Genomic DNA, 144179 nt, shown 5'->3' on the forward strand with positions numbered 1-144179 from the left:
TGCTGGCTGGGATTTCTGGAAACTGCAGTCCAAGAACACCTGGATTACCCAAGGTTAGGAACCACTGTGCTAGAGGATTCCTGTCCAAGACCATTGGCTTGTGGGATCCATCAGTGCTATGCCTTTCCATGCTATTCAACAATTACATGAAACCACTAGAAGTGGTTATTTGGAGATGATGGGTTGGATGCCACCAGGACGCAGATGGTTTTCAACTCTTATTTCCATCTAAATCTGAGACCAAAGGGAAGTTTTAACTAGATTTAAATAGAGCAGCTTCTAGTGATTTAAAAGGGAGATCAAGAAGCAGAGATTCAATGCATACTGGATAAGGTTACAGACTCTCTAAAGATGCAGGTTCATAGTCTGAAAGTGGTTCTGGATTCAGCCCTGAGCCTGGATTCTCAGGCTTTGGTGGAGTCCAGGAGCGCTTTGGCAAATTAAAACTAGTGCACCAGCTATGCCTACTCCTGGGGTTCTCAGGTCTGGGGCATGGCGCCATATGCCTTAGTTCCACTCATTTGGATTACCGGCATGTGGGGCTGCAGTTAAAAACCACCTGCAACCTCAGGTGGTCCGAACTGTTGTGGCCATATTGTTACAACTATATGGGATACCCATACAATTCCATGCACAATTCACAAGGCTAATTACGACCTATAAATCCCTAGATGAGCAAGTTATCTGAAAGTTCATATTCTCTTCTATAAGCCTGCTTGGATTTTGGGGCAGGGTGTACAATAGAAGAATCTGCCAAGAGAGAAGTACCCATTCCCCACTCAGCTACCTGATGGAAGATTCAGAACAAAAAAGCAAGCAAGGTAACAGATACATGGGACTTTACGTAGAGGATACAATGCCAGCTGGAGGTTCTCCCCTGCCTTACTTCCCAGGAAGCACTAGATCTGCACGTGTAGAGGTCTTCTCAGCTTTGAACCCTGAACTGATGCCCATTAACCTTAGCCACAGCATGTGTCTAGGGAAAAAAAGCACAGCAAAAAGCAAAGTGCACTGCTTACATATTGCCCCATAGTGCTTCAAACACTATGAGAAATAGAGACACATACAGTATTCTCTTCCCTTGGGAATCACCAACTGCTGAGCCAGCCCAAAATGAACTTGCCATTTATAAACGAATCAACTTTCCTTTCCAGTCTAAAAAAACCCGGGGGCGGGGCGGCACATACACTTACTGCAGATATCTAACTAGAGAGAAAATCCTGAACATTTAACAGCCAGGCCTAGTGAATATTTCTTGTTTTCTGCTGGCATGGGTGGAAATGTTTCAAGCAGTCCAGGAGATTCAGAAAGACTAGGTGTCTCTGAATCAAGTTCTCTTTGGCCCATGTGATCTGAAGCATCACTCTTACCGGTATTTGGAGCATAAAATTATTTCATTTCTGCCTAACTGTCACATCCGAGTAACCTTGTGCAAGTAAAATAGAACTTGAGTAACATGAAGCGAAGAGTTTGTTTCCTCCTCCCTTAACTCAATATGACAATGCACATGAATGCATATTAATGCCATAGTTCCTAGCAGAGATCACGCATTTAAGGCAGTTGGCCATTCCTTTAAACCAGCAATTTTCAACAAGGGTGTCTGCAGAATTTCTCTTGGAGCAGGGGATCTGCATAGTGATATGTTAACATAATTTGCCCAAAAACTCTGATGTGTTCATCTGTGTGTGCATTAAGACAATGAATACAGGTTGTAGCTGGGTGGACCTCCCAACAACCATGGTTCTCAACTTCTTGTATGACACATTTCCCAGATCCTGTCAAAGAACTGTAATGGAAACCAAAAGCCCACTCCAAAAAGAAAAACATTCATTTCATAGCAGTCTTTGGGTATGGCAAGAACCTTAATTTGGCCCCAGCACTCTTGGGGTCACTCACACATGCACCCTACACCTCAAGCTATTTCAGGAAGAAAAACTGGATCAGGAAGTATGGAGCATGAGAGTAATGTTCTCAATACACCAGGTGGCTCCCCACACTCCAAATTTGTAATTGTTTTACCTTCTCACTACTTTAGAACTGTGAAGAATCCCCACCCTATGTACTGATTTTGGAAGCACAGCAGAACTGGGCATGGTTAGTAAGGGGATGAGAGGCCATCAGGGAATACAAAGGATGATCAATGTAGCACAAGGAAAGAATCCTTCCCAACACCCAAGACTGCCACGGCTGCTAGTCTAACAATACTGTAGCTTCCTTTGCTCCTAAATTGGGCTAGAGGTCTTTACCAGACATATCATTTCATGAACAGTCCCATAATCATTCCGATGTGGTTTAAACACGGCCCTTCCAAAAAAATGAAGTTGCAGATCTCTTTAGATTACACTCAACAGGCAGGAAAAAAGAGTCTCCTGGAAATGGTTCATACATCTCTTTCCACATCTATTGACTTCCTTATTTACTTACTCACAGATTGAAGTATGAACTAATTCAGCTCAGTCTGGGGAAATTAAATAGGAAAAGGCAATCTGCAATGGTTTGTATGAAAAAGCCAAAGACACAGGTGACCTGGCCCTTAAGTACATAAAGCAGTTTGTTATAGACATCAGCACTTTTAATGATGCCTAGACAACTACAGGTGCTGGCATGGATGTTCTCATTGATGTCTATGATATTTACGGCATGGAAAAACTGGGGTCGATTAAGACAAACCAGACACACAAGTGTGTAAAATTCCCTTGCTACAAGAAATGAAAACACACTTCTCCAGCCATTTCCTATGTGGCTTTTGTTCAGGTTGAGATACAAATTCTATGTATATTAAGCAATCACTTAAGAATATTATCTTATGTAAGTGTAAGATTGAGGATAGTGTTGGAGTTCAAAATACATCTCAAGCATTCCTGAAAAGTCTCCAGAAAATAAAGAGGGGCAAATAAAGTTATGACTGTTATTCTGCTAAATACAAACAGGCATATATATCCTCATGATTAATGGAGGTTCTTTCTTTTATCAGGAAGAACGTGAAGATAATGTTTAACATATACTTTCTGGACGTTGTCTATATATGGCTGCAAGCGTAATCCTCAAGATAAACTGAAAATGCATATGGTGCATTAACAGAGGAAAAGCCAGTTCCTAATTTGGAGCATAAAATGTAAGACTACAGGAATGATACTCTGTGCATAACTCAGCTAGGTATCTAACTGTGCATAACTGATAACTCTGCAGTTATGGCAGCAGTCCCTTTCATGCTGCAGTTTGCTACATACACACATATTAAAAACAATATAAAAACTGGAAGGGAAAAGCAAAAATGAGCATCTCCCTTCTAGGCAGCCAGTTACTAAGAAAGAGCCTGTCTAAAGAGATTTTTACCTGCTTACGGTAAAAAGAGGGGGCCAGCCTGGCCTCCCATGCAAGGCAGTTCCATTGCTTGGGAGCAGCAATAGAGAAACCCATCTCTTGTGTCTTCATTAAATGTACCTGTGAGGGTGCTGATGTGGAGAGGATCCCATCACCACCACTGATTTTTAAAACCAAGGTAGGTCTCAAATCATTTGAGGGCTTTATAAGTATACCCTGGCATTTGGCTAAAAATGGCACCCAAAGCAAGCAAGCTATCCAAGAAAAAGGAAGCAGTAGTCCTCTCTGGAAGACTTTGTTGTGACCCAGACTATTTATTTGTCAATCCTCTGACATCAGGGATAAGCAGTGAAATGGACTAATTTGTAGATGATGCCATGTTATACACGGAACTACCGGACAGCTCAGTGGTTTAGGCCTCTGGTTGTAGAGCGAGAGCTTGGGCATTCAATTCTCCACCATGCTTCCTTGACAGGAGCAGGACCTGACGATCCAGTTCTGTAATTCCAAGATGATGAGGATGATGGATATTCAAGACAGGGGACAAAAAAAAACTTGCAAAGAAGCTCAACAGGAGCACCATAAAATGGATGAATAGGGAACCAAGTACCAAATGAGGCTCAAGGTTAAATAACTATAAAGTGGTATGAGCACAGCATGGGTATCCTAACTTCATTTATACAGGGATGGGATCTGAAGTGTTAGTGGCTGGCCAGGAAAGGGACCCTGGAGCTCAGGGAATATGTTGGCTAGTGTAGTGCATTGCTGAACACAGGTAATTTGAATAGTGGCTAATTTTTTTAGGAAAGAGATTTAAAAGAAAACAGATTTAAATATTAAAATATTTAATTTAAAAATTTTGCTGAAGGCACATTTGGAGCACTGTGTCTAGGGTATGCTACAGCTCTTGAAAAGGTTACTGTAGGGATGAATGAAACACAAAGAAGGACATCAAAATGGTGCCGAGGCTAGAGGACCTTGCCTTCCAATAAGGCTAGGGTGTACAGAGTTTTCCACAAAAGAGAAGACGGTACATTTGGCAAACATTTACAAAACTAAACCTGGAATGGAAGAGTGGAGACATTCTTCTCTTCTCATAAACTGGCCTCGGCTTTACTCATACTTAGAGCAGAGGTACTGAACATGACAGGACTAAAGTTAACTACTAATTTAAGTCCCTTGGTTTTTAATGGGTTTACTCTAAGAATGAATAAATCTAGGTCCATCTATAATGGAGAACTCAGAAAAGAAAATGGACTTGTTTAGCACAGACTAAAAAAAATCTTCATTCTTGCAGGGTTTGGCTATGGCTGCAGACTTCAATAGATTTAAAAGGGTATTAGATCAATTTTCTAGATATTTGTTCCAATAAACAATCATTTGTGGGCTGGGGAGGACAAAGGAAAAGAAGAATGGTGCCTTGACACCCTCCCCTGGCATTCTGCAAAGAGCTGGCTGGCCAGGGTTTGGGGCAGGGTGTCAGCTAGAGAGTAATTAGAAGGCTGGGCCCTTCTTATGTGGCAGTCAACAAACAGAGAAGCCCTATGTCCTCTCCTTTCCTCTGCCAGGGTCATTCCACCTGTTTTAAGACTAAAACACTCATAATCACTTATCATTTTGCAACGCCAGCTACAGCTGATGGGATATGAAATATCTGGGAGAAAAGCAAAGGCAAAAGGCTCTGTATTAGGAGCTTACCAGGCCACACTAGCTTATTTATAATGATGGAAATATTTGGGAAGTAAAGTAACAATGAAACTGAGAATATGAACACAGTATGGCCGGCACTGCACACTAGACTTGTTAACATACGCTATCTGGTTTAGTGCTGCAGTACTAAAATGGACACCTGCTCAATATTCAAAACGATCCCAGGCACTTACTTCTGCAGAGGAGTAAAAATTTATTTTATACATTATTCTGATTTAGAGATGCCATAATTTACATGGACAAACCACGTACTAAAGTCTGGAAGACCAAGTCACCATCCATTTGTTTTGGGATGGCAAAAATAACTGCTCTCCTAGTTGCCCCGTTACTGTTTCCTGGCTGAATGACAAAATAAGCAGTGGCAGATCCCCCCCACCAGGAAAGAACAGAACACAGCAATAGATAGCAAAAAGATGTGAAATATGGTTGGGGGGGGGACCATGACACTTCTCTACATTTATGAAAGCATAAAATACACCTGGGGAGGCATACCTGGGAGCGGCAAAGCTCCTTGATTTGCAGGACGCTGTTGCAAAAAAGGACTCCCTAGATCTGAATATTTCAGGCTCAAAATATGGTAGGTTATAACCTGTCATTAAGAATTCCCATCAAGTCCAGGTAGTATCAAGAATTTAGAATGTAATGCTATAGCTTCCCAAACCTTGAAAAAAAAAATCTCAAGAACAGGCGCATCACAATCAGTAGGTAAGAGTATCTCCCTCTCTTTTTAAAATCTCCCTTTGAAGTAGGAAGGCACCAATCCAAGCGAGGCCTGCAATATTTGCTTGTCATTCTAAAACCAGCAAAGCTGTTGCTTGGACAGTGTAAGCTACTGACAGGGTCCACAACAGCGAGACTACAGGCAACCATTCTGATTTGTTCAGTTTATTCCACCCTGCGTCATTTAATGGTGTGAGAAACAGTTAACATAAACAGATACTAGTCCCTTGATTAAAATGTTTCAAGGCAGATATTTAGGTACTTGCTTTTTTTTTAAGTTCACTGATAATATTTGTAGATGCTCTTCTCTCAGGTCCACTGTTCGTGCCTTTCCAACTTTGTACCAAATACAACTTTTTTCATTAAAAATCAGGATATTTCCCATTCAAAAAGAGCACCGCCATCCAATAAAGGCAAATGTGAGATGAACACGCCCATCTGCCCCGTTGTCAAAGACTTGAGCTTATGACCATTTGTGCCAAGAAGAAATCAGGCCACTCAAAAGATGTCCAGCTCATCAATCACCTCCATCGGTTTTGAGGTTCCTGTAGGGGCTAACATGCCTGTGTACCAAAGGACCTCTTCCCGCTCTGGGCATTAGACTTTAAAGACGCCAGCAAGCCTCTGATGTTTTCTATGGCTTGGATCTTATTTGTTTTAACCTGCTTGTGACCATTTTTTTTTACTGCTGGGGTATGAAGAAGAGCTGCCAGCCCCCAGGGCTGAGACCTGTTTGATGAAGGATCATTCAGTTCCTGATGCAGAAGCCAGGCACTGTCCTGGGCCAACGTGACAAATCTTTCAAGTTGTGCTGCACTGACATTCTTGCTGACGTTCAGGTTACTTTCAAAGGGATTCTGTATGTGGAGTGCAGCTGCTTCAGGTTTGTTCTGTTCTCTGCCCTGCAAGATCATAAAAGGTTTGGAGCAAAAAGTCATTTCTTGTGTGCCTTGTACATTATGAGCATGCCACGATGTGGGCATAAATGAGCACAAATCAACGAAAACCCAAATACAGAATGGGTAGTATAGCCTGTTCCATAAGCTAACATTCAATAGCAAGCTAATATTGCACACTATGCCTACCACAAGGGCTTTACATGGAAGTCAGGATTGTTTGGGAGCAGGGAGAGGTAAAACTAAACTAAAAAGTCCATGAGCAGAAAAAAAGAGGCAAGAGCACAAAAACAGACATTTGCACCCTATGAGAGCTGAGAGGGATGTACATTTTATAATAGGGATTGGCAAAATATGGCTTCCAAATGTTGCTAGACTACAACTCTATCAGATCCACTGGGGGACTATGACAGAAGCTGAAGTGCATTAACATCTAAAGGGCCATAAACGCTGCACTCTTGATTCATATAGCCATTTCCTCCCCTCTTCCGCTGCATTCTCTACTGTGAACTGGCAACATAGAGAACATGAGGATTTGCCTTAGACGCTTTCATCTTAGGAGACAGCCAACAACATCATTTCATCAATACGAGGGAACAAGCAAAGTTTTAAAAAGGTACTGTTCCACGCCTAATCACAAATGGCACAATCCATAAGCAAGTGGATAAAAGGATGAAATACTTTTACCTTTCGGATATTCAGTGAATACTTATTGAAATCAAACTTCCCGTAGAATTGGAAGAATTCAAGTAGAAGCACATCTAGAGGGAAAAAGGCAGTAAATTTAAAAAGAACTAAACCAAAGTTGCCATTTGACGTGTAAAAATATTTATAACAGGGCTTCTTACCCAGTGTTTCGGTGTTTTGTGTGGGCTCAATTTTATTCAAATTACTAACAAATGTACAGTCATAACCTTCAATTATTTGCTTATCTTCTGCATCTGGAAAAAAAACCCACCATCATTAAAATCATAACATAAAGATACTGGGTAAGGCATAATTTTACATAAGCATAATTCAGCCAATACAGAAAGAAGTTATCATTCATGGGAAATATTATAGTACCAACAGTTATGCATCAAAAAAGTTCAGGCTTAGTAAAACTTCCATTAAATGCCTGAAGGACTAAATATAAATGGCCTAAACCCAGCCTTTCAGACATACTGGACTTGAACCTCCATCATCCCCAACTAGCTAATTGAATAGATAGGCTGCTTGAGGGCAATGAGGATCTTAATCCATCTCACAGGGAGGATAAACAGGCTTGGAGAAGCCTGCTTTAGATCTTTCTCTTGGACTTTCCTCTTGAAACCCTGAGTCAGAAAATACTGAAGAATTCCAGCACAATTTTCCAAGTTGAAATGTAAATTAACAATAAGGACTTGCACACTACTTTTACTGTTTTATTCTAATAAACAATTATATGATCCATTCTTGAAGTTCAGAATACAGAACCCTTTCACTAGGAAATTCTCATGCACTACAACACATTGGGCAGCTTCAGCAGGTCCCAAAGCCATCACCCCCATCTGCTACAGGTTTCAATCCTTGCAGAGGTGGCCAGGCACAGCTAGCACTTTAGAACAGGATATCTCCAGACTGCTTTGTGCTGCTATCCATGACTGGCATGCAGAGCATTCGAGAATCATCCAGAGTTTTCATGCTCAGCGACTGAAGTCCTCTTCAAGTTGCCATAATACCTGCAGAAGTGTGCTGGGCCTTATGCCCAGGCAGCTTGCACTGCACAGTTGATTTGTGGTCTGTGTTGCATTTGTGCAATTGATTGTGTAGTTGATGTTGCAGTTGCACAATCGGTCGTGTGATCTGCATGAAGATTGTTGTGCAACATGCCTATGGGAGTACTTTGTGGATATGATTTCTGTCCCACAACAATTTTTCCTACTGCTTCTGCAGCATCGTATTATGCACATATTACTATGCAACAGGGTATCAGCCATTACATTCATGCAAGTTCCATGGAAATTGTACCACACGTGCATACCAGAAAATATCTTGTCTTTAGAAAGTGCACTTTAAATGCTCGAAGTATAGATCAGAAGCCACACTACTGCTTACAAAAGCCTGAATATGGTAGGTGCAAGAGTGTTGAGGTGGAAATCCTATCTGACACATGACCAATTGTGCAAATGAATAGCGTACTTTCTCATCATTGAGAATGCCCTACACATTTACATTAATGTGAGGATGAACAGGATTCTGTCCAAAGAATAATCTCTACATACCCATAAATCACCCTGTGCAAAATGGATGTCTCTCTTACCAGCCAGACCTTTCAGCTGATCCAAGGTTGGAATGATGCAAGGCTTTCTTTTTTGCAGGAAAAACAGGACCATAAGAGTTAGAGCGAAATTGGTAACCCAGTGGCCAGGAATGATATTTGTAATTCCATGGACCCGTGCCCAGCACCGTACACTGAACACAAGCACTCTTACGCGTGGGTCAAGACTTCCATACAGGTATAGGAGTTCGGAACTTTTAAAGGCAATTCTGTAGGAACAGAAGAGGGCTCAAAACATATAGGGAAGGCATTACAAAACCCTGACAACTGAGACCATGATAATGCAATGCAGTAAAATGGCTTCAACAGTATTTTAGCTTTTGCATGTTAAACCGAGTTGCATAGAGACCACACCTGAACATGTTAAACTGCAATTTCCAAATGGCAGAAAACACAGGGGGAAATAAAGAAATTCAAGGAGAGTTACAAATCAACCCTCTCTGACCTCTGAACTGCCAATGGTATCTTTAAAAGCAACTGGAATAGCTGGATTTTGCACATCACATGATTCATGTGTTTCTGTTTTTCATTATTTCCGCCCCACCCTAGTGCAGCATCTTTAATGTGGCAGAGATCTGATATCCCTTAGGAATGGCTCATAATAAGCTCATGTGAAAAGAGCCAGGGTCAGACTGGCATGGTAGAAAAACAAGGGTTTCTTGTTGAGAGTCTTGCTAGAAGCCAAAGAAAGACTAGGCACAGAAATTAACTCTCATGCCTACAGCTGCCTCCTTCAGGTCAAAGTTGCGAGGAATAGAGCAGCCAAGGTTAGTTTTTTGCAGAGTGGATGAGGCTGGTAATAGTGAATCAATTTCAGGATTCCATTTTGAGGAATTAATTCAAAGGTCTCAAATAACGTTTTTATACTATTGTTATTTTTCCTATATATATATACAGTAACTGAGAAATGAAAAGTTAAAACCAACTACATTATATGCAAAGAGAAAATAAGATTGCTAATCCTGAAAAGCTAACTCCACCTACTGGCCACTCTGGTAAAAATTTTCCTTGCTAACCCAACCCTAGAGCTCAGTTGGACACTCTCATCTAATCTAAGTAACAAACAGGAAATAATTAATTCAGCACAGGGTGGATTGAGTAAAAGCAGATTGATTTAAATTGTGATTTAAATTCAAAAAGTTAGATTTTTTTAGACAATTAAAATTTTAAAAAATTTAAATCAATTTTTAAAAAAATCATTGAATTATATCCACCTTGATTCAATATCTGCCAAACTATACATAACACCAAAGGACAATGTTGTATAATTCGTAAGACTGAGCACAAATACAGCTGGATACAAACTATGGTTCAATGTCTGCAATTTATTGTTCCTACTATTCAATTATACCTTTGTATCATGCATTTCAAAATGAGGTTTGCCTTAATTCACATGCAAACTGGACTCAGGCAATTGAGAGATGAAGCCTCAGATAAGCTTCAGTTACAAAAACACGCGAAGTACTCCTTTTTTTCTGAAAAGTGAATATGGACAGACCATTCCTGCAGGATCCCATGGTTAAAAACAACCACAGGGAGAACGCTGCTAGATGGAAAACTGGGTGGCAAGTTGGATAACCCACTACAGCCAATGAAGAGAAGTTGGAAAAATTAGGTTTTTGGACCACAACTCCCAGAAACCATTAGAGGTAAGCCTCTAATAAAGTCTAATAGGCAGCAAAACTACAGCTCCCACTGAAATCTATGTCTCCCAGCATTGTGGCAGCTTCGTTTTTTCTGCAGGAAGTAGGCCTGAGACAGCCAGAAAGATTGGCTCCTGTTCCAGTTGTGTAAAATGTAGGTGTCCCTAAGCAGGAATTTCTAGAATTCTGTCTTGGAGAATTTTGGGAGTTGGGGCCCCCAACACACACAAAAAGCCCACAGAAACCCTGGCATGCTCCTAATCGCCATACATGTAAGACTTTTCTTTATCCATGTAGGTCACTGCAGCATGGGTAAAATTTGGACAAGTTACTTTTTGGACTAAAAGCTGAAGAATCCCCTGGCCAACATAACCATTGGTCATTCTGGGCACTTATGTCAAAAAGTAACTTTTAGAAGCTCTACAAATTATCCCATATGCAGAAATGACCCATGTGAATAAATATTATGTCTGTGCTATTACAGAGCAGGTATTTTACTATACTATAGGAAGTATTTTATGTGTTGCTGACATTGCCTGCTGCCTTGCTACAAATAATCCAGGAACCCATGGGTAGATCCTGACCTACTTTTTGCCAATTTCTGCTCTTGAGGACCAACGCACACTGTTGCCTTGTATCTTAATTTTCTGTTGCGTCCCCAAAACAAGATGGTGCAGTGTAGCATTGTAGTGAGGAACATGATTTAAAAAAATAAATTTGTAAAAGCTTACCTGTTGTTTGCTGTCAGGTCACACTGAAATCCTGAAGGCTGATGGGAAAATTTCACCAATGGGCAGCGGGCATGGAGAATCTTTTGCACACCGATACATCCAGGGCCACAGTTATCTATGAATTCAGCAACTGCTGAAAGTATCCTCTGTGTTGCTACTCTCTGATTGGGCACTCGCCTGATGAGATACTCAAGCTTAAAGGGACCTGTTTTCTAACACAAAATATGTAAAAGTTACAAATTAATGCATTAGTTCATAACTCTTGTATCTCCCCATATTAGCCTTCCTGGTGTTTAAGATCAGCAGAGGAGACCCTCCTCTTGGTCCCATTGCTAGCACAAGCACAGCTGATGGGGACACAGGAGAGGCCTTCTCTGTGGCAGCTCCCCAGGCTACGGAACGCTCTCCCTCGGGAGATCAGGATGGGCCCTTCCCTTTTATCCTTCCGCTGACCGCTGAAGGCCCATCTTTTCAGGCAGGATTTAAAAATTGTGACTAAGTCCATGAGTGCCTTTTAAAATTTGAGTTTTCAACGTTTACTTGCTTTTCAACTGTATTTTAACTGGCGTACAGTTTAATTGGTCGTTATTGTTTAACTTCTTATATTGTTAATTTTCCTCTTTCTAATATTATGAGCCGCCTTGGGCCCCCTTATAAATAAAAAACACAAATATGATAATAAATATAGTGTTCCCCCCCCAAAGAAAGATGTTCTTCTCATTCTAGGGGACTGGAATGCTAAAGTAGGGAGCCAAGAGATGAAAGGAACAACAGGGAAGTTTGGCCTTGGAGTTCAGAACGAAGCAGGACAAAGGCTAATAGAGTTTTGTCAAGAGAATAAGCTGGTCATCACAAACACCCTTTTCCAACAACACAAGAGGCGACTCTATACATGGAAATCACCAGATGGGCAATATCGAAATCAGATTGATTATATTCTCTGCAGCCAAAGATGGAGAAGCTCTATACAGTCAGCAAAAACAAGACCTGGAGCTGACTGCGGTTCTGATCATCAGCTTCTCATAGCAAAATTCAAGCTTAGACTGAAGAGATTAGGAAAAAAACACTGGGCCACTCAGGTATAATCTAAACCAAATCCCTTATGAATACACAGTGGAAGTAAAGAACAGATTTAAGGAACTAGATTTGGTGGACAGAGTGCCTGAAGAACTTTGGATAGAGGCTCGTAACATTGTCCAGGAGGCAGCAACGAAAACCATCCCAAAGAAAAGGAAATGCAAGAAAGCAAAGTGGCTGTCCAACGAGGCCTTAGAAATAGCAGAGAGGAGAAGGGAAGCAAAATGCAAGGGAGATAGGGAAAGTTACAGAAACTTGAATTCAGACTTCCAAAGAATAGCAAGGAGAGACAAGAGGGCCTTCTTAAATGAACAATGCAAAGAAATAGAGGAAGATAACAGAAAAGGAAAGACCAGAGATCTGTTCAGGAAAATTGGACATATTAGAGGAACATTTTGCGCAAAGATGAACATGATAAAAGACAAAAATGGGAGGGACCTAACAGAAGCAGAAGACGTCAAGAAGAGGTGGCAAGAATACACAGAGGAATTATATCAGAAAGATGTGGATATCCCGGACAACCCAGACAATGTAGTTGCTGACCTTGAGCCAGACATCCTGGAGAGCGAAGTCAAGTGGGCCTTAGAAAGCCTGGCTAACAACAAGGCCAGTGGAGGTGATGGCATTCCAGTTGAACTATTTAAAATCTTGAAAGATGATGCTGTTAAGGTGCTACATTCAATATGCCAGCAAGTTTGGAAAACTCAACAGTGGCCAGAGGATTGGAAAAGATCAGTCTACATCCCAATCCCAAAGAAAGGCAGTGCCAAAGAATGCTCCAACTACCGTACAATTGCACTCATTTCGCACGCTAGCAAGGTTATGCTCAAAATCCTACAAGGTAGGCTTCAGCAGTATGTGGACCGAGAACTCCCAGAAGTACAAGCTGGATTCCGAAGAGGCAGAGGAACTCGAGACCAAATTGCTAACTTGCGCTGGATTATGGAGAAAGCCAGAGAGTTCCAGAAAAATATCTACTTCTGCTTCATTGACTATGCGAAAGCCTTTGACTGTGTGGACCACAGCAAACTATGGCAAGTTCTTAAAGAAATGGGAGTGCCTGACCACTTTATCTGTCTCCTGAGAAACCTATATGTGGGACAGGAAGCAACAGTCAGAACTGGTCATGGAACAACTGAGTGGTTCAAAATTGGGAAAGGAGTACGGCAAGGCTGTATATTGTCCCCCAGCTTATTTAACTTATATGCAGAATACATCATGCGGAAGGCTGGACTGGAAGAAACCCAAGCCGGAATTAAGATTGCCGGAAGAAATATCAACAACCTCCTATATGCAGATGATACCACTCTGATGGCAGAAAGTGAGGAGGAATTAAAGAACCTTGTAATGAGAGTGAAAGAGGAGAGTGCAAAAAACGGTCTGAAACTCAACATCAAAAAAACTAAGATCATGGCCACTGGTCCCATCACCTCCTGGGAAATAGAAGGGGAAGATATGGAGGCAGTGTCAAATTTTATCTTCCTGGGCTCCATGATCACTGCAGATGGAGACAGCAGCCCTGAAATTAAAAGGCGCCTTCTTCTTGGGAGGAAAGCGATGACAAATCTGGACAGCATCTTGAAAAGCAGAGACATCACCTTGCCAACAAAAGTCCGAATAGTCAAAGCTATGGTTTTTCCTGTCGTGATGTATGGAAGTGAGAGCTGGACCATAAAGAAAGCAGACCGCCGAAGAATTGATGCCTTTGAATTGTGGTGCTGGAGGAGGCTCTTGAGAATCCCCTGGACTGCAAGGAGAACAAACCTATCAGTTCTAAAGGAAATCAACCCTGAGTGCTCACTGGAAGGACAGATCCTGAAGCTGAGGCTCCAGTACTTTGGCCATCTCATGAGAAGAAAAGACTCCCTGGAAAAGACCCTGATGTTGGGAAAGTGTGATGGCAAGAGGAGAAGGGGACGACCAAGGATGAGATGGCTGGACAGTGTCTGCGAAGCAACCAACATGAACCTGACACAACTCCGGGAGGCAGTAGAAGACAGGAGGGCCTGGCGTGCTCTGGTCCATGGGGTCACGAAGAGTCGGACACGACTAAACGACTAAACACCCCCCCCCCAAAAAAACAACAACTGACATGGGGGCTTTGAGGGAGAAGCCACTCCCACCTGGAGAAATGTCCTTCAGGCAGTTTTCACTTCTTACACTGATATCCTGCTTTTTTGGCCAGTGTGCTCAAGATGGCACATGTGCTCCTCCTATTCCCCCCCCCTTCGTAACAACCGTGTGATACTGACCAGGTAGACAAAGAAAGCAATTGCCTCAAGGGCACTCATAGACACTACAGCAAGACAATATCTTGTGACAACCATCATTTTACTATTTTGAACTTTTTAATTGTATTAGTTACGCATGCAGCCTTCTTCATGTATTGCTGTTTTCTACAACTCTTTTGCTGAGCTACTTGACTACAGTCATAGCTTTTAAAGGCATCTGTTTGTTTATTACATTTGAACCCTGCCTTTCTACTATAAAATAGTGCTCAAGGTGGTTTACGATCTTCCTAAAATAATAATCCATATTTAACCATACTAAACCCAAATTTAGTATCACAGTCCTACTACATCCTCAGAGATGGTGGGCACAGGTTTCACCTAGTTCCCAACCAACAGCTAAATGGAGGTGGGTTTTTCTTTCCAAACTGGAAAACGACAACACTGTTCGTGATTAGCATTTGCATTCATGAGAACAGGAGGACTGTGCATGTAGTTAATTTTTAAATTTTGAATTAAAATATAGGTGCTCAGAAACACACAGGCCAAGATCTCTGCACAACTCTAGAAGTATACTAAACTCCTGGGGACAGATTCTTGTCAAACACGGTTTTTTATAAGCACATAATCTCAGAGGGGCCTACAGAAACAGTGAATACCCACTTAATTCTAAATGCGGGCAGACAATTTGTGTGGGGTAGGGTCTTTTTTTTCTGCAGTTGAACAATTGTTCAGTCTATCTTTTATTCATGAAGGACTACAACACCCATCAATCCATAATGGAAAAGACAGAGCTCATAAAGCATGTATATGGGTGTGTGTGTATGTGCACATATTATAATGCATATGCATTACAGATGACAGATTCATAAAAGCATAATTTCATTTTCTTACATTTATACATTATTTTTCATTAAATGAAGTGCCTTGGTATTTAAAATGCCAACAATCCCATCTAACTTAATTATTAGTATAAATATCACCTTATGGTTATTGAAGATTATTTCATCCTCCTTTCGCAAATTTACTAAGACTAAATTAATAAATTAAAATTTAAAAGCACACTAAATTTATTGTAGAATAAATTGAATATAGAATAAACTCAAGGTAGAATAAATTTAAATCAGCCTTGAAAACCATGTTTTAAATATGGACACTGTAGAAAAGGAAAAAGCAGCTGGTCAAATGATACAAGTTTGCAAAAAATATATAACAAAGAAAAGAAAGACTGATTACAAAGCAAGAGAAATTTGGCATGAACCTTGTAACTGAGGATAATTAAAGGTTTCTTTTTCTAGTCAACATGAGAAACACTTTCAATAAACAATGTTCTCATAGAACCAAACAGTCCCTTTAGTGGTTTGTCACCAGATTTTTTGTCAGCCAGCCATGATTGGTCTTTCAAGATGAAATGGAAACAGGACGTGGTTGGCTCCACAATGTGTCATGCTGCACACAGTGGCCACATATTTAGAAGTGTGCATGTATAGCACAGGTTAAGTACAACATCTACCCAGGGATAAACATACTGCACCAGCAGCCATAACATTACAGATTTTGTCTACACAAATTACACAACCTTATCACAAAAGGTCATGTGTATAAATTGTGATTTTGTAGGACATGCCCTCACCCTCTTAACAACAGCAGCAAGAAATGCAGGGGAGCCCAACAGAGACCGCTTCCTTGATTCACAAAATTTTTGCTGAGAGCGCTGGGTGATGCAATCATGTTTTACTCACGTAAACAGAGGCTGTGTGCTAGAAACCATTTCACCACAAGCGGGAAACTCCAAACTTTCACCATACCACTTTTTCCGCCCCCATCAAGCAATCTAGGTCAGTTTAAGTCTAGGTCTTAATGCAGCTCTCCTAGCCAACGGTACTGATGGAAGTGCATGTTTATATCACAGCATTTCTGGAGTGGCCATACTTTAAAGGTTTGCTTGCACCACTTTATGGTGACACACCTATGTATACATCTTACATTTATATCCTACTTTGGTGAGCATGGGCTCTTCTCCTCCCGACTTCATCCTCCCAAGAAAACTGCAAGGTAACTTATGCTCAGAAGGCATGCCAGGCTCAAGGCCACAGGGAGAGTTTCATAGTTCAGTGGGTAGCAGAACTTGCTGCTCCTTCTCAGCACCCCCCCTGGTACTACCAAAAGTCCTGTCCACTGCCTCTCTCCTTGCTGCAGCCTTTCTCATCCCCATGCCCCAAGATCAACTCCTGAGGACTCTCTAAAGAAGAATCCAACACAGGTCCAAAGGCAGCACAAAAAGGTACCGTATTTCGCACCATAAGACACACTTTCCCCCCACAAAACAGGGGGGTGGAAAGTCTGTGTGTCTTATGGAGCGAAGAAAACAGATTATATTTTCCTGTTTTCTTCTCCTAAAAATTGGTGCGTCTTATGGAAAGGTGCGTCTTATGGAGCAAAAAATACGCTAAATGAGAAGAAGATAACCATGAACGAGGCTTTTTAAATTCTAGCCCTTTATTTCAGAACGTCACTTTCCTGCTGTAACTGCATCTGGTTCAGAATTATGAAGGACTTCCCTTCCCACATAAAGATGAGGAGTAAGAGGCAGATCAACAGAATTACTGGAAAGCTGTCATGAGATGCAGCAACTACAAAGCAACACTGCCACCACAATGCTCTGTTGACCATTAACTGAGAATCATGTTTTTAGCCATTCATTAGCAATTATATGAGCCTCCAAATGCTGCTGAACTACAGCACCCATCATCCTTCATCCACAATGGCATTGGGCAGGATAGATGTAAAGTGCAGGTCAGTAACATCCAGAGGGGGCGTATGGTCCGCCCCCATTACTCTTCTACAGTTTAGGTTAAAAGAGAACCCTTATCAAAAAGCCTTTACCTTTCTGTTCATGTTCTTGACTTCATCCAGGTCCAGGAGCATGTCCAAGTCACACCCAAGCTTGCCAAAGGTATTCACCGACGAACCAAAGGGCTTCACAGTGCAGTTTGGAAAATAAGCCTCTGTAATATCTTGAACTAAAGAACAAACTAAAAATCGAAGTCTGGTGTTCTCTTCTGTCAGCTGATACATCTCCGTGAGCATCAACAACTGGTCACTCACCTAGAGAACGAAAGGAGGGAGAAGGAGAGGGGAAAAGCCATCTCAGAAGATGCAGTTTTTAAACAATTCATATTTGAGATATTTAGATCTTTTGTAAGTACTATTAACACAACTGTATGTCTAAAAGACAGAGCTTCACAATGGGTGAAATCCTGTTGGCATAAATTTATACTGCATACACCAGGTGATGTCATCATCTGGCAACAGATATCTTTAATTTAATTCAACTGATGAAAACACCCTGCCCCCACTTTAGGTTCCAAGGCCTCCTGGGGATCCCCTTTGCCCTTGAGAAGCCTCTGGGAGCCTCAGAATAAAGAGGGGAGTCCTTTAACAGAAAATCAATACCAGCACCCCTGCCCGTGGTCAGGATTGTCACTAGTGATCCTCTCCCAACATGCTATAATGTTGGAAGATTTTTGTTGTTTAGTCGTTAAGTCGTGTCCGACTCTTCGTGACCTCATGGACCAGAGCATGCCAGCCCTTTTGACTTCCACTGCCTTCTGGAGTTTGGTCAAATTCATGTTGGTAGCTTCAATGACACTGTCCAACCATCTCATTTTCTGTCTTCTCCTTCTCCTCTTGCCTTCACACTTTCCCAACCTCAGGGTCTTAGATGCCTTCTTAAAATCTCCAGGGTTGCTTTAATAGTTTTCTTGAGTTATGATGATTCCTTTAAAAATAGTACATTATAATCATTGTGTGCCATCAAGTCAGTTCTGCCTTATAGCAATCCTTTTCAAAGTTTTTGAGGTAGAGTATACAGGACTCGGAAGTGGTTTACCATTCCCTTTTTTGGGAGCATCCCTGGGACTGTGCAGCTTGCCCAAGACTACACAGGGTGGCTCTTCTTCCAAAAGGCACAGTGGGGAATTGAACTCCCAGCCTATGGCTGCACAGCCTAACTCATTTTAAAAATCTTTTTAAAAAATCAAATCAAATCATAAACACATTTAAAAACATTATTTAAATATTCAAACAGCCCCATGGTTCTTACATATTAAGTGTTCACTGCCATCGAAACAAACTGTCTCGTAAAAATACCCAATTTCAAAGTCTGTCTTTAGGAGGTGGTTGCTCTAACAGGGTCATGTAAGAAAATCTTCCAAACAGTCATGATTAACCTATTGAATTGGAGATTATTCACCTTCAAATCTCTGCACAAGTGTTTGTTTCTGTTATGGAATGGAAATCATTCATTTTCTGAAATAATTGCAAAACAAGTTGTACACAAGTGTTCCATAACAAATATCTATCTCAAAAATGTACGGTATGGGCCTTCTAAAAACTAAATCTATTTCACCTAGTTGTGGAAAAAAATGAATTAAAATTACAGCAAGCAAAAAAAAGACAAAAAAGGCAATAATGGTTTAAAGAAAATGGATAGGTTTTTTTAAAATGTGTAGGCTAATATCCAACATAACAAAACAGAGGTCACTTGCTTTCACTTGATCAACGAACAAGCCATATACCAACAGTGGAATTTAGGAATCAGCTCCTAAAGTCCAACTGTATGCCAGCACCCTCAGCCATAACTCCTGGGTCCCTATAGTAGGCAAGGGGGAGGTACCTACAGGCAAGCTGGCTGATGAGAGCCATCTGCTAGGAGGACAAGGTGATGCGGAGAAAAGAGGAAGACCAAGAGGGCTCAGGGGCTTCCTTAAACAACACAGATGCAGAGATACAGCCCTCAGAAGAGAAGCTGTGGGAAGAGGCTGCCGAGGCTTGGCCCCCCGATTCTGCAACTTGGCTGAGATCGCAGCTGCCTGAGCAGAGGAGCCCTAGGCTGAAGTTCCCAAGCCCCACCTGTTGAGTACAGGAAGGAGCTACAGATGGACTCCAGCAGCAGGATATCAAGAGCCTACCATACCTCCATCATGACAATCCAGCTGCACTGCGAATGATGAAAGTGCCAAACTGAGACAGAAGAGGCTCCAAGAGGAGCGGGCATCAGCTTTCAGCCAGGACTTCTCCTCCCCTGTCACTCTGCGAGACCTGGACTTTCAGGGTTCCCTCTGAAGGAACCCTCCAGAAAGGTCATTCCCTGGCCTTTACTGCAGGAAACTAAACCCTCCAGGAAGCTGCCACAGGGAGTTAAAAACAGTATTCCCATTTGTTCCTCAGTCTCAATAAAGACATTTCTTGGTTATTTTCCCAACCTGGAGCCCATGGAATTATTGCTAGGAGACCCAGCCACTACTCAGGATGGGACCAGCAGCACTCACATTTAGATTATGCTACAACCTTTTTGTTCTAACCTATCCTAAAACCTTCTTCAGCTATTTGTTTGTGCATTCTTCAGCCTCTCTGAGGTTAGAAGGAAATGAGAGGTGAAATTGTGTGTCATCTGCATACAGAAGACACTGTAACCCAAATCTCCAGATGACTTGATCTTGATGTTAAACAAGATAGGGAACAGAGAAGAACTCTTATCATCCTGTAAAATGAAACAAGTGTCTTTTAACACCACTGACAATCTCCAGCCAGAAAGGAGTGAACAAAACCATGCCTCCTACGTCCATGCAAGAAAAATGCAACAGGACCATGGTAGATGGTATGAGAACTCTCTTTGCACTGACATGGATAGCACAGCTGAAGCTGGCAAGGTGAACGGTGTACTAAATACACCAAGAACATAAATTAATGCAGCAGTTTTCAAACCAGGTTCTAAGAAAAAAAAGTCCCTCAGATATCTAACTGGTTCTTGGTGAGAAGGTATCTAAAATTCCATAATGTTCCTTGAAAGCTGTCCACTGCTACTATCCTTCTCTTGCAGTGGGTCAGACATGTTGTCGTAGACTGTAAGACTGTGAAGTCCCAGTAGGTCTAGAGCCTGCCTTAGAGCCTAGAAATCTCTGCAAAGTACTAATGTCAATGAGAGGGAATTCCCACACAGAAGGTAATCTGAAAACTACTGATGGAATTCCCATTTTTGAAAATGTTAAGACTCATTCTCTCTGAAATCAGAGTGAAGGTGTTTGTGTTGTATATCAGTGGTTCTTAACCTTTGTTACTCGGATGCTTATGAACTACAACTCCCAGAAACCCCAGTCAGGACAGCTGGTGGTGAAGGCTTCTGGGAGTTGCAGTCCACAACTCCTGAATAACCCAAGGTTAAGAACCAGTATTGTATATAACGCATAGCGGCTGCCTGACTCTAAGAAGAGCAAAAATGGAAACTTGAATCTTTTCATGTTATACAGTCATAAGGAAGTGCCAACACCATGTGGGGATGGGAAAACAGAAGTCTCTTTGCTGTAGGATGGAAGTACTTGCCACCTAGTGACCCCAAGAATCTGGTGAGCCCAAGTTTTAATCTGGCTACCTAGATAAGTCAAAACCTGTAGGCTCCTACATTACTCTACAGTCATTCCCCAAAAAATATTTATAAAAGTATTTAACTTATTATTTATTCAAGTTTTTCTATACTATTTAATTTCCAATAGTTTGAAAGCAGATAACATTGTTTCAATTTGAAAACCTAAAAAAATGCAATAAAACCAAGTAAAATGAGAGAGGGGGGAAAAACATTAAAATCACTAGGTATAACAGACGAGGTTAGCGACAGCTCAGACTAGGCAAACAGGTCTTCAACTTTCAAAGGAAAAAATTGACACTGGAACCCACTGATTTCAGTGGAGGTATGGTTCCATCTGGTGGAGAACACTATGGATTATTTAATCATTTACTGCATTAAGCCCATTTCGACTTTTAGCCCCTTTTTCAATGAGAGTTGCCGATCCATCCATCGTATTTGATACAATTTTTCCATTTCATATTCAACAGAAAAATAAAGCTACTCAAATCTTATAAAAGGAATAGGGAAGAAATACCATACATGAACATACACTGTTAGCTTTACAAAGTTTTGTCACCAGATCTCCAACCGGCATGGCAGTTTGTGCACAACGGGGAACTGACAGCACTTCAGCATCATCATTTGGTGGATTTTTGTATGTCAAGGTAAAAATTCTAGATTTAAATGGAACAAAACCTTCATTCTCAAGCTGTGGGGTACGAATGCCATCCTGCATTGAAGCTATACTGTCTGCCTTTGAAAATTCTATGACTGCATACAAACCCTGAAAGAAGAACAAAACAAGAAACAGTTACATGATGTACTAGAGATTGCATCTGAAAACATATGTGAAGCACTGAATTAAAAGAAACTCCAGCATGAATCAGAAACTGCTAGAAAAGGTTAAGAATGAACAGAACCACATTTACGGAAGTCTTTGCCTTAAAAGAGGTCAGCACAGAATCCTTGGGATTCTCAGAGTAGTCAGGTTGTGTAGGTAAGCTCAGAAATAATGCATCACTCAAGACACCCAGGCAGTTACATGACTGAGTGGGGACTTTCCCCAAGCATAAATGGTTCATATAATCCATTACATTGGCTTTTTTGAGATTGCCTGGATTGTGGCAAAACTTAGTGAAAAATAGTGTTAAAATATCCCAAATAAATAATATCCAAGGTAAGTATTTGAAATGATGCATGCAGAAAGGCCTCTCTAGCAGGAACATCTGACTCCTGTGTCAAAGAGAAGCTTTCCACAATAGCACTTTCATTCGAGATTAAGAAAGTAAAATTTTCTTCAAAATACTGTATACAGGGTGGAGTGGAGTAGGGTGGGGTGGGGAGAACCACTGTCATTAACACCTGGACAGTCATTACAATGACTATTTTACTCTGCAGCATGAAGACAGCACCCATTTTAGAATTTTAAAAATCGATTGCTTGTTTGTACTACTCCTTGCTTTAGCCAAAGAACTTTACTTATGTTTGTGCTACAATATGATGCAGCAGAAAAGACTGCAAACTTATCTTCTCTTGATGCAACAGCAATTGTAGCCTATAAATAGTATTTTTGAACTGAAGGAATTTTCAACTGGAAGAACAAGTCAAATCATATACAAATTGTGTTTTATGTTGTGTGGATACTCTGAGCTTTAGGCAGGCTTCTGGGATTTAGGGATTGTTATGAGGGTGTGTGTGTGTTTGGTCTGGTCTCTGAGTGTTCTCTGAATTTTGTTATATGTGTACAGTGGGGTCTTGACTTAAGAACGCCTTGAGTTAAGAACATTTTGACTTAAGAACCACTCTCATAGGAAAATATTGACTTGACTTACATACTTAGATTTGAGTTAAGAACTAAAAAAAACCACGTGGGAGGCAGGGAAAGTGCAAAATTTGAACTTTCAGTTAACTGTTGGCCAGTGAAAAGGGTGCCTGTCTGCTTCCTCACTCCTCCCAGCGTTTAGAGAGTGGATTGGGAGACAGTCTTCAGACTGCCTGGACTGTATTTTCCCTGCCTTCCCTGAACCTTTCTTGACCTAAGAAAAAAAGAAACAAAATATCCCCCTCTAGTGGTCGAAGGCGGAATAGCAGCTTCCCATTCGTTTCTATGGACGGAAAAGAGCAGATACGGATCAAATGGTTTTCAATGCATTCCTATGGGAAATGCAGATTTGACCTGAGAACTTTTTGACTTGAGAACCGCCTTCCAATACGGATTAAGTTCTCAAGTCAAGCCCCCACTGTATACGGTGTATATACATTCAATGACAATAAATTGATTCTAATTCAAATATACTTTGGAAAGATCTACGGCCAATCAACAGAGAAAATCCATTACACAGATTTAATTTTATAATGAGAAAGTGGAGAGATTATATGCTCTGTCATGATTTATCATTAACCTTTTAAGCACTTTCACACATAATTTTGGATGCTATACTATAAATAAAACTATGCCAAGATACTACAGCTGTGAAGTTAAGATAACTTTGCAAATTATCATTAGCACCATCATAATTATAGAAAACTTTTTGATTAACTAAGTCACCTGTGGCAACCCTGACTAAAATCCATTAGTAAGTTTCAACACAGCAGGTCCACTGAATCAATGAAGCCAGTAGAGTTACAACTTACTACTGTACTGGATTACAACCTAATGGGATGAGAAACTTACAATCAAACTGATCTGGGATCATTTCACCACCTTGCAGGAAAAATATTCTCTTCATAACAGGATACAGTATACAAAAGTCTGCTTAAGCCTAGGCATGCAATATCCTTTCTAACTGAGTCATATACACTTTAGGCTTAGGTTTTAGTTGTTAATCCTTCAAAAACTTACATGAGTCTCATAAAAGAAGTGATCTTTTACATTTCCATGAGATGACAAGTATTTGAGAAGTTTTTTCTCACTGATTTTGAATGGGCAATTAATTAACACAGTCCTTTTTGCTTGTTCTTGTCTTTCTGCTAGGATCTCACTGTATGTTTTCTTTCTGATGCCAATCACAGTGTCTAGAAGTAAGGAATATAAAGAAGTTAATATTAACATTTTAATTGCATGAGCAGATTGTTATACCAACAGATCATGAAAAGCAAATGCATGCACACATGCACATATTTTGAAATGCTCATCCCAACGGAATAAATAGAAACTTCACACATCAACACATATAATTTCCACTAATTCCATGGATTTACTCTAGTCATGACCAAAATTGGATTTTGGACCAAATCATCACTTTCCCAGATACAAAAACACTTGTCTCACTCTTATATATGCTATTTCTGCATTGCTTCAGCAACTCAAAGGACTTCCATTTTTTCAGACATGCTCAAAAAATATCATAACTTTATTATACAGCACTGTCAAACAACATTAGAGATAATCCCTAACAAACATGTACTGCTTTGTGCAGCTACATGCATTTAACTGTTCTGAATACTCTATTTCAAAAATAGCTATTTTAAAAATATAGCTATTCAACCACCATACAGAGAGAAAAAGAAGGAAAGGAGCAGGGGAAATATACTACATTCCTTCTTTTTCTGCATTGGGGACTGGGTTTTTAAGTTATATAAGAACCTATTTGACTACAAAGCCTTCCCACTGCACATGTTAAGCCCCAAAAACAAGGGTGAGTGCATTAATAACAGGGATGTCCAAGCAGCAAGCGTGCAATAGTTATATCTCAGATCTCATCAATGTACAACAGTAATCCTCATGTAACTACTTGGAAAATCCTTATGCACATTATCTCAAAAGGCAACAGAATATACATACAAAAATCTCCAGTTATCCAATCTATTTGAAATAATGGCCTCATAAGTGACCAGCATAACCCCAAATCAGCCACAGGGCATGGTTAGATTACTGAATTAAGACAGGACTATGTTGAGCATGGGGATGTGGTGGCGCTGTGGGTTAAACCGCAGAAGCCTATGTGCTGCAAGGCCAGCAGACCAGCCATCGTAAGATCAAATCCACGCAATGGAGTGTGCTCTCATCACTTGTCCCGTCATCGTTTAGTCGTGCCTGACTCTTTGTGACCCCATGGACCAGAGCACGCCAGGCCCTCCTATCTTCCACTGCCTCCCAGAGTTGTGTCAAATTCATTCTGGTAGCTTCGATGACATTGTCCAACCATCTCATCCTCTGCGTCCCCTTCTCCTCTTGCCTATCGCTTGTCCCAGCTACTGCTAACCTAGCAGTTCGAATGCATGTAAAAATGCAAGTAGATAAATAGGTACCACCACGGTGGGAAGGTAACGGCGTTCCGTGTCTAGTCATGCTGGCCATGTGACCACGGAAACTATCTATGGACAAACGCTGGCTCTATGGCTTGGAGACTGGGATGAGTACCACACTCTAAGGTTGGACATGACTGGACTAAATGTCAAGGGGAACCTTTACCTATGTTGAGCATAGTGAATATTCTTAACAAAAAAAAGTCCAAAAATCTCATTCAAACGCGGTCTCAGCAAATAGAACTCCCTATCACCACCAGTTCTCTCAGCTCCCATTCCTAGTTTCTGTTCACCCTTGGTCTTGGTCTCAGGAGAGCTGGGTTCAAATCCCCACTGGGTTCTGAAACCCAGTGGGTGACTTTGGACTACAGTATTCATAAAGCTCTCAATCGTATTTACCTCACAGGATTGTTGTGAGGATAAAGCAGCGAGAAAGAGAAGCATGCACGCTGTCTTGCTCTCACTGGAGGAAACGCAGAAAAACTGGATTAAATAAAGATAAGCCCTGGCCCAATGTTTTCAGGCTCCACTGATCAGTTTCCTCGCCTGTTCTGCTCTGTGACGTTCATTCCCAACACGTCGCTAGAAAAGCGGGCGAAGGGAGGAAACAAAGGCGAAGCCGCTTGCCGTTTTTAACGACTTCCAAATCCTCCCTTTTCCCGTCACTCACGCAGCGCCTACAATGAACAGCCCGGTCCCCTCTCCCGCTTCCAAGTTGCTACTTGGAAAATGTCTCCTTTACCCGCCGCCGGGACCTCGCTGAACGGGGCCTGCTGCTCTCCCACCACAGGAGCGACAGCGGCGACCTCTGTGGAGCCGAACCGGACCTCGGCGACCCGCAGCCTCTCCTCAGCCCGCCGGGGGAAGCGCAACGCCCGGCATAGGAGCAGCACAGGCCACCTCCCCATGGGGGCCGCCATGACGGAAAGGAGGAAAAGAGCCCTTGCGTCGCACGGCGCATGCGTACGGAGCGGTGCGAGGATCAAAATGCCTCGGCTCGTCCGTGTGAAGGGCGAACGCTCTTCTTGGGAGGGAAGGCCCTCTTAGCTTCGTGGAGGGCGTGGATAGCATGTGTTTCGTGTTCACACGAAGAGGTTGGGGGCGGGGAGCTACTGATTTGGCTGAGAAAATTGGCTTCCTTAGCCAGTAAGAGCTGCCCTGATCAGCTCTTGAAGACTCAAGCCTGTGGGTTCCTTTTAGGGAGTCAATACATCTCATATTTGGTCTTCCTGGAAATATCCCTTACATTCTCTGGGTGATATTGGGCCAGTCATGCTCAGCTAGGCCAACCTTACAGGGTGGTTATGAGGACAAAGTGGGGAGGAGGCAAGTACACAAATAAGGGGGAACACAAAAGGCATGGCTTGCCTTTTTATAACCTGCCGGCAGGGATTGTGCTATCATGCCACGTGTGATAAATGTGATATGTGGAATGTGCACTGCAAATAATCACTCTTCAGAGTACAAAATTAAAGAACAGTTAGTAGTACTCTCAGAAGAAAGCAAAATACAAAGAGTAGAAAATATGTTGAGGATGAATGAGGGGAGACCTCATTCAAATCCCCATTCTATCACGAAGCTGAACACAGTGATCTTCGGTTAACCATTATCTATCTTTCAGGGTTATTTTGAGGACAAAAATGGAATAACGTTACATATCTTGCCCAAGCAGAGCTTCCAGAAGTGTTTTTTTTTTTTTTAATAAGATCTCTCTGACTCCCTCCATTGACATGGCCCCTGATCATACTGGCAGCAGGATTCTGAAAAACAGTGCTCTTAAATTTAACTTTTCTGTCTGCATAAGACTTCTGGTTTAGCACCTAGTAGATCACCACCAATAGGACGTGGTGGCGCTGCAGGTTAAACCGCAGAAGCCTCTGTGCTGTAAGATCTGTGGATCTGCAGCTGTAAGTTCGAATCCACGCGACGGAGTGAGCGCCTGTCGCTTGTCCCAGCTCCCGCCAACCTAGCGGTTCGAAAGCATGCAAATGTGAGTAGATAAATAGGGACCACCTCGGTGGGAAGGTAATAGCGTTCCGTGTCTAAGTCGCACTGGCCATGTGACCACGGAAGATTGTCTTCGGACAAACGCTGTCTCTATGGCTTGGAAACGGGGATGAGCGCTGCCCCCTAGAGTCGAACACGACTGGACAAAAATTGTCAAGGGGAACCTTTACCTTTTACCTAGATCACCACTTAAAAGGCCATGTCTGGGTAGCTAGCCTAGAAAATATTTGTGCCAGACATCCATGCTATGGGTGTGCTGCTAGTAAGATCTATCAGTGCCACCATGTTTTTTGTCTTTTTTCACAAGTTTTGTTTTCACCTAGAAATCTGTAAGGAATGTTTTCATTGTACTTTCTAGCACCGGCAGAGGAATGGACCAGATGACTCTTGGCGTCACTTCCTGCTCTATAATTCTGTAACTTTAAGGCATCTTCACACACAGGTATGAAAACCTGACCATTTACAGCTCCTGATTCCCAGTGGAGTCACCTGTTTTTCTCTTTGCCTGAACTGAATTTTCTCACAACCCTCACAGGTGAGGTCATGTATAACTGTGTGATCAGTGAAGGTTGTTGAATAGCCTAAGAGCTAAATGTATATTCCACCCAACATATAAACCTAACTCTTTGTAGGTTAGGACAAGTAACTGGGGTGGGAAGAAAGGTACAGTACAAGTCATTTTGCTGGGGGCAGTCTGAGATTTGTGGCCCTACAGAATTCCCCTCCCCAGCTCTGCCCCTAAGTTATGACAGCAACCCTGCATCCAAATGCATCAGGCACAAACCATCTTAAAAGCCACAAGCACTGGCCCGCACATCTGAGAAGCCTATGACTCATATCTGGGTTTTGTCATTCAAATTGCATAATGGGTTATGCTTAAAACCAAAAGAGTTGTGACATAGTGAGAGGACACTGACACTAAATCATCACTTGAATGCTCTGAATTCTTAGGCAGCTTAAACCCACGGTGGCTGATTTGGAGCACTGTGGGCATTGTCAGACATCAGCCCTGGCTAATATAGCTAATGGTGTGTAAAGCTGGAAATTCTAATCCAGTGATACCTGGAGGGCCACAGGTAGCCCACCATTAGAAGAACTTTTTGAGGGTACCAATATGAGGTTGAAAAGTTCTACCTTTCTAGTAGCTCAGGATTGATCCTCTAGTGGCTGATGAAACAGCTCTGTGGCTTTTAAAAGGACTAAGTGTGCAATCTATCTGTCTGTCTGTCTGTCTGTGTCTATCCATCCATCTATCTACGTATCTATCCCCCACTTTTCTCCTTAGAAAAAGGACCCAAGCTGGCTTACAGTATTTAAAGACAATATTTAAGAACAAAACAATGAATATTATGACGGTAGCGGTGATGTCATCTGCCCGTCACTGCTGTAGCTAGAGTTTATCTGCCTATAGCAGGATGGGAGGTGGGACTTCAGAGGGTGGAGCCATGGTATTTAAGGGGGGAGTGAATGAGATAGGGTCTAAGATAGGATCTGAGATAGGGACTTGGTTAGGGTCTGGTTAGGGACTTAGGGAGTTAGGGCTTGTACCTGTCGTGAAGTACTGTGCTATATATAGAGAGAGAAGGTCTGAAAGAGAGAGAGTGTGTGTGATACTTTATATGGATTGCCTTATTATTTCGTTGATACAGTGATTTACCATTTCTTCTGTTATTATAAATAAACACAAGTTTTTATTTTTAAAAATCATTTATTTGCCTGAAGAGTCTCAGATGAAGGAATGGTTGGTGGCAGCGTGAATAAAGTGTGTGTATGTAAGAGTGACGTGACACCTCCTTTGTGACGTGAGAGGAGGCTGTCACAAATATACACAGGTTGCATACATCATTAAAAGGCAATATTTAAAGCTAAAAACACTAAGCATGGATTTCAGGCTACCAGGATTTACTATGGTTCTTTTTTTTGGGGGGGGGGTTGGTTTGGTTTGGTTTGGTAGATACTACAGATTTGCCAGCTGGAGCCCAATGCATCTAGAATTAAAGAAAGCAGATTCTGTAAATTTGTTTTGAGCCCAGTGTAGGAAGTCTTCTTTGGAAAGAAAAGAATGTAATGGCATGTTAAAAACAACCATAACTGAGTTGAATGGTGCTTTTGGATTCAGGGTACTGTATCATCCTACCATTGCTCAGTTAGTGAAGGGTTCAGGACATCATTGTATTAATTCTCCATAAATTTTCCAAGCTGCAGTGTAGCATAACTGAATCAACCCCCTAGTTCTTACAAAACAAAACGGCAGTGTTGTGTGTGCAGACAAAACAAGGAACATGAGATTCTCAGACTGTATCATAGGCCTTACTGGATCCTCCTTTTTCCTGACCATTGCACAGCAGGCTTAGGAGGGACCAGATATGCAAAATGGGTTTTGTTTTTGTTTTGACACTATAACTGTCAGAATACCCCAGCCATCATAAGAACTTGTATATTTGGGAATGTAAAGAGTTGTTTTGTTCTTAATTCTTTGCTTAATTCCCATTAAGCAATCAAGAGTGGAAAACGTTTCATGATCTTTTGCAAACCGTCTAGAAATTTATTAACAGATCCCAGTCCATCTTCTGCCCAACCCCAAAGCTTGAGGTGCTGTTTGTACTGTCATTGCATAAAGCTCCCAGCCAGGACTCTAACTTTTTTTTTCTAAGTTGTGCCCACTTTTAGGCACCACCAATTTTCAGATGTTCCCACCACACTCACTTGCTATCTCAGGTCAATTGCTGGTCCCAGTATAGTTCTAGGAATCACCCACCCATCAGAGATAATAGCTCTTCTAACCTATGTCATGACCAAATCTATGGCTACTGCTATATGGTCAAATATTGTGGGATTATCTCTTCTTCTAAAACAGGGGAATTCAAAGTATTTTTTTACTCACCACATGTTGTAAAGACTGATTCAAATTGGTCTAGCCCTTTTTGCTCCCTAAGTGTTTTTTTTCCCCCTATGCCACTGAGGGGCTTCTACTTTTTCATGCCAGAACTCAGATGGGTTTCCCCCCACATGGTTAGTTGTGAGATATTCCTGTAAAGATGGGGGACATGTCTAGGTAATGTTTATGTGATGAAGGCAATGGAGAGAGGGTGATATTTAGGACTGAGGGAACACCCCATTGCATTCTTTCCTCACCCCTTATCAACCTTCAATTTTTTAAAAAAAAATTCTTACATGCAAGTAGCACTAGATCACCCTACCACCCTATTGCAGCCACTGTGTGAGCACCGACAGTGATTTCAAACGTAATACAGGTTACGAATCAAATTGCAGTAAAACAAATTGCTGTGATTCAGCTTTCCAGTGTAGCTGCATCCTATGATATGACAGAAACCAGTGGTCACGTTATGGGTTAGCGATTCTTGGCTCACTTCTCTCCTTGATGCAACCCTGCAAATTTGCGATGAGTTTCAGAATTGCAGTGCTGGGATAATTTGTAGTATAAGTCTCTGAAAAGGTAAAATAAAACCAGTGAGGAAAGAGCCCAGTATACTGTGCTTGCAGCAAAACCTCAGTTATCTGGCACTATTATCTGGGAGACTTTCTGACTGCAGGCTGTGCTGTGGCTCCAAGCGCCTCTTTGCAAAGCCAAAGTCAGCCCCACGCCTGCCTCTTTGATAACTGAAGCGTCAAGCCATTGGCATTTAGGTAAGGCATCAAGTGAGAGCATGTGTCACTGTGTTGTCACAGTAGGAACTAAACCCAGATCTTGTTCACAGTTTTAACTGGGTACTTGTTTTTTGTTTTCAAAATCTTCTGCCAGGATATCTATATTTGTGATGACTTTAATTTGGATCCAAACCTTCTGCCTGTCAAAGATGCCACAGATTCATTCACCACTGCAAAAAAGACAAAGAGGGTGGGGGAAAGAAAATTTCCGAGTTCTGAGACAGAATTCACTCTTACAGTGTCTACTTCATTGTTCACTAGAACCTCAAGATTTGTAACCAGGAGCAAAACAGTTGCTTGGGTGGCAGGATATACACTAAAAACTAAGAAATAAAGTGCTTTCATTGTCTTAGAGATCGTGTTCAATCGAGAAATGCGTGAACATCATCAGTACACAGTACAAGCGCTATTTGGTCTTTCAAAGACAGAAATTCCTGATTTAATTGAGGAAATGGGGATGGTACACAAAATCTTCCTTTCTATGTATATTCAGGGCCAGAGCTTTAAAGATTTTCTTTTCTAGACTGCAGTTATGGTGCTCGTCCAAACCCTGTTCAGGACACCCATGCAAATGCTGATGGATAGAATGCTATTATAATGTGTGTAGAATTCAGAGTGGGGTGACATGATGCTGCCCCCATGCTCCACTCTTGTGAGCAAATTTAAATACACAAAGCTTTTTAAAACCCTGGTCACACATCCATTCTCTCACACACAAATTCACTTTCCCAAGTGTCCTTTTTCAGCAACCTGGCTGTATGTGTGGACAGATGAGGTTGCTGTTTTTTAGATACTGTAGGTGAGGTACAGAAATACTTGCCCGTTTACTGCAGATCACCCAGAGAGCCCCCACTCTATCTGCTGCCTCCCTAGAGATTACAGGATCTCTAATGTTAACACCATGATTCTGCAAGCCCAAGCTGATGTAGAATGACATTCAAGCAAAGACAAGGTGTAACACAACTCCCCCTCCATGGATGCTACTACGTATACTGAATTTTACCACACCTATATAAAATAACCAACAAAATGCTATGAGACTTCTGCACAGTATAATGTAAACATCAGCTCTGAATGCACATGGCCTATGTACAGTACGTGTTCTGTAATACCAACATGAGTTTTTAAAACAACATTGCTGTCTATCTGAGAGGTGGGCAATCTTTTTTTCTTTCTTTCAAGGGATACATTCTTATCAGTGAACAGAGGAGTATACTGTACTCCCTTTCCTTTCTCTGTTTCTGCCACCTTCTTCACTTACTATATCCCACTGTCTCCTTCTCTACCTGGCAGGATGAATTACTGGACTAGAAACGATCATTTGAGGAGAGTTGTTGAAATGAGTACAAGGGCCACATGCATCTTGAGGGTTGCAAGTTGCCCACCCTTGGTTTATTTGGAGGTTCTGCACAAGCTCTTTAACATGAATGGCCGTATTGTAATTTGCCTATTTATTCTATTTATGATCTACCATGACTCATTTTACTGAGGTTCGCACAGCCATCCTATCTGTTTCAGCACCCGAAAAAGATTTCCAGCAGAGACTTAACAAAACGTGTAACCTAACCTTCTCCCCAAACTACATGTCCTCTAGATAAGATGGACTATAAGCATAAATTGGACTACAAGTGGAAGATTATAGCAGCAACATGCTGTACCAATACCATGGACCACCAGAATGGCAAATAAGTGGGTTCTAGATCAAATCAAGCTTGAAGTCTGTCTAGATGAACAAACTGAGACTATAATTCTTTGGACATATTATGGACAACAAAATTATCTGGAAAAAAGACAATAATACCACAAAAAGTGGAAGGCTGCATAGAGAGAGGAAGACCAAGCGTGAGACGGATGACTCAGTAAAGTCTGGCTGTTTCAGGAGCTGTGCAGGACCAAATTACTAAACCTCTTGAAGGTCACTAATTCATAGAGTTGCCATAGGTTGGAAACTGCTTGTTGGCACATAACACAAAAGTCCAAAACGTCTTGAGGGCATGAGACAGAGAAGCTTCTTTAGTTAGAATATTCTCCATTCTTTAGAATGGAAGTAATAATACATCCATCAATAGGATTGGTTTTTTTAAAGAAGGTGTCAGCAGGTATTACAGTTTTATCAACTCCTTGTCCTGGTCTCAGGTGGAATCAAGAGACACGAAGCTGCAAGCCCAGGGAAACTCCACAGTTGATTCCTTCCAACACGTGCCTTTGTTGTGATAAATTTTTCCATTGACCTTTCTTCTCAGGAGTAACTGCATACTTTTCCTATGGAATCTCAGGGCACTCCCTCATAAATCCACCAAAGACTGGCGGCTTGAGAAACAGACACCTCTTCTTCCTGTGGGATTGGCCAGTGAGGGCAAGGGTGCAATTAAAAGTAATGACGAGCTGGAGAATGCTAATAACTCCAGTAGGTTTTTAAAATAATGACACCTCAAACTCTAGTTGCCACATGAGCTGTGAAGGAAGAAGTGTTCCGTGTAGCAAGCCTGGTCGGCTCCACTGCCTGGATAACCTGAATGGTCCTTTCTTGGCTTGCTTCCTCCCTCCTGCATTCTTCCCAAGAATCACCGCTCCATAGCTGATATATTATTTTGGCTCACTTTAGTTTTCATAGTCCCTTCATACGTCTCTCTTGCAGGACAAACAAGCTGAGAGCGTGCAACTCTTTGAGAGATGAGTCATGTGAACGCCATCCTCGGGAAGGTAAGTCAGGGATCAGGTTGGTGAGTGAGATAACATGAGATGCTGTTTGGAGGAGAGATGAGCCCTGTTTATGTGACTCGTGGGAACTGAAGGAGAGCACATTTATTTTACATTATTTTTTAAACTTCTTAATTAACTATATTTTGTACTGCATAAATAACTAAACTTTATACTGTCCCTATTTCAGGATCATGTACAATAAAAGTAACACACGGTGTAAATTTAGCTTTAGTTTTATTAGTTTTATTCTTATACCATACAATAAAACTAATATCCAACAACCATAATAAAAGACAGCGATAAAAATTTCAAGGATAGTTTCAGTGATGGAGTGCCTGCCTAGCCTTGGGAGAAAGATTCCTCTGAAGTTGGTGCTGAAAAGATTATAAATTAGTTGTCAGTGTAGTTCCTGAGGGAGGGCACTGAAAGAGATAAATCTTTTAACTTACTTTTTTTTCTGACTGGAAAAATCTCATTCTGCCTTCATCTCCCATCCCTATCCTAGCTCTTTCAACACTAACCTGGACAGGCTGCTTCCGTAGAACTTCTTGTGGAAAATGATCTGTGTGGATGGTTAATGACATGTTGGATGAAAACCAGAAAAGCGTAGGTTCAAAGCTCTGCCTTGTGTCCAAGGATGATGGGAGTTCTAGTCCAAAATATCTGGAGGGTACAAGTTTGGGAAAAGCTGCTGAGCACACTTTCTCAGGAGTGTGGGGGTCTTTCCTCTTTCTCACAGTAAGTTCAGTTCTTTTACTTCTGAGTAAGTTGTCTTCTGAGCAGATAGGCATGCAACTCATGAGTCCCCGACAGCCCAACCTTGTGCATGCATGTGTGTACGTACACAGAAGGAATAAATACACTGAATTCAAAGGGACTTAATTCTGGGGAAGTACCTGCAGAAGTTCAGTTTCTTTGTAGGTAAATTGCTCTATTTTCCTCTGCTCATAAGATCATTGTGAAAATAAAGGGAGGGGTCCAGAGTAAGTAAAGGGACTGCTTGGTTTGGCTGCCCCTGGTGCACTTAATCCCTCCCACTGCTGGCATATGGCCCTGGAAACCCTTCTCACGTTGAAGTTTGGCCCCCAAGACAAAAAAAGCTGCCCCTCCCTTACAGGGAAATTTGGAAGGGGGAAAAAGCACGGGGCGGGTTGGCAGGAAACTGATGCAACCCCCTTGATATGGATTCAGACTAAGATTACCTGAAAAAAAGGGGGGGATGTTGCTGATTTTTGTTCCCAAGTGGCCAGTGTAATCACACTTTTAAAGTGTGAAGGACATAATGGCTGGAATCCTGTTGCACAGTTATGCAAACAGTGTAAGCTTGAGACATGAAGTGTTGTGGGTTAGGAAATTTCCATAGGCATAATCTGTTATCACCTGAGCCATGCGATTTAGTATGCAATAGATAATACATACCTATAGAGATTTCTTAATTTACGGCAACTTGCTTAGAACATTTGCGCAACAGTGCAACAGGATTTCAGCCAATGTGATGTTTGGCGCATTACATGGATTCCCATCAGGACAAGCCCTGGAATAGAAACCATTCCATGGTGAAGCTACGGGTCTTGATGATATTCCACCTTATTCCAATTGAGATAGCTAGACAATTACTGTATTTTCGAACAATTCAGAATTCCCCAGCCAGCATAGCCACTAGAGGACTGCAGTCTAAAGAGCAACTTTTCCAATGTCAAAAGGATATTTTTAACAAGGCATCAACTTGAGCTAAGTGTGTCCTCTAAGAGATTGAAAACACATCTGCATCTTCGTAACAGGTCCATCATGTACCATATAATGATCAGATCAGGATTAGGTAATTTAATAGCCCAGGTTTAGATTATTTAATAGATCAGACTGGATGTCTTTTTGTTCTTGTACAACAATCTATGTTTATTTAAATACTGTACAGTCATGTCATCATCTTCTGTTTGCTGCACAAGGGTGGAGGGTGGGGTTTCACTTAACTGGGGCTTATTTTTGGGGTAGGGCTTAGGTTACAAGCATCCTGAAAAATCATTCTAGGACTTATTTTCAGGTTAGGTCTTATTTTCAGGGAGACAGGGTAGTCCAAGAAGCGAACTTTTCCAAGCTGAGACCCCACTTCAGGTACTGTAACTAGGCTAAAGAATTTGTAACTGTACAAAACCTTTCCATTGTACGGTGCAAGTTTCTTATATTTTTTTTAACAACTTGTTCCTTACAAGCTCCTGTATTTTCGACAGCCTTTGTTATTCGTTTGTTAGATTCACCCTGCTTTTCTCCCTTTCCCCAGCCGGACTCGAAGCCGCGAATAACTAAAGGCGTTAAGAACATACAGCAGATAAATTAAAACAAGCTACTTTAAGGGTGACGGAAAAAGAAACCGGCATTGAAGCGGCGGGAAAGCCCCCCACAGAGCCGCTGCCAAGGCAAGCCGGTCAGAAAGAACCCAGGCGGGAAGCGAAATCAACTTCGCCGCCACGGCAACGGGATGGGTTCGAAATCCACGAACCGACGGAGGGTCCCAAAGGCCTCAGAGGTCGAAAGGGGGGGAGGGGGAAGGAAGGCGGCTGCCCAGGCCGCGGCAAGCCTCCTGCTTTCCCGCCCCTGAAGCCGCGCGGCTGAAGGGAATGGAAGGGAAACTTCCTGCCGCGCCGCCGGCCTCTATCCCCCCCCCCCTTTCGAGTTGCAAGCCAAAATCCGGAATCGAAAGCGGTCGTCCGGCCAGTCGTCAGGCGGGCAAGGGAGGAGGAGGAAGAGGAGGAGGACCCATCCGGGCTGGGGCGGGCGTCAGTCGCCGGGAGGCTGCGCCAAGGGTTGCAGGTGAGGTGGCTCGGCTCCAGGCGGAGGGCCCTCCCTGCTCGCCCGGGCTTTCCAGCTTTGCGCTGGGACTCGAGAGCTGTCTCCGGCTGCACTCCACAGGCGGCGGGGAGAGCCAGCCAGCCAGCCACCGTCTCTCTCTCTGTCTCTCACACCTGGAGCCCTCGCTCCCCACGCGGGGGGCACAGGTGAGGCGGACCCCACGGGCCAGCGGGGGAGTCTCGGCCGCCCGCGATCTAGAGCGAGAAAGGAAGCAAGCAAGCCATCGGATCATCCCCTTAAAAGAGGAGGAGAGGCTTGGGGAGAGCGACATCGGTCTGTATGTCCACTGTCAGCCTGTATACTGTACTTATTTCTCCCAGTCTAGTTTCATAGGGGACCATGTGAATAACCTTTTAAAAAACACTGCTTCCCCTCCCGGGGCCTCCAGGATATAAGCTCCGGTTCCTTCACTGTCGACATCTTCCTTTGGGAAGTGTTATACAGTATTTTGGTTTTCTCGGGAGCAAGGGGATGGGAAGGGGAGTCTCATTTTGCACAGAATGGATCCAGTCAAGACTATCGTCTCTGTATGGAGATCACGCTTGTTTCTCTAAACTTTGAAAGGAGTTGAAAGTATGCATGGAGGAGAAAAAGCTAAAGAGATCTAAATGCTTCGATGCTTGTGAAAAATAGGCTGATCTCCCACAATCACCTGAGGTCTCCCGGATGCAAGTCCAAACTTTTCATACAGTAGATCACACTGGCTACACTAGTCTTGGTGCAGACGTTTCAAAGTTACTCAATTTTACTTGGAACACTACAACTTCAATATGCTCTCTAGTAATGATTTTTGAGCAGAGCATTTTCAGCCAGGGACAAGAGATGCACAATTTCTTAATCTTGACATAATTAACAATGCAGCCCTCTACAAAAGTCAGTCCCATTGAGTTCATTGTACCTTATTCCCAGACAACTGGGTTTAAGTTACAGTCTTAGGTTTACCAGATGGGCATGTGGTCTGTGAAACTCAATGGAACTCTCTTCCATTGATATGTTTAGGACGTCACCCTTCAGGCTATGCTTTCTTCATTCAGCCGGTAATGGGAATCTTAACATGCTAAAGTCTAGAGCACAGATTTACAATGTAAATACCTCTGCTTTTCTACCTTGCTGGTGACCAGATGTTCCCATTAGATGAGCAATAGGCAACTTCAGAGAGGGGAAGCTGATTTTCTATCCCTCCAACCCATCAGGATGCACGAGAAGAAGAAAATCTCAATTTTTTTGTAGTTGGAGGTGGGTGTTTTTTGGAAGAATGTGTAATTAGGCTGCAAAAATGAACTCGGGGGTCTCGGTGTGGCACATGGGCTGTATTGTGCCCCACTCCAGCTTTAGGTAGAACAGCATAAGCTGAAAGGCAACGGAGGATATGTCCAGAAAGGGAATGTTGGAGAGGTCTAATTTGCACTTTAAAGTTTCTTTAGTGTGATCTGTTTTATCCCCCACTTCTGCAGTCCTTTTGTTTGCACTGATCAACTTTTAATTTTAATTTTAACTTGTCAAGTTGAGAACTGCCTCTGTTGAAATGGGAAATAACCCAGAAAAGCTCACCAGAAGTTATACATATGCTGTAAAACTTTTTCCTGTTTTCCATGATTTCTTTTTTGCTAGATAAGCAAGAAGAAATGCTGGGAATGTTTGTGTTATTTTTATCACAGTGGCTGATTAGGTTGATTAAGCATGATAAAGAAGGATTTGTTATTGAAAGGCACAGAATTGTCAGCATTATCTGTAAATCCTTGACCTGCAATATTCATTTACCAAATGTTCTAAAAATAATGCTTATGTGGAACTATAAGGCATTGCTGCCAGTAAATCATTGCTTAACAAAAAGATGGGGAAGTTCTGGCCTTTTCAGTCTTCTTGAGCTGCTATTCCCATTGTCAGTATATCCACAACTGGATATACTGCAGGATAGATTTGATTTAAATCAAACTGATCATTTAAAAAAATTTAAATCAATTCAATTTTTTAAAAATCATTAATTTTTATTCACTCTGCTGGGTGGGTGATGTGAGTTGCTGTCCAGCAAATTTGGGGTAGGTCACAATTTCTCCACTACCTCTACTTTAAAGTGATGCTCTTGCACCTCTTGCCATAGGAAAACAGTGAGTAGGATGCAAACCAGATGAGTTAACTTTACATCCTGTTGATTTCATTGGGAATTAAGTGCAACCATTTTAAAGATTCAGAATGAGAGTGTGAGGAGGTGGCAGATTTTATACTCATTAATAAACAGGGAGGTGGCTGGATAGCTCAGGCAGTTAGGAATCTAGCTGTGGAGCCAGAGGTTGGGAGTTCAGTTCCCCACTGTGCCTCCTGCAAATAGAGCCAGCCCATGTGGCCTTGAGTAAGCTGCACAGACCCAGGATGCCTCCAGAAGAAGGGAATTGCAAACCACTTCTAAGTACTTTCTACCTAAAAAGATCACCATGTCAGAATTCACCTGATGGTGCATGATTATTATTATTATTAATGAACAGAGGGGATCAAAACAATAAACATCAGTAGAGAGACAGCCCAGAGCAGCTTCCTGGGAAGAAAATAATAGACATTTATTTATTTGTTTATTTATTCTATTTATATCCCGCCTATCTAGCCGATTAGACCACTCTAGGCGGCTTACAACAAGGGGTACAACAATGAATAAAAAACAGTTTTACATAAAAAGAACTTTCAACAATAAGGTTTAACACTAGGGAAAGAAAAGAAAAGGGGAATCAGGGATTAACTAAGATTGGTTGTGAGCATGCAAAGTCCTTACAGGTATATGCAGTTTATGGTGCTTTGTATTCTTGGTGATGCTGTATGGCAGTGGTCCCTGACCTTTTCTGAACTGTGGACCAGTTGGGAGGGCGGAGTCCGTGTGCGGGGGGGACACCCCCTGCACTCACGGGTGGGTGGGGCATGTTTGCAGATGGGCGGGGTGCACTTGCAGAGGGTGTGGCATGCTTGTGGAGGGGCAGGGCACCCATGTGGGTGGTGGGCCATGCTTGTGGGTGTGGTGCAGGGGGTGGAGTGTGTGCAGGGGGGGAGATCTGTCTTCGCTGTCCAGTCCTGCTATGACCACGGACTTTCACCGGGCCGCGGACCGGGGATTGGGGACCCCTGCTGTATGGCATGAAATTATGGAGTTTAACATAGATAACTGGAAAACAGAAGCATTTGTAATCTGGATTGGTCATAGGCTGCTACAAATTTCTTGGGTCCAGAGTTTGACAACCATGCTAAAGTGAATGAATAAAGCACTAGGAATCATAAAAAAATACAGAAAGTTGAACTACTTTGGACATGGAATGAGAAACAAAATTGCAGGTTGTTACAGCAAATTAATTTACAGTAAATTAAATGGGAAAAGAAGTGCAAAAGATCCTAATGGCTGAGGCACCTTGGCAATTGAGGTGTATGCAACACAACATTGTTTAGAGCTGTTCCACCCAAATTTCAGTAGTTTGTGTGTGTGTGTGTGTGTGTGTGTGTGTGTGTGTGAGAGAGAGAGAGAGAGAGAGAGAGAGAGAGAGAGAGAGAGAGAGAGTGAGTGAGTGAGTGAGTGTCAGTCAGTTTTCTGTCCCCAGAATCCTCAAGCTGCATACAATCCAAGGATGGGATCCTGCTCAAGGTCACAAATATTGTCAAAATGTGAAAAGTGAAACCAGAAGTGACAGGAAGCCCCCATCGAGTTTGAGAAAACAGATTTTGTTTGTTTTGTTTTGCTTATGTTAAACGTTGTACAGGAAATCATTTTGAGGAGCCTGATGGGGCTGTAGACTGTTGGAAAGAAAAGTTATTGGAGGACTGAGTACAGCCCAAGGGCTAAATTTTGTCCATTCTTCCTTAGAGGAAAGATTTGATGTAACCGGGAAGCATGATTTGCATATTTAGGGGAAGAATTCTGCAGTTTTGAAGAATCACCCTTTTTTTTACCAGTAGAACTCCTAGATTTCTCAAGCAAATCATAGCTAGTGGCCATGTTGGCCAGGGCGTTCTGGGAGCTGTAGTCCAGAAATGTAAGTCTTCTAAATGTTTATTATATTGTTTACACAGGATAGTGGTTTTGACAGAGGCTTACAAATAAAAATGCAATTGAAATGTGTTTGATACTTCAGTTGTGGCTGAATCTGTAAAAATAGTATTCAGAAGTTGCAGTTCCTCCTTTTTTTTACTTGCTATTTTTCGGTCAGGTTGTTGCACGAGCAATATTACCAAGAATGAAGAGGGTAATTTAAACAGTGGCTCTCCTGAGCCAACCAGAAAACAAAACATGTCCTCCTCAATTTCTTGGGGTCTCCCTAAGGAAATTTTACAGGGGAATTCTGGGTTGTGTGGGAAAGCATGCTAGTTGACAGCATGTCTGTTCCTCTTTTTTTTTGTGGGTAGAGGAATTATAAATCAAAATCAAAGAAAGTGTTTTTGAGGCTCAAATGAGATGATGCGGTTAGCATAGAATTTGATGTGGTGCTCCTTCAAGTGATGCATAATATCTGTTTTGTCATAGAACATGCTTTTCTTCACCTATGTACCTTGCATGCAGTTACCGTGGTACTTTGACTTGAGAATGTCCCTACATAAGAACGATTCGAGTTAAGAACAACTGCGTTCGCAAAAAGTTGCTTCGACTTGAGAACGGAGCCTCGACTTAAGAACCAAAAAAGAGGGAAAAAACCCTTTCCTGCCCTCTTTTTTTGAGCTAAGTTCACCGTAGGTCAAAAGACGAAGAAAAAATCCCCCCTAGTGGTAGATACGGATTAACCGGCTTTGCATTAGTTCCTGTGGGAACCAATGCTTCGATTTAAGAACAGCGCCTTGATTTAAGAACAAAAAACAGCAGATACGGATTAAATGGTTTTCAATTCATTCCTATGGGAAATGGTGCCTCAACTTAAGAACGTTTCAACTTAAGAACGCAGTCCCAATACGGATTAAGTTCTTAAAATGAGGTACCACTGTATTTTTTTGTTTTGTGATTGGTCACTGAAAGGTGAACATAAGCTTACTTTTCAAGTCTAATTGCTGAGACTTGCAACTTTGAGGAAATCCCATGCATGTTAATTCCTCTTAATATGCATGGGTTAGTTGCAGGGAATACACATTTCCCATAATTTCTAGTTTTATCCTAAGATGTATGCGTGAACTGGTATAAGATGTATATGTATCTTTGCTCTTTGAGAGGAGCTCAGTGCAAGAGTGTCCGCCATGACATGGAGAAAGTCCCTGGTTTGGTTTCTGTCATCTTCACTTAAACCCCAGATGGGCAACTTGTGTCCCTACAGATGTTGGATTGCAGTTCCTATCAGCCTTAGTCAACATAGTCAGAGGTGATGAAATATAGGAGTTGCACGTCAACATAATCTGAGGGCCTACATATTGTCCAGCAATGGCTTAAGTGGCTAAGATCTCAGATGTCTCTAGATAAAGTAATGGAAGTTAGAGCCACCAGTATCTACTGATAAGGATGGATAGGATGGATAGATACCACCTCCATTATCAGAGGCAGAATACTGGGGGACACAAGATGGAGGGTGCTGTTGGGTTCATGTCTTGCTGATGGGCTACCCAGAAATAGCTACCTAGCCACACTTGGAAAACAGTGATGAACTACATAAGCCTATGGTCTGATCCAGGATTGTACTTCTCAAAGTACTAGGATAACTGGATAAAAGGGCTGCTCTTTCCAAAATGGAGCTTCTAAAGTTAATTTACCTGGATGGAAAGAAGCAATGGCATCTTCTGAAAATCTTTGCCTTGCCATTTTGGGTGGAGTAGCTAAAAATACACTACCAACCTCATGTCTGTTTGGATGCTCCAATCCTGAATCATCTGCAGTGTTGTTGATTTGATGATAGGAGTGTGTTGGATGAATCAGGTTAGTGGAGAAGTGTTGTGGAAAAACATTTGCTTCCAAATGAGGTCACGTTTCTACTCAGTGGGAACACATACCGCCCATGGGTGTCTCTGTCCCAGATAAAGGAATGTTTGCTTACGCCTCTCTTAATGGCCCCACTGGTCAGCCACTTGAGAGTTCACTGGATTTCTGCCTTCATTGACCATGTGCCTTTCCCTTCTCAATGTGTGTTAAGCAACCTGGGAGATAAGTAAGATAGAAACATTTAAAATAAATAATAGAAGTTGGCCTACACCTTCTTGGCTGCTATATATTCTGCAGCAGCCTTTGCCTACCTGGTATCCTCCAGATGTTTTGGACTGCAATTCCCATCAGCCCCAACAAATATCGTTCATGGTGAGAAATGATGGAAATCCCAAAACATCTGGAAGTCTGCAGATGTTGGGGGAAACTATCATACAATGTAGCTTGTAGGTCATCCAGGCTAACAGTGAGATGTTTCATGAGGAAATGGAGGGTAGTGGGGGATGTTTTTGTTGGTCCTAGATCATCCATCCTTATGTCCATCTAGATTTGGACCTAAGAGACCAAGGCAAAGTTTAGGGCAAATTGTGAGTGCAGCTTTTGATGCTGTATGATATTTTTGCTGATCATGAGGCACTTCTATAAAGACATGAATCTTAGCTTCCAGTTGCTGAGCTTTGTTGAGCTAGAGCTTTATCTTGTTTTAAAACAGATATATTTTTGAAAATATTCTAGAGGAAAAAACACACGAAAAAGCCATACACAGAGTAAATATGTACACATATTCCTCTATCTTCCCAAAGCATGCTTCCACAATCCTGTATAACAGTGGTTCTTAATCTTTGTTACTCGGATGTTTTTGAACTGCAACTCCCAGAAACCCCAGCCAGCACGGTGGTGAAGGCTTCTGGGAGTTGCAGTCCAAAACTCCTGAGTAACCCAAGGTTAAGAACCAGTGCTGTATAAGACTGCAAGCTATTCTGTTCATTTGCCTCCTTATTATCATCAGTGATCTATATCAGATGCAGTGAGTCCCTAAATTCTTAAAACTGCTTACCCTCTCCATTGGCAATTTCCTGATAATCCCTCTTCTGTTGTCTCAATTTGACACAGAACTGCATTTTTCTTCCTTGATCTGCATACTAAGGGAAAAATTGACCTCAATACATTGGGTTAATTAACAGCTGATTATAAAAGTAGTAAGCTAATCTCAGTGATGTTTAGCTCATTTTTAAAAATTATTGTTGCTGTGTGCTATCAGGTCACTATTGAGTTATGTGACCCCATGAATTAGTGACCTCCAGACTATCATGTTGTTAATCAGTGTGCCCAGGTCTTGAAAACTCTGTGTGTGTGTGTGTGTGTGTGTGTGTGTGTGTGTGTGTGTGTGTGTGTGTGTGTGTGTGTGTGTGTGTGTGTGTGTGTGTGTGTGTGTGTGTGTGTGTGTGTCACAGTTTTTAGTGGCTTCCAAGAAAATAACTTTCTATATATACCACACATAAATGGGCCCCAAATTTGGGGATCCTGGACTACAATTCCCAATAGTGAAGGCTTCTGGAAGTTGTAGTTCAGGAATGTCTGGAGCCCTGATATTGGGAATTGTTCCTCTACACAGGTTATAAATCTGTATGGATCTGATAAAAAGGTTGTGTAGGATATTTAGGAACTCTTGACTCACCCCTATATCCCTGTGGAATAAAATACTGAATAAATAATAACAAGGTCACCTTCAGTGATCTTTGTACCAGAGAATACTGGGTGGTTTTGAGATACAGAAGTAGTCAAGAGGTGATTAGAATCAATGATGAAAGGGCATAATTCAACAACATAGGATCCCCCGTTGGTCTAACCAAGCATGGTGATTAAAGGTAATCAGTGAATCTGCATCACTGTATCCCTGATCAGTTGGAGAATCTCTGATATGTAGATAGAAGTACATAAGAGATTCATTCATCCACTTTTCTTATCTAATATTAAGTTCTTCTTTCTACTGTCATTTTAATCCCTTCCTAAATAATAACCGTATGTGTTGGAAGACAGATGTCAATATGAGTGTGGTAATCCCCAAACACAGATCTCCAAGCATTGTATTAGCTCATGATGTTGGTGTATCTTGAACTTCTCCTATGAACTTGTTCCCCATGAAACTCTACTGGGAACTTAATCAGCTGCTGTGGAAATATCACTTGGGTGAGTCCCTAATAAGGTCCCTTTGCAGAATTTTTAAATAGAAGCACTAGGCTCTGGAGTAGAGGGAGGTGCTTGTCTTTTGAACACCACTGATAGTAGCAGAGTCTGATAGGACTATATGGTAGTCAACCACTCAAAGTATACTTGTGCTGCACATTATAGAAAGAATAGGAAGCTTAGGTAGAGCTAAGGCCCTTGACCACTTTCTGAGTGGTCCACATAGTTGGCTGCCTAGAGTAGTCCACCACGACTAGATAGGCGGGATATAAATTAAATAAATAATAATAATAAATAAGAATGTTGTATGGGCAAAGGAATTACAGCACATTATATAGGGTTTTATTTTTGTTAAGGTGGCTGTGCAGCTCTTATTCAAAATGTGGCCCTTTAGTGTAGACTGTTGTCCATGACTCTGTGCACAAGCCTTGTAATGAGTAGAATGGAGATAATGATCTTGACCAGAAACGATAGCCTGGCACGCACGTTACGCTGCCTGACAGCTTCAGGAGATCAGGTGTCGCCTGCCCAACCTTCGGAGGGAGTGACACGTTTTCCTCCTTTCCATCTGTGTCACTGTCCAGTTTATCTTTCTTGTCATCTGTGGAGATACATGTGAGTGTGTTAAGCAAGCCAGTTGAGTCGAGGGACACTTGTCTTCAGCCCGAAGACAGGTAGGCGTTATCTTTCTGTTATGGTTGAAAAAGAATGGGTGGATAGGATGCATTTCAGAGCCTTCTCAAAGCAGAGTCCATTTTCAATCACATCTGTAAGTTAGAGCGTGGAAATCTCACTTTGTTCTGGATGTTTCATCTTTCCAGGAGGAATTCCCCTTTTCAGTGGAATTTTCTATTTCTTCCTCTGAACTCAGTGCCAAATGAATTTAGGATTACGGAGAAGGAGGCTGTTTTGTTGTTGTTTTTCATAAAACTTAACAAAAACAAACTAGAAAGCAGCTTTATCTCTGTGAACTGGGTAATAAGTGCCAGCTTGACTCTGTCTGTGCTTTTACAAATACAACTTCAGATAATAGGTTTGGCCTTTTTGGAGCCAGTGATTGCTCAAGGCCAGCTGCCTTTTCTACTGATGTGAGCACTGCCTGTGGAGAGATGTATGTGTTGGGGGATTTCCAGTCACCTGATTGTCTAAAATAATGCAATCCTTGTTTTTCCAGGTTTTTAAGGAGTGTGTTGTGAATAGGAAAGTTCCTTCAGATTCTGATTGTGGCCTGCAAAGTGCTTTTAGTTGACATGTCAGTTTTGGATTCCTGTAAGTTCCCTTTTCCTCCCTCACCCCCTTATTCAAACTATGTTATGAATCTGATAAAGAAAGAAAGAAAAAAGAAAACACCCAGAGAGAGCTAGCCCAAGGGATAGAGAATGGTGATCACTGTACAGTTGTAGAAAATGTTGAGTAATATAATGTAACGTGGAATTTTGCAATTTTTTTCCTTTTAAGTGGTACTATGCAATGCTGTAAACAATGTTTACCAAGTTAAAATTGCATGATGTTTGCAAAATTCTCTTCACTGTGTTGGTTCTTTGATTGCCATAGTGGAGAAGGTAGAGGGATGTTTGTGACTTTGAACATGCCTTTGAACAGTCCAGAGTGAGCTGTTGCCTTATGCTGTAGCTTCTGTTCTTTCAGTGTACAGGAAAGGCTGCAATGGCTCCCTGATGCCTTCTCCTCAGAGGATTCTTGACTGCTTCTTCAGTGGTTCAAGACTTCTGGTTCCAAACTTCCCTGGATTGCTTCTGTATTTGAAAGCATTTTGAAACAAAAATAGAAATGGAGACAGAAAAGAGATCGCAAGAAAAGAATTTGGGAGAGTTTCTTACAGCCTCTCAAAATTCCCCTTGCCTGCTTGGCCAGTGTCCAGATGTTCTTGAAGCTGTGGTCCAAAAAAAATACAAGGGGGCACTTCCTGATTTTGAGTTGAGATACCAGGAAGGAGTCTGCCCAAGAGTGAAAGCGATGGTGTGGGGTTTCCCCAGCCCCTACAGCTTCCCTGGCAATTTTTAAACATCTGCTCTGGGACCTTGAATGGCTCACTGTCACATCCAGTCCCCAGTCTCTTCTTCACTATCAGCTTGCCAGTGGCTTCACTCATTCATGCTTTTTTAGTAGGTGTGGGTATAATTGCTTTATGGAGCCAGTGGCCTGATCCTAGAGATGGCTGTTTGTAAGTCCTTCTGATCTCAGTGGATCTGCTGCTACATAAATGTATGTAGGATCACAACCATAAGCCCATGTAAATGAGTGAATGGTTGTACCTTGCCTGTGTGTAAACTGCAGCACTCTGCTCTCTGCAGCTTTCTTCATTGGATGGATAAGTGTGTATAGATCAGAATGTGTATATATATTTTTTGGTTGCACATGAAAAATATTTTCTATGTTGAAATCTGTTAGCTTTATCCTTTAGCCAACTGTGAGACACTGTTCTGTTTTTATCTCGCCTCTTACAGGTGGAATAATACTAAGAAGAGAGACAGTGATGGAGTATATGAGCATGGACAGTGACAATAAAGATATTGATTTATTACTAACAGACCTGAATATGTCTGAAGTGATTGACATCATGGAGAACCTTTACCCTAGCAGAGACCTGGCAGGTTATAAAGACAGTGTCCTTACTCTGTGCCCGGAGATGAACAAAAACGAGGAACACACAGAGTCCTTGCTGTTCAGCAGAAGGGAAGTTTCTCTGCTGTCGTCTGTCAAGTATGGTACCGTGGAAGACTTACTTGCTTTTGCGAACCAAGTGTCCAACATGGCAAAGCAGATTTGCAGACACAGAAGACAAGAATCAGGCATCATATTAAATATGGTATGTTGCTTTCTGGAAAAGCCAGCTCTTGTCCTTTTGGATGCTTTTCTGGGGATTGATTACTGTTGGATATCAAGGGATTTGCTAACAAATTGGTTGACGGATTTGAGTCTCAATGGTGTAGATGCACCTGGGCCACAATGATTCAGAAGTTGGATAAGGTGTTTTGTCCAGGCCAGGCCACTGTATGGTGAAGAGCGAGAAACTATCTGTCCTTCCCATCTCTCTCATCTATCGGCAATAACCCTGGATGCCCATATGGAGCTGTAATATTCAAATATGGTCTACCTGTTTAAAATTCATTATGTGTAAGCAGTGCAGTTATCACAGGAGTGCAGGAAGTTGGCTTACTCCATCAGTCTGTTGTGCTGACAAGTGGCAGTGTCCAGGGTTTCAGTCTGGAATTTTTCTCAGCTCTACCTGAAGATGCCAGAAGTGGATACTTGGGGACCTTTAGCATGTAGATCACATGCCTTTCCATTGTTTGTCCCTCCCAATTTGTTTGTTGATCACTGGATTTTACAGAGGAAATTCATCACGAGATTTCACCTGTGTAAGCTGCAATCAGCTAAGACGTAACATGAAACTGTGGTTTGCATTTACAATGGTTTGAAAGCCAAACCCCAAGATGGAGCTTCCAAACATCCATGAAACTGTTGTTTAGAGCTGCCTGTCACTACCAACCTCTTTCTGTTCAAAATATCTTGCCCTAGACACATTCGCGGGTGAATATTTGTCATTTCACAAATTAAGCCAAGTCGCATTTAGCACAAACCATGGGTAGCAAAGCCATTTAAAACTATATTTTCTAATTCTAAGTAGCCATTGGCTGAGTCCAGTAGTAAGTCACAGCTAGAGTAGACCCATTGAATCAATAGTACTTATATAGATGTTGACTCACCAAATCTACACTGATTCAATGAACCTACTCTGGTTGTGACTTACTGCTGGATTTCAGCCACTGTGTCATCACCCCAAACATAATTCCTTCAGGTTACTTTGAGCTGAGCCATGCTATGTGAACCTCTGCTTTTGGTAATGCTGGAAGTAGTGGGGCAAGACCTCACAGCCTTCAGGAGATTTGTTTGTTTTACTTATTTGGGTCATGGGCACTGGAGTATGTTGTGGTCCTGATCACTTTTAATTCCCTTTTCCTGTTCCCTGGGGCTGTCACCCCACCTGGCATTATCATAGCTAAGAGCCAATTCATCAATTGCCTATTTAACTATACACAAATATTTTAAGTGTCCACCTCTGTACAGATAATGATTATTGGGAGGCCAGTATTGGCTGGACACTGAACTATATTATGGGATGGTGTATAGATCCCATTGACCTATATTTCTTCTGTAGGCCCATAGGGAGCTGCCTTCGATGAATCAAATCATGGGTCCATATTGATGAATATTATCTACCCCAGCTGATGGTATCTCAGCCTTTCCTAGAGATGCTGGGATTTGACCTGGGACCTTCTGCTTATGCAGCATATACCCTACCCCTAAGCTATAACTGATAGGATGATGTGCCATCACTGCCTAAAAATCCCCCCTTCCTTTTCTAACAGTAATCAGTAAATCAAAGTGATATTGGGGATATAGGATATGTTCTAAAGCAGAGAAGGGCAACCTTGGTGGATCTAGGGGCCACCTTCTGGAGCCCTCTCAGAGTTGCACAGGCTTTAAAAAACTCATGGAAACCTAACAAAAAGTGGCTAAAACCTATTTCCAATAAACTGGGGAGGAGGGACTTTTCGTATTTAATGGCTTAGAGGGCCCCTGCAAGCTGCAAGGTGAACTGTTCAACAATTTACCTTTTTGCCAAAAAATAAGAAATGCTGGATAGCTCAGTGGTTTAGGAATCTGGCTACAGAACCGATTTTGTGCCTCCTTAACAGGGACTCATCTCAATGATCCATAGGGTCCCGTCCAGCTCTGCAGTTCTGAGATAATGATGATGATTCAGGGAGAGGTTGAGGGGTGCACATGTAGCCCTAGGGTTGCACTTGGTATCCCTTTGTTTTAAAGCCATGCATGGCTTTCATTAACACATTTCATAGAGAGGTGGGGAGAAGTGACATGGATTGGTGGCATATATCCCTGGAAACCTGGAATTTGAAAATTAACAAAACAAACCAAAAACTTAGTTGAGTACATTCTTGCACTTAGATCAATCGGTTAGTTCAGTCTGCAAATGTAACTTGTGTATGAGTGAATAGCAGCTTCAAAGGTAAAAATCATCATTTATTTTAAGATAATCCATAAATGGGTAAAAATAGGCTTCAGAAAAATACTCCTTGTGTGAGAGAGAAGTAGGAATGGCCCTTCTAAGGTGGCACCTGCTACCTGCAGTTTTCATCAGCCTAGAATTAGTAGGTATTGTGTATTATATTCAGGAAAGGGCTTTTGAGTCAGTGATTGTTTCTGATGTTGGAAATGGGAGACTGACCATTAAAAGAAACATGCTGCCCATGAAAAAAACAAACATCTGCTCCAAGGAGTACTGGATCCTCAAGAATTCTATAGTTCGATGACCCTCAGAATATCCTACTATGTGGAGTTGTTGCAGGAGGAAGGGGAAATTCATTAAACTCCCTTCCCCTGGAGGTCTATGCTAGATCTAAAAGTATTCCACAACTGGATTGATTTCTTCTGTTCATGGTAGAGTACAATCAGGTACTGTATAAAGGTATAACCCACCAAGAGCAATTAAAAAAGAAAAACAGAAAGATGTCCCCTAATTAATAGGGGACATGTTTTTAATGGATGCTCATTGGACTCTTGTAATATCCTAATTGCTGGCTGGATAGCTCAGGGCTTTAGGCATCTGCCAGTGGGGAGAAGAACCAGCCGCAGAATCCCAGGGTACCCCCAAAAGAAGAGCCTGGGAAACCACCTCTGAGTATTCTCTTCCTGGAAAACCCAGAAGAGGATCACTACAAGTTAACATTAATATGCTAATTGGGCTACCCATTGGAGCTCTCCTTTTAAACTCAAAGAGCTCCATCCAGTTTTGCCTTCTGCTGTGTGCAAACTGCAGTGTCCAAATACAATACAAAGCCTTCCTGGGACAGATGATGTAAGTAGACGTTACAGGATCCTTTTTACCTGCACGATCCATTTCAGAAGAATGGCTCTCCTTCCCCTGCCCTGCCTCCTCTGCGTAGCCTCTGATGGCAGGAAATGTGGAAATACTTTGTTCGTCCTCTCGAGCCAAACCCACAGCTTTGTGAAGCAATTGGTCGGCGGGTTCCAGGAATGAGCAAACAAACCATCAGGTGGACTTGTTATGCAAAGCCTCAGGTCGAGTTCTTCTGGCCGGATAATCAAGTGCAACTTAATGCTTTATGGGAGGCCAACCGCTGCTTGGAATTATAAATATTTCTAGGGCAAATTGAATATTTCACATGCTGTTCCCATTTGCTTGCTCTACATATACAGTAGAGTGCATACATTTTAAAGCGTCTTTGTTTTTGGAAGGTGAAAACTCAATCAAAAATCGGGTTCTTTTATACAAAGCACAGAATTTGGAAAAGTTACTTTTTAAAAACGTTAGTTCTCAGACATCCCTTCTTGCGAGCATGACCACAGTGCCTAAGAGATCCGTGAAGTTGTGGCCCCAAAAGTTACTTTCTCAAACTTTGGGAAACACCTGCAGCTCCATGTCCAAGCAGATGTTTGACACTCAGAAGGATGCAGGTTCGATTCTAGGTTACCACTGTTAAAACATGCCATGAATACTGGAGAACGGTGTCATGATGGAGGAGCAGGAAAGCCTTTCATCATCTTCATAGGCATCCTTCAGTCTCGAGAGACTATGGTAACATGCTCTGTATTGAGGTGTCCTCTCCAGAGCATGAAGCCTGGGTAAAGTAGTATGGAGGATAGGCTGTTACCCAAGCAGCAAATCCCCCCTCTCCACTTTGCTGAAATGGTCCAATGGAAAGGCAAGAGCAGGAAAGCCTTTAAGACCCACTGTAAGATAGTGTTGGGATAGGCAATTAGGCACCCCGCCTGTTTTGGTTACAACTTTTATAAACCAGGGATCATGGAGGCTCTAGTTAAAAACACAGAGAGATCACTGGGTTGCCTCATGTTCTGAGATCCATACATCTCAGAACATGGGAAACATATTTTTGGACTACATCTCCCAGAATCCCATAGCTATACTGGCTGGATAACTCTGGGAGCTGGCAGTCCAATAAAGTAAGTTGTCCAGGCTCATGTTAGGCCCAGTAAACAGATCTGCCCGTATCTCAGCTTGAACTACTGATTAAAAATATTCCTGTTTTAATTTTTCCCCTTCTTTTGGTAATAGATCACTCCCAAAAATGGGCGCTATAAGATTGACTCAGATGTGCTCCTGTTTCCATGGAAGCTAACTTATAGAAATATTGGGACTGACTTCATACCTCGGGGAGCTTTTGGGAAAGTCTACTTGGCCCAAGACACAGAAACAAAAAAGCGAATGGCCTGCAAACTGGTATGTCTCTTTCTGTGTGTTTGCTATATGTTGGGCTCACAGTGGATCATTGGATGTGCTTTCTGCCTTTCCCTAATGGAGGGAGACAGTCTTTAGACACTTTGGGGATGGAGAAAAACCTAAATGTAATTTCTCCAAATCACTTAGGAGATTTGAGTTCAAATCACTACTCAGTCATGGAAGTTAACTGCAGGGAAGCAATAGTCAATTACTCCTTGAGCATCTCATAGATCTTGAAACCTACATTAGAGTCACTTAGGAAACAACCTGGTGATACATAACAAAGGCTCAACGCATTTTGGCTGTGGCCTTGAAGAGCTAAGCATAAAATAAAAATATATATTCATTTAAAAACAGCTGGCTTGGGACAATTACAGCTCTTGTCTATACAGTTAACAATATAAAATATTAATGAATACGCACATGGTATCTAACTGTCCTTGACTTATCTGCCAGCTGAGAATAAGTAGGTACCATCCCTTCTGCATTTGCACTTTGGATCAATATTGGAGCTGTTATAGACCAAACGAGAAACAAAAGTTCTCAGAACTTGGATTTTATGTTGTATCCATTCATTAATCTGTACTAGGAGTTTATTGATCTTCTGTGCATATCATCAATATTTTATATTAACTGTGTAGATTAGAAAAAAGAGCTGTAACTGTCCTAAACCAGCTGTTTCTAAATTAATACATATTTTTTATTTTATGCTTAGCTCCTGAAGAAGGCCACAGTTGAAATACATCAAGCCTGAGCTTTTTAGATACGAAGAAAGTCTGCATTGCCAGTATTTTTACCCTGTTTCCCCGAAAACAAGACCTAACCTGAAAATAAGACCTAGTATGATTTTTCAGGATGCTCATAATATAAGCCCTACCCCCAAAATAATCCCCAATTAAGTGAAACCCCGCCCTCCACTCTTGTGCAGCTACCAGATGACATGACTGTATTTGAATAAATGTAGATTGTTGTGCATAAAAAAAATCCCCTGAAAATAAGCCATAATGCATCTTTTTGGAGCAAAAATTAATATACGACCCTGTCTTATTTTCAGGGAAACACGGTATACATCTTGAGACTCAATCTCAGCCACCAGTGGATGTTCCAGTTTCCTCTGCTTTGTTTGATAACAAACAATTTGTCCACAATGTACATGGTGGATTTTAGTATGTGTTTGGAGCTCCATGTGAGCATGGATAGTTGTTTTGGGGAGAAGAACATTGTGTATATCAAGGGAGCCATTATGTCATTCTGAATTGTACTTAAGATCATGGGGGTGGGGTGCAGTAGAAGGCATGTGGTGCAGCCACATTGTTTAAGCTAATTTGATTTGAGGTTGCTTGGTCCCTGGATGAAAATGAAGATCCGATGCATTCATGCTAGCTTGAGATCCTTGGAGCCTCTGCTTGCATGAAGCCTGTCCACATATTGTAAATTCAGGATGTTTATATGGAAAACATTTGTTACTCTTATGCTGTACTGGTGAGAATTACAAGCCTAATTTTAACAGCTTTGGTGCTGGTTCTTATTGAGTCTAATTAGCATAGACATGTTTTATTATAGCCACGGTAAAAACACAAATGTATGCAGAAGAATTTAAAAGTGAATGTATCGGTTCACAGCTATAAGCCAGTATGGCCACAATCCTGCGATTCTGATGCATGTAGCGGGTTTCAAACTCAGTTCAGGCCACACCAAACTATGGTTTGTGCTAATAATCGTGCTTATCATTTGGATTGCAAGCTATGGTTAAGCCTTTGTGCATGCTGTGGGAAACTGAGGTGTATTTATGACCTTTTTTTGTATAGTAAAAGAGAACTGGAGGCTTTTGTATGGCTTGGGCTTTGCATTGAGCTCAGTGTATGGGGGTAACTTCAAGCAGAGGATTAAATACCTCTGAAGAAGTTATTGTCAGTGTTTTCACTATGAGCGACTCACTTGCTAATGTTTGTGGGAGGAATCTCAATCTTGTTTTGAAATCTTGAAAGCCAGGTTATATATGGTGTGAAAGTAGGAAGAGCTGTTATGTAAAAACACTGTTTTGTTTTAATATTGTTATATGTTTAATTGTTTTTTAGTGTTATAATTTATTGAGGTTTTCATCAATTTATTTTTAATATAACTTGGGAGCCACCTTGGGTTCCTTAGCAGGCAGAAAGACAACATGCAAATGTAAATAAATAAATAAATAAATAAATAAATAAATAAATAAATAAATAAATAAATAAATAAATATAATTTTCTAGACGATAACCTTGGTCCAATGGCTAGTTCCCAATTACAGTAGAACCATTAAATCAGTGTGATTTACATAAATGTTGCCTGTACCTGCCAGCAGTTGATTCAGTGGGTCGATTCCAGTCAGGCCTAGCAATTAAATTAAGGCCGGCAGTCCCCACATTCTGCCGGGCTGTGGTGACTGGGGTATTCTGGCTGTTATAGTAGAAATACGTTATTTTTCTGAGTGCTGCTCAAGCCATCGGCTTACCTAGTACTGAAACAAGCCCTATATTTCCCTTCAAGCTACAGAGAAGAAGGTTAGATACTTGTGTGGTAGACAGTGAAGGTCTTCAGTCTATCTCATCTGACCACCACCCAAGTTGGCTTTTGCTTCCAGAACTCAGTGCTAGTTTAGCCATTTTTTACCCACCTACCCCTTCACTTCAGTAATGCCTCCACCACTGAGCAAGTACCCCTTTTCTTCCATACCTCCCTTATAGCCTTCTTTGAAGTTCTTTTCTAGTCAGTGCCACCAGCTTGTCATCTTAAGAGCTGCTATGCAGCAATGGTGTATCACTTCACACATGCCTCTTCTTTTTGCATCCTAGGTCCCGGTGGAGCAATTTAAGCCATCGGATGTTGAGATCCAGGCCTGCTTCCGCCATGAAAATATTGCAGAACTTTATGGAGCCATCTTGTGGGATGAGACAATCCACCTCTTCATGGAGGCAGGAGAAGGGGGCTCTGTGCTAGAGAAGGTGGAAAGCTGTGGGCCCATGAGATCATTTGAGATTATCTGGGTGACCAAGCATATCCTCAAAGGGCTGGAATTTCTTCACTCAAAGAGGGTGATACATCAGGATATAAAACGTAGGTTGGAATGTTCTTTTAAAGGCTTGTTCCTATCCTTATATCGGTGATACCATACAGTATTGTTAGTATAATATTTAGAGCATTCGTACCCAAGTTGATATCCTCCAGCTAGAATGGAGTTTTAGTTCACTATATCTGGAGGGCACCAAAATGAGAAGGGCAGTTCAGAGCTTGACCTCCTGTACTATGTTAGTAGCAGATTACTGAGGCTGTGATTCAGGAAAACATGTGCCAAACGAAAGCTATTAATCTTTAAGATTGTGCCACCAGTGTCTTGGTGGATCTTACTCAGGTATAAGTTCCATAAAACTCTGTTGGATTTATTTATTCAAAATAGTTTTACCCTGCCCTTCTCCTTAAAAAAGGATCCAACATGGCTTACATCGTTGAAAGACAATATTTAAAACTGAAAGCAATTAGTGCACAAGAGTAGTTTACATCGTTAAAAGTCAATATTTAAAGCTAAGAACAACGAGTATAAAAAGATAGCTTACATAATTAAAAAAACAATATTGAAGTTAAATCAATAAGTATGCAAATATTACAAAGGAGCAAACAAATACCACTCTGAGAGATGTTAAACACAAGTAGTACTAAAGACTCAGTTAGAACAGTAATGCACAACAAGCCATCTAAAAGTCACTCATGTAGCCAAGCACTGAGAGAAAGTTTGCCTGAAGCAATTTGCTGAGGTACGTAAATAGAACAGGGTTAGGAAACTGCAGCTTTTCTGGTTTATATACTATAGCTTCCATCAACACCAACCAAAATGGTCAGTGGGCTGGGGTGATGGAAGCTGTAGTCCAACAACATCTCAGGTTCACTCCCTAAGGTTACAATATTGCTGACGCTAACCAATTGCTATGTTATACTGCCATATTTAGATAGACAAGAGCCTTCTTTTGAAGATAAAGGCCCAAATCTAGTTAAATAGCTATGCTGGTGGAAGGGATAATGGTGTAACTCACAGTAAGAAGTTGCTGCTAATTAACAAGTCTCTGTTTGAATTCCTGGTCATGTGCTAAGCTACCTAACTGGTGCACAATGAGAGATTCAAGCAGGAACTTGCTAAATATGTGCTGCTGACATTATGCTGATGCCCCTCTATCAGTGTGACTATGCAGCAGAATATTGACAACCAGGGTCTCATTTCTTTAGACACCTGGGGTAACTTCCCTGCCACCCTGTGCTAACTTCCATATGCCCTCAGACGGTTTCTGCATTAAAGTAAATGTTGATACTTTTCCTTGAAGAATTTAAAGCCTTCGTTTTGTCCCCTTTGTTTCTAGCAAGCAATATTGTTTTCATGTCAACCAAAGCAGTTCTGGTGGATTTTGGTCTCAGTGTTCAAATGACGGAAGATGTTTACTATCCCAAAGAGCTCAGAGGGACAGAGGTGAGCAAGTTGGTGAATGAGAAAGGAACCTGGCTCCTTTTTCTCTTGCAGATATTGCGATATGGATAAATGGTAGGAGGCAAGTTAATGGAAAGCCTACCGTGATCTTCCACCCATTTCCGTGGAAATTGTGTTTAAGAACTTTCTCCGAGAATTGTATCGCATTTAGTTTGTCGTAAGAGGTGAAACTGAGATTGTCTAGCTCAAATATACTGTAGTCGGATTTGAAAGCAATGGAGTCAAATTGTGGTAGTGGTAGTAAGATACCTGTTTAGTGACATGCCATCTCTTCCACTGTAGACTCATATGAAGGCTGCTATTGCGGCCAAGAATGTTCTTTGTAAGGGGCAACCAAGTTCTAAAGAACGGAGGGCTGTACACATGCCTGGTGGGCTAAATGATTTCCTCTCTCTTTGGACATATCCACTCTGCGTGACAGTTCACTAAATCTGAGGCCCTGTCAGACATCACCCTATCAAAGCATGCTGCTATGAGGGACATCCACTGTGGTTGCCAGCCATTTTCTTCCCTTACTCTGGGCTCCAGCTGTCTCACGCAGCCTTTGCAAAAACAAAACAAAACAAACAAAAAATGACACCTCTCTCTCCCATGCACCTGTTGTGGTTCCGATGTTCAAGGTGGGAGAAGGGCAAGTTTTACATGGAAACTTATTTCCCTCTGGGTTCCCTTTGCAGATTTACATGAGCCCAGAAGTGATCCTCTGCCGGGGCCACACAACCAAAGCTGACATCTATAGCCTGGGGGCAACCATCATCCACATGCAGACCGGCATCCCACCATGGGTGAATCGATATCCTCGTGCAGCATACCCCTCCTACCTCTACATAGTAAGCATAACCTTTGGGCAGGTGTCCAGTGGATCTCCCTGTTGCAATTTCTGACAGCAGATTATTTACCTTATTTTTTTTCATTCATTACACTTAAGTCCCACCTTGACTTCTGAAGTATGTAGCCCTCTTCCTTCCCACATTAACTTCACAAGAATCCCTTATGAAGTGGGTCAGTCTGAGAGGTTTAGTCTTTTATTAAGAACAAGGTGTTTTTCATTGAGACCTACAAAGCAAGCTGGAATCCTGCTATGCTTTACTCTCAGGCTTTTTCCACTCCCTTTTTTCAAGCTGGTAAACCTCCATAGAATTGTGGGGGCATCAATGCTCAAGAGTGGTTCTTGTTGTGAGGAATGGGATGTTTACAGCTGCCAGAATCTATTAGCCAGCATCACTGGGTTATAGATTTTGGGATTCTGGAAGCCGTAACCCAAAATAGTAATATTGCCAAGCTTTGGGGAGGATGAACAGGATCTTTGTGGGAAGGAGGTAGAAACTGCAAGCTGTGAGGTTCTCAGGCAGAAAGTAAACTTTGCAAAAGGAAGTTGGATGTCATGTGCTCAAACGCCTACTTGGGCTGACCCAAGACCTTATATTCTGCAAACTGGAGCTAGAGTCGAGGTCAGTTTTAGTACATTTTTTATCAACACAAGAAAAATCCCAAAACATAATTCCTTAGGGAAAAAGAAGTATCCCAGAGAATTCTGTCTATACAGGAGCATGAGTAGAGGACTTCATACAAAACAAAGCAGAATCATTTCTTTAATTCTCAAAAGTGGATCAAATTGCTGCTCCATGATATGCCTGAGATGTAATACAGTTTCAGTGGAGGCTGTCCCACATTGATGGTCTTCAGATAATAGATTTGCCTAAATGTCTACTGTTTGTTGCTGGCTTATGTCAGCTGGTGATCCCTTTTGCTGCCCCCCTGACTCCCCACCCCACCCAGATTGTTATGTGTTTGTTTTCCCAAACTGCATAACTAGGATTGCAGACCTTTGGATGAACTTGAAAGCTGATTTTCAGGCTTGTGATTTTAGTGCAAAACTAACTCAGCCTCCAGTTGTCTTGTGAGTCATCAGAGCAACTAAAAAGTGGCAGCCTTCCAAACCATGAGTCAGGGCAAGGAAATTCCTAGGGCGGTAACTTTAATCAGCACAAAAACAGTATCTGTCCCCTCCAAACCCTTTCTCTTTGTATTACAATGGTTTCTTTTGATCCTTTCGATAGATCCACAAGCAAGCACCACCCCTGGAAGACATCTCCGAGGACTGCAGCACTAGTATGAGAATGTTCCTGGAAGCTGCTCTGGAAAGGAATCCAAACCAGAGACCCTCTGCGACAGAATTGCTCAAACATGTGGCTTTGCACCCACCACGGGAGGAACAGCCTCGATGTCAGAGTCTGGACTCAGCTCTCTTCGAACGAAAACAGAAGGAGCTTGAACTGCCTGAGAACATTACTGGTACAACACTTACTCTCTTATCTCTCACCCAGAGATGGGAAACCATTGCCTTGCCAGATGTTCTGGACTTCAGCTCCAAGAAGTCCTAGCCAACATAGCCAATGGTGAGGGGGTTATGGGAGTTGTAGTCTAATAGCATCTAGAGGGCTGATAGTCCTTGAGCCCCACTCAAGGTTTTTCTAAACAGGTTACAGTGAAGTTGAGGTTTAAGCACTTTCTACTGAAGCAGAGATTTAGCAGGCGGAAGGCAGTCCAGGATCACAATGAAATATCTGGAAGAAATCCAGTTAGCTTCTGTAATTCTTGTGAAATCAGTTCCATGACAAATCTACATAATCCTGCAGGAAACTCTTCATTGGAGCTTCCAGAGTTATGAAATAATTTGTCTCTATGATCCTGGATATTCCGTTTCCCCCCCACTTTGTGGAAAGAGAACCATCAAAATTGGAATTAAAACAATGCTGTGTTATATATTCAATTTTAAATTGTATTTCTGGTCATGGTTCTAATATAAAGATCAAGCACTTAGAACACCGCATATTTTAAATACCAGTCTGCTACATCCATCCATTCCCCCCCCCCCAAATGCTTAAAACATTATCCCTGATCATCTTGTTTGGTCCTTTCTGCATATTTTCTGGTTCTGCGATGGTGATGGAGAACTTTTGGTCCTCCAGATGTTTTGCCATAGATTCCACAATATCTGGGAAGCCAAAGATTCCCTATCTCTATTCCTCACTATATCCTTTTTTGACATCTATGTGTTCAGAACCCTGTACAGCAGTCGTTCCTAACCTTGGGTTCCCAGATGTTCTTGGACTACAACTCCCGGAAATCCTGGTCAGCACAGCTAGTGATGAAAACTTCTGGGAGTTTTGGTCCAAGAACATCTGGGGACCCAAGTTTGGGGAACACTGCTATACAGCATTAGTTAAGTACACTTCTTTGATTGCTTATTACAATTCATATTACTTAAGTAAATCTGGTTGTTTAGTTGCAAACGTCACTGCTTCATGGTATTAAGTTTAAAAAAACAATTAGTAATTTAGACTATAATAAAACACAAATCAGGCATAATCAGCTGCTCTGAAATGGGCCTTGTAGTGTATTGTAATATATTATAATATTGTGATCCTCTTCTTTTCCTTTTTTATTTTTAATCTTCCTTATCAGATTCTTCAAGCTTTGCGATTACTGAGGAATCAGAACTGCTCAAGAGGCAACGATCTTTGTATATTGACCTTGGAACATTAGCTGGCTATTTCAACATGGTCTGAGGACTACAACAGGACTTCATTGTTAGTAGATGTGGGAATTCCCTGTGCTGATCAGGAGGAAAGAATTTCTCTTGGATGACTTTTTTTTTAATTGGAAGGAGGAGTGTGCAATGCTTTTTATCACTTGAAGGAATTTGTAAAATGAACCTTTTTTCAGAACTTTAATGAAACAACAACAGTAGTTTACTTGTCCAAAGGCAGGCTAATGGTGTGTGGTGTATGATGCTTGTCTTGTGCGAACACATTGTTTGAATAACATTCAGTGTGTGCTAAGTGAATACATGTTTTTTCTTTCTTATTTACTTACTTTCTTTCTTTCTGCTGCTATTTTCGGGGGGGGGGGGGGCTACAGGCTTGGGAAATCCTAAATGCATATAGGAGTCCTAAGGATTTCGTTTGCCCACATTCTGCTTGACCTCAAAAAGAACACTATGACAAGGTCTTGAAAAACAAGGTTAAAAACAAGGCAAAAAATGAATTATGGAATTTCTGTGCCACAAAAGGTTTTCCTTTATAATATTCATTTTCTGGTTGAGTCCAGGGGCATTTGATCAGTTCTGTGCAAAAAGCTGTAAATTGGTGCAAACTACACCCCCCCCCCAAAACTATTACAACTTTAGGTGTACATGTTAAGCTGCTATTTAGGAAGGCTCTATACTGACATGCTTGCATTTGGGTGGAGTCTGTCATAATGTATGTTGTTTCTCAGAATGTTTTCTTGCATGTAAAGAATTGCGAGATGGCATGGAATAAGCTTTGGCATGCTAACATGAGTAATTTGTGGATCACAAGTAGTAGCCACTGTGAGCATGTGATCCACTTGGAATGCAAAATTAGTGTTAAAATGCTGCATAATCTTTGGGGATTAATAACAGTTCTGAAGGTAGGGTTAATTTATGGCTATGAGACCATGTGTTTCCTAAAATAAACATGTCTTTGAATGTCATAAATGATATATTATTTTGTGTTCCTATGGAAAAAAGAAAACTTCCTTTGCTCTTGAAGATGTTGAATACATTTAAAACATGATGTTTTGGATGTCAGTAAAACTGTTTCAAGAATGTATTTTGGTACATCCCATGGGATGATTATGTAAACTTTTATGAAATAGGTCTATATTTTGTTAAGTGGTTGAATTTTTTTGTAAAGTGGCATACTATGTATGTTATAAATAATACTATGGATAAAAATAATATATATGTTTTAAAGTTTATACTTAAGGATCTTTATATGCAAAATATAGTTGTATTAATTTCTTGCAGTCCAGTCCTTTTTCTGATAGGACTGGACCGATCTGAAGGAATAAATCCATATTTTTCTTCCAAAAAATTATTCTGTTACTGTGTTTGTGTATGTCTGTGTGCATGCATGTGCAGTCATGCAAAAATATTATTGTGTCTGAGTGGAAGTGATCTAAAACTTTTTAAAAGCAATTTTTCAACTCTTCAAGTAGCTTGGAGAGCCAAGGACTATGATGTTTGTATTAATCCAGTTCCATTGCACATAAGATGAAGGATGCAATCATGTATGATTGAACCATACAAATAAAAGGTAAAATGAATGAGACAGAAAGAATATTGAGAAGTTCAAGTCTACCAGTGTCACACACAGTCATGCCTTAGGCAAAAAATTCAGCACCACTCATACGGAGATCCTGTATCCACCCCAACAATCTTTCTGCAAATAAAAAAAACTCAGCATTCATTAATACAAATCATAGTGTTTCTTCTGTCATCTCTGTAGCTGTTCCACCATCCTCTTTGGAGTCAAACGACCATGATATTGGTAGCACATCATTATAAACCAGTGTTCGGGGAACAGGGGCAAATTACTCCAAATGGGATAAAAGTGAAAACCCTGGGGGTAATGAGCAGAGCACTACCCCCCTCCTTCCCACCCCTGCAGCCAAACCTCAAATTGTAAGCCACCTCTCCCTGATACTTCCTGGTTGCAGCAGGCACTTGTAAATCCTCCTTTCATTCAGAGATCAGAGATACGCCTGCTTAATTGGCTACAGCTGTGGAATAGCCCCCGAGCAATCAATCAATCCAGGGCTTTGAATGACTGCTTCCTCCGGAAATGAATGCAAGCAAGCAGGAGGTGGGAAAGGATCAAGTTAATAAGGGGAAGGAAGGTGCTAGAGACTGATGGCTTCATCAAGCTTATTTAATGAATGGAGAAAATGGATGGATAGAGGGTGGGTGGGTGGACGTGTGTGTGTGTGTGTGTGTGTGAGAGAGAGAGAGAGAGAGAGAGAGACTGACTCAAAACTATGAAAAAAGGAACAGGCAAGGCTTGAATTAAGGCAGGAAAAAAGGTGGCTTCATCAAATACAGTATCATTTCCTTCCTTTCAAATCAAGGGGGTAATGTTGGCTTATATAAATTTTGGGGGGGGAGTAAAAGGTAAAAAAGTTCCCTGACCCCTGTTATAAACCAATAACATGCTTTCCTTACACAGTCCTAATTCCTTCAAAGTTCCATGCCTCATCAATTTGCTAGTGAAGCCTGCACGTACACCCCAATGACACAAAACAAAAGTCAGCTATCTATTTTGTTCCTGATATTTTAAAAGCAATTTCAAGTGTGCTAAATCAGATGTAAAACCAGGAGTGCTCCGACATGTAGTTGAGCCCTCTCAGTTGTTTGTACTACATGGAATAAACATCCTCAGTGCAGCAATAGCTTATCTGCTCTGCACTGTAAAACTGAGGAAGGTTTCCCACTGTCTGGCAAGGATACCCCTCGGCACCGTGTGGCAGCAGCCTCAGGCTATAGAGTTTGGGTATTATGAGAAAGAAGCAAACAGACATATGATTACATTTTTACATGAGCTTAGAACCGTTCCTTAAAAAAACATGTTACTTGCCAGTCATCTCTTGTAATATGTAACAGCAACAATATTATTTTTTTTAATAGCCCTAAATAGTCCAGCTTCCAAATCTCATCTCCCTAAATAGCAAGAGTATCATAGCAGGTTTTACAGTTTATGCAAAAACCCTTAAATGTGTGTGTTTTATGTTGAAAGATTTAAAAATATCAACATTGGCCTTTGACACTTTAAAAAACAAGTGATAAGAAACATGGCTACTTTAAGATGTTATATCAAGGCCCTGGTTTCTACTTCCAGAAAGAAGGAATAGCCCGTTGTGAGATCTCCCTTCCTAAAGGACCAACATGACTTGTTTGCTTTAGAGTACCTTGACTTTGGGAGAGCAGATTGCCTTTCACTGCTTTGCCTCAGGCAGCAAAATGTCCTGGGCCACCCCTGCTATCTCAATAGAGGAGAGCTGGGAAACATGGTGTTTGGGGAACTATAGCTGCTAGTGGTAGGATTTGGGTGCGTGTGTGTCATCATCCAAAAAAGCCATGTTTCCATCAATGAAACAGCTGCTGACTTCTCTGTTCTCCTGGAGGACTGTGCACTTTCGATTGGGAGGGGGGTGTCCACAATTGACTAGATTGAGTGGTCACAATTGACTAGATAGGCGGGGTATAAATGAAATAAATAAATAAATAAATAAATCGCTCCCACTTCAGTGATCTTTAACCGTCTGCTGCTTCCTATTGTGGAAAGTTGGCACTATTAATGCTGCCCTCAGTGACCTGTTTTGCTAAGTTACCACAGAACCCTGGACATGTGGGTTTGCTCATTGGAAAAGTCTGTTCTCCCTTAAAGCAGCACCAGCTTTTCCATGGTAGTTCACTAAGGGCAGTGGTGAGCTCATAATATCACATTCCTTCTGAGATCTAGATAATTTCCACAGACACTAAACCCAATCACTTTATGACCACTTCCCATCTCGAGGTTCTGGCTTACTGTTGTTATTCATTGGATATACAAATATAAAAGGAATGAATGTTGGTCCAGGGGTGGAGGAGGAATAATTAACCTGGAATTCTGAAATTCCCATACACATAAACTGGAATAAGTGAAATACATTCCTTAGGACTGAAGAATGAAACTAACTTTAGCAAGATATACAGGTGTCAGGATCACAGACTTGCAGAGCTGAAAGGGACCCAACGGTCATCAAGTCCAGCCCTCTGCCAAAGCAGACATCCACAGTTAGAACATCCCCTACACAACTCTTGTGTACAATCATTAGGAACAAAGAAACTCCAGAAGTTGGGTGATAGCTCCCTTATACCTGGCCTGTTAGGCTGATGGGAATTGGAGTCCACAAACATCTGGAGAGCAACAGCTGTTCCTTTTCCTCTTGGCCTATGTGAACAAATCCCTTTTTGCCAAAAATCTGCTAATGGGATTATGAGAGAGGTTACTGAATACAGTAGTGCAGTCGTTCTTAACCTTTGTTACTTGGATGCTTTTGAACTGCAACTCCCAGAAACCCCAGTCAGGACAGCTGGTGGTGAAGGCTTCTGGGAGTTGCAGTCCAAAACTCCTGAGTAACCCAAGGTTAAGAACCAGTGCAGTAGTGCAATGGTTCCTAACCTTGGGTAACCCAGGTATTCTTGGACTGCAACTCCCAGAAGTCTTCACAATTAACTGTGCTAGCTGGAGTTTCTGGGTGTTGCAGTCCAAGAACACCTGGGTTACCCAAAGTTGAGAACCACTGGAGTAGTGGGAGGGGGAAGTATTTCTGGGAACGAGGTAGTTTTGAAAGAGGGACGAAGGGCTAAACAGTTGTCACAGGCATTGGTAACATTGGCCTTAGGAAAGAGGAGATGTCAGAAGCTGAAACATTTGAGGCACCATTCAAAGGACTTCAAAAAGTGACTTTTTTTGGCTTCCAAACCTCTACTAGCCAGTTGCAATGAGGAGGGGGAAAAACAAATATCTTACAAAATATGATTACGGATAGCCTTCTCAGTCATGATCTCAAATACAACTTTTCATTTCAAGTAAACCTTTCAGAATTGATTCAGAGGCTGAAAGGCATAACCTTTAGATGTTAACTGACATTATCTATTGAACACAGAATCCACAGAGATTTATTTACTTGAAGCACTTCACTTCAAAAAGTTAGGCCTTTTGCACTACACCAGTGTGACTGGGCAATTGAACGTTAAGCCTATGATTTAGATTTTCTCATGCAGCTTTTATCTCCCACAGGCTTGCTAAATCAGTAGAAACCTCATTTCTGGCAATGAACCCACAGACTTTAGAAAAACAGATACAGGCAGCCTGATCCAAGATTCCTGCAAAAGGTCGAACCAGATGACCTCTGAGTTCCCATCCCACTCTAAAAATTCTGCCTGCACTCAGATACCACCAAGATTGTTATCTGCTGAGTTTACTTCCAGATTAGTGTTGAATATTAAGGTTTTTCTGATTGTTAGCTGGTTGTTCCCGCTGCCACCCTGCCCACAAACTAACACATTTTCCAACAGCTGCAGAAGTTGCAGTTCGTCATGAGACAGAGGAAAGATCAGAAGGGAAAAGTGAGATGTACAAAGAGGAAGCAACTCCTCTATTCCGCTTTTGTTTGCAATAGGAACAGAAACAAAAGACAAACCCAGTTTCGGGACAAACCGTGAAAAGTTGTCGAGATAAAGCCCACCTTGCATTTTTGATAAAGTCTCTTGCTTCTTATGTGTTCAGTCTTCCTGCCTCTCCCTCACATTTTCTCGAAAGAACAACCAAAAGCAAAGAGAAAAAGCAAAATCTCAATGAAAACATTATTAGCAAAGATGTGCACTGTACTCAGACAAATGTGTAAAAATGAACCAAATCGGGGGGCATTTGTGTGGTTTCCGGGTGACAAAGAGCCCAGACACATTGACAGGGTAGAATGGCCTACCCCCCCATCCCTCATTGTAAATCCAGAATTCAGTCATTGTGATTAGAAGTGGAACAGGAGAATGAAAAATTTAGAAAGATGCTGAGTTGGCAGCAAAGAAGGAAAGTATGCTTTCTTACTTCAAAAATTAGCCTTCCTTACTTTCCTGTTGCAAAATCATTGAGCAATGAAAATCTCTAAAACGTCTGCAACACCATCAGTTTCAGATCTGGGGAAGAGGAAGGGAAGGGGAAAGAGAAAAGATGGCAAGTGTGAGCAAGCAAAACTCTCGGCATTGCCTTTTTGAGAAGGCATCAAAGATGACTGTGCCTGTTACACTTTTAATGTCCCTTAGGCCCTTCTTCATGGCTGCCTAAGGAAGCCAGTGGGGGCTTTGTTCTGGTGATGGGGGTGGGGAGGCAGGGAGATAAAAATAAGACAGAGTGCCCAGTTCTTCAGAGAGCCCCTGACACCTATCTATCCTGCCAGCAACACTGATTTTATGACCTGGCCTTGCTTTTTGCATCTTCCCACTGACAGGAAAGGGGTTTTTCTGGAGCAGCAGAAACACACAAATATTGGCACAAAGCCAGACACATATCAGATCAGCAATGACTCCAGAAGGGCCCCAGGGTAGCTCAGATACCAATCTATGTCTTTATTCAAGGCACAGAGAGCATTGGGTGGCAATGCGTTTGTATCAGTTTCTGTTCTGTATATCACATGGTAACTGTTTAAGTATGTAGTAAGCCACCCATGAATAATGTATTTCACTCCACCATTCCATTCTTGCAAGTATCAAGGTGAGCAATTGCTCACATGAGCAGTCACATCAGTTTAAATGGTAGCATCTCAAACTACTCATTGACATTCTAATTTTAGTTAAGAGGCCATGACAGAAATGTATGAAACAATGAAGCAGGTAGAGAGAGTGAACAGACCTGTTCTCTTTCAAAATACCAAGGATCTCTGTGATCTTTCTAAGGCATTTGCAATGGACTACTATAGGATTCAGAGGGGATCCCAGAACTTAATGCAGAATGGATTTAGGACCTCTGCATCTTCTAGATAGTTATGCAGAAGAAAGCATTGCAGCAGGTACAGGAAAGCAGGCCAACTTTGAGAGCTTTGGAGCAACTCCCTGGAGCTCAAAGGGCAAGACTCAAAACTCTAATTCTTCCTGTCCCCTCCACAGACTTCTATTTTAATTTTAATTTCTTAAAATGACCCCAATCACACTTTTTAGGCAATTAGCCATTTCAAGCCATTGTTGTCACCCTACTTCTTGCAGATCCGTAGCCCTTTTTTAAAAGTGGAAATATCCAAATGACCATTTCCTACCAATTAATAAGAAAGAATAGCGGGATGCTTACATTGCCCTTTTAAGAAGCGATCAAAGAGGACTATGCCCACTGCCCCTTTAAAACATCTCCCTCACTCTCTTCCCTGTGGCTGCCTTAGGAAGTGCCTCTGCTTACTTGTGAGACAGAACTTTCTCCCTGGCAGGTGGACAAAAAGAGAGAAAGAGCCACCAATTCTGAAAAGTTCTTCTTTTCTGCCTACACTTAGATCCCCTCAACTTTTGGGCTTGGGTCAGTAGCACTATCATTACAATTAGCATTTTTCCATTCACAGGAATGGGTTTCTCCCCAGAGATCTATAAACACACAAATACTGACACAAGCATGGACAATCATGTGATCAGAATTTCTCCAAAAGAGTGCAGAGCCAAGCTAGCACCAATTTGCGTGCCCTTATTTAGGTCAGAATGGGATGAGAAGGGTCCAGTATATATCCCTAGAAATGACGCATGAAAAATTAACTAAGTTGCTGGTTACTTTTTCTTTTATTAATGGCAGACAATACGGTTATTTTTTAGCATTAAAAAGAGCAACACTGCACATTTTTAAGTGTTGAGTAACATACATACATTGCCTTCAAAACTTATATAGAGTTCACAGTTGATATTAAATTTAAATTAAATTAAACCATATCCAATTGAAAATGCATTGCTAACAAGCAAGGGATTTGTTACTTTTAATAAGTGAGTAATGAATAACAGCAGTATCACTGGCTGAAATCCAGTGGCAAGTCACTTACTAGAGTAGGCCCATTGACTCAACAGAGATTTGGTAAGTCTATGTCTCTGTAAGTTCCATTGATTCAGTGGGCCTACTCTAGTTGTGACCTATGATTGGATTTCAGCCACTAATGTGTTAGCTGTTAAAGTAATGCTTCCATGCTCTGCCTTAGCTTTGTGCAGGTGTTCTTTTTAATCAACACCCACACAGAATGAGGGAAAGTATGTTATTGCTCTGCCTCCCCCCCCCCTTGTGTCCTCCACTAGATGGAGAAATCACGAGAAAAGAGATCCTTCCGCTCATATATGCTGCCCATGGGTGTTCAAAAACCTTAAAAAGTAGGGTTTTACATTGCAGATGGCTGGGGATGGTGGTGGATGTAGTCCAATGCATCCAGTAGGTAGATGGTTAGGGGAACTTTTGACACAACAGGGGAAATATATGTTGGGGAAGAATGCTGAGGGGACTTCCCTGAGTGGAGTTTTAGTCACACAAAATGCCTATGTCTGATCTGAAGTGTTCCTCCCTTCTTATTCAGATCTAAATCTTATAACCCGCCACCACATTTTAAAATCTATTGATCCCCTCTATAAGGTTTTTGGGGTATTGTGGAGAAGAAGCCACGGAACTCTCCTTCTACTGGCCTAATTAGGGACCTGAGTTCAAATGTCCACTGGGTCATGAAGCTCTCTGGGTGACTTTGGGCCAATCACATTCTCTCAGTCTGACCTACCTCACAAGCCTGTTGGGAGGATAAAGTGCAGGTGGAGTAAAAGTGCAGGTGGAGTACTTTAGTACTATAGGAAAGGGATGATTTAACAGAAGAAGGAGTACATGCCTAAATATGAATTCAGTTTACTGTTTTCAGATCTGTCCTTACCAGAAATCAGAAAAGTTGCTTTCTGGTCTACTAGTCCCTGAAGGGGGGCATCCCAAGAAGAGGAAAGGGGTCTCTGACAGCTATAGTCCAAAAAGTAATATTTCTACGCATTGCTCTGTGTTTCCTGGCCATGTTCAGGTGTCAATCACATTCCATGTGCAAACGAAGCCGGTGAAACTTTCCACACCCAGAACTTTTGTTTCTGTGGCAGCAAAAGCAGTTTTCTATTTAATTTTTGCATAGCAGGAAACTTTTAAAACACAGAGCATCTGAAATACAGTAGTAGAAAACCTGTCTAGGCATGGACATGCTGGGATAGATAGATAGATAGATAGATAGATAGATAGATAGATAGATAGATAGATAGATAGATAGATAGATAGATAGATAGATAGATAGATAGATAGATAGATAGATAGATAGATAGATAGATAGATAGACAGACAGACAGACAGACAGACAGACAGACAGACAGACAGACAGACAGACAGACAGATCTAAAAATATGTTGAGAAACACTGCCTAGACAAGTTTCATGGGTTTATCCTTAAGTGAGAGAAAACTCCAGCTCACCAAACCTGTTCCTTATCTAAGCCATCATGAGATTGTTTGAAGTGAAGCTGGTGTTGCAAAGGCCAGCACATGACAGTCATCTGACTGACTGTGACCCACTGGTGATGGGCGCACACAGCAAGGGTTGAGGCCCAAGATGGGCTTAATTACATACCTGAATCACAAGGTTGGTTGCCTAGGAACAGGTCCATGGAAGATGTTGAAATGCTGGCAGGCGAGCCCCACATTTTTGTATAGGGGCCAATCAAGGTGTGTTCAAGTTGACATTAATAGAAACTGAGAAATCACACAATTTCTTATTGTGTAACCTGCCCTGAAAATATCTATGTTCAAGGAGGGCATAGATTTAAATAAACAAACATACCATGAACCAAATGCTGTCTTCAGAAAGTAATCTGAATTAGAGACGTTACTGCCTGGACTGAAAAACTGAGTCTATTGGCAGTTTGACTTATCAAATGGTTTTCTTCTTTAAAAAAATGAATTCCTGCCTCTGTTAATTTGGAAATCAAGTCTATATTCACTATATTTAATTACATAAGCTGATTTGAGTCATTTTAAAGGAGAAAGATGGGCTAAGAATATTTTAAATAATAAATAATTATAAACATCCCAGGACCCATTTTACATAGGGGAGGGCATTTGAAGTTACTTGTCTTTTCCTAGTACTGTAGATGCCTTCAGCTATACAGGACTAGGCCTCTTCTTTGTTGGTGACCACTTTGTACTCATGGACACAGGGACTGGCCAGATGTGCCAAGTGGGATGCTGAGGAAAGTCTATGCAGCTGTCCCATTCACGTGTTCATCTTATTGATATTACCGGCACACAGAATCTGTGCATAAAGTCAAATGGACATTTAGCCCACTGTTTGGGGTGCTATGGAGACAGGTTGGCCCACTCCTTTTTTGGGCAATCACACAACATATTTACTGGAGCAAACGAGCCTGTCTCCAGAGCATTTCTACGTGTACTTTTCTGGGCCACTGCCAGGGACTTCTACTTTGTTTTGGTGCAGGTAGGATTGCTCTGTTTTGATTAATTTCCAGTGCATCTGATAGATGGAAACAACCCAAAGCAGGCTTTTGACTGTCAAATTGCCTGACTTGTTCATTTGTCATATCATGAAGTGGCTTAGGAAGAAAGCTATTTCAGGATAGTGGCAAATTAAACACTTCCTCTTCTCTATACTAGAGCAAATGAAGTGAAATATTATTTAGATTCTATTAGGACAGTACAGATGCACTGCATTACTTACATATCTATATGAAATAGATATATTCAACTATGCACAGATTCTCAACCAGACCTTTAAGATAAGCAAAATAAAAGAAAAATGTCCTTCACTTCACTCTCCTGTCTCCTCCTGCTTTTAGGAAGAAATTTTCTATTTTTTTAAAACTTTCAAAAATTGATGAAATGCATCAGTGCTGCCCTAATAGCGTGCAATTTCTTTAAAATGTCCTCTGCTCCTCCACAGAGCTTAGAAAATGTTTAACTTGCCAACTGATGTGACTGTCTTCTTAAGTCATTTCATAATATGGGAAATTGAAGTGGAAATATCCAGAGCAAATTGGGTTGCTTGAAGTATGTGTGCCATTTGGATATGAGGATTGCATCAATCCATGTACTGGACCTTTCTTTGATCTCTAGCAACCCTACTGAAACCAACCCAGCCTGTCTAATTGAGCCTGTGTAGACAAGCCCTGACCTTTGTTCTGGACAATAGTAGAAACCCTTAAGATGGAAGAGAGTTATCTCTGCCTTATACAATAATGCATCTACACCAGGAACAGAAGGAATTTTATTTTGACCTATCAAATGTCACTTTTATTTTAGGAATGGAATTTGTTAGGATTGCATGAAAGCAATGGATGGAGCTAAAGCTAGATATAGGAGGAGTCAGAGACCAAAGTGGGTGGGGTCACCTTTTCTTTCTTATATCCTCTCCTTTTTCTCTTTTTCCTTCCTAGAGAGAAAGGTCAGTTCATTCTTACAAGAGCTTGCAGAAACACTGGCATTTTTAAAATGAAGCTAAGGGCTACAGGTCACCCACCACTAATGCAGAAGCTTTCTATTCAGCCTGTACCCTGTGCATTCAGCCTCTTAATTTCCCAGTATAAGTGCACCTCCCATATAATCTGCTAATTATCCTATTACTACTTAATGAACGCATACCATATCTCTTCTTTTAATAGCTGATCTTATTTTTAAACATTTTTAAAATGGTGAACACTGTCCAAAAGTTCCTTTAGTGTTTCAAGATCAAGTAATCTAATGGCTGGGTTCCGATGTTAGGTTAAATAATATTTGATTGATATGCACCCCATTCCACTCTCCCAGGTTTTCATCTATGTAGCTGTGAGAAAGCAAACAGAAGATTTCAAATTTTTGATAATGTATGGCACACGTCTTGTCAAAATGGCCCATATATTTTTACAGGAAGTGGCAGAATGCTTGGCATCTGAGCATACAGCGTAGCCAGTGAGGGAGAGCCCTATTGAAGTTTTATAAGACTTTTCATACAAACAACATTGCAGGAAATTCAGCGGAGTTAAACAGTCCAATCCAGGCTAAACACAAGAGTTCATGCTACTGCAGTTGGCTGCTTTTTTTCTGCTGAAAATGATTCCTTACAGCGGCAGAGTGGAGCAAGCACCAGAGGTAACAGATACTGGAAGGCAGCAAACACAGCTTCTTCCTCCTGAACCGCCTGGCCCTTCTACTGGAGGAGAGAGCAAGGCACATCACTTCTTATGTTCTAATACCTTAAATGTTTTTGGAGTCCACAAGCTTCTCATGAGTAATATAAACACCCTGCTAGCACAAGCTCCAAAAAAACCTGCATTTTTTGGCTACAGTGGTCAGAATCCTCCAGCATGGTCAATGATCATACAGTATTAGCTGGCACATTATGGGATTCATAGACCAGAAAATAAAATTACCAAGCTTTTCTGTGTGAAATGAAGGAAAGGACAGCAAAATGTCTTGGGTCAGTCCTGTTCCATTGTATGGCTACCACAAATGCTAGTGACACAGAACACTTGCTGAGCATGCTGGACCATAACTTTGTAACTTCTCCAAGTGGTTGCCTAGATGGGTTGCCTGCCTTGTTACCAGCCAGCCCTAGTTCAATGTACAAAGGCCTTCTCCTGCCAGTCTCTGTGTAGTGGAAACCTTTTTCTTGTTTGTCCAGTGGAGCGTCTTCTGAGATGGGCACTCCCGAGCATGATGTCATCCTTGTTGTGCTAAAATTTAATTTTGATCCTGTCCCACTTGAGTTTCATCCCTAAGATGTGACTCATAACTTGCTTCTCATCCAGACAGTTAGAAAAAATCTCTCTTCATTCTCTACGTATCCTCACTCAGTTATTGACAGCAGATGTAAAAGCAAAGCAAGTGCATTTTCGGTCCATGAACCCATGTGGTTGTAGCAAAGGCACACTAAAGAAAGCTGTTGTAACCACCTTTTCCACTTCCTTGCAATCAGGAAAACCAGAAGCTTCTTATCAAAGCTACAGCTTGCAAACTGTCAAAAGGATGATGTCTTGTTACTTGGTATTTAACTCCCAGGAGCAAACAAATAGATCTGGAATTATAAATGTGGGAACCCTGCAACTCTTTCTTACCAAGTGAAATCAAATCTGGACTGTTCCACAGAGATTAGAAAAGTTACTTTTTTGGTGGAGAACTCTCAGGATGCCAAAGCCAGCATGGTCATAGCTAGTCAGTAAACTTTCAGTATTGTAAGTCTAAAAGGCAATGTTCTCGATCCTTGATTCTGCATTAAACAAGTTAAATACAGTGCATATGGGCAAAACTTACTCCAGAAGTCAGTTCAGACATTCAAACTATTGGACTTTTGGCACACCACTGATAAATTGTAGGCTTGGATAAACAGATATTCTGGAGAACACAGAGATCCCTGATCACCACCCATCCACAGTAATCAAGAAGGTCAAGTTTACAACCATGTATAACATCCTAACGCAACACAGTAACCGCAACACCAGAATGTTAGCAAGACTTCAAAACTATCCAATAATGGATGCTGATTTTCCGAAGGCCAGGGAAAATAACTAGATTATGTCCTGTAGGCTATTGATGCACTGACCAAGGGATTAAAAACCAGGATTAGAATCCAGCTAAGGTAAAGTGGTCTCCTGAGAAACCTATATGTGGGACAGGAAGCAACAGTTAGAACTGGATATGGAACAACGGATTGGTTCAAAATTGGGAAAGGAGTACAACAAGGCTGTATATTGTCACCCTGCTAATCTAACTTATATGCAGAATACATCATGCGGAAGGCTGGACTGGAGGAATCCCAAGCTGGAATTAAGATTGCAGGAAGAAATATCAACAACCTCCGATATGCAGATGATACCACTCTGATGGCGGAAAGTGAGGAGGAACTAAAGAACCTTGTAATGAGGGTGAAAGACGAGAGTGCAAAAAACGGTCTGAAACTCAACATCAAAAAAACTAAGATCATGGCCACTGGTCCCATCACCTCCTGGGAAATAGAAGGGGAAGATATGGAGGCAGTGACAGATTTTACTTTCTTGGGCTCCATGATCACTGCAGATGGAGACAGCAGCCCCGAAATTAAAAGACGCCTGCTTCTTGGGAGGAAAGCAATGACAAACCTTGACAGCATCTTAAAAAGCAGAGACATCACCTTGCCAACAAAAGTCCGAATAGTCAAAGCTATGGTTTTTCCTGTAGTGTTGTATGGAAGTGAGAGCTGGACCATAAAGAAAGCTGACCGCCGAAGAATTGATGCCTTTGAAATGTGGTGCTGGAGGAGACTCTTGAGAGTTCCCTGGACTGCAAAGAGAACAAACCTATCAATTCTAAAGGAAATCAACCCCGAGTGCTCATTGGAAGGACAGATCCTGAAGCTGAGGCTCCAGTACTTTGGCCATCTCATGAGAAGAGAAGACTCCTTGGAAAAGACTTTGATGTTGGGAAAGTGTGAAGGCAAGAGGAGAAAGGGACGACCGAGGATGAGATGGTTGGACAGTGTCATCGAAGCAACCAACATGAATTTGACACAACTCCGGGAGGCGGTGGAAGATAGGAGGGCCTGGCCTGCTCTGGTCCATGGGGTCACGAAGAGTCGGACACGACTAAACGACTGAACAAACAAACAAAAGGTAAAGTGGAGATGTTTGTAAGGGAGACTTTGTGTGATCTAGGCAAGGATAATATATTTGTTTTGAAATAAATCATATGTTGAAGAATTAGGCTGGTATCTTGGGGGTGCATTTCTATTAAAGTTATAGTTATTTTCATGGGTAGCTCATTCTCCAAGGCAGGAGACATCTCAGACCCAAGACAGCTTGCCCTACTCCTGAACCATCTAACTTTGTATATGGACATACGTCTAAACAGACACACTTGGATATTGTGCAAATGGTATATTATCCTTTGTCCTGATGTATTTCTCCTTATTTGATGATCTGCAAATAGCGTTACTAGCTTAGTTCTTTCATGCCATAAGAATTCCCTTCTGGCACCATTGTCAGGAGCTTCAGCTTTTTCAAGAGACCTTTCACTATGTGTCTTCTCAGCTTTAAAGATTTGGGTGTTCCGCAGTTGCAATGCTGTGATAGAACATCGTTCTTGTTTTTATTTATTTAAGTAATTAAGCATTTGATATTCTGTTTGCCAACACAAAGGTTTTCAGAATGGCTCACAATACAACCATAGAAACAAGAATGACAATAGATCCAAAACTAATACAAACTTTTTCTCTCTCTCTTGCATAGTACAACATATCCAGACAGAATGCAAAGTTCAAATCACAATTCTCAAAAGCTTGGGAAGTCAAAAATCTTTGGTGCAGAACCAGGGTGCCAACACAGAGAAGGACCTGTCTCAGTTCACCACCTGCTTTAACTCTCATGGCTGTCCTCACCATCTATGTTTTTTTGTGCCTTTACAAAAAGAGTACAAAATTTCTAGTCTAGGCATGGGCAAATTCTGGATTTCCAGATGATGCTGAATTGAAACTCCCATCATTCCCGGCCAGCATAATCAGTACTGGGGGATTATGAGAGTTGTAATCTAACTGTATTTAGAGGGTGATAGGTTCTCAAGCTCCATCATGTGGAAATGACTGTTGTTTTGTGCAATTAACATTCTTAAACTGGAAAGGTGTAGTAGAAATGTCCATACTAAAAATAGCAGTGGAGTGTATATGACTCATTTCTTGGGAATACCAACCATGGTTATGAGTTACCTGTCAAGATAATTTAATTCAATTGTTCATGCTATGGTCTCTGTAAAACTTATAGGATGGTTAGGAACAGAGGGCGCAGCCTTATACTGAGTCAGGCCATTGACTCATTTAGTCAGTTAGCTGACAACTCTTGACTAGCAGCAGCTCTCAGGATTTCACATGGAATCTCGTTTCTACCCTACCAGACATCCCTAGTATTTCTTGGTCATGTCTTTTCTGAGCACTAATCAAAATAAGATGAGATTAGTTGTATTTAGCTTCTGAACTTAGATAAGATCAGGTGTGTTCAGAGTGGCATGTAGTTAGAGTTATTACTTATTTCAGCAATTACTTTAGAGCTGTGGGAGGGGTTCAATTCCTACTTTGCTTGGGAAATTTAGTGGCTTAAAAACCCCCAACTATGCAGCAAATAGGGACCTACAGAGCAGAATTAGCATCATGTCTCCCCTCAATAGACCACCCCTTGTTGCTTAGTTTATCTCAACCTGGCACTGACTGCCTCAATAATTAACTCAAAGACTCTGGTAAGAGAAAAGAATAAACATTTTACTCACAGTTCTTCATAGATCAAAACAAACAGTATATTGTGGAGAAAATATTCACTGGTTACATCAACTGAGCTTAACTGGTTAACTGCTTCCTGCTGATTACATTACTTGGTGACTGATTACATAGCTCACAGAATACGTTTCTAACTTTTGACTGGAATAAGACAGGGAACGAATCTTAGATAGCTGTGGCTCTCTTCAAATTCTGAGGTAAATAGAGAACAATTGGATGCTACTGGATTGATTGAAATTCAGCTCAGTCTAGAAAAGGTCCCTGCTAGCCAAAACCTCTTAAAGGCATCATGTGCAGGTTGCAATATTTTCAACACATAATGCTTTCAGATTCAAGACAGCTCGAGGCACTTAATCTATCAGAACAAATAAGAGGAACTGAATCTCTGTGGAAAGCATTTTGAGCCCCACATAGCGAAACACCAAGTAAGCTTGCAGCCTAAACCATATAATTGTCTGGATTTGTGAAGCATAGTTTACAAAATATGTGCATTCATCATACATATGGCTAAATGGATCTCAGCTGTGGCATAAGGATATAACTATGTAATGCTCATATTTTCTTGTCCTCAATGAAAAAGGGTACCTCTATACATTGACACCCCAATAAAGTAACTGTTAATTATTGTGAGATTTTTCATTCCTATATAAGAGTGAAAAGTGACCAGCGCTTTCTTCATCAGCAGTAGAATCAGAAAAGAAAAGAAAAAACAACCATGGGTTTTACACACTCACCTTGTATTTTGCATTAAATGCAAATGATTTTGTGGACAATACATACTGTATTTTCTGCATCCAAAATACTGTGTCTTTTAGTGCAAAATACAGGAGTCTCGAGAAAGATGATTTCTTAGAATTTTTCACAATGAGGGTCTGAAAATGAGGGGGAAATGCACACAAATGTTTGCAATCTTATTCAGAAGGGACAAATAAAAAAAAATAAACAAGCATATTATTTTCACCTAGAAGAAGAAATAAGCAAAGGTTGGCATCCCTTCTTTGAGGTACTTATGTTCGTCTCTAAAGGACAGTGGTGGCTTGCTGCCAATCTCAGGGAGAAATTGTATACTTGAACCCATTTCAAGGTGGTTCAAGACAGAGGTTGCATAAATTCCTTTTTGGAGGGCTACAACTCCCAGGATCCTTCAGCTTTCAAGTGACTTTTCTGAACTTCGGCCAAGGCAAGCTTAAGCATTGATAAAGAGGTATTTGTACTCTCTGAAACCTTCATGCTTTGCAAATGGAAAATGCATTTTATTTAAGGCTGAATGATGCAAAACAAAGCCATGAAATCTCTATGGCTGCATTTAACACTTTTCCTCATGGAAATAGCCATTTGTCTCCTTTACAAAACTCAGCCACTTGAACCACCAGAGTGATTGCCCCCGAGACACAATGAAGTTAGAAAGAACCCTGCTAAGGATCCCCTGCCCAGCTATCAACAGGCTGCACCAGGTTACTTGATTCTCAGCTTCATACCGCTTTTAGATTGGTAGCACTAGACTAGGGATAAGCAAGCTTGGCATGTCCTGCTGAAATTCAGAGGTGTGTTTGGGTAGGGGGTACTGTTCTGATGGGCGTGCATGTTACCTCTTTCCCCATAGGCCGATGGCCAATAGTGAAAAACAGACAGAGTTTCATAGTCACTAGGTGTGTTGGACTGAAATCTCGGAGAATTAGGTTCTAGTCCCTTGCTGAAATCTGTTTGGTGACTTTGGGCCCCCTTCACCTGACCAACCTCCCAATGTGGGAATGAACCAGAGAGAATGAAAGTCTACCTTCCTAAATGCCCTGGAGGAGAAAGGCAGGATATAAATATCTTAGATAATCTTAGAACTACACAGCTGGAGGGGACCCTATGGATTATTGAGTCCAGCCCCTGTCAAGGAGGCACAGTGGAAAATCGAACCCCCAAACGCTGTCTCTGCAGCCGAATATTTAAACCACTGAGCTATACAGCAGTTATAACAGATTTGCAATCAATAATAGTTGGTGCTGTAAAATTAGATGCAGAGAAAGCCTGAAAAATGTAGAAGAGGTTCAGTGCAACCTGCCAAAGCTGGGAAGCAAACGGATCCCATTCTTTTGTAACTAAGAGGGGCAGACAGTTTCCACCTGTACCTTCCCTGACAGAACTTATTTTTCCAAAAAGTTCAGCCGGTCAGTCTTTTGATTGGCATGCTTAGCAAAAGCAACATGAAGAAACGTTTGCTGACTAAAACCATCTTTCCATGCAGCTTCACTGACAAGCCATGGGTCAGAAGACTAGAGAGCGCTGATGTGTGGGAAAACAAATTTAAATGTGTTCATGGCATGTGACAGAAACTTTTCTCAGCCTTGAGAACAGACTAACGCCCAGAAAATTAAGCAAATGACTTCCTCTGTGGTGAATTTACTCTGAGTGATGCTATAACAGCTGGCTGGATAGGTCAGTGGTTACGGTATCTGGCTGTGGAGCCAGATGTTGGGAGTCTGATCCCCCACTGAGCCAGACTGTGCAGCTTGGGACAAGCTGCAGAGTCCCAGGGTGCCCCCCCCATCAGAGAATGAGAAACCACTTCTGAGTATTCTCTACCTGGAAAGCCATGAAAAGGGTCACCATAAGTCAGAATGGATTTGACGATGCACGATGATGATGATGATTAATGCTATAATGGGGATTTTGGTGTGTTTTTCTCTTTCCTGCTCCCCCATATTCGCTCAAGAAAGAAAAATTCTCTATTAATATCTGGAATCCTTCTAAGGACTAATTATTTGTAGTTTGCTACTTCTATTTTGGCTCTTGCTGCGAAATTCTTCAAAATCATCCCCATTTGCAGCACCGTTTATTGGGGTATCTTCCAGTGAGATGTTACTTTTATTGATCTAAATCAGGGGTCTCAAACATGTGGCCTGGGGGCCATTTGCAGCCCGCTGGATGATAGTTTGTGGCCCCCGCCTTGCCTACCCCCCCCGAAGCGCCCACACATCCTCTGCTGTCAAGAGTCAAAAAAAGCCTCGCCTCACTCACCAGCTCTCTCCCAAGACAGCGCCTCTTGCACCATCCATCCAGAACTGCAGCTAGCAGACAGGAGAGATGGCTGGCAGGCTGCAGTTCGGATGGAGGGTGCAAGAGGCACTGTCTTGGGGGAGAGCCGGCGAGCAAGGTACACTGCCAGCCCTTTTCCCCGAGCCACCACCGAGTGATGCCTGAGAAAGGAGCTCGCTCCCGGCCCATCCTCAAAGAGTGCCTCCAGCAGCACCACCAACAGCATCTGCCGCCGCCTCTTCCAGGGAAGTGGCTCTCTGGTTCTCTTTCTCTCTCGGCAGCACCAGCCCGGCCAGCGGCCACCTCAGTGCCTGGTGGTGCTTCCTCCACCTCCTCCTCTTCATCCTGCTTCAGCCGCCTCGGCTCTGGAGGCTTCCTGGGCACGCCTCACAAAGTTTGCTCCCCTGTCGTGGTAGGGTAGCTGCTGCTGCTGAATGTGCTTTTTTTTAAGGGGGGCCCTCAGAGGAAGGTTGCTGGACCTCCGTGTGTGTGTGTGTGTGTGCTTGCGCACGCACCTGTGGGGGACGCCCTGTTCTGTTTAATTTAGCAGGTACCAATGGGGGCTTTTCTCCTTTGGCTGTGAGGTTTTTTTTTTAAAAAAATCTGATGCGGCCCAGCCTCACCCAGACTTTGCCTCCAGTGGCCCCCAGGTAAATTGAGTTTGAGACCCCTGATCTAAATCGAGAGCTTACATTGTATCTCTACATGTTCTCTCTCTCTCCTCTATGAGTAACAGAAATTCAAACTGGAACAACCTGAGGGGGAGGGACAATAAGCTCCCAATGTTGTGGCCTCCACCTGTTTATCTGCCACTTCCCCAAGATGTTTTGAGCTTTATGTGGGAAGAGTAAGTTTGTAGGAAGGCATGAAGGAGATCTGCCCACGGAACTCCCCATGTTGCATCTTGCCTGGCGTATACCACCTAAACACTGGAAAATGTCAGCCAGGTCACCCTCAGACAAGCACAGTATGCCGTCTAGTGACAGCCTGTTCATTTCCCCTCATTTCAATTCAATGTAGTGAAGTAATTTCAAGAAGCTCCCAAGGAGAGCACCCCATCACTTTAGGGAGGATGGAGGGAGGCAGCCTACAGCCATGTTGAGGCATTTCAAAAATGAACACTCCATTTCCTCTTCAGCTCTGGTACTGCTTCTTGTGAGGAAAAGTGGCAATATCATGAAGCTATCAGTCATACATGTCTCTAGGGTCAAGTTCAATGCCCAGTTTATTCAAAGCTTGTGATACAATTTGGATCTTATTGGGCTCTGCTATTGGTCAGTAAAGCAACCACCTCAGGTTACAGACCGGGGGGGCAGTTGGTAACTGCCCCAATAATTTTTCTCCAGAGCTTTCCAACCATGGGGCACCCCTAAAATAACCTGCTGCTATTAGGAACAGTGGAAGACCATCTCCTGTTGCCGATGCCAAAATAAAATTAACTGCCTGTTCCCACTTCTGACAGGGAACAGAAGGAGACAGTGCTGGGCCCACCTCAAATAACAAAAAGTCCTTGGTGGCTAGATTAGAATTTTTTATACACGAGTCACCTAAAGTTGTTCATCATATTAATTCATTGAACCCGGATTGTTAAGAAAATGCAATTAACTCAGTAATATTCTGAATTAATTTGTTAGACAGTTAAATTGTTGAACTGTAAAATATTAAGTAGCAGGAAATGATGCTAATACGTAAACATAGTGAGCAACAGTAAAATATTGTCTTTTTCTGTATTTTTAATGATTCAAATAACAAATACAGAGCTTATTGTTGAAAAGTTTAATATGCTGATACATATCCAGATCTACCTCTAGAAACAATATTATTTAAAATGCAGTGTAGGGTATTTCCCCATAGCGGGGAAGATCTATGTAGAAAAGTTACTTTTTACAGGAATACTGCTTGAGGCATGAAGTTCCCTGTATGACTGTGGACTTGGCTCTCAGACTGACCTACCTCACAGGATTGTTGTGAGAATGAAATTCATATGAGGAGACATAATTTTAAAAGAAACTCCAAAATCTCTCTTAAGTGGCAATGGGAATGAATGAATGAATGCCACAGGATTCAGAACTTCAGAGAGAGAGGGAAAGAATAAAATTACAGTATAGGGTGAATGGAGTCTGAGGTATAGAGAGCTCTATGGAATGGTGGTAACAAAAGAAATGAATATCTGTGGTAAAGAGAAATCTGTGGTAAAGCGCAGACAGAAGAATATGGTGTGTCATCTGGATAAAAAGAACTTAAACAGAATAATTTAAAGATTCTTAAAATTGTAAGAAACATGACTTTATGCACTCAACACAGTGAAATAATGCTCTGTGGCTGAGTTAATAAAAATGTAAAAGAGGCCCTTGAAGTCATTTCAGTTACATATACTCTTCCATTAGAGACTTCCAGTCCGCAATCTGAATCCATATTCATTTATTTGAAGCATTTCCCCCTGCTCTTCAGCCAAAGGATCTCCAACAATGGCTTAGTTAAAATCAATAAAAATAAGAAGAAACAAGATAATCTGTGTTTATAGGCCTAGATGCTAAAAGACGTGACATGAAAGAAAATGTGGATAGAAGAAGAAAACAAGCAAGCCTCAGAGCTTACACTTCTTGCAAAGACCCACTTCAATGCAAGGAGAATAAGAATTGGAAGGAGTGAAACAGAAGTTTTTTTTTTCAGTAGAGCACATGGAAAGGGCCCTGCAGTCTCGTTTCTACTGATGCATCAGTTGGAGGGAATGGATCTGAACCCAAGTATTGTTGATGCTTTTGCCACGGCACAGTGAAAACATGTGGCAGTACAAGTTAGATCAGTGGTTCTTAACCGTTTTGAAAGAAACGCCCCTTGAGCCATTGAGGAAGTTATCATCGCCCCCCTCCCCGCGGTGATATCTTATTTATTTATTTATTTATTTATTTATTTATTTATTTATTTATTTATTTATTTATTTATTTATTTATTTATTTATTTATCTATCTATCTATCTATCTATCTATCTATCTATCTATTTATTTATTTATCTATCTATCTATCTATCTATCTATCTATCTATTTATTTATTTATTTATTACACTTAAATCCAATGACCCCTGAAAACAAAATTAAATTCCAAGAAAATGAAATGCCTCCCAAAAGTAACATTTAATGATTTAGTTGCAAGTGAATTTTAAGACCCAAAAAGAAATATAAAAAGGGCATAAAAACAAATGCAGGAACTAAAAATTTCAAGACAAAAAGTCTGAAACTAAATTAAAATTGGAGGAAAATATATATTCATGCACACTGTAAAAAGGCTACAGCCATCTTCACAGGTTTGGCTGGCTCCAGCGCCCCCCTACCGCCCCCCTTCTGCTCCAGCGCCCCCACGCCGCCCCTTTTCGTTCTACCGCCCCCCTGAAAAATGAAATCGCCCCCTGGGGGGCATTATCGCCCAGGTTAAGAACCACTGAGTTAGATGAGTGAAAAACCTGGAAACATTACCTTTCCGGACAGAATTATTAGAAAAATCTTTCAGCTGGAACAATTAATGGCTGCATTATCCTGGTAGCTGCTCACCAAGCTCTGAGCACTTGTTGGTACTGTATTGAACTACTGAAGCAAGTACATAACCTCTACGTATTTGTTTTAACCCCAGTGGGAGCTGGGACTAGGAATCATCAGCAAAAAGACCACTTTCAGGGAAGAGAATGCATTGTTAATGGACTACACGTTTGGGAGAAAGGGGCAGAGGAGCATTTGAAGCTCAGAGATGCAAATGTGCAGGTTTTACATTTGCATTATGAATTAATATAAGCGAAATCGACTTTGAAGTGTCGTATGTGAAATAAAATATCCTGACATATTCACTAACTAATTGCGTATGTTTCCTCTGCTTGACTTGATTCGAGCACCTTTCACTTTAAAAAGAGGATTTGCTAGAATTAAATTATAGATACTTCCCCATTCTTCTAATGAATTCTCTGTCCCCTTAAATTTCTTACTTGCCAGTAGATGGCAGCTATGCACAAAGTATTGTTGTTCTGGCCACAGAGACACAAAACCAGCTGATGCATTGGCCAACTTTTTAGTTAAATCCAACTGCTTCATTCATAGACATTTGCTGAGTAATGAAAGCAGTTTTTCTGTGTCTCTGTCATTTAGATTAAGGTAGCAGTATATGTGCAGCATGGAAGGAATAGATTTGTAAGGTGAAACACAGATGTATGAATGCACAAATATGCAAACAATCTCATAATCGCAGTGTAAACATTAATTGAAATTATTTGTCTGCACAATTTCTATAGGCCAATGCTTTTGAATGCTAAGGGTCTATAAAAAGCAAAATTCAACTTTAAAAATTTCTGATTAAAAATTCCAGGAGATTTAAATATGTGACATTCTTTTAAAAATGGACAGGTTTATTTCTGTTTTGACCAAATTCAATCTGTGGTAAAAACTGAAGTATGATGAAACATAAAGTTATGCATTTCAGCTTAATTTATTTCAGTGGGAGAGTCCAGTGTATATCTCAAACTGAAATCAGTGGGATTTTAAAAGTGTTTCTTTTCTTTTTCTCCCCCCCCCTTTTTTTTGGACTCTGCTCTTTCTATTCATGCATGGACTGAAAGCACATTTCAAACGGCAGCGATTTATTTCCCAAGTGAGTTCACGTTCCAGTGATACCTGATGCATATTAGAAATAGGATTTATAAATACAGTATGCACATGCATTTCAAACTCACACGACACGGCAAACTTACAAACTAAGCAAAACATTGTCATAGAGCTTCATGACCTAAAACAATATATAATCTTTTCAAAGAGCACTTGACAAAAAGAGGCAATAACCAAACTCAGAGGAAACAGCTGCCCAAAGCAGCAGCAGGAGGAGTCAAAATGTACTGCCGATCAACAACAAGGATGCTTTGGTGGCGGAGAGATAATAATAGATTCCCAAGCCCATTGTATAGCTTCCCCTTTCCCCTTCCATTGGTTATAAGATATTAGGCTTGTCACCTGTGTAATGACAGGAACTGTGTGGGACCAAGAGAAATTGGCATGGTGCAGTGGACAGAGTATATCTGACAGACAAACTTATTAAGGTCTCTGTAAGTCAGATGTAAGCCACCCAGAGACCTCTGGGTAGAGTGGGCGGCATATAAATTAAATAAATAAATAAATAAATAAATAAATAAATAAATGTGACTTGATGGCACATAACAAACAAATAATAGAGACCACCAGCTTCAGGAAGAAACATAGAATTTATATTGAACCATATATGAATTATATATGGCACTTAAAGAGTTACTTTTGCCCAAAACATGGTGTGTGTGCGCACACACACATCTCTGTGTACATATGTCTGTTTTTGTATGTGCTTTGTATGCATGTATATGTCTGCTTTGACATTTTTGCTTCTGCATCAGTGATGCTAAGCCTATTTGAAGGCTTGGATTATTAAATTATTTACATCCACTAAACCCATGATGTTATACAGTCTGTAGACTAGAGTCGTTGCTTTTAAAATGATCTAAACTAATGCAGAATTTTCAATGATGATTTGACAGGAAGTCAGGTATAAATGCTTCTAAATAAATAAGAATGTATGAGCTGAGAGTTAAACAAGAAAAAGCTTTGGATAAATTTTCTTTCACAGCAGAACCTGAAAGTACCTAGCTGGTGAGATATTATCTTTCAGTGGATAGTAGATGATCTTGTCAGTCTGCCATAAACTGATGGAAGCTTTTTGCTCAAGCAGCACAATTGTCTCAGCATGAAACAGATTTCTCAGTTTGTGCTTTCCACATGTCTTCATGACATGAACAACAACTGTACCAGAAGACCAGATGTTGTGTTTTTGAGGAAAGGGGAAGGAGATAATAATAACTGTCACTATTTATGCTAGTATGGCACACAGTAATACAGACTGTCTTTTTCTTGGGAGAATGTCTACATGGGAAATGAGTGTTAAAAATAGAGAAGACAATGAAAGAAATCCAGGACGTCCTGTGAGAGCTTTGTCATCCTCCAAGAGAAGCTGTGGCTGGCAGCTACTCAGAGGCAAAGATGGCCAAGGCAATGAAATAAAATAACTTCCCACAGGCGAGAAGTCCCAGGATGGCTGGAAAGCAAGTAAACAAAAATAAAGCTGAAAGCAACTTGGGGTGACCCAGACAAGAGTCAATCCAAAAATATAACAGGTGTATAGAGCAGAGAGTAGGGATAATAGACACACTGTGGAATGAGATAGCTCATCCCCAGAGTATTCCTACTGACACCTTTCTAGGTCCCTGCCAGAGTATTCTGGCATTTTTTTGGTGCAGGTAGGATCACTCTGTTTTGATTTGTTTCCTGCCTGTGTGATTGCTGGAAATGAACCAAAGCAGAGCTTGCAGTTTAAATTTGCCTTCTTCGTTCAATTTCCCATAAGTGGCTTAAGACTGTCACTTCACAATATGGAAATTAAACAGTCCCTCTGCTCTGTGGAGAGGCAGAGGAGGTAATTTTTTTTAAAAAAAAAACTTTATTAAGAAGTACTTTAAACAAAAGGAAAATTTCTTCCTGGAAGCAGGAGGAGACACGAGAGAGCAAGGGCAGATATTTTATTTTCTTTCCTCTTGTTTTCTTAAAGGAGCCAGACCAAATAGGGTTGCTTGAGGGGCAGGTACCCAATGGCATAAAAAACCTCTACCCAACCTGAAGCAATCATATTTAGCTCACACCATCCTGCTCCAAATGACCCCATGTAGATAAGCCCATAGTATGAGAAAGGGGCCATAAACAGAACACTCATATATTTAGACAAAACATTTATTTTGGTTTCATCGTGCATGTATCAGAGAATGGGCTACGTTGTCCTGTTGTGCTGTGAGCTCAAGTCTTATGCCACACCATCTTACTCCCTTTATTCTACCCTTTCTTTATTCTACATAAAAACAGAGTTATTGACCACAACTGTGCATGTAATCCCTCTTCCAGGTCAATAGATAAGTAACTGTACTGAAAGCAAGGCAAAATCTTGTGCAAACACTGTTTCACAAGGGAGCAGTAGTCCCTTTCCAGGGAGAAACAAAAGAACTTGGCTTTTCTGATCAAAACAAAAGGCAGAAAACCAGAACACTGATAGTATCTATTTTGAGGACGGGAAGGACATAACTAAAATGTATGGAATTTCAGGGCCTAACTACTGGTTATAAAGAAGTATGGTGTAGAGTTCCTTTCCAATGGGCTGATTTGGATTTGAAAGCACTTGAAAGAAATGGGTGGGTGGTGGTAGTGGCTGGATCAAAGAGGGAGTGGCAAAGGAGAGGCTGTGGTGTAACTCTTTCTCCCATTCTCTAGACTTCATTCACCTTTTGTTAATCTTGCTGGATGGGGTGGGCAGAGATAGGCATATGGCTAAAACTGATTAACCTGTTCCTTTCGTTTTTCATCCTGCAGCATACATGGTTCTCCTCCATCCTCATTTTATCCTAAGGTAAGTCTCAGGGGTAACCTGAGTGAGGATTTGAACCTGGATCTCCTCCATCTTAGTCCGACACCCTAACCACTATACTGCACTGGCTCTAATTTAGTTTTTATGAAGCAGGATTTCTTAAGGCACCCGAGCTCCAGCATTAAAAACCACACTGGCAGGAACCCTAGATGGGGGATGTTTCTGTAGTTTAAAGAGACTGGACTGAATTATGATCAATCTATCCAAGAAATGCAAGGATTGCGATGTTTCCTCGAGATATTGAAATGGATGTCTTTTTTTTTTTTTTGGCTCATTTTTGGGGTGGGGTGGCAAAAGCCAGGCTTTGCAACCTGGGAAAGGATGTGAGAGGAGACACTTTTATAACCATCAATGTAATGTTAAACAAACCCCAAAACATTAACTGGGGCAATTTAAACACATTTCCTGCAATTTGTAATGTTTATTTTGATATATATTCAGACTGTTTATGTAATTCCCCCCCCCCTCGGTGCATGAACTACTCTTGGCAAAAAATGGCTGTATCTTCCCAGGCGTGTAAATCTACTATTATGATTGGCTGAGCTTTAATAAATGATCTGTAATCCCAAACAAGCCGCCAAATGCCGGGAACAGAGATGTGCCAGGAGGACCACATTATCCAGAGCTCCAAAATGGAAATACTGACTCCTTGTTGTCAACAGCCGATCTTCATTGACTTCCAAATGACCCCATAGAAAGCTTCAGTTGTAGAAGCGTTAGTTTTACTTCTAGGCCACTTCAGCATCCAGAAAGCTTTTCTACTTTCAGGGTTCAATGACATGTGGTCATCTCTACTTTGGCTGTGGCCACTTGTGAGCTGATCCGCCACCATGGGGAGAAGGTAAAACACATGGCAGTTGATATCACAAGATGTGCTGTTTACATGCTGCCATTCTGTAAATTAGGCAGTTCTTGCTGTATCTCTGAAACTGTATCCACAGGCATATGGACAGAAGTTCTTGATCCACATAATGAGCCAGTTCACAGAAACAACTCACTAGCCACTGCCTTGTAGAATAATTTAAAAGCAAACAGTCCCTGGTCATTAGATTGCAACCTTCAGCAAACTTAGCTGACCAGGTATGTGGGATCAGTGGAGTCAAGCCTGCCCCTGAACCTCCCATAGTGTGTACCTTCACACCCTCTGGGCTCCAGTATTGGCATCCTGGGTGGCCCCACCAGGAGGAAGGATCCAGCCCCTTGTGTAGAGGGTCCTTCCCCGACAGGCGGTGCCCTTTGGTAGCAGAGTGTCATGAGTGCAGCCGAAGATCTGGAACCTGAAGGGTTAACTGTGGCTAAGGAGAATGCTGAGCAATTAGAAATACAAACACCTGAATCACCCCCAGATTCTCCTCCCCCAGTAGACAGGATGAGGGCCAGGCTGAGGGGAAGACTTATGACCAAAAGGTCAGAGGATCGCTTGAAGGCTGCTCGCAGAAACATCCAATCAACTAGCCCTGAGTACTGACAGGATGAAAAGCCTTCCAAGCAGTTCAAGGGGCTGTTTTACTATATAAACAGCTCTCAGACGGCTGAAAATCCGTGGAAGCAACAAGTGAAACCTCTGGCTTGCATCCATGCTCCTGACAACCTTGAATCATGTTCTCTTGGCTCTGGACTCTGACCCTGGACTATGTTGTGTGAGTTGGCTTTGGTATTTGGATATCGGCTCTGCATTCCCTGAATTCCTGACTTTGGACTGGCTTATCGGACTCTGCTGTTGTAACCCCTGGGAACGTGACACAGAGGCATTAATGGAAGAACTGCCCACTTCTAATTTAAGACACCTGGATGGATCAATTCAGGGGTCAGAGACAGGATGGTGGTACCCAGAGAGGGTAAAAGGGAAGGGAATCAGAGACTTGGAGGTGGTGTGTACTCATATATTTTCATATACTATGTTTGTGCACCTGTGTGTGTGTGTGTGTACATGCATGAATGAGTGCATGCATTTGTGCATGCATATGTGTGTGCATGCATTCTTGTGGTTAGGTCACCTGCATTCTTGTGGTTAGGTCACAACTTCACTTTTGGATGTTAGGGGTCTGTCTTTCTCCCTTTCACTTTCTTACTGATGGCGGTGGTGTCGCTGCTAAACCTCAGAACAGCTGACTTCTGCTTCTGTTTTTCTTGTGTTCTCTGGGCTGGAGGTGTGTAAATAATTCTGCCAGAAATAATTCTGATGGGGCCATGTAACCCTACCTTACTTCACCCCACCACAATTCATAACTATTTTCATCTTTCCATTAGCAGGAAAGGGGTTTTTCACTGAGATCTAGGAAGACACAAAAACCAACATGAGTACAGGTGAGAAGTGGTTTGGAGTGTTTCCAAAAGGGCCTGGACACTAATCTGTACATCATTATTCGGGTGCAGACTGAATCAGTGGGCCAGTGAACCTCCCCAGTGACAACTGAGTCTAAATAAATTGGCAGGGTAAAGCCACTATGAGATTATTTTACTTTATGCGTCTTTAAAAATCAGGCCCTCAGCATGGAGAAACACTGGACTTACCAGGTGGTTCTACATATAACTTGGACAGAATTGTATTTCTATCTGATGGTTTTTTACTTTTCCATCCAAGATTGACCATGAACAGCCTGTTTATCACACCATCCCCTCCTCAAGAACTAGATCCAACCTTAGTCCAACTAGAATAGGCCAAGTGGAATTAGTTCAACCTCCACAACTTGTGATAAATCAGTCCCATTCATTTTAGTGTGTCTGCTTAGTAGAGATTTTTTTAAAAGAATGAATCCACATATCTGAGTGGTAAAGACATGACATGAGAACCTTTTAAAACTTCTGCAGCAAGACAGAAGATGATACTTCTGTTAGTGCAGCCTAAAATAGCATTTGCCTTTTTTGTAGCCACATCACACTGTTGACTCACATTCAGCTTGATCACTCCAATATCCTTCTTGCTTGTAGTATTGATGAGCCAGGTATCCCCCATCTTGTAACTCTGTGTTTTGTTTCTTTCTCCTAGACGCAACACTTTGCACTTATCCCTGTTAAATTTCATTCTGTTTTTTTCAGCCTGGTGCTTAAGCCTATCCAGATCATTTTGAATTTTATTTTGGTCTTCCAGGGTATTAATTATTCCACCCAATTGTGTGCCATCCGTAAATTTGATTAGCATTCCCTGTACCCCCTGATCCAGGTCATTAATAAAATGTTGAAGAGCACAGGGCCCAGGACTGAGCCCTGAGGTAGCCCACATGTTACCTTCTCCCAGTTTGAGAAGGAGCCATTAATCATCATCTTCTGAGTATGATTCTATAGCCAACTGTGTTTTTCATTGTGATTCTCTGTAATGTCTGTAAAAGAAGCACTGTATCTTCTCTAATGCACACTAGGCTATGAACAAGTATTAGCGGTTATATAAGTGAAAACAAAATAAAAATAAAAGGTAAAAAAATAAAAAAAGTTCTCACATTCTTTACAGCACAAAGCTTCTACTAAAGACCTGCATAGCAAAGACACTATCATCATAATGTTTAACACCCAGTGACTTTCTCACAAGCCAACCACAATCTCTGTATTTTGATATCTATGCCTTGATGCCATGTATAAATATTTTCCATGTTATATCTCCTTCTCTTTTATCTGATGAAGTGGACTTATATAAGTTAATCTTTAAGGTGCTACCACGCTTTTGTCTCTTTTTATTTTTTATTATTATTTTGTTTTCACCTATAATGAAAATAAACTGTGTTAGACAGCTAGCAAATGTACAGCTAGCAAAAGAAGAGAAACTGTAGGAGGGGGCTTCAGCAGATATTCCATGTGGACATTTTGCAATATTTGGGGCTGCTTAGCTTAGAAAATAAGCATGATGCAGGCACAATGCATAGGCAGAACATTTTCATTAAAAGATCCATGCAAGGGTGGGGGGTTCAAAAGTGTTCATATCAAATGTACGTTAAAGGGACAACTGATTTAGTTCTAAGTGTGGGTATAATATAGGAAAAAAATATTTGAGGGGAAAATATTTGCTTCTTAAATACAAGAGGGTGTGCCTGCCATCTCTAAAAGACTTGCCAGCTTGTGTATGTATGAGAGTGTTTTTCTTGTTAAATGTTTTCCTTCCCTGCATATTAATAATAAAAATGTACATAGGTCACCATTATAAATGACTGGAAAATGTAAACGGTGGCAGAAGGCCATGAATACCGCAATGATGACAATCTGGTAGAATGTGAATCTTTTTGCCAGTATAAATATTACACCACTCATCCAGATTATGCTGAATGTGTTTTTGAAATAAAGATCTAGGAAATACATTGAGTAGCAAATCAAAAAGCCATTATCCCAAACACTGTTAGTTTTCTTTAGTAGGCTTGCAGACCACAATCCCTTGACAAGTTGTTTTGCAGAAATGCAAGTGGCCAATGAGACATTTTGATGCCTAATATAAAATCCAAAGGGTGCTCTCTCCTACTCCTGTATCCAGTAACTCAGCATAGCTTGCTATTTAATTAAGACCACCACCATGCCCTGTGTACTGGGAAGGCCAGCCTCCAGGGTGAGCCTCATTAAAATAACTGGACCAGAATAGTTGAATAGTACCTATTCCCCAGCTCCCAATCATTTCAATGGGCTTCTGCAACTTCCAACCAATGGCCAGGGCTCACAGGGTCAAAGTCCAAGGACTCTCTGAATAGTAGGGGCTGGGACAGCATCTGCCAGCCCTTCCTCCTCATCTATTCCCACTAGGCCTAGCTGCAATCCTCACAGTAGCTAGGGAAGAAAGGGGTTTTCCCTTTGCTACCTCACACCATCTGCATCTGTTGGCCGAGTCAATCATAGGGCCAGCCTAGAGTATGAATTGTGCCTTTGAAGCTATTTCGTATACAGTACTAATAATAATTGCATGCAATTGAGTCAATTCTGGTTTATGGTGACTTTTTTCAGAGTTTTCTAAGCAGAGAGCACTCAGAAATGGTCTTCACCCTTCAACAACATTGGTGCTTGGGGTGCCAGATCTCCATGTAGTTCAGCATCCATGTATAACTCTTATGGTCCCAAAATATAACCACAATCCATAAACAGCCATGTCTCTCTCTCTCTCTCTCTCTCTCTCTCTCTCTCTCACACACACACACACACACACACACTTACACTTGAGTCTCTCTCTCTCTCTCTCTCTCTCTCTCTCACACACACACACACACACACACACACACACACACACACACACAAAAGCAGGCAAAAGACAGGAAAAGCCTCTATCAAAAGGGGGCAATCAGAGGTGAAGTCTCTCCTCCTACACCTGGGGCAGCATGCTGTTATGGCCTTCCCTCTCCCATGTCAGCCTCCTGGCCTGTGCCAGCACCCTTCTCGGCCATTATGTGCAGCCGCCATGGCAGGAGAGGGGGCAGGCAGGCAGGCAAAGAGCAGTATCGCATTTATTGAATATTTATTTATTGAACATCTATTTATTTAGTGAAAACTTTAATTTTTAAAAATCTGTGCATAACCCATAACCATGCTACTCAAACTTGTCCAATTCAAGGAAGAAGTGTGCAGCTTTCCCAAGGCTACATAGGCTGCCTTTTCTCTCCCGGGAGGCATCATGGGGAACTGAAACCAACCTCTAGCTCCGCAACTAGATATCCAACTCACTGAGTTATCCAGCAGGCTATAAATGGTGAAGGGGTGGGAAATTCCCTCACAGTCTGGAGGGAGGACCACGAGCTTCTAGTACTAATACTGGGCATTTGCTAATGTAGTTGCAGGAATGTTTGGGTTCCTTAAAATCATTATTTCGAGAAGGTCTGATTCTCCAGAGTTCATGTTTACACTGAAATCTCTGTGGCATGACAGAAAAGCATTTTGTGTGAATATACAGAATTGTTTGGGTGTGATGTAGAAGCCAACAGTGGCCTTGAGTTTCATTGCCATGGCAATATCATAACAATGGATCCATTGTGCAGCAAACAGCTGAAGTCAGGTCTTTTTTTTTAAAGTCTTAGCATGCCATACCAAAGACCTTATCATCTCTCTATGTTGACAGAAAAGAAACAGGCTGGTATAAATTAAAAGCAGAAGTATGTGTTCCAGTGAAGATATGAGCATCAAAACAAGGGATCCATTCTCTCATATGTGACCTCTAGTTGGAAGCATTTCTGTCGAACTTCTTTGGCAATTTATTTTTTTCCTCTTTCTTTAATTCTGGTCCCATTTGCTTTGGCACAGAACACATTCTCCACAGGCAGGCTGGGAAAAGAGCTGTATTAGCCGCTCACGTGTCTCATAATTCCAGGATCTGCCAGAGCTACAAGCTGAGGGAGGGGAAAATGTCCATCTCACAGCTGGGAAAGAGGCTTTGGTGACTCAGTAAGCACGTTAAATTATTATGGCATTACTCGTCCTGTGTAAAGTTAGGGTGTGGGAGCACTGAGCCAAAGAGAACGTTGACCATATTTAATGGTGAATTCCCAATGATGAGGGGCTTCTAAAATATTCTCAGGAAGATGTGATTCAGCTTCCTAGGAAACCAAAGAAAACTGTGGCTGCTAGGAGGAGACGCCAAGTAAACACTGTTTGCTGTGGAGGAACATGGAGGCATTCCTGCTGAGAGAACATATTCATGCAGCGATCATTGAAGATATACCTCATTTTCTTCCAGTCTGATCTGATGCTATTTTGAGGATAGCCATAATGTCAACGGTTCATGACATAAATTCAAATTTATTATTACTCTGCCTGTGGCAAGTTTGTATTGAGCTAAACAGGCCTGTTCATATGGTTCTAACTTAGGATAATGAGGGACCCATGACACTGAGGCAAACCACACAGCAATTTTATTATGTTCTTGTCCGTCTTACAGAGATAGGACATGCTGCTTTATATTTCCCTATCTTAACAGTGCACACCTCTGCTTGACCTCACATCTGTGAAATTCTGTGAGGAAGAGGCGCTTCCATGCCACAACCCCCTACTGAACAAGATCCATAATTTGAAATTAGCTTGAGTTGTCTTACAACATTAAATTTTTTTTAGATATCAGCCACAAACAATTGCAGGGCAGCAATGGGTGGTGGTGGTTGTATTTTATTTTATCACCAGTCAGGGTATTAAGGAGTTGACCTCTTCAATCTCATGAAATTGGATTTTCCCTTCAACGTTTAAATCTGTATTTCAATTGCCCACTGCAGTTGAAAATGATCACTTTGGAAGTGAAATGCTAGAAGAAAAGAACACAAAACACAATCATATGGAAAAGCCATACAGTGAAAACCAATTAAACATTACAGGATAAAAACAGTCTGGAAGTCCTCAGTAACAGTTTGGAGGCCTGCTTCCTTGTGATTTAACGGAGAGAAAAAAAAAGTGATTTAAAAAACCTATGTGACACTTAAAACTGATTGAAGCAATGGTACTTGGTATCTGGTTGTATTTGATGGCATATTTCACCTTTACTCCTGAGGAGCTTGTTGTATCATCTATGCAAGAAGTGATCCTGTGATATAAGAGAGGCTGAGAGACAGGAAATGGATCAGCCCCAAACATTTTGCTGCCCAAGGAGAGGGGGGATATGCTGCTCCTCCCCCATGTTTTGTGGTGTGGTGTCCAAAGCCAGCCAAATTATTTTGGTACCTGAGGCTGAGACAAACCAAATCTCAGAAGTACATTTCTGCATCCTTGGTAGTAAAAACACAGTAATAACAAAGTAAATAATGAAAAGAAAAAGTCAGAAATCTTTGTATTTGTGAAGGTTTTCACGGCTGGGATCTAATGGTTGTTAGAGCCTGAAAAACACACAACAACCATCAGAAATCTTTCATGACATCAAAAATATGCTGCCTGAGACAGCTGCTGTACCATGCCTAATGGTTGAGCCGGTCCTGCACCACAATTGGTCCAGGTATGTTATGCCTAAGTATATATGTGAAGCTCAGCTTCTCAAACTAAGTCAGATTATCTCTGCAACACTGCTCTGTCTGGCTAAGAAATATTACTCTGCTTTCGTATCAAGGTACACTTTTTTAACATCACAAAAGCTACTGGTGATGTTTAAAAAAGTGACTCAGACATAGTTCTCACTTCAATAAATCTGTGCCTGGACTGGTTCAGCTCTGACTGGCTGAAGTGGAATGATGAAGACGCTTGAGTGCTTTTTTCAGAAGTAGTTTCTTGTGTTTCCTCTTTTGTGTCCTCAGGAGAGCCTCTATTTTCATTCTGAAGAAAAAAGAGGAACATTATAACAGCCACTAAAGTAGCTATATGAAAAATATCATGAGAAAAGCAAGGTGGGCATTCCTTAACTGCTGTTTTCACAAGATTGCTCTGAATACATGGACGGTGTGCAGCCAGAAGGCAGGGAACAAAAGCATTTGTTTCATTCTTGTTATAATCAATCCTCTGATATTGTATCAACTAAAACGAACCAGCCAACCAACCAAAAAACACTGCTCTCAAATCTTTGAGCAGTCTGCCTCAGGGACCATCTCAGAGATGTAAAAGTGCTAACACACATTCACAAATACATACACATTTGTATTTGTGAATGGGGGTGGGGTAGAAGTCCATTTCCAGTTTTGAAAAACTAGTACATTTGGGGCTGTTTGGCTGCAGAGCTAGTATGGTGTAGTTGGACAGAGTGATGGACTAGGACTCAGGAAACCTCGGATTCCTCTCAGCCATGAAAACTCATTCAGGAATGGCACTGGTAAAACCCACTCTTTAAATATCTCCCATACACCAAAGACCATATAAGGACTGCTGAAAGTTAAATGTAACTTCATGGCACATAACACAACAAACGGTGCAGAGGGGCCCTGCAACTTAATTAAAAGGTAGGTTAGCAATCTTGGAGGCTTCCAGACGTAGTTCTCTAATGCCCCCAAAAGAAGAGGGTGGGAGAAGCCTGAAACAAAGGACAGCTCAGAGGCAGGAGTGGAGGGTCAACTCCTCCCGAAAATTTGGGAATTCTCCCCATCACAGCCCACAAACTGACGCTGGCTGCAAATACAGCCCGACAACCTGCACAGAGTCACGGATCATCACTATGCCCTGCTGGTAGGATTTGGGGATGGAAAGCAATCATAACATTCATTCTTTATGCTAGTTGTACTTTCCCCCCCTTATCCTTATTTTCATTTCCTTTTTCATGCTCTGCTCATCACTGTGGTTTAAGCATTGATCACTAGCATTTAACAACTAACTGGTCAGGAGTCACATTAAGATACAGTCTATCACCCTCATTGTAGTTGTTCTCATTATCATGATTGACATGATTCAAGTACACTTAATCTTTGTTCTGTCGTCCTTCTACTTTTTCTATCAGGCCCTGGAAAGTTACTTTCTGAAAGTAATTAGTTCCTAGAATTGTACATCTGGAAGGGGACCCAAAGGTCATTGAGCCCATGTCCTTGCAGAAGAAGGAAATCCATCCATAAAGCAACCTTGAGAGGTAGCCATTGAACCTCCACTTAAAAATCTCCAATGAAATGAATCCACCATTTTCCTAGGCAGTCTGTTCCCCTTTCAAACGGCCCTCACTATCAGGAAGTCCTTCTTAGTGTTTAGTCAATATAGCCTGTTTTGTCATTTCGATGCAGTGTTTTGACTCTTACCCTCTGAAACTGAACAAAACAATCTTCCACAAGACAACAGTTAAAATATCTGAAGATGGTTACCATGTCAACTCTCAGTCCTCTCTGTTTCTGTTGCTCCTTCATGTGTCTGCTATGTAATGAATGTTGCTAGTTGCAACATTGATTTTTGTTTGCATTCCTTTCAAGTTTTTGCTACTTCAAAAAACTTCAGGATTCAAATGAAGAGTGAAATTAAACTTGAAAAACTATTTAAATTTCCCAAAAATGATGTTTATAAATAACATTTACAACCAGAAAACATGTTATACTGATAAAGTAACTTCATACTAACATGTTCCAATGCCTGCAAAATGCAAACTGGCTGTACACTGGCTATAATGTAGAGTACAGTAACAGCTTTTTCTTTACAGACGGCCATGGCCCAGTCTGTATGATAGAGCTAGCACACTGTTAAAAGCAGAGCTCGCTCTAAAAGGAAAAAGAAAAATGTCTTTTTATCCCAACACAAGATTGGCTTATTCAGCATGTTGCAAATTAACTTGCTTTTGCTTTGTGATTGATCACTGGGAGGCAAACATGGACTTCATTTGGAAATCTGATTGAACTCTGGAGGAATAAATGTAATAGCAGAAAATGAGCATTTCTCTTATGGTGTGGTTTGAATCCAACCTCCTTGTGAATCGTTATTTCCCAAGTTCTGCTTTCTCTCTCTTTGTCCAGTGGTGCAGAATCACATTTGGGTTGGTGTTTCCTCAAGCTGTGCCTTTCCTTCTCTATCAGTGGATTAATCTTTCTGTCTGCTTTCCTAACCTCTTCATTTACTACCACCAATGCAGAAACACACTGAAAAGCATTATGGGTAATCTCTCTCAGCATTCCACAGACAACAATTCTGTATAGAATGAACATGTGATGAAAGGAACAGGATCAATCTCAATGGCTCAGCTCTATCCTTTGACGCATTAAATGTCAAAAGATCAAAACCTGACCCTGTGCCCACACAACCTCTATGATCCTAGGGCTTTCTATATCAACTAGACCTCCATCTTCTGGCAATCATTCAGTTTCTCATTTGACTGCTGATGCTACTGTTTAGGTTTTCATTGCTGGCACTTGACTATATTTTAATATCTCAGTTGTCAAAATATTTTAGCATGATGCTTATGATTTGCCTGTTTTGCCCCTTTTTATTGCAGTGTTTATGGTTCGTGCTTTTGAGATGTAGATTTTATTGACTATCCTTGTTTTTTATATTTATGGACTTCACAGAGAGCTTTAGCAGTTGGGCAGTATATAAAGATTTTCAGTAAATAATAAGAAAAGATGCACACAGGCACAAGTGTACATGCCTAGGCTCTGTCTTGGATTTTAGGCAAACAAGGGCAGAAAGCATGACTCCAACCATCCTTCATGTGTTCCTTCGATCTGGAACTGTTGTGCAAGAACAGTGTGCACCAAAGCACTATACTTACACACACACACACACATTGATTTGATGAGACACCAATTTCCACCTTCTTTATTTGATGTGTGAAAATGGCAAACCCTTGACCTCAGTAAGGAAACTTATACATGACAGAAAGGAGAGGCAAACCTCATTTTCTGTCCACATGCAAGACAGTTCCAACAGGCCATTTTCAGCTGTAGTCAACAAAGTACATTTTGTTTAGAGATACAGTCCTCCTTCCCCCACAAATTATGGAGATTTCTTGATATAAATGGCTATTTTAAGAGCCCGAAATACTTCTTTTCCGCACAAGCCTAATAGAATTTCTGGAAATGTTTAATTTCCAGATTGTATTGAAAAAGCTCTCTCAAACAAAGTGTGCATCATTTGGATCTATTTATATAGCCTGCATGCCTTCTGAGTACGTTCCTCATGAATGATTTTCGACCTTCAGTTTTGTTTTCATTGGGTTACTGAGAAGGATCAACAAGTGTTTTGCTTATTTTCTTAGAATGAAATATTTATCTCTTAGTCTGAAGAGGGATTTTTTTGAGGGGGGAGAGAAATGACGTGTAAAAATAGAGGCTGCAACCCACAAGGAGGCTCTAAAAGAACATGGAAGGCCATGGATGGATAGATGGAGGCAGGCAGAAGAAAGAAGGGTTTTTAGGTCTTTAAGAGGTGAACTCAGTCCTTGAAAGAACATAGGAGACTAGGCATGACTTGGTAGATTAATGTTCTCACCATTCTCCTCAAAGCAGGCTGTACTCATCCAGCCATATCTGAACATCAAAGTCCAGTCTTGGGAGGGTTCTTTTTTTGTACTACAACTTGCACAATGTCATGCAACTGAGGTATTCTGGGAGTTGTTGTCCAAAAACCAAAAGGAATTTTTGAAGCTCTGTGCAAACTTTTCTCAAAGCCCCATTAAGTTTAAAAAAGGTTTGGATGCAACATTAAAAGGCTGTGCTTTGGGAGCAACAGAAGAAGAAGAAGCTTTTTGAGGCCCAATATGAAGCTAGTCACACAGTTTATTGGACTTTGGCCAAGATAACCGGATACTCTATCTTTTGTTTATTTTATAGAAAAGAGGCACACTGTTCATCCATTTGTACCTTTTCTATTATTAACTTCAGGGGGAACCATGCCACAACATTAATGGGGCAAAAGGTATTTCCCGCACTACTCTTGACCCAATAGTGTGTAACTCTACATACCAACCTAAAGGGCTGTGTGTAGTGCTGCGCTTCCAGTTGCCAAGAAGACCTGCCAGGTTTCTGGGTGGTGGCTAAAGTCTCAGAGAAATGCTAGGCTTCTCCTGGCCTTCAGGTGAGGAAACAAACTCCAGAGTATGTTGCACTGGAAGAAGAGTGAGTTTTGTTTTTGTGAATTAACAAAATTAAAGTGAGAGGGAGATTAAATTGGGGGGAGGGAACTAAAAGATTCTGACCTGGGATAAGGAGTAAATCTCAATGCCAATCAGCTATGCATCACCATCATTGTAGAACTGCAGAGCTAGAAGGGATCCTATGAATTATCAAGTCCAGCCCCTGTCAAGGAGGCACAGTGAGGAATCGAACTCTCAGCCTCTGGCTTCACAGTAATGCTTGACCTGTAGAGAAAGCTCCTACCAATCTCCTGTCTTCCTTCTCTACCCCCAGATGGGAACCATATGTTTAGATAGCTGTTAGGTCCTGTTTCCAATGCTCCTGTGATCCTTCCCTAATCAAAGCCTGCATGACGATATACAGTAAATGGTATCCACACAAGCACTTGATTGATTACATTGAGAGACCCACAATCTCTCTCTCACACACAAAGAATAATAAATATTGCAGTTCTCCCTTCCTCTTGAAAGTGGTACAATTTCTCTTTTTCTTCTAACATTCTGCACTTAAAAAATGTCCATGATCATATGGTCCCCATGACTGGAGTTTCCAGGGACAACCTGACCTTTCCATTAGTGTTTCACCTGTTAATTTCTTTCTGCTTTGGATTCCTGGGTTTATCACCCTATCTCTTTCATTTGTCAAAGTGAGATTTTTCTTTAAAAAAACCCATAAAACAACAAAAAACACAAACAAACCCAAAAACACCACCCAAAATTCTCAATTTTGATTTACAGATTTTTCCATGGTCTTTTGATGTATTCCGTTTCTGACAGATCTTTAACTTTTGTGTGCAGGATGCTACCTGCTTCTAGTATTCCAAACTATTTATAATTTTCATCACTTGATAGTGATTTTATAATGCCACCATTTTAAAACTCTATTCCATCTACTTTTTGGATGTTGCCGCATCGACTGGGTCAATGCGTGCTTGGGTCAAAAAAGAGACCGGGCTTCTTGACATGCTAAACGACTCTGCCTTGGAGCAACTTGTCATGGAGCCCACTAGAGGACAGGTTATTCTGGATTTAATATTGTGTGGTGCTAAGGATCTGGTTAGAGATGTGAATGTCACTGAGCCGCTAGGTAATATTGGCCACATTGCAATCTCTTTCGCCACGCATGTTGGGGTGAAAGTGTCAAGCAAATCTGACACAAAAACCCTTGATTTCTGAAGGGTGGGCTTCCCTCAGTAGATGACACTAGTTAGAAATAAGTTGAAAGGGAAGGTAAAAAGAATCTAATCTCTTCAGAGTGCATGGAATCTGTTTAAAGCAACGGTGGTAGAGGCCCAGCGGAAGTGTATACCACAAAGAAAGAAGGAAGGGCTCAGCTAAGTCCAAGAGGGTGCCGGCATGGTTAACGAGCGGAATCAGAGAGGCTTTAAAGGGCATGGAGGGGTCCTTCTGTAAATGGAAGTCGTTCCCAAACAAGGAAAATAAAAAGGAACACAAAACCTGGGAAAAGAAATGTAAGAAGATTATATGGAAGGCAAAGAAAGACTTTGAGGAGCGTATGGCCAGCAATATATAGGGGAATAATAAAAGCTTTTTTAAATATGTTAGAATCAGGAAACCTTTAGATAGTGAGGGAGGCAAAGGGAGGAGATTGCAGAGAAATTAAATGAATTCTTCACATCTGATTCCACTGCTCAAATGGCCCCTCCTGCCTAATGAATTAAATCAGATACAGGTTAAAAGAGAGGATGTTTTAGACCTAACTGATAAATTGAGGATCAATAAGTTACCGAGCCCAAATGGCATCCACCCAAGGGTTATTAAGGAACTTAGGAATGAAGTTGCTGATCTCTTAACTAAAATATATAACTTGTCCCTTAAAACTAGTACAGTGCCAGAGGACTGGAGGATAGCACATGTCATATCAATCTTTAAAATTATAAATAGTTTGGAATACTAGAAGCAGGTAGCATCCTGCACACAAAAGTTAAAGATCTGACAAAAACAGAATACATCCCTTTAAAAAGGGAGGGGGGGGACAGAAGAAACCACATGCTGGATAGCCTAATGTCTGTTCCAGGGAAGATGGTGGAAAGCCTCATCCAGGACGAAATCTTAAGACACATAGAAGAACATGCCTTGCTGAGGGAAAATCAGCATGGCTTTTGTAAGGGCAAGTCATGCCTCATAAACCATTTAGAGTTCTTTGAAAAGGTCAACATGCATGTGGATGCAGGCGAACCAGTGGATATTGTCTATCTGGATTTTTAGAAGGTGTTTGATGCAGTGTTCCCCAGGGATCTGTCCTGGGACTGTGCTTTTCAAACTGTTTATCAATGACCTGGAGACAGGGATAAGGAGTGAGGTGGCCAAGTTTGCAAACCGCTGTATGGTCTTGGCCACCGTGCTGCAGCTCAATGTCAGAGTTTGGCAATCTTCTTATAGCTTAGGCCATCTTTATGTAGAGCAACAATTCATTTTTTCAGATTCTCAGATAGTTCATTTCCATGAGGTGCCATGTGGAACTTTCAATGACCAGTCTGAGAGAGCAAGAGCGATAACACCTGCTTCCCCTTCATACCTGAGACTTGTGACACTAATGATAAATGTATGGTTCATCCCTTAGAACTGCCAACAGAAGTTTCAAACTTTGTAGCTGCATTCAATAATGAGCATACTATACATGACTTGTTTGTTTAATTAAAATGTGGTCTACTGTTCTGTGTTTGCGCAGGAGATGGGGAAGAATAAAAGTAAAATTCCATAACTGGGCAACTTGTCAGACAACAGGAAGGAAGCCAGGAGTCCAACATTTTCCTACGTCTAAATAGCAAAATTCTGAGTAAAATTATCAACACACACGTCTTTGAAGCAATTGAATGAAAGAAATCAATGAGTGGGAGAAGCAGAGAGTATTTATGTAAGCCCAACCAAGCCAATTTCTTTTTAAAAAAGTCTTATTTAAGAAAATGTTTTCATAGGAAACGTAACCTCAGCTAACTTCTTTTTAAAAAGTCATTTTCTGCAAAGCTCTTGCAGTTAAGTATTCCTGTACTGCCAATTCTGTTGCCCCTTAGGGCTACTGGAAATAAAATGATATGTGGGAATGGAGCCTGATCTGCTGAAAGTTTGAAACTGGCCTATGGGACTTAGAGCTATGGCCATCTGTATATGTCTCTGACATCTGTGACTCATGTTCCATATTCTCTCTGGGGAGAGGTGAACAGGCCACTAACATACACCATAAAAGGCAGTATTGTATAAAATGTATATGTGGCATAATTTACCTGTATAGATCCAAAACTTATCATGCAAACCGAATTATGCAACATATTAGCCAAGGAACAAAAATGTTAACCAGGTGACTTCTATGTCTACCTGTTCAGCCTGTTTCTCAGGTGCTAACTATTAATGGACAAGGTCTAGGTTCCTGATCTTCTTCTGAATGGCTCTTTTTAAAAAAACCAATCTTGGACTGGGCAGATCTTCAGATACCTTGAAAAAGAGGATGTTCCACTAGCAAAGGGGGGATTGTTCTCTATTCCTCTATCAGAGAGCATGTATGACTATCTTGGGGAAAGCAGACTTCAGATTTCAGGAATCTACTTTTTAATTTGTTGGGGGGTTTGCTTTACTAGAATACCAATATCTTGAGTGATGTAGTCTTGTAGTGTGGGGGTGATTTGAAGGCCCAGGGTAGGGCCAAAACAAGGGAGGTGGGGCTGGGTATAAATCTTACCTACTGAGCATGCAAAGCACAGATTAAATCTATCTCTATCTGTTCAGGAGAACCTCCAGTACAACTATTTTCTGACATGCCAAACACAATTCAGTTCTACGTGTGGATTTAGCACCATGCAAGAGCTGTCTGAATTGCCAATCGGAGTTCTTGTTCCATGCAAAATATTTCCAGCTACCAGGTAGAACTATTTCTATCCAAACCTCTATCTTTTGGGGGTATTAAATAGCTATTTCACTGAAGAAACTTGTAGATGGATGGAAAACAGTCCAAGTGGTATATCTGACCAGCCGACCAGAAATTCCTTAACCATGCTGTGTATAGTGTTGACTAAGATACATTGGTGATCCAATTCAGTGGTTCCCAACCTTGACTAACCCAACTGTTCTTTGACTGCAATTCCCAGAAACCTTCACCACCAGTTGGGCTGGCCGGGGTTTCTGGCAGCTGCAGTCCAAGAACATCTGGGTTACCCAAAGTTGAGAATCACTGATCTAACTCAATACACCAAAGGGTTAAACTGCAGAAGCCTCTGTGCTGCATGGTCAGAAGATGTGCAGTTGTAAGATCAAATCCATGCGATGGAGTGAGCCCACGTCACTTGTCCCAGCTCCCGCCAACCTAGTGGTTTGAAAGCATGCAAAATGCAAAACTGTGAGTAGATAAATAGGTACCACCTTGGTGGGAAGGTAAATTATGTTCCGTGTCTAGTTACGCTGGCCATGTGACCACAGAAGATTGTCTGTGGACAAATGCTAGTTCTATGGGTTGGAAACGGAGATGAGCACCGCCCCCTAGAGTCAGACACGACTGGACAAAATTGTCAAGGGGAATCTTTACATTTTACCTTTATTAAGGATAGGAAATTTCATAGAGCTGCTATAAGTTGGAAGCACTTTGGCGGCATGTAAGAGCCGCAGCAACAATAGTGGCAGCCTTTTGCCAACAAGCACCTGTATTCAGCTCAGATGAGCAACCAAAGCTTATCATGGCTACTGTAGATTTTCTTTTTTGACAGAGTAATTTATCTTTGGCATTCTTCTGAAACCCTGAGAATTTTACCTTTTAATGCTTGAGCACTGTTAACTTTTGACCTGTGTCAGCAGTCAGGTTAGAATGAGTTTAGTCACATCAGTCTGAAGAGAAATTAAAGCCAAGCTCAGGAAGGTGAAAGGGCAAAGCCTTAAAGGGATCACCTTAATTGACTGGGCCTCTTAATCCCGCCTGTTCTTGTACATTAACCCAAATGCCTCTAGTTCTTCTCCAACCTGTGGATTTTTTTTGGGGGGGGGAGAGTGAAAGACTTACCCTTTCACTAACAAAGCCAAGCAGTAGAAGGAACATGACCTCAGGTCTTCCGGAGGGTGTTTCTAGGATCTTGCTGAATGTACTCCTTTATCTTAACCCCTTTCCCAGCGGGTTTAAGAGATGAAAATTATCAGCCAGATCCTTCTCAGTTTGAAATATGTCAGTGATATTCTGCAGCCCTACACATTCCACATGCTATTTAAGATGGTGTTTGTGTCTCGCTGACCTCGGTACTTGAAACAAGCATGACTAGAACATGTTTTGGGGCATGCTACGTTTATTATCTGATCAGCTCGAGGGATAAGCTTTCGTTTTACTCAGACACTTTGTTCACATGAACCTTTTCTTTTTAAAGCAACAGTCATGGCTGGTGTCCATTATGGTTGGCAGGGAAGGTGCAGCAATAATGGTGGGTGTAGCTGGAGCGATAAGTAGAACTAGGGATGGACAAAAAGACAGACAGAGGCATGCGCATGTGCACCCACACCCACAAAGTGATTCACACAGACACATTTTTACATACACACAAAGGCAGGCCTGAAGCACCTACATACAAGCACACATACAGGCCAGGCAAGCCTGCATTGAAACATTCCCTCATCCTCCACTCAACTTGTTCGTTCTACAGAAGGGCTGAGGAGAAAAATTAGAGATATTCCTCCTTCCTTTTCCTCTTGGAAACATTCATTCACATTTCCTCTTTCCCTGCTCCCCTGCCTGACATATTTTCTCATTCACACACAGAAAGCATGAGGTTGGGAGTTTTAGGAGGATAGGAACAATGTTGGGGCCTTGTTTCTCCACCTCAGGTGAGGAGGCAGATGGGGCTGAAGGTAGCCTGAGGAGGGGTAGCTCCCTACTTGCCCTAACAGGCCATCTTCCACCGGATAGCTGTTTTTATGAAACTGCAGCATTTGTGGCCTATGCGGTTTGGTCCTTGTGAACTTGCATGGTGCTAGGCCTCATGAGGTCTCCTGATGTGATGACATTATCCTTATCCAGAATTAACCTGGGTTGGAGAGCTTGAGGATTTGCAGCTGCACAATCAATCCTAAGAGCTACAGATTTATGGGATGTACGACTCCTTAAGCCTCAGTTTTAGTAGGGCTAGGAAGTGAGCATTTTCACCCAGATGGGTGCGTGTCAGCTAGGAAAGCTTTCTCCTCTGGTAGTTATAATTAAATACAAAAAAAGAAAGAAAGAAAGAAAAGAAAAGAAAAGAAAATACAATCCATAATTGATCTGCAATGATGTGCAACTAGGCCCATCAAATGGTAGGTAGTGGAGAATCTGAACACTGTCAGAGCATAATATGGGGGACTAATCCCTGTGAGTTTGTAATGCTTGTACCAGTATGACATAAGCATTAAAATGCTAGAAATTCTTTTCCGTCTCTGAAGGAAAAAAAAAATCAAGACTCCTCAGAACTTCTGCACATCACCATATCCATACAAGCATGTTCCTCTAGCCCAACCACCCAAATCTCTTTCCTCTTCCCTCACCCTAACTCATATGTTTGGCATACTGTTATGGTGCATGCCAGAAACAGAGAGTCCTGGGAAATGGTATTTCCCAGGGCCACAATCTCTTTCAGCAGCACTGTGGCAATTACATTGCCCAGAACTCCTTGTGTCTGGCATACAGGCACTGCAGCGCCCAGCCATGAGGGAGGGGAAAAAGAGAAAGACCATGTTATTTTCTTCCAGCACTTACTTTGTCAGAACATATAAGATAAGAGCAGGGAGATAGGTTTTACCAGAGGAGAGGCAACATAGACAGGCTGCTGGGCAATTAGATACACGTTTGGGCACCCTTTAAGGGTTGGGTCATGTTCCATGCTCAACAATATCATGAAGAGTGACAAAGGATCTGAAATCAGCTTGGAATGAAGTGTGGAAGAACCAACCATTTCCTGAAAGGTTCTTTTGGAGGTGGGCAGAAGGCAGTGCCGTTTTCTAGGTCAGCGTCCTCTTGAGTTTCGTCTTGCATGGATCCAAAGCTGCCAAAGTGGCGAACTGCCAGTCATGCATGCGAACAGTGAGACCACCAGACATGCTAGCAGCACCCAAACACTACCTGTTCAAATATCCACAGCCATATCTGCAAATGTAGGTCTGTGCCCAGTATAATCCAAGAAGATAGTATAGTTACAATTCCAGGCCTTGATAAGCATAATTGATTTGCAAATCACTAATGGTGGCATGTAGAATGGTGGCTTATGCCCACTTGCAATGCCTTGTGTACACAATGCCTTGTTTATATACACATGCACATATACCTACATCTGTTATAGCTTGGAAATAATAAAGTGTGCTGCTTATATATAGTGTTTAAAGTGCTTAAAACACTCCCTGGGGGGTTGCAGTTTAATTATGCAGGCAGCACATTCCACACATACTGCCCCCCCATAAAGCTGGAGACTTAATCTACCAGCCTCAGAAGGATGGAAGGCTGAGTGAACCTTGAACTGGCTACCTGGGAGTGAATCCAGGTCATGAGCAGTACTGCAGTTTAACCACTGCACCACAAGGCTCAGTCGCACAGTGGCATACTTTTTTAAAATGTAATTTCCAGCGGATGTGGTGGGTCAGGCATTCCAGGATTTGTAGTCCAAAACTGCTAACTTTTCTAAGTTCTGGCATATGATTCTAGAGATTTAACTTCCAGTGAAGCCACAGGAGGGGAGGTAACTTTTAAAGATCAGAAACTATAGCAGTTCACAAAATATTTGAAAAAGGACCGGCCTCCAAAAGCAAAACAGAAGCAAAGTAGAAATGAGGGATTTTTTAAAGAGATACAGTATGTGTCTTTATACTGGGATAGATAGTCCACTGTAAAGAAAAAGACTTAGAGTGCATATGTTTGTTTATGTTTGTTGAGGTCCTTTAAAACATTATATATCTATGAAATAAATAAACACCTTTTAGTAGGCATTTAATTTTGGCAGGCGTAATTGAAGTTTATTCTCTTTCTAGTGCTGGACATAAAATAGCACAGAGTTCTCCTTTCATTGGAAAATGTTCTTACTAATAGAATGAATCACACTGGGGAGAAAACAGGGTATCGACTTACGAGGAAAATAGGTTCATGAACTCAGACTACTTTTTGTAAACCTGGCAGATGAAAATATAATGATTTGAAGGATTTATAAAACCCACAAAATTCCACAAGACCTTCCCATCTTGGAGTTTGTGTTTGTCAGGCCATTAGCCCAGATTCCACATCAAGTTCAGTCCTGTGCACATAATAACAGCAATGGTGTCTTCTTAAATCCAGTTAGTAACACAGCCTGCTGCTCTCAAGGGCTAGAACTGAAAGCACTCAAGGAGAGGAAACAGTGTAAGGGAGAGGCAGTTCCTTTGAAGTGGAGAACAAGAGAAGGCCATTGGTAATCGGATGTTTGGGAGAACTGTCAAAGAAATCTCCCAACACTTGACTTGCCACTGATAGCATCTTGCTCCAGATAAAGCAGCAGAAAGTAGTTAAAAAGAAGAAACAAAATATGGTTCATTATCTCTTCTGTGTCTGTGAAAGAGGGAAGAGCAGTAATATTCAGACCCTCTCCCATAAAATGAGCAGTAAAGGGGGGCGGGGAGAGACAGGCATGTACACAAAAAAAGGGCCTGGAGGCCCAGCTACCATAAAATATAACATAAGAACATACGAAGACCCCTGCTGGATCAGACCAAGGGTCCATCTAGTCCAGCTACCTGGATCTCACAGTGGCCCCACCAGATGCCCCTGGGAGCACAGGAGACAACTAGAGACCTGTCTCCTGATACCCCTCCCCTGCATCTGGCATTTGGAGGTACCTTCCTTTTAAGCCTAGAGATTATACATCCCCATCATGGCTTGTAACCTGCAATTGATTTTTCCTCCACAAATCTGTCCAATCCCATTTTAAAGACATCTAGGCTAGATGCCGCCGCCACATCCTGTGGCAATGAGTTCCACAGACTAACAGCATGCTGGGTAAAGCAATATTTTCTTTTGTCTGTCCCCACTATCTCAACACTCAATTTGAGTGGGTGTGCCATGGTGCTGCTATTGCACAAGAAGGAAAAGAGCTTCCCTCTATCCACTTCATCCATCCCCTTCATAATTTTATACGTCTCAATCATGTCCCCCCTCAGGTGGCTTTTCTCTAGACTAGAGCCCCAAACGCTGTAGTCTTCCCTCATAAGGGAGGTGCCCCAGCTCAGTCATCATTTTAGTTGCTCTCTTCTGCACCTTTTCCAGTTCCATTATGTCTTTTTTGAGGTGCAGTGACCAGAACTGTACGCAATATTTCAGGTGCGACCATACCATCGTTTTGTACCATGGCATTATAATGTTGGCTGTTTTATTTTCAATTCCCTTTTTAATGATACCTACAATATATCACCCCCTCACATTTCATAAACATTTTAGTATTATCTTTTCATGTGACAACACTGAAGATATGATACTTGGCTACAATGTAAAGCAGTGAGTATACAGCTTGTGTAACAGCGTAAATGTGCTGTCCCCTCAAAATAGTGCAACAAAATAACGCAACACACAGCCATTCATGTCTAAACCACTGGCAACAAAAGTGAGTACACCCCTAAGTGACAATGTCCAAATTCCGCTGGGCCTCTACTACCGTTTGCTTTAAACAGACTCCATGCACTCTGGAGAGATTAGATTCTTTTTACCTTTCCTTTCAACTTCTTTCTAACTAGTGTCCTCAACGGAGGGAAGCCCACCCTTCAGAAATCAAGGGTTTTTGTGTCAGATTTGCTTGACACTTTCACCCCAACATGCATGGCGAAAGAGATTGCAACATGGTCAGTATTACCTAGCGGCTCAGTGACATTCACATCTCTAACCAGATCCTTAGCACCACACAATATTAAATCCAGAATAACCTGTCCTCTAGTGGGCTCCATGAAAAGTTGCTCCAAGGCAGAGTCATTTAGCATGTCAAGAAGCCCGGTCTCTTTTTTGACCCAAGCACACATTGACCCAGTCGATGTGGCAACATCCAAAAAGTAGATGGAATAGAGTTTTAAAATGGTGACATTATAAAATCACTATCAAGTGATGAAAATTATAAATAGTTTGGAATACTAGAAGCAGGTAGCATCCTGCACACAAAAATTAAAGATCTGACAGAAAGGAATACATCAAAAGACTATGGAAAATCTTAAAATCAAAACTGAATAGTGGAAATACAATCAAAGCCATGAACACATGGGCAGTTTCAGTAATTAGATACCCAGCTGGAATAAAAGATTGGACCCAAAATGCATTGGATGATGATGATGATGACGACGACGACGACGACGACGACGATGACGACGACGACGACGACAACAACAACAACAACAACAACAACAACATGTTAAACCAATTCTGAATTATGGTGACATTTTTCAGGGTTTTCCATGTAGAGAATACTCAGAGGTGGTTGGCCATTCCCTTCTTCTGGGGACACAGGTTGGCTCTACTTGCTGGAAGCACTGTGGGTATTAACCTCCCAGCCTCTGACTTTGCAGGTAGATATCTAAACAACTGAGCTATCTACCCAGCTGGAGATTTGCTTATGGATCATCAAACAGGAGAATGCATGTTGCCAAAACAAAACAAAATAGAGTGCAGATTTGCATAAAAAGTGTGCATGCTAAGATACTATATATGTATAGCTTCATACAGAAAAAGAAGGCTACGATTTAAATAGAAATCCAGGGCATTTAACCATAACAGGGAGAACTGGGTCCAGGTGACCTGTAGGCCTACATTTCTACAAACTAGTATAAATTAGGATGATAGCTTCCACAGGATTTTTGATAATGTGGTGTCCCATCTGAATCTAATATCTTGAGTTGATATGGTGGCACAGGGATTCCAGGGTTTAGATCACAAGACATAATCTTGCCTTGCAAATCCTGTGACTCTAATCACAGTTCAGCATTAAGAGAAACAAATATAAAAATATTGGTTTCCCAGTACATCTACTTCTGCTCCAGCCTGTGCTCTGTTTATACAGCTCTTTCCCCTTTCATTCCTCAACAAAGATATTCCCTCTTAACTCAAAATATCTGTTGTTGTTAAAAAAAAACCACCTGTCTGCAGATAGCTCTTGTTTTATTGCTTGTATGGCATTCCTCAAAGAAAGGGACTTTGACCTTCTAAAATTCTTGCCAGAGATTAAACACCAAAACCAGCGGCATACGAGGGAGTTAATAGACAGTTTCACTACACACAGCAGGACCTTTCCGGGAGGTCAGGTTATTAACACACTGGGAAATGTAGGTTGTATTTTCTAAAGCAGGATTTAACATGCACTCTAGATTGAAACTTGACAGTGGTCCCCAGAAAGCCACACATCGGCAGCCAGGATCATGGCTAATGGCAGATCTCACTTATTTCAGTGAGCAAACCAAAATCCAGGAGCAAGGATCCTTGGGGTCTGGGATTGAATCTGGCTCTCCTGGCATCTCAGTTCAGCCCTCAAGAAGTTCTCAAGAAGGCTCCGCCATAACACCGCAGCTGAAATCCTGTTGCTTAGTATAAGAAAACGCATAACTTTCAGCCCTCTTCTAACCAACAAGTAAAAAGTCCTTGCCATGATTTTTGGAGGCTCATTTACAAGCCCCAAGTCAGTATGCATGCGCCACCCAAGAGTCCTGGCAGGGACCTTTTAAACAACAGTACTGCAGTTTGATCCCAACAGGCTCAGGATGCTAGCCAAGGTTGACTCAGCCTTCCATCCTTCCAAGGGCTGTAAACTGAGTACCCAGCTTGCTGGGGAGGGCAGCAGAATGTGTAGCCTGCATAAATGAATGGTAAACCATTCAGCGTTAAGCGCTATGGGACAGTATATAAGCAGTAGACTTTGCTTTATTTCCCCCACTAGGAATGGCCCAAAAAGTTGTGATATTTCTTATGCTAAGCTACAGGATTTCAGTTCATGTTTTGGTGGTTTCCCAGGTTTTGTATATTCTTTTCTTCCCCACTCTAAAAGGTTTAAATGCCTTGTCATGGTATTTGTGATGCCACCTTTTTTGCTATCACTACATATGTCCTCCTAAGTTCAGTTTTGGCTTTGGGCTGAATGAGGTCCCCTGCCTTGGCTTAGGCATGCTTCTTATAAATAAGGCCTGGAGAAAAAGCTCATCTTGTTTGTAACTTACTGTGCCCAGAACTTTTTCCTATGGATTGGTCACAGAGGTACCTTTCCTTATGTGCTACCGGAAATAGCCTAGTGCAAATTCTGCTGCTGTAAAAAACAAGCGTTCCCATGAGACTATGACAAGGATTCCATCTTCTTCTACCACTAGGTCTGACCACTGATTTGGCTGTAATTCCTTTTTTTTAACCCAGTGGGATACCTCCATTTGATCTTCTGTGTTGCTGACACAAAGCCGGCTATCTTGCTCCAGGTCTGTCTGCTCTAAGCCTACAAAAGGGGTCTGTGTGCTTCACCCAAGGCAACGGACAGATTCGCAGGGGCTGAAGGCAGGCTTTTGTTTTCAGAGAAAAGAGGGACTGTAAATGGAGACTGGTTGCAGAGAAAAGAGAGACGGTAAATGGATATGTTTGACACCTCAGACTCATGTTGAATGTGCATAGCCCATTGCGCCTGCTGAGCAGTCTGTTTTCAAGGACAAAGGGCATTACACCTGGCTCAATTTTTTTTTGTTGTTTTTACTATTTGCCTTGTAGCCTTTTTGCCTCTTGAAGGGTTCTGCAGAACCCCAAAGCTTGCCTTGCTTGTAACATTTTAGTGATCCAATAGTGGTGCCACTTAATCCAGAACCTTGTTTCTATGGAAGGCTCACACACTACCTTTTACTATGAATAAAAGCAGTGATCTTGGCCTTCACCTGAAACACCTACCTGCAACATGACATACAACTCGTTTATACATAGGAGAGGTTCCCTCATATTCAGAAGGGAGATCTTGGTAACTTCACAGTTGGTTATGGAAGCAAATGATTATCTGACTTTCCCCCATTTGGCTATGCATAGAGCAACACTATCCACTCATTTCTGTATGAAGAGGCTCCATTCTTCGGTTGGCGCTCCTTTTTTCCTCCCATGTGGTGGTCAAATCCAGTGTGACCGCTAAACTGAACGGCTGGCCCTATCATTTGGCACAGTGAAGCAGCCAGCTCAGGCATCAAAGGCTGAGGGATAGAAAACAGACAGAACTCTGTGCATCATGCAGCCAGACCTACATCTGCACCCCCAGCTAATCTGAGATACTCCAGTTTACTGAAATAGGCTTTCCCACTGTCAGGATTGCATAAGATCCAAGTACCAGTCTTGTTGGCTTCTGTAGGCTGAAGATGAGGATGTCATTTTGCCTTTCGCCTCAGACATCAGAATATCTTGGGATGGCCCTGAGCACCTCTTTCATATCTGTGTCATTTTCTTCACAGGACAGACAACAGATGAGAAGTTTGATTTGAACAGAGGAAGAACAGCAGACCTATGGTTAGTAAAAATTAAAATTACTAAAGACATTCCTCCCCTTTAGATTGGTTACAAGCTCTCATGGGTTGCAGCCCACTTCTTCAGAAACAACTGTGTGCTATAATTACTTGTTGCTTTTATGCAACAGATTGAAGGTGAAGCCCTTGCATAAATTAAACGGAGAAAATAGCAAAGGTGAGGATTGGTTTAAAGCCCCCTCCCAATCAACTACCTGCCCAGCTACTGGTTTTCTTTTTCCTTTTTTAAACAGGCGACACTTTTGTTCGATGACCTTAACAGAATCCTGTGGGCACAGGGGTGGGAGAGCTAAGCACACCTTGATCTGCTCTGTTTTTAATAGATGACAATTTAGACTAAGTAGTGGTTCATATGGGGACTTCATGTGAGTACATAGCCTGTCATCCTGGATGTATGAGAAAATGAAGGTTGAAAATGAAATAAGAACAATGTTCAAATTATGACAGGAAAGGCAGGGGTCCTTAATGAAATCTATAAGTCCCCCCTAATTCACCCCTCTTGTGATCAGATCTTCTCCATTGCCTCCTGTGAGCATTATCTAAGACGGAAGGTGAGGATAGCAACTTGTAAGATGGCAGTCTCCCCACAATTTGCACCATGAGTTAGGAGCAGAGGAAGGAGGATAGCAATGACAGCACAGAGCTGGCCTTAGAAGGGTGAGGCACCCACCTCGAGGAACTGATTTTGGATGTGTCATACTGCAGGAGATGGCAGTAGCTATATAGGGTTGTTCCCAACAAAATGCATATTCTCCTAAATGTACAGGACTGACTTCGCATTAATATTATCGGTATTTTTTTCTTCCATACATATGGCGTTCCTCTTCTGTCTCTTAGTATAGTGACTTTGTCCATAAATTCCTACTCTGTCGTGTTCAAGAGGAGGTATTTTTAGTACCATTTTGTACAGGGAGCAGGAATTGGTTGTATCACACTTTCCTTTCGGAGCTGACAGCCAAAAATCCTGCAGGTCTCAGTAGCAAATCACATCTCATTACAGAGGATGCACAATCTGGCTTATTAAAGGGACACTGGGGTGCAAATTCTGGTAAACAACACTCTGTTTCATGACCAAGTAAGAAATGGGTTGCAGTGGAAATTTTGCATTGTCTGAGCATACAGGATTTAATTAATTTAATTAAGTTAGTATTCCCTTCCTTTTTTTTTAAATGCTGAGGATGCTGGTTGTGTTCCATTGTGCATACCCAGTTGCAAGCCATCATCCTCCAGGCCACCCTCCTTCAGGAGCATCATGACCCCAGGAGCTGTGAGCACATATGCATTACCAGAGGCTGCGAGGCATGGGGATCTCGATGCAGCATTCCAGCACCCCTGGGGGTATCAGCACCTCAATAGTCCCAATACAGTTTTTAAAACATCCCTTTGCGGTCTTCTGGGAGCCAATTCTACCTCATTTTGGCAGCCCCCAAATACTCCAAATACTCTTTGAGGTCCCCCCTCCATAAAAAGTTGGCCATAAGAAGGCTTCAGGAGCTATGTACCTCAGTTTTTTTTTAAAAAAAAAGCTCAGTTTTGGAAAGAAAAAAATATGAAGAAGAGCAAAAAGATGTAGCCCTCCAAATTTCAATGATGGCCATGTGTAGCACCCAGACTTCTGGAGAAGCTTATCCCTGCTTTGAGGTTTCCTACTTTTGTATGTAGGAGTGAAGCCTGGAGGCCGTATTTCTGAACCAGCTCCACGAGACTTCAACACAGCGCCATCTGTTGTTGGACCAAGGTACTTTTGGGGAGCTGTCCTTGGTGCCCCATGACCCTTCCAGACCAGTCTGAACACAAGAATAAGCCATGCACAGAGAGAGTACAGTCAAATGCCTTGGGATCATCCAGGAGCTGTACAGGAGCTGCACCAACAGTACCTCCATGCTTGTTTTTAATTTGAAAGTAGTGCTTTCAAGAAATAGATTCTGTCCCCCCCCCCTTTTTATGAGGCTATTTTAAGCCCGTTTTGCAATCAGCTGCCTTGTTCATGGGTAGGCCAATTGCGGGGAGAAATTGCAGTGTTAGTAAAGCTGGCAGTGCTCTCCCTGCCATCCGCCAGTTTTTCACTGACGAGGCGATCACCACAGCAAAACAAGGGACGAGAAAGAACCTACCCATTTTAAGTTTTCTTCACAAAACGTTCAGCCGTACCCTAGAATATTTGTCTTTAAAAACTTTGTGCACTGCCATTGCTTCCATATTGGCTGCTGCTTCCCACCATTCAGACATTTAAGGCCTAAATGTAAATTTGAAGATGATGTCTGGGAGAGCAAATAAAGTCAGTTCAGAGTAAGGGCAATCCTACCAAGATTAATCACAGCAGCAATCTGTGGCATTTGGAAATCAAACAGGGAACAAAAGGGCATCACAGTCTTACAGCCAATAATTTTTCTTTGTATCTGCTGACATCACTGAAGACAGAAACAACAACAACATCTAAATGCTTCTTTAACAGGTGGGTATTTTTCAAAGCAATAAAAGGGCAGAATGCTTTTTAATGCTACTGAAAATATTGGTGAGAAACCCTCCCCTTATGTATTCGCGAAGGCTTTCATGGCTGGGATCTAATGGTTGTTGTGGGTTTTTCCCACAACAGAGTGCTGTCCTCTGAAGATGCTGGCCACAGAGACTGGCAAAACGTTAGGAAGAACAACCTTCAGAACACGGCCAAATAGCCCGAAAAACCCACAACAACCTCCCCTTACGCTTCTCTACTCTGTATTGCATAAACCCATTATGTCTCCGGGCTTGCTAAATTAAAAAAGCTTCAAGTCCTGCATTTCATCATTTCAAAGGTCAAGAGGCTTGACAATTTTAATAATGAAAATTTGCTACTGGAAACCAAACTCAGATTGAAGGATAGCAGATGTTCGTATTCAGGATGAGTTCTATAACCAAAAAATATGGCTACAAGAAAGACAAAACCCATGAAAGGATTTGATACCAGACTTCTACTTGCAGAAGAGCAGAATCCAGGTTGGGGGGTGGGGTGGGGGAGAATTTCTTCTTTGTATCACAGAAACTGGCTCCAGAGGAAAATACTGCAGACAGTTTCAGGGCAGCACCACAGTCTGAAGTGGGGAACTGAAAGGAAGGGGGTCGTGTCATGCTGGCACTGGACCGCTAATACCATGTTGCATTTAGATCAAGATAAACTGTTATCAAAACCTAGAGTAGAAATGAAATCCAATTGATTACAGGGGACTACTGGGTTATTTTAATGTGGGGTATGGAGGATATTGTTTTACCCCTTCAGGCTTTCCCTGGAACATGATTTGCCAATGACAAATACAAGGAACATTGCAGAATAGTTGTCACGACTGCTCTGATAATATTTTTACCTGACAGGCTTAAGCTGATCATTTCTTTTCATAGAATAGTGACATTGGAAGGGGTCTATAAGCCCATCAAGTCCAACCCCCTGCTCGATGCAGAAATACAAATCAAAGACTCTCTGCCAGCTGGTTGTCTAAGTTTTTCTTGAATGCCTCCAGCGTTGGAGCACTCACCAACTCTTGAGGCAATTGGTCCCACTGTCGTACTGCTCTCCATTCCTCACAAACCTCTGTTAATTGTAGTTCTGTGGCTGGAGATGGAAATATTTGGTTGTTTGGTCATTAGATAGCATCTGCTGGTTTTAGGATTCTGAGAGTTGTGGTAAAAGCAAAAAATAAAAAAATAAAACCCTGTCCTCTCAGAGTTGCATGCATGATACAGTAATTTAGGGAGCCTACAGAATTTTGAGCGTTCTACCCCTGGATACAATTAGCAAGATTCTTTTGTAGGAAGCTAAAATACTTCAACCCATTTCTTTGCGGCTCTCAAATGTGGTTTGCGTGTTTGCGCTTCCATGGTTTCAGCCTTATGTTTTCAAGGCTATTTATCACAAAGTTTAGGATTTTTTTTTAAAAAAAAGACAAGACTTAGGGGTTATATTAACACTTGATTTCTGTCATTTGCTCTACACAGGGGTGCCTTTGAAGCATCTTTAAGATGTTCCAGAACACAGTAGGAAGTGGATGGTCACCTATGGAACTAGTTTGTGAATTTGCTTCTGAACAACTGTTGATTATTATCTTTAAAGCCTTAATGGTTTGGATCCAAATGACCTGAGGAACTGACTTTGCCCATGCTAACTTGCCCATTTCTCAGGATAATGGGAAAAAAACCTCCTCTGTCTCTCTTTTTGTGAAGAAACAGCTAATGGCAACACGAGACAGGGCCTTCTCAGTGGCTGCATCAATACTGCAGAACAGTGTCCCCCTTGAAACTGAGGTAATTTGCTCTCCGTTTTGTCTTTTTGGTAGTACTGACATTTTAATTGTGGGCCAACATTTGTGAAATAAGTGATGTTTCCATCATGTTATATTTGTTATAATAATAATAATTGCATGCTGGCAGGTCAATTCTGATTTATGGTGACCCTTTCCAGGGATTTTTAGATAGACAATGAAAGAAGTGATTTAGCATTCCCTTCTTCTGGGGGCACCCTGGGACTGTACAGCTCACCAAGGCCACAAAGGCTGGCTTTACTCACAGGAGGCATGGAAAGGAATCAAACTGCCAATCTCCACAGCCAGGTATGTAAGCCACTAAACTATCCAGCCAGCTCTCTGTTATGCCTACTTGCATCACACTCTTATTCATATGTACCTAATAGTACCATTTGATAATAATACAATTTGATAATTTAACTGTCATAAACTGTCCTGGGTAATGTGTATGCCTCAAAAAGCACCAGATGAGAGTGAGAATCAAGTTAGATAAATCTGGAAGGAAGCACAGATTCCTAGCAGGAGTTTTAATCTTCATACATGCTGCCAGTTATGGTTGTTTTGCAATTCCACTCTACTCCGATGAAGTGACAACAAAAGTTTCATCTCCAGCCGCTTAACTCATTAGAACAGCTGGGTTATTTGGGGGAAGAGAAGTTTATGCAACCGCTGTTTTATCTTCTGCCTCCATTTCTAGAAGGCTGAAATAAGAGATGGATTCAAAGTGTCTCCTCAGGACACCGTCATTGTAGGCTGGTACTTTGTTCATCTCTGCGGTGGAGCCACTGCACTCAAAAAGTCCACATCAAAATCCTAATTCCTAAATGGTTCTCATCTCATCAGCATCTCTTCCCCTCCTCTCCCCTGTGTCCCCAATAATGTTCCTATTGTATGGGGATGTTGTTTTTCTGGGGAAGCGGCGGGGACTTAGATATCATAAAGGCCAGCGCTGGGCTTTGATATACTGTCAGCAAAAGCTGAATACTGTAATTTTCAACAATTTTCTAGAAGCTCCTCCCTGTGTCTGTTCCTTCCCCCGCAACAACAATCTCTCTCTCTCTACACACACACACACACACGAGGCTCTTCAGATGCTGGGCAAAATTAATGCTCTGCTGTTGATGGGAGACAGTGGGTTACTGTGAGAGCCCCATCCACTCTCCGGTCTCACTTTGCTATTACGTCCTGGCAACATCAAAGCTCCAGCCATCCTGTTTCCATCTTCCCCTGGGTCTGACTTAGCAACACAAGTTCAAAAGTGCAGCCTTGTGAGGCTGGTGACAGCAGCTCTACCCTGGTAGGCCTCTAGGCCCCTGACTTGATGGACTTTTTTATTTCCTTTCAGTGACAAGCTCTGAGATTCCTGGCCAGCACCAGGCAGTTCTCCTTTCCCTGCCTTTCTGTTCGCAGCTCGGAATGTTATTTTTAAAAGCTAACCTGTGGTTACTTTCTTTTTTCATGATGGGGAGAAGGAACACATTAGCTGTTACTAGGAATGTAAACCATCACTTGTCTTGTCCTGGCACATGGGAACCATGAGCCACAGAATTACTGTATTCTTTTTCCTCCCAGACTGGTAATACTGGACCCAAAGCAAACATCTCATGAAAGGCTGTTCCATGGAGGAAGGGACTACCTGCTTATGATGCCCTATACCGGAAACTTCAGCTGGTTTAAAATGCTGCAGCCAGGTTGCTGACCAGGGTCAGTTGTTGTTATATGCTATCAAGTCACCTCTGGCTTATGGTGACCCTAAGAATAAACAATCTCCAAAATATCCAGTCTTCAACAGCCCTGCTCTGTTTCTGTAGACTCAAACATGTGGTTATTTTAGGGAGTTGATCCATCTCTCATTTGATCTTCCTCTTCCTGCTGCCTTCCACCTTTTCCAGCATGATTGCCTTTTCCACAGAATCATGCCTTCTCATGATGTGCTCAAAGTAGGACAGCCTCAGCTTCATCATTTTTTGTTTCCAGAGATAGTTCAGGCTTGATTTGATCTAGAACCCACGTCTTTGTCTTTCTGGCAGTCTAGAGTATCCACAAAGCTCTCCTCTAGCATCACATTTCAAATGAATCATTTTTGCTTCTGTCAGCTTTTTTAACTGTCCAGGTTTCACACCCATACAAGTGTATGATCTTAGTCTTGGTCTCCAGTAACACATAAATTGCTGGATAGCTCGGTGGTTTTGATATCTGGCTGTAGAGTTTGGGAGTTAAATGCCATACTGTGCCTTATTGTCAGGGGCTGGACTTGATGATCTATAGGGTTCCTTCCAGCTCTGCAGTTTGATGATAATTATGCTCTTTACACTTGATTTTCTAGATCCTTTATTGTTGCCCTTCTGAGTCTCAGGTTTCTTCTGATTTTTGCCTGTAATGTAGTCTCCATTTGGATTGATGAACTTTCCTTACCACAAAAACTCCATGATGAGATGGTCCAAAATGAAACTCCTGAGTCAAAACCTATATAAATTACATTGACTCAGTGGGTCTACTGGAGTGGAGATTAACCACTGAATTCATGCCTTTGAGCCACATTGGACAAATCTGGATATACAGTACAGTACAACCTTTTGCATAGTAAAATGTCCTTCCTCCTTTTTTTTCCTTGCGTATTTAATTATTGTAGCAATTGTTGGATAATGTAGTTTTATCCTTCATTTTAAAAAGTAGATTTCTATGTAAAGTGTGAAATGGCTCAAAACCTAAGGGGTCCCAAACTCCTGAGTGCCTCTTAGAATTAATCTGAGGGCCAAAAAAACTGGATCTGGTGAGAAGAATGGAGTGAGTGATCACTTTTTTGGACCAATGTATGTGCCTCTTTTAATTTATAATGGCCGAATGTAACTCTTTGTGGACTCTGGCTGATGGATTCTTTCTCACTTCTTCATGAGAGGGAGTGAGAAGCAATGCAAATATCAATCTTCCCTACCTCCATCTCTTCTCTCTCCTTTTCTCTGTCTCCTGAATGTCGACCACTCTGTTGTAGCTTGTAATTGGAAACTGTGTGGAAAGTGATGGGGGAAAAAAATTAAAAACAGATAAAATCAGATGACAGAATTTATGCTCTATTTTGCATGCATGTTTGTCAGGTCAGCTATAGTTCTGTCTTCGTTTCCCATGAAAACCATTTTTGGCTGTATGAGGGTGTAGTGGGAATGATCAGAGCACTCTGTGCCTGATTGTGGCTTTCTGGGAGTACATTGACAAATTAGTCTGAGGTTTCAGAAAGTGTATTTGAGAGTCATAGGACTTGAGCTCCAAGATCACACCACTAGGAAAATGAGCTCCTTTTTTTTCATGCTCTCCTCAATCCTTGTGAGCTGTGTAGCATCTGTAGTTTGCAGAAGTGAAAATGCTTTCATTCTGAAGCTTAAACATAGCACAACATAGGTGCTTCAGAGCCATCACAGCAGAACTTCCTTCCCTTCTTTTCCCACTGAAGTTCTTGGAGCTGTATTCGAATCAGCTTCAGAAGCTTTCATAGCCCTCCAAACAAGGTTTTAGGTAAAGATCAGAAAAGTTATTTTGGTGAGTACAACTCCCCTACTTAGCATAGCTGCACTTCAGGGAGTTTTAGTCTGAAAAAAAAATTTTTTTTCTCTCAAGTTCTTGGGTTTTTTTGGTGTGCAAGCGGGGTTCTGTTGGGAATTGCCCTTCTGTTCCTTCAGGAATGTGGCATTCTATCATCCAGAGTCTAGAGTTGGATCCTGCACTTAATGCTTATGTCTAGGCCTCATACATTATAGGCTGACCCTGACATTAGGGGATATTCTCAGTCAGACCATTGATTTATGGTCAAAGCATGGTGAACTGTGATAGGCAGTGGCTCTCAGAGTTACAGACAGAATTTCTTTCCTAGCCCTACCTGGAGATCCTTGGTACTCCCTGGTGATCTCCTATTCAAATACTCATCTGGTCCCTGCTTAGCTTCCACAATGAAATGAGACTGATGTTCAGTATGGTCTGATCTGGAAGGCGAGTCATGGCAACTGGACATCTTTCTTGTTAGGTTGAAACGTTTTGCTACTCATCCAAGAAGCTGCTTGGATGAGCAGCGAAACGTTTGAACCTAACAAGAAAGAAATCCAGTTGCCATGACTCAACTTCTAGATAACCACACCTGGATGATTGAGAATATTCACAGAAGTATGGTCTGATGGCGTGGTGGTGCATATTCGATGGACTGAGAAGATCAAGGATGGTCCAGCCAACCTATTGTACCCAAAATTTGTAACAGAAGAGTGCTACATAGAGTCTTGCTTTCTTGCTCTTTAAACTATTTAGAACACTATTCTTACAGGTGAATGCATGGCCAAATGTTCTGCAATATTTTAGTTGAAAAGCAGGATTATCATAGGCCAAGGCAATGGGTCTTGAGACCAGGGTAATGCTTACTAGGCTTCAGCCCTAAATCCAATTGTAAATTTCAACTAGAGGCGATCCACTGAATCAATGGGATCATTGTTCATCAGCACTGAAATCTGTCCTATTGATTCAATCGGTCAACGCCAGTAGGAACTAACAGTTGGATACAGCCCCAATTTTTTCTTTGGCTTTTTGTGGTGAAAACACCGTTTTTTGGCATAACTGCTTCTCCATTTTTTATAGTGTGAAGCTTTCTACGACACCTGTGACCAAAGTCTAAAGATTTTAAAGCGAAAATATGAGTGAGACAAAGCGTTTCCAGTGTTGTTGATTGTTCGTCTTTTGTCTAATAAGGGAATGAATTTAATTCTCAATGCTGTGCTTGCATCTGTTATTTCTTATGAGTTCTCAGATCTTAGGGGATAAAAAGCTAGCTTCGAGCATCATGGTTGGGTCTGTTGGGATCCACATCATGACATCATAAAGTTTTGTGTGACTAATACATTAATGATTTGCTCACATAGTACATGATGTCTGGCCTGGGTGGGAAGAGATTGCAATCAGTACCTAGATGTATATGCTGATTACAACTGGAGTATGTTACGGTACATTTTAGACAGGCTGTAGATCTATTGCCAACTGTGACCATTATGGCAAAAAATTATGAGTAAACTTGGCCATACTCTGTGTTGATCCAGCCACTATCTTTGAACACTATTGCAGCTGCATTTCATTGCCATGACACTGAGAGTATCTATCCATGCACAGTTTTTTTCTGGGACTTTGGTGAACAGTGCAACAAAATATGAGAAGTTGCCTGTATGAAGAGACTGGTGGTGAAAAACACCACTCGGAACCAGACTTCAGAACTTTAAATGTCTACTGAATTTCAGCAAGATGAACAGGCTTTTCAGCAGGGGTGATTACCTGCCTCCATTTTCAGATGCTGGCATATTCACATGAAAGTCTCTTATTTATATTTTATAATTTATGGTGGATGTGACAAGTAATTGTAGAAAGACCTGAGTCAGTTTGTTCCTGTTATTATCAAACATTTAGAAAACAGATATTCTTGCTGATTAGGTGTGTGTGGACAACATGATGGATAAACAGACATATGTAATTTAGATGAAAGGCATACAAAATGTAAGCTCCATATAGTATTGTAAATATATGCAGACCAACTAATAATCAATCCAAAGAAACCCATCAAGATCCCCCAGTTACTCCAGTACATGACTATGGGCAATCTCACATAAATAAATATGATTATTTATAACATTCATACTTTGAGTTTCTCTCACTCACTCTTTACATATATATATATCCATGCATGTACAGGTTGTTGTTGATGTTATGTGCTCTTAAGTCAGAATCACCTTATAGTGACCCATGTAGGGCTTTCAAGGTGAGTGAGGTATTTAAGGAGTAGTTCTAACAGTTCCACTGCCCAATGTGTTTCCACCGGTGAGCTGGGGAATTGAACCCAGGTCTCCTGAATCCTAGCCTGTCATTCTAGCCATTACACCATACTGGCTGCCTACAGGTACGTATATACTGTCCAAGTAAATAGTTGACATTTCCCAGTAAACCTTAATTGCTTATTTAGGCTTTTGTGTTTTGTTTGTAATTTCCAGGTCATTATCTTTACTTTTGTGTTTCTCTTAGGGACCCCTACCCTCTTCTTAGGCACCCTTCAGTCTCGAAAGACCATGATAACGCGCTCTGTATGAGTGTCCTCTCCAGAGCATGAAGCCTGGGTAGAATAATATGGAGGATAGGCTGTTACCCAAGCAGCAAATCCCCCTCTCCACCTCATGGAAATAGTCCAATGGAAAGGCAAGACCCAATACAACTCTATGGTTCCAGCGACGTCGCAGGGGTTGGCAGAATGACATGAACTGCCTCTGGGACTTCGGCTCCAGATTTCGCCGCGATGTTTACTCCTGAAGCCTTTTCCATCAGTGGATATAGCCACGAGGCAGTAGAGGCTTAAAATCGGAGTTTTCTTTCTCCTAGATGGCCTGCCTTCCCAGGCTGATGAGCACCACTTCTGTGTTCAACTAAATATCACTCAGATATGCAGTAGTAGATTCTAAAGCTACCACGTGCCCACCAGTGTTCTAAGAGGAGTATTTCATGGTGCCATACGCAGGTTGAAGCTGTGATCTTCAAACAATTGAAAGATGGAGAAAATTACCAGCTTTAGACTACAGGTCTCAGAATACCCTGATCACTGTGGTCGGTGACAATTTTAGATGAAACAAAAACTGTAGGTTTGTGGCAATCTGCATTAACAGGTTTTTTTTTTAAAAGGAAAACCACTTCTGTCCTGCTTGGTGCTCATTTGGGGTCTTACAACAGCAATTCTGATATTTTTCTGTCTATGAAAAAAGTAAAGCCAGTTTTAAACTGAGTATAACTTTTTTTAAAAAATGCCAATCAATTGATAAACATCTGTGTTTTATCTGTCTTTTAAAAAGTGTAAAAACATTCGGGGGGGGGGAATGTCTTTGCTTTGTGCCCATGGGGTAAAAAAGATAACTCTATCCATGGCTGTTCCTTGCAGGCTCAAAATGTTTTTACCAAGGATCTATTTATGTCCAAATTATAACCCATGAAAGATGAGGGTGGATGATGGAAAGAAAGAAAGAAAAAACCCTGAATACCATGATGTGACATGCTATATAAATGCCAAGGCTGGCAAATCACCTGTTAGGCTCCCCTTTGACTTCAATGAGAACAGGATGATGCCTCATGTGTAATTGGTTCATAGCTTAGTGGGAGACTTTGTGTGCCTCTGAAATATGGGTAGAAATGATCTCATCACCTCTGCTGTCCATGTGTGCTGCCAGAGTTTTTTTTTTAAAGGTTTAAATTAGCTAAGCTCAAACATATGAGCTTGCCAGGTTACCTGAAGTACTTCAATCACTGCACAACCTACACATTCCAGAAGCACTTGGAATCACACAAGTCTAGACCTTCCAGTGTTTGATGGAGGGGAAACAAGTACGCTTGTTCTACATCGTGATGCCAAGCTTTTACCACCACCTCTTTGGCCTTTAATGGATGCTTGACCTAGTGATGTTAGCAGGTGGTAATGCTTGCCTTTGTGCTGATAGGAGTTTTCCTTTCATTTTTCCTCCTGCACATCAAGGGTGTGATCACATGAACCGCTTGTGGAGTAGTCCAGTCCAATTTATTTCCCGGCAATCACATAATATATGGGAATTGCACTCCAGCACACCTCTGCTCTGTGCAGGTTTGGACCTTACCTGGACCTTTTGGGGTTCAGTGTAGGGCTACTACTTTTGGGGCTGGGCTGGATTTGTCCAGCAGATGGATGGGACACTTTAAGGGAGATCACTCCTATTAAAGCAACCCTTTCTAATGTAAATCAGATACATGCCCTTCCCACCATGCCCCAATTTAATATTAAAGGCACAGGAACAGGCTGTGCCTCCCCACTCCATCCCCATTCCCAGTCATTTGGCAAGCCCTGTTGTACATCTTTGCAGAAATGGGGAACATTACTTTTTTGGACTGTAGCTCCTCAAATCCCAGAGCTAGCATGCTCACCAACAGTGCAGGATGAGGCATTCTGGGAAAACTGACCCAAAATGTGGAACGTTCCTCATCTCTGCATTTTTGAATGAAAACATGTTGACCACAATCCCTTAAACGCTAGTCATTGTGTGAGCATCCTAAAGGAGAAGGGCATTTCAGATAGTGAAGAAATGGTCAAACTGAAGTACAGTGGTGCATCGCTTGATGATGTTAATTCATTCCAGCGAAATCGCTGTAGAGTGAAAACATCAGCAAGCGAAATTAAAAAACCATTGAAACACATTGAAAACTGGTTCAGTGTGTTCCAATGGGCTGAATACCTGCTCGTCCAGCAAAGATCCTCCATACGACAGCCATTTTCGGTGCCTGTATAGTGTGGAACACATCCTAGAAAAAAGTGGGGGGCCATTCTGAAAGCCGGTGGCCATTTTGAAACCAGACGATCAGCTGTTTGCTGATCGTCATAAAGCGAAAAATCAGTTCCCGAAACAGGGAACCGACCAAAGTGAAGTGAAAAAAACCAATCTAAACATCATTTTGCAATCGCTTTTGTGATCGCAAATACTTCAACGTTAAGCGGATTTGTCGTTAAACGGGGTAATCATCCAGCGGGGCACGACTGTACAGCAGTCAAGCCTCTGCTCACAACATGAGTTTAAGCCCAACAGGCTCAAGTTGCCAGCTCAAGGTTCATTCAACTTTCTACCTTTTCTGAGATCAGTAAAATAAATACTCAGCTCACTGAGTGTTCCTTACCTAATTATGTTGTAAACTGCCCAGAGACTGCTAGTGCTATGGGGCAGTGTATAAACTGGAACGATAATAATAATGCTGGATTAGCGCATTCTCATATATTTTCCAATACATTAACAACAAACTACTTCTGCAAAAAGAGCAGTTTATATTTTTTGCTAATAAAGTATCTGCATTCTGCACTATTGACATTGGGCATGATTGAACCAAATCCAAGCACGTTTCCAGGTTTTGTTGATTCTAAGGAGATGCGTTTACAATACAGTCCTAAGCATATTTCCCTAGAAATATAGTATAGAAAACAAATGTGCTCTCAAGTATGTATTATTTATTTAATTATCCCATTTCTATCCCACCTTTCTATTAAACAGTAGCATTCAGGGCAGTTAGCAAACATTGTTAAAAATGAAAAATTAATTAAAAACACATTCAAAACCTAAACAGATTAGACAATAAAGACATGTGTCTCTATGCGTTTTCACCAATTGCAACATTGAGAAGACTGAATTCCAGTCTGAGAACAACAGAAGGGAGAACCTTCTTCCGTGGGCCTTTCAAGTAACCTTCAAGAGGACTTCTGCATATCTCAGTGTCCAGACAGGTTTCTAATGAGACAGGCAGTACCCACTAACGTGTGTTGTAGCTTTCAGCAATTGCTTGACCATGCTAGTCAATTAAAAATCTGCTTGCTTTTGGTTAGAGGGATTAAGGAGGATTGGGCTGGGCTAAGCCTATAAGAGAGTGGCCCAATGCCCCAAGTCAGATCCATCTCCTAGTTCAAGACCACTTCTGTACCCTTCACATCAGGCTGGTTATAATTATGAGCACGGATGTTATGTTTTCCTAAGGGCTTGTAGCCAAGCTGTCATCAAAAACTGTTCTTTCTGGGCTATTTCATGTTACAAGGAATATCCAGTATAATGTGCCGTGTGTTGTACTATTGATAATGCAATTGAAGTTGCAAGGGGAGAAACCTGGATTCAGAAGGTAGTTCCTGAAACAGGGATTAACGCCTCTATTTTTAAACAAGAGTGATGTTATTTTTGGAAAACCACAAGAATTTCTGAGGCCTTTGAATATTCCTCCCTTTTGCCTTGTCAGAATGTTCCATGCCGACAAGCTTGGCACTATGAAGGGCTGAGGAAACAATTCCCCAAAACCTAAGATTTTAGAAGCTTGACTGTGTAGGGGTGGGCAACTGTTGGCCTCTAACTCTCATCAGCCCTCACTAAGATAGCCAGTGTTGAAAGATTATGGGAGCTACATTAAAAAAACAACAACACCTGAAGTGTCCATTTGCCCATTTCTATCATAGGAGAAAAAAAAATTGAGCTCTGCATGTGTCCCTTCAGTTTGGTTCAGAAGCCAGTGCGGGGCTTTGGAAGGGATCCTGATTTTGGCCGGAGTGCTTTGCACACCAGGATCCAGTTAAAAAGAACTCTTAAATAGAAGAATGGAATGGCTTCATTAATGACTATGATCCATTATATTCTATTGTTGGGATTGTAATGACTTTTATATGATTTATTCGGGAGCTCAAAGTAGCCCCCCTCTTTTATTTTCATAATAGCCATGTCATGTAGGTTAGGCTGATTGGAGATAACTAAGTTAAAGTCTGTTACAATAATTTCAGTGGCTGAAAGTGGATTTGAATCAAACTTTTCCTGGCACCCTAAGCACTGCACCCAGGTCTGGCCCAGGGCATTTTGCAGTCTGTGACTAATAGGGAAAATGGAAACCCCTCCAGTCTATGTACTGAAGCTGGCTGAACTGGCATCTGAACTCTGGCAAAGCAATCGGGCCCACCACCAGGTCAGCGCACAAGAGTGTATGACAAGATGTGTGTCCCATTAAGCTTTGTCTCTCAAAAATGAGGAATGCCCTCCCAGGGTCAGGAGAAACATCTGCCCAAGGCTCTTGTCTCACTCTGTCTGATGGTAAGCCCAACCCCACATCACTTCCCATGGTATTAGAGCAGGGGTCTCAAACTCAATTTACCTGGGGGCCGCTGGAGGCAGAGCCTGAGTGAGGCTGGGCCACGTCAGATTTTCCACAAGAAAAGCTTTGCTAAAAAATAAATTCCAATCTTCTCAAATCTCTTTATTTTTAAACACAAAATAAGATGAAAAAATAAATAAACAAATTAAGAATTAATAAGAAAATCAGCCAACCAATCAATCAGTAGATAACAATAACAATAACAACAACAACAATAACAATAATAAGAATAAGAATTCTCTAGTGAGCGACTATATGTGGTTTCTTCAGTCTTCTGTATCTGCTGTATTCAGATTCAAATGTCTGCATTAACAGTTCTTTAACCTTTAATCTTCTTCTAAACATGAATTGTCCTGAACATGAATGGAACATTGAAGAACACAAACTGTTCTTCTGAATATGGCTTCTCTTGCCTACTCCTTGCTGCTAGAGACCTGGCAACGCTTCCTCTTGCATAGCCAAGCCACATTTGGCTTGAGGGAGGAAACAGTTGAGATCCTCAGTATGGCTGGACCTGTACTTGGACTTCTTGAAGTTCAAGGTGGAGAAGACCGTTTCGCACAAGTATGTGCTCCCAAAAAGGCACATGGTCCACTTGAACATTTGGGAAAGCTCAGGGAAGCTGGAGGCCAATTCTCTCAAAAATTGCCCAAGCTTGTCTGCTTCTCCACTCACCTCCCTGAACTTCACTTTGAGTTCAGAGTTGCACTGCAGGTCAATGAGCTCCATTTGAAGCACAGGAGGGGCATCTTGCACATCAAAGGAGAAGGGGTCCGCAAAAATCTGAAATGTGGCTCTCTGCGTCCAGAAGGGGGGCCCCTCTCCCTGCCCGGCAGTCTTCTCCCTCAGGGGTTTGACGTCACTGGGGCTTCTGCTTTTAGGTCTCCCTCTCTCTCCACCCCCCCAATCTTCGCGGGTCACCTGGCGAGGCTGCTGCTGCTGTCCCCTCGTCCTCTCTGCGCTTCTCCTTCCCCCCGCCTGGCGCTCCTCCACTCCCTGTGCACACACATACCCTAGCAGCTGCACGCACCCCTTCTGCAAGGCTGGCCCCATCAGCAGAGTAATCTCTCCCCCCTACCCAAGGGCTAATGGGGCTTCCTGGGGCTTCTTGATTCCCACTCTGGCAAGATGCAGTGGTTTTGCCCAGTGTGGCTCAGGGAGATGGGGGGAGGGGAGCACGCACGAAAAGGCTGACCTCTCGGTAGCACCCCCTCCCGTGGCACGCCTGGCCAGGGAGCGGAAGAGCACCAGGCGGGGGGGAGGAGAAGCGCAGAGAGGACGAGGTGACCGCAGCAGGAGCCTCGCCAGATGACCCGTGGAGAGCGAGGGGGGGAGAGACCTAAAAGCAGAAGCCCCGGTGGCGCCAAACCCCTGAGGGAGAAGATTGCTGGGCAGAGAGAGAGAGGGCTCGCCTTCTGGACGTGTGGGCACTTTGGGGGGCAGGCGGGACCCAGCCCCTAAGAGGTGGGGAGGAAGCCCCATGCTCACTCCCACTCCTTAAACTTTCATATTAAACCAGGGGCCACAAACTACTGTCCCGCGGGCCGCATGTTTGAGACCCCTGTCTTAGAGGATGAAGATTAGGGCTACTAAAGGGGAATGTGTCAGTAATTACGGTACATACAAAAATTACAGAAGTGTCCTCCCTTTCCGAACCTCTGTTTGGGTGATGCATTTTTTAAGCCACAGCCCGGCCTCTCTGCATCAAGCATTGGCCATCACAGGGAAGCTGTGAGGGCCCACCTGAGCCTGCTACAATTCTTGGCCTCAGGCCCAGCCTTGTGATCGAAACAACTTTGCTTTCCAAATCGGACTGCTTGTTCTCACATATGATTTTCCTTCTCTCGAAATAACAAAGACATGAAGCCCATCAGGCAAGGCCCTGGCCATGTGACAAGGCTTACTGACAAGTGTTTAGAAAAAAAATCTGCAGTCTCTGCTCAAGATTTATGGTGTATTTCCCTACTTGAAAACAAAGGAGCAAATAGCAGTGTGTCATGCACTATAAACTGAAACATTAGAGATTATATTGCCACGCCAGGTCCTGTCTAACTTTCTCAGTGTTGAGAGGGGGGAGGAATCTATTAACTTCTTTTTATGATTACCAGCAGGATAAGATGGGGGAAGAATAATCTCCATTTATAAGGTCCAGAGCTCTCTAAAACCCAAATATCAGTTCAGGAGCTTTGTTAGAAGGAGTAACTGTTTCCTTTCCCTCATAAAATGCCTATCTCCATTAATCTATGTTTATTTTCCTTCTGCTTCTTTAATTTGCTTAATGGACTTCAGCCGAAGTTCCTCCTAGCAGTTTGAGGAAAGTAAACTCCACTAAATCCCTCGGGACTTAATAGTCACAGTTAAGCACTTCTTTGGATTATTTTGTCTGACTTTCATCTTTAGCTGCTGGAGGAAGGATGGTGGTTGAGCACTCTGGCCCTAACCTCATGACTTAAGAGCCTGGGAATGAACTGCCAAGATTGTTCAAGATTATTAGGCCTTTTTTTCCCTCTCTCCCTCCTCCCACCATAGGAAACAAGGCAAACTTGGCTGGACCTCAGTATGGAATGGAATTCAGTTGTGTCTTCCCATCCCTTGCACTACGACTGCAGTGGCAAAGTAGATTTCAGAGTTCCCAAGCTGCAGTGGGAATCTGGAATTGGGTTGCGTAGAATCGTATACAATTAGCCCTATTTGTGTAATGTTTACCTAGTTCGTTTCAGCATGCAACAGCCTTTGAGGTGAGAAATTTATCTGCAGAGCAGAGGTTCCTGTTCATAGAAGTGTTTCAGCAGAAGCAAAAATCCTGGAAAAGTTCTTGCTTGTACGAACAGCCTACACATGAGCAGGAATCCCTCCACGAGGACACACTGCTCTCCACATGGAGAAGAATTCATGGGGGGCTAGGCACCAAGCTGTTGAAAAGAACTCGGAAAGTAAAGACTGAATGGGGCTTGAAGTGTACAGATATATCAGGATTTAGGTGTAAATGAGAGAAAGAGGGGAGTGTTAACACAACTCTCTGCCAGCATAGGAAATCCACAGCTCAATTATCCCTGGGAGAAGGTCAGCCAGATAGGAAGTTCATGTGGGTTAGTAGTGGTTTGAATGCTCTTTTAGTTGCGCTTGAACTCTGAAAACGCCTGTTCAACCTGTATTTGGGAGGGCTGACAACAAGGGGAAGGGAATTAAACCTCCTGTCTTTTGAATTTTTGGTTTGAATGCCATTTGTGGAGAGGAAACCATTTACCACCACTTTGTCTGGTTGGTAGCCACTTCAAAAAATTTCTCAGACTGCCTTGTAAATGAGGAATACTTACAAATCTAAATTGCAGCCACTAGCCTGGAAATTCCTTGAAGAGATCAAGTAAAATTTGCCCTCTCCTATTACTCCAACTTAAAAATGAATGCATTGTCCCTTTTATGATGTCTTAGGGAAAATTAAACCGGAGACAGTGTTGTGACAAGAATGTGTTCCCCTCTCCTCAATGTTAGGATTATTTGGCCACCTTACCATTTATTAATTTGCTTATTTCTGCATGTACAGATAGTGTATGGGGAAAAGATCCCTAAAATTTGTTTATAGAAGGACCTCCACCTGGCTTCCTTGCATCCAAAGTCTCCTGGTAGCCATTATAGTGTCGTCACATACTATTGTTCCTCTTTGCTAAGATGGAGGAACAAGAAGACCTCAGAGGAAGAAGGAGGAATGAAGAAACATCTTGAGAGTGGCAATATACACTATGGAAAAGAAAACATGCTTGGAACTATTTCACTGGCCCTAAGCAATCATTTAAAAGCTTGTTGTATCAATGTATGTGGATGAGGAGCATTAGCATCACTTTTAACCACTCATATGTATAAGGAGTGATATGTCTGAAGAGAAGATGCAGTACTTTGCTATTTATAAGGGTGCTCCATGTTAAGTCAGAACCCTAGAAAAATCATGGTTCCAGGGAAGTTCTCAATAGAGAGGCCCTCTGTTTTAGGCTGCTTTGTGCTGTTGCCCTCCATGTGTAGGAGGGTAACATAAGGAGGTGGGGCTACTGTTCTCTCCCCCTTTTTATGTCTTGATAAAACTCAGTTCCCCACCTCCATGGTTCAAATCCACTCACTATTTATATGGTGCTCTATTCCAGCAATTCAAGTGAGTGGCTGACATCTTCAGAGAGATAGTAGGATGTTTATTATAGGTAACCTTCATAATAAGGAAAAGGAATTGCAGACAGGATGTTGTAGAACTACATAGACTAGCAAAAGAAATCCAAATAAAATGTGGCCTTGGGCAGGCTGCCCAGTCCCAGAATACCTCCAGAAGAAGGTACTGAGTACTTTCCACCTGGAAAATCCTGGAAAAGGTTGCCATAAGTCAGAATGGATTTGACAGCACGTTATGGTTATGTTGATTATGGGTCCTGAAATTCCCCAAGTCAGCATGGCTGTTCTCTGTGTTGGCTGGAATAACTTGGGGATCTGTCCAAAAAAGAACCCTTCCCAAGCTGTCCTGAGTATCAATATTCATCTCAAATAAAGCTTAGCCTGTGCCCCAAACATGTGTATAGCCACATAGATCCTTGAATATATTATATACCCATGAATTCTCACAGACAAGACCTTCAAATGAGCGCATTATGAATATGTGCATATGGAAATGATGTTATGTACTAAGATAAAGTTCATCATCCTTTTTTGATAACCTGGTCCATGGGTGAGATACTTCTAATATTAAGAAATGCCTGCTAATGTTCAGTGCAAACCTACCCATAGAGCTGGCTGCATAGCTTAGAGGTTTAAGGAACTGGCTGTGGAGGCAAAGGTTGGGAGTTCGATTCCACACTGTGATTCCTAAGAGTAGAGCCAGCCTGTGTGGCGTTGGGCAAGTTACGCAGTCTCAAGGTGGCCCCAGAAGAAGGAGGCACAGTAGGAAGTCAGATTTCCAACTTCTGGCTCCACAACCCCATGCTTGACCCACTGAGCTATGATACAAATGCTCCATTTTCATAAGCTCTCCATTCTTTTGCCTTCGTTCTTGCATCTGTAAAAATGGAATAAGTGTGACCCACTTTCTTGTTCCTACTTCATAAGGTTGTTGTGAGAATCAAGGAGTCAAAAACCTTTAAAATTCTCTCCTATGGAGGGAGATCTACCCCACTGAATCAGTTCTGAATGACAGTCAACATTTAGATTAGCATCTGAATGCAAGCTTTGTCTAGAGTCCAGCACACTAATGATCTTACTAATGTGGCACTGCATATGCCACAGACCTATTTCTCCACAATATATCAAGAGACTAGAGAGCTTAGTGAGAAATTATATTGCACTGCATAATTAGATTCCAGCAATTTCCCTCCTCCTGGGAACCAAGAATCACCTTATTGTTCATTTTTGTAATGTGCTTTCTTGTTTTTATTCCTCCTTCATATTTTCCAATAATTTACTGAATTGTCACTATTTTCAGCTTTTCTCATATTGGTGCAACATGAGTAATAAGGTCCTGTTACTAGGGGTGACATATTACGTGTTTATAATTAACAAAGTATGCCCTCACCCTCTCCCTGTTCAACTTTTCCTCCAGATAAATTTGGTAGATGACAAACTTTTGATGGCAGGCATAAGGAAGGAAGGAAGGAACGAACGAAGGAATAAGGAACGAAGGAGCATTTGATTCCTTTGTTCATCCATGACGGGATAAGAAAAATGTTGCCGTTATCACAACACAATCTTTATAGTCTGGGACCTTGCTTTATGGAGTGCTACATCCCAAGACACTTTAAGTTGAACTGTTGCAAGATTCCTTTCTCTTTTTACCTTCTTTTGGCATATTCCCAGGTAAAAAGGCACCCTGGGCATTCAAACTAAAGCAAAGACATGCTGTACCCAAGAACAGCCATTTCAAAAAGCAGAGCAGACACCCTGTTTGTAGTTAATGTCTCTTAGTAATTGTGCAGATGAACCATCCAAGAATTTTCATCATTTTTTTTCATTAGGTAAAAAGCCAATATAATGATTTGGGAAGGGGTGGTCAACAAGGAAGCATCACTTGGGCCTATTTTGCTCACTGGGTGAGATTTATATTGTGTTCGATTGGTATAGAGCACCACCATGCAATGTGGCTTCACATGAAAATCCACGGGTGGCATCAGATATTGGCTTGCCTTCTAGTCAAATAAATATGGCGCCCAGCTTAACTCTCATTTTAAATACCTCACCTTGAAGCTCCTATTAGGGTCACTATAAGTTGGTTCTGAATTGAAGGCACATAACACCCACCCACAGGATTAAGTCAAATGGAATTAACTGGAATCCAGGCTACAGTCCTGTACATGCACACTTCCTGAGGAATATACCTCGATGCCTTTCTAGTAAGGATGTATGGGATTACAGTGAGGTCAAGTCTGGCTGATTTCTGGGTAAATATGGTTAGGGTTGGGCTTATTTCCCTTCAAAATGAAATTCAACTTATACACTACTTATAATGGTACACGAGGCTGCTTGTAGACTGGAAGCGGGGTGGATGTGGGTGTGTGCCTCATCTGATAATTTCAGGGAGAAAGCCCCTATCTCACTCAGTCATGAGCTGTCCTTGTGCACTTACTGAGGACTAAACCTGAGAAAAGCCAGTGCAGTACAGCAGACAGAATAACACATGAGGACTCAGAAGACTGGGTTCAAGCCCCTGCTCAGCCAGGAAGGACTCAGAGAACTAGGCAGTCCTATAGTTGGCCATTTTACAGAAATGAACCATACAATAAAAGATCTGATATTCTGGGCCGTGGATAGAGTTCCTGGGAACTGTGAAAGGTCTTTACTAAAAACAGAAATTGACTGGATCCTGAAACTGAACACCTTAGTACCTCATGGGTTCAAGGAAGAAACAGACTTTCTCCCTTTGGAGATGTGCATTCAAATCCTCACTCTGCCATGCAAAATTACTGGGGTGTGTGTGTGCAGGACAGGTAAATCTACTCCTTAAATATCTCACTACCTTAAAAGCTCCATTAGGGTCACTATAAATCGATTCAGACTTGATGGCACAGAACAAGAACAGTAACAATGCAACACCTCGATAAAGATTAAGGCAACCAGAATACTTGCATGACTGCGGAGCAACTATCGTGAAAATGCCAACTTGCCTGCTGAGAAGTAATGAATAATGGTGCAAGTTCCTTTTAAACAAATAAGCTCAGCACATCTTTCTAACTCTGGAAATGAGCAGAATTTACAATACAGATGGTGTTCAAACATGATTGATAATCAGGTTATATTGCAAATGCTGAAACCTTTTCCTCAGTTTTTATGACAGGCAACAGGTGGCTCCTTTGCTTTCTTTTGCCATTCTAATACATGTGCCAAATTCTTACTTCTAGCTTAAAGAAAGCTGTAAGATGATTGTGGGGAAGCAAGAAGCGGTGGCCAAAATGCAGTACAGGCAGGTGGTTGTTTTTTTTTCCTCTTGATTCCAAAATATTTGGGGTTTGAACTTTGCAAGAGTGTAACATTTATGAGGTGTCCCAGACTTATTGCTGCCAGCTCACACCCAGGTATCTCAGGTAATAGATTTCCAGTTCTGCCTTCAGTGTCTGGCTGCCCTTAGATCTCTGGATAAGCAGAACAGATTTATTTGCAAAACAGTGAAACAGAAACTGGCAGTTAGAAACTGGCAGCTGGATGAAATAAATGGTTTTACTCAACTTTCTTACAGGCTGGCTGGAACATAGGATAAATTGGCTATCTGAGCAGAGGGGGAAGAAAACCTCCAAGAACCTACACTGTTCTGATTAGTCATCGTGGGGTAGGATTTTTGTGGTTAACCTTGCAGACACTGGACAGAGGAGACCAGCTTTGCTTTTCTAGCAAATGCCCTGAGAGCAATAAATAGAATATATTCTGATCAGGTCAGAGTTTTGCATGGTTTTTCCACTTCTGTTGTCAATGTTAGCTACTCCTGCCTATTGTAGTAAAACCCTGACTACACAGAGGGAAAATGTGGGAAATGTTATGGGGTTGCGGTGGGCTAATTTGCTCCCCCGCGTTGACCACATGACATAGTGGGAAATGCAACTCAGCCTGGAGTTCCACAAGCCCAATTCATAGTTTTTCCTCCCCACCAGAGGCCCTTCTACCTTTAAAAAAGCAAATCCTGTCACATCAGTCCATGCTGTGTGATTGCTTTGAGGAAAATAAGACACACACAGCAGTGCTTTGGCAAAAGACCTTTTGCCTCACAAAGGAGGACAAGTGTGCATGTGCACAAACATACTCACAAACATACAATTCCAGCACCCACATTTCTTTACAAAGCCTCTCATTTTTGAAATATCTTCTCCTCAAGGAGGTCTCTGTTTATATACTCATTTTTTTACAGGTTACAAAGTTTAGTGACTAGATAAGAAGAGGAAATGAGTGACTGAGGAAGGAAAGCCTTCTGAAGGCAGTCCTTTGAACCACACCATCTATGGGTGCTTCAAATAGAATGCAATCAGGATGCTTTTTTCCCTCTGTTTCTCTGGCCACTTATATCGGAGAGAACCAAATATCCTGGTGCAACTTCACAACAAGAGAATGCAAATTAATTCACATTTCCCTTGCTGTGTAGGCACAGCCTAAGGATTTTTTTTGCTGATGCCTTTATTTTATTTATTATCTATTTACCTGTTAAGTGCATTTGAATGCCCTCTTTTCCTCCAATGGCCTTCAGGTAGTATCCATAGTCCTGTTCTTCCCCACTCTATTCTCACACTAAGACTGTGAGGTAGACCAGGCTAAGAAACCCCCATTACTTAGCGTGGTAAGCCACACTAAAGCAGGCTAATTGAATCAGATGGTGAGTCAACTCCTCCCTAAGTTCCATTTGATTCAATGGGGCTAGTTTACTTCCAACTTACTACACTAAAGTAAGTCACAAATAGACATTGATTTATATGGAGCCTATGCAGAAGAGGACTCAGCAAATCCCCACTGATTCAATTGGCCTGCTTAAGTGTGGTTTACTATGCTAAGCAAGAGGATTTCAGCTAATGACTACACCCAAGTCACCGCAGAATTTTTCATGGCTCGGTTGGGATCTGAATCCAGATTTCCTAACTCCCAGTCCAGGACTCTGACTGCTACACTACACTGCTTCTGATGTACTTCTGGCTCTTCCCTTGGGACAGAGTTGAGTACGGTGGTGCCTGGTGCCCAAACAGAATTTGTTCCTGGGAATCCTTCAGTTCGTCAACTCAAAGTCCACTCAGAGCATGAAACCCACCATGAGAGATTACCTCTTACACACTTGCCCCCCATATCTAGAGACGCATAAATGTAGCAAAATTATCTTAACTACATGAGAGGCCCCAATTGAGTTTCTGAGGGATTATTTTAATTAGCAAGCCCAAGGAGCCAAACTGTCTTGCAAAAATGCTCTGTTTAAGATCTTCAAGGCTTAACTGATCAGAACAAAGCCAACACTGGCATTTCAAAGTAAAAAAAAAGAGAGGAGAGAAATTAGCCTCTAATTCTTTTTTTGTTTTCAAAGGCCATTGTTTCCCCAGCAGATGCTGCTTCAGCTCCATTTTTCCTCCCTGAGTTACTTGTTCTTTGTCCTTCAAGGATTAGTGGCAGGGATAATACCCATAAACCAGGGATCATACAGTAGTGAGTAGGATGATACTGCAGTTGAAGTATAGGAGGATGTACTGAGGGCGAGGGGGTAGTAAAGGGAATTGAGACAAATGGGCAAATATTTTTCCAGAGTATTGAAAAAGGATCCAAAGTCTAAGGTGGTGGTGGTGGTGGTGGTGGTGATGTTGTGTGTGCGTGCGAATCAAAGATCACAAAATGTTCACAAAGCCCAAAGATGGTGTGTGTTTTTTTCAGCCAGAAAAACGAACTGGAATAAATGGTTTCCTTTCTGTGCTGCAGTAAATGGGTGAAGCATCACCCTCAGAATCCATGCACGGCCCCAGTGGACCCGCCACGTCGACATACTCCAGGGCACCATTTTTTTAAAAAAAGTTTCAAATGCCGCTCTAAGGGGGGGGGTTTGAGGGTCAGGGGACGGATAAGGCAAGATCATCCTAAGAGGGCATCTGCCAAACTTTCACAAACCCTGGAATTGGTGACTGGAAGGCAGGCAAGCAAAATACTGCTGCTGCCATCTTCCCTCCCCCCCCCCAAAAAAATCAGCCAGTTTCAGCCCAGGCCTCCTCCTTCACCCCAGCTGTGCGTGCATGTGTTTTGTTTCGCTCCTTGGCAAGTAACGTCTCTGGTCAGTTTCAGCCCACACCTCCTCCTTCAGCCCAGCTGTGAGAGTGTGCAGAGGGCTGCTTTGTACCTTTGTGGCATGTGCCAGCTGCCCGTCACCACCAGGCGCTTCTGCATGTATCAGGGTTCACAAGGCGCCACTGTGCCCCGGCTTGCTCAGCTGTTTCCTATTGCACTTCCCTCCTCTGGGCACGCAAACGCAGGGTATAAACACATACACACCCACCCGCCTGCTTCTCTGGATGCTTTGGGTTAGAGAGAGGGGGTGTCCCTCTAAAACGCTGGATTAAGTGCTTGTTCCAAGGGAACGCAAACTGCGATTCAAACAGCACATGACTGCCACCTGATTCAGAGTCGATTTAACTTGATTCTATTTACACTGGCATATATTCCAATCTATTGCTTTAATGTATCCTTGTCCTTATTTTACTTTATTCTTCAAAAATTAAACAACATTGAGCACAGGTGATCATGCGTATTGCTTGGTTTGCAGGGACTTAAAGATTGAGGTGGTTTGTATCTTTTCAAATAAGCAGCTAGTCCTGTGTGTGTGCTTTGCTTCTTAAACTAAAAAGGCACTAGTTTTGTGAGCAGACAGTTCGTGTGAATTTAAAAGGAATTGATGAGGGGGGGCGGGAAAGAGAGACTGCTCATGGCTTCCCCTTGTGGGGCTTAAAAATTCCTCATCAGGAGCACCATGTTGAGATGAGATGGCCTAAACTGACAAAGAAGAATTCGGAAAGTTTTTTTTAAATGTCCCAAAGTGGGATATTGATTCCCAATGTGGAGTAGTGAATAGAATGCCGGACTAGGACTCTGGAGAACAGGGTTCAAATCCTCACTCAGCCATGGAAACTCAGTGGGAGACTGGAATTTGTAAACCTACTCCTGAAATATCTCACTTCCTTAAAAACCCTATTAGGGTTGCTGTAAGTCGATTCCCACTTGATGGCACATAACATGCACAAGCATTATAATAAATTTAACCAAATGTTGCAAAAAAAAAAGAAGAAAGAAAGAAAAGAAAGGAAAAGGGGAGTGGAGGTTTGATTCAGCCTCCCGGAAAAGCAAATGTGAGCTAAGATTTCTCTATTTCTAATGGTCAGGGTTTTTTAGAATGAAACCACATGACACAAACACCTGTTTTAAAGTTGGAGGCAGTAGAAGTTTAATGGAAAAGTTTTAAATTAATATTTGGAATCTGGAACCATTCAGAATGGATGGTACTTAAATCACTTTTACTTTCTTTGCTCTAGTACCAGATGTAGAAGCCCCATCCCTCTCCAAAAATTTATAACAATGGGGCACAAGAAAGTCCCACCAGGATTTATTTAGAATTTCAGAGACTACTATCTACATTTTTTCATATGTAAAGGGCTTCTGTTACATATGTGGTCTATTACCATTATGTTAGAAATATGGTGGGTTGAAGGAGGTGTGTGTTACATCAAGAAAATTCTAGAATGTTGTGAAGAAGTCTGAATATACATTTATTGCAATGTTTTTCTACTTCTTGCCTATGGTAGCCAGACAAATGAGTCTTGGAGGGAGGGTTTCCAAACCCCCATCCAATGCAGAGGGCCAGAAGTTCTCTGACATGGTCTTTTAATCTTCTGCCAACTCAGTAAAGGCTTTTCAAGACAAGGACTTTGAAATACACTCTTTGATATTCACTGGTGGCATACACTGAAATGAGTAACAGAACTGGGACATTATAGACTAATATTGGTATCCAGTGTGGTGTAATGGATAGAGTGACGGACTAGGACCCAGGGGACTTGGATTCTAATCCCTGCTCAGCTATGGAAACTCATAAGGGGATAGCACTGGTAAAACCACCCCATAAATATCTTGCGTGCCTTGAAAGCCCTATTAGAGTAACTCTAAGTCAATTCCAACTTGACTACACACAACACATAGTAATATGAGGGCTGGGAACCCTCAGGGCTGGTGGCCAAATTTGACCTAGGAGATGAGGTGCTGAATCTCATCCTCTGGGGTCCTTTATAATGCCTCTGTTTGATGGATTCTCAGCCTTCATGTGGGTTTTGTTTTCCCTTTTAAAATCATAAACAACTCTCCTAAGGCTTACTTGCTGGCAAGAGGTGCTTTAAGCTGAAATAGCTGGTATGATGGAACGTGGTGCTGGAGGAGAGCTTTGCGCCAGAAAAATGAACAAGTGGGTCCTAGATCAATTGAAGCCTGAACTATCTCTGGAGGCTAAAATGTTGAAACTGAGGTTGTCCTATTTTGGGCACACCATTGAGACAACAGGATTCTGTGGAAAAGACAATAATGCTGGGAAAGGTGGAAGGTAGCAAAAATAGACCAAATCTGAGATGACTTCCTAAAGGAAGCCACAGGCTTCGGTTTGCAAGAGCTGAGCAGGGATGCTGAGGACAGGCCTTTTTGGAAATTGCTTATCCATGAGGTCACCGCAAGTCGGGGGGGGGGTGACTTGATGGTACATTATAGCTAGTACATCCAGCTTTTTACTTGAAACCTCACCCTGCTCTGGAATCGGGACCACAAACTTCTCTGAAATTTAATTTGGCCCTTAGGCTGAAAAAAAGTTGCCTTTCTTTTGCCTCAGCAGATTGCAATTTGCTACCATGCTAGCCATCTTGATTTCCCCAGTCGGACAGTATTGCCCTCAGCACCACCTATGCCAGGAGGAGAGGTAGAGGAGACCAAGTTAGGCTATCATCCTAAACTCCCCTGAGGTGGGGAACCAACCCCATTTAACATCTTGGGGCTTATGTCTCTCTAGAAATGTACAGAATCACACGGTAGGGCCTGTGGTGCTTTGAAGATATTTCAACATTTGGGAAGGGGGGGAGGGCAAAGGAAATCCTCCAGAACAAGAAATGATCCGTGATATAGGAAAAGAGCTATGCAGAGGAGCATGGCTGGCCCAAGATGTTTTGCCACCTGAGGCAGGGTATCAAAGGACTCTCCTCCCCACACCCCCATTAAAGTGAACACAACTGCTAAAGCCTGACAAGTTGTTTCGATGCAATATAGGTGGAATATCTCATGAACACATCTCTCCCCATCCATGGACCAGGACTCGGACAACAAAATAAAACTCAAATTTTTCTGCCCCTTTGAGACATCCAACATCTACTGTCAGAACACCCTAAATGCCCTTTACCCTGTGCAACGGTAGAACTAGTCTTGCCCTTAACACAAGCCTTCCAAGCTCCAGCAAATGGACACCCCTTGTCCTTCAAAGTTGCACTCAGAAAGGGTCGGGAGACCTAACACACCCCTGCCCTCCAAAACTCCAACCAGAAAGTACTGGAAGAACTGAGCTAGGCCAACTGAAGCCATTTCACAGCCTGAGGCAGGAAAACGCATTCTGCCACCCTCAGTAGCCCAATCAAGATACATCACATTCAAAGACAACCACATAGTATTGGCCCATGAGGCAGAGAACCTCACAGCAGGGACCTCTTCCATTCACTGGGAGTTAATTGAATATCAAGACATTTGCTGTTCTTTTACAGCTTCTAGTCTTGGTTCTTCCGCCTTATACTTAGAGCTAGTCCTGCAGGGGTGTTTGCTTGACAGAGTTTTCCCCACTCTTGGCAGAGCAACAGCACTCATACTGTTGGTTGTTGTGGGTTTTTCGGGATCTTTGGCCTTGTTCTGAAGGTTGTTCTTCCTGACGTTTCGCCAGTCTCTGTGGCCGGCATCTTCAGAGGACTGGAGTAGCATGGACAGAGTTCCTACTCCAGTCCTCTGAAGATGCCGGCCACAGAGACTGGCGAAACGTCAGGAAGAACAACCTTCAGAACATGGCCAAAGAGCCTGAAAAACCCACAATAACCATCAGATCCTGGCTGTGAAAGCCTTCGAGAATACATTGAACGCTCTCATACCGTTTACGAGAATGCCAGGAAAATGATGTCCCTGGCAAGTGAATAAAAACTTTCATATTTTACTCTGATTTGGGACAGGTCAGTTTGTGAATCATTCTTTCCTGTTCTTTGATGAGGTTCACCCTAGCAGTCTAAATGGAAGATGGCTTTGCATTTCTGATGCAAGCTTAAGATGGTATTCAGCTGCCGAAGAACTGTTCAGTCAGACACAAGCACCACTGAACTCAATGGAGACTACATACAAGGAAGTAACTATAGAGTCATGCCCCCTAAATTGAGTTAGGAGATTTCATTACTTGTTTCTTCTGGATTTCAGAGTTTCTAACCAGCATGATGGCCCCCTTAACTATGAGTGCAAACAAAAACAGTCTTTCTCTCTATCCATCTATTTATCTAGGGCTAGACATGTCAAAGTCCATAAACTATATCATGTTTATTAGCATTAGCCAGAAGAAAAAGTATTATTCTGTAATTTAGGGCCAAAACAAATGAGACAAGGAGCTTCACAATTACAAGCACAGCTGCCATAAGCAGAAAAAGCTGTATGATTATAATCCAATTTTCCTTTTATTAGTCATTGATTTTGGGGGGAAATAGCAGGTTGCATGCTGATTTTGCAAATATGTCTCTCTGGAAGACTGGCATGACTATCACCTCTTACTTGCAAAGCTTCCCATGTTTTCTGTTTTGGCCCTTACTTAGGTTGTGCATAATTTCCTTCTTTTCTTTCTCTTGGTGATGTTCCTTTAGATCAAGGATGCAGGCAACTTAATGGACTCCAAATATTGGACTTCAGCTCCCACCATCCTTCACCATTGGCTAAATTAATTCTTCATTTAACTGAGTGCAATACATTAGTGCTAATCTCTAAGCTTATTCTTGGCTATGCGGGACAGTAATGATAAAGCACCATGAGGTTCTGCACTTTAAAACTTGTCCTTACACCATTGGGAAAAAATAATTTCAAATGCAGACTATGGATAGGGCATATTTTAAAAAACTTCTCCAAATTAAAACATTCAAAAGAGGGTGGGAGACAGCTTCTGTTAACAACCAGTGGGCAACTTACAAATGAGTGAAGTTTCAAATGGTTCAGAAAACCATAATGTCTTCTGCACCTGGTCACAAAGCAATCCAATTATCCATGCATTCATATGATAAATTAAAATCAGTGGCATTTAAGCAATCATAACTTGGTCTTGCACCACATTCTCTTGATTCTTTTCTTTTCACAATGTTATGATTTCTTGGAAACGAAAACAACTTGAAGATCAATGTGAAGGTTCATTGTGTGATCAAAATGTCTTTTAATGATTTGTTTGCTGTGATTTAGCAGAGGAAGATGTCCATGAATGGACAGCACCACCTGGACAATAAACTACTTTAAAGTAATGTTGGCAATGTGTTAATTGGTTGAGGGTTGAAAATAAAGAGTCATGAACAGCAAGGATGTTTGGTATATAAAGCATTGATTTAACACATAACGCTGAACTGCCTTTTGATGCCACTGGGTACACACTAATGTACAGTGAGAACAGAAGCCTCTGTGAGTCTTTCTTGACACTTGCGCTACTTCCTGCTGCTTGAATGTAAAATTCAAACAAATAAGCTAGTGTCAGCTCAGTGGGAAATAAATCTTCTCAACTGGTATCTTTGGGTCTGAATGTAGAGGAAGGTTGCCATAATTCAGAATTGACTTGACGGCAGTTGACTATGGTTTTAAAGGTGTTAGGTAAAGGTAAAGGTTCCCCTTGACATTTTTAGTCCAGTCGTGTCCGACTCTAGGGGACGGTGCTCATCTCCGTTTTCAAGCCGTAGAGCCAGCGCTTGTCCAAAAACAGTTTCCGTGGTCACGTAGCCAGTGTGACTAGACATGGAGTGCCATTACCTTCCCAGTGTTGTAGTACCTATTTATCTACTTGCATTTGCATGCTTTTGAACTGCTAGGTTGGCAGGAGCTGGGACAAGCAACGGACACTCACTCCATCACATGGATTTGATCTTACAAGTGCTGGTCTTCTGACCCTGCAGCACAGAGGCTTCTGTGGTTTAACCACGTTCCAAGGCCTGCCAAGGAGAGTCCAAAAAGGACAGTCAACTGACTTAATCCATATCAACAAAAGGAGCATAGTTCTCATAAAGCTAATGGCATCTACTTGCACATTTGAGACCAAACCGTCTTCAAAACAATTCACATCACAAGGATAACAAGTATGCTACTGTCTATGAAACTTTATGCCACATAGAACATGCTAGTCTTTAAGATGGCACAAAACTCTCCCCCCCCCCCCCAAATATATATATTTGAACAGATAGATATATATCTATCTGTCTGTTCAGAGCAGGATGGCTTGTGGCCCTAGTGTGGTCTGCTTTCCTGCCCTATGCCATAACTCACTTCCTGGCCCAGAAGTCAAAGGTCAAAACCATTCAAGGCTACTAGGTGGGGTGGGGGAGAAATAAATCCAGATACCCTATAGCAGTGGTCCCCAACCTTGGGCCTCCAGATGATCTTGGACTACAACTCCCAGAAGCCTTCATCACCACCTCTGCTGGCCAGGATTTCTGGGAGTTGAAGTCCAAGAACATCTGGAGGCCCAAGGTTGGGGACCACTGCCCTATAGAATGAGCTGGTTGGATAGCTCACAGAGTTAGGTATCTGGCTGCAGAGCAGGA

The 144179-nt window shown here is 41.8% G+C and overlaps 2 protein-coding genes and 2 long non-coding RNA genes across 10 annotated transcripts; 1 reads left to right on the plus strand and 3 right to left on the minus strand.

Moving 5' to 3' along the window:
- Positions 1-5207: 5207 nt before the first annotated feature.
- MTPAP (mitochondrial poly(A) polymerase) lies at positions 5208-26246 on the minus strand. Its single transcript, XM_020800868.3, has 9 exons — positions 26025-26246; positions 23877-24049; positions 21585-21818; positions 17515-17736; positions 11324-11535; positions 8932-9158; positions 7499-7591; positions 7338-7411; positions 5208-6656 (listed from the first exon to the last, which is right to left on the minus strand). Exons 1-9 carry the CDS (start codon positions 26200-26202, stop codon positions 6309-6311), a joined length of 1761 nt encoding a protein of 586 aa, XP_020656527.3. The 5' UTR covers positions 26203-26246; the 3' UTR covers positions 5208-6308.
- A 4827-nt stretch (positions 26247-31073) lies between these two features.
- LOC144583802 (uncharacterized) lies at positions 31074-36318 on the minus strand. The gene is made up of 2 exons (XR_013537760.1): positions 34183-36318; positions 31074-31128 (listed from the first exon to the last, which is right to left on the minus strand). It is a non-coding gene; the product is annotated as an uncharacterized LOC144583802 (long non-coding RNA).
- A 7-nt stretch (positions 36319-36325) lies between these two features.
- MAP3K8 (mitogen-activated protein kinase kinase kinase 8) lies at positions 36326-61275 on the plus strand. Of its 7 annotated transcripts, none has more exons than XM_073002997.2 (9): positions 36365-36469; positions 45736-45830; positions 47027-47388; positions 51703-51867; positions 54696-54957; positions 56250-56356; positions 57052-57204; positions 58435-58669; positions 59843-61275. In XM_073002997.2, the coding sequence occupies exons 2-9, from the start codon at positions 45812-45814 to the stop codon at positions 59944-59946; spliced, it is 1407 nt and encodes a 468-aa protein (XP_072859098.1). In that variant the 5' UTR covers positions 36365-36469; positions 45736-45811; the 3' UTR covers positions 59947-61275. The 7 variants fall into 7 exon arrangements, with proteins under 7 accessions (XP_072859102.1, XP_078234737.1, XP_072859098.1 ...); XM_073002996.2 differs by lacking the exon at positions 36365-36469 and adding an exon at positions 36477-36785; XM_020800931.3 differs by lacking the exon at positions 36365-36469 and adding an exon at positions 36477-36781.
- Positions 61276-86406: 25131 nt separating this feature from the next.
- On the minus strand, positions 86407-99497 carry LOC144583803 (uncharacterized). Its single transcript, XR_013537761.1, has 2 exons — positions 94582-99497; positions 86407-93721 (listed from the first exon to the last, which is right to left on the minus strand). It is a non-coding gene; the product is annotated as an uncharacterized LOC144583803 (long non-coding RNA).
- Positions 99498-144179: the final 44682 nt, after the last annotated feature.

The sequence above is a fragment of the Pogona vitticeps genome, chromosome 6 (genome assembly GCF_051106095.1).
Source record: "Pogona vitticeps strain Pit_001003342236 chromosome 6, PviZW2.1, whole genome shotgun sequence".
In the NCBI taxonomy this organism is placed as follows: domain Eukaryota; kingdom Metazoa; phylum Chordata; class Lepidosauria; order Squamata; family Agamidae; genus Pogona; species Pogona vitticeps.

Excerpts from the sequence above, each read along its gene's own strand:
- MTPAP (XM_020800868.3), bottom strand. The coding sequence starts at position 26,202 with ATGGCGGCCCCCATGGGGAGGTGGCCTGTGCTGCTCCTATGCCGGGCG. Across the intron at positions 17,737-21,584 it reads AACTTTGTAAAGCTAACAGT|GTGAGTGACCAGTTGTTGAT; the intron begins GTATGTTCATGT and ends TTCGTTCTCTAG. Across the intron at positions 7,412-7,498 it reads ACAAAACACCGAAACACTGG|ATGTGCTTCTACTTGAATTC; the intron begins GTAAGAAGCCCT and ends TTTTCCCTCTAG.
- MAP3K8 (XM_073002997.2), top strand. Across the intron at positions 47,389-51,702 it reads CAGGCATCATATTAAATATG|ATCACTCCCAAAAATGGGCG; the intron begins GTATGTTGCTTT and ends TTTTGGTAATAG. Across the intron at positions 57,205-58,434 it reads ACCCCTCCTACCTCTACATA|ATCCACAAGCAAGCACCACC; the intron begins GTAAGCATAACC and ends TCCTTTCGATAG.